Here is a 121,896-nt window from a genome sequence, read left to right as displayed (position 1 = left end):
CCACCTAATTGCGACACGTGACAGTAAATAAAATTCAAATACTTTATAATTAAAATGTCCAAAATCTTTAATCACGAATCGCGCGCGTGCATACTGATTCGCACAAGTTAAAATTATAATTTGTTGGGTCATGCACGCTCGTAGGCAGTGTTAAGCAACTTATTTTACACGAGAGTCCGCGTACCGCCTTCACAGTTAATAGCAAGACCTCAATTGCCTACGTACCTCAAGCGCGAGGCGCAGCATAACAGATTGTTCTATCTTACAATAATACAAACTCATAACATAAAATAACACACGAAAAACTGATAATTTATATAACACATCAATGTTAATTAGCGATAGTAAGCTAAAGTTCAGATTGGCAACAATTAAAAATGCCAACGCGGAAGTTTTTACATCGCCAAAACCACGTAGCGTGGTTCCCCCACTCCTAAAATAAACAGCCAATAGGAAAACGATATTTTATTGAAAACGAGGGAGAAATACTTTGCTATAATGTTACAATATTAAACTATATAGAAATAACTAAACTGATTTTATCAAATAATTCATATTTGCCCTTGCACATAAAAATGATTAAATAAAGATTTAGTTTATAACGAAGACAAATTACTTCAATCTTGTACATTGTTGAACAAAAATCGATATTAAGAAGAAATGTATTTAACTTGTGATTAAACAACAAAATTTGCGTGAAAGATAGAAATAATCCTATCCATTTTAAATTTGAAAAACAATGAAAACGTTGCATATATTATTTGGGATAATTATTAGCCTATAAATTCTCAATAAATGTTGCAAAAATACGCGAATAATATTATAACATAAGATAAAACGTAAATATATACATGAATTATGAAAACAATTAAGTATAAATAATTTAATCAAAGTTATTAACTTGAAAGTATAGAATAAGATAAATGCCAATATACGACTGAAATATGCCTAACATGGCGGTCGTTACATTCTTTATATATAAATATAAAGCAGTTGCAGCGACTCTTGTAAATAAACCTCAATGATTTTTATGTATGTGTTTTGTTTATGTCGGATGATTAGATACCAACTGAGTTCAGCCGAAATTTGTCACTTACACACGAAGTCGCGTTTTTGAGCAGTTAACTCTCATCTAGCACTGACGTCAGAAGCAAGGAAGGAAATCAGGTCGACACTTCCCTCCAAACAATTCCAAAAATATTTTTTTAATAGTACCGGCATGCTAATGCTGGCCATTCCAGTTGTTATTGTATGCATATTTGTATGTATATACAAGGTGTCATTTTAATGGCGCCCACGGACCACAGATTCGTATAGAGGACATCAAAACAAACAACTTTTCTCAGTAACATTTTTCTCGTTGGTGCATCATTTCGCCGCTACAGCTGTTTAAAGAAAAAAACGTTTTGCCGCCTGGATGCTGGCAACCCAACCCAACATTTGATCGTATCTGTGATGTCATTTCCTGCGCCGAAACAGCGCACGGCAGGGTTGCAAGGAACACACAAATTTTGTGAAAATTGACAAACTACCAACTACATGATTAAGTGTAAAACGAAGCGAGAAACGCGTCCAGTAGACCGAACATCATAGCCTACCAGCAAGAAGGTCAGCGGTCATCTCAGGGGAAGGGGGAAGTGAACCAACGATATGAGAAATGGTAAAAACGTATTCAAAATGAAGTGTCAATATGGGATTTTGTCTCAGCCTACATGTCAAATATCAAAAAACAATACATTTTATTGGACTTACAGCTTACATGTGGCTGTTTACGCCCAGTTACATGTCAAATATTTGCAAATCTCGTTGCAAGGTTGATATCTACAGGTGTGTGTCCAGATGCCTTGTGGTACTTTTGTGCTGATAACGGAAGTATCCGAGGTTCACGTTGTTACATTACGGCTAAAACACGTACAACCACAGTAACAATCTAATTATGAATCAGTAGCGAATATACTGCCCTGTTCACAGTTGCAAACTATTACATTACATGTGTATCCGGTGCATAGATAAACACAGTCGTCGGACAGCTTGTATTACTACTACTTATATCCCTGTTTTTTTCAACCACTTTTGTCACTTGCCTCATAATGCCCTGAATATACATTATATATATATATATTTTGAGTTCTTTCATTTCTATTTTGTCATCTGTTCAGTGTGTCACAGACGGACGAAGTGGATAGACTAAATTGTAGATGCCAACTTGGTAACTAGATTTGCAAATATTTGACATGTAAGCTGAGAAAAAATTCGTAATGACCACTTCCACTTGAATTCTGTTTTCTTTCTATCAGTTTTCGTGTCATTTGTTTACTTCCTGTTAGGTTAAAGAACGTGTTTTCTCGTTTTCTTTTACGGTACATAATGTGGCTGATTGTAGCTATGGCATTTTTCACAGAATGGGAGTGTTCCTCGCAACCCTGGAACGCATCGCTTCAGGACTGGATATGACGTCACAAATTCAATCAAATATTGTGTGTGGTTGCCAGCATTCAGGCGGCAAAACGGGCTTTTTTGAACGACTGTGGCGCCGAAATGATGCACCAACGAGAAAAATGTTACTGAGAAATGTTGTTTGTTTTGATGTCTTCTATACGTTTCCGTGGTCCGTGGGCGCCATTAAAATGACACCCTGTATATATAGAAGATTAGAAAACTTGAACTGCATTAATTTTATTTAATTATTTATTTTACCTAAAGTTTCATTTTAAGTGTGTAGTTGTATCCCATTGTGCTATTCCACACTGATGCTGGGATGTTGCTTGTTATTCGCATTTACATTGTCTTTTAACCCTGTCGTTGCGATTAATGACACAAACTAGCAACATTACTTAAATCATTCAGTGTAGAGATGTTGATAACCATGCATGGGTGTCGACCCGAATTAGGAAAAAAAATAATTATATTTTTATTTTTGTTTTCTCACTTTTCACCTTAGTGTTAGAATTTATTATTCTTCCCTTCTCTTTCTCTCGTGTTGGTTGTTCCTTTACCTATCATTATGCCTTTTTCTCTGTTTCGTTTTTTCCTCTCTCTCTCTCTTCCCCCTATCCGTCTCACGGTTTTATTTGTTTTATTCCCATACTCTTTCTCTCACTTCCTTCTCTTTTTTCTTCATTTCTCTCTCTCAAACATAGTGTTTTGTTATGACTCTTGGTTCACTCATGGACCCACCTGAGAAAATTTTCTGCGATCCCCATTTAGCCATGCTATACTGTCAACATGGAAGGAACCAATTAATTGTCGTTTTGAAGAGACAGTGTAATGATCAGTCTCTGAGCACTTGCAATTAGTCAACAAAAGCGCTCCATGAAAACGGAATTTTTATTGTTCTTATCTGACACGTGCATCGAATCGTCGCCAGCTGAGATCGAGAAAAAGAGATATTATCGGTCTGGGGTAGGAATTCATTGACATTATTCTACTTTCACCGTGTGTAGGAGGAGAAGAGAACGCCCGAGCCGCGTATAATAGGTCACAAGTCTAGGAATGAGTCTATTCTGCTAGCAGGGACAAGATGGACACCACCTTCTCCGTCACCTCGCGACAGGTATCGAGTGAACTTTTTGTGTACTCAGCAGGTCGTTATAACGAAGTGGTGCAAATATAAATAGGTACCTGACCTTCACCTGGAATAATCAATTTCAATGTCAACGGGAATGCAATTGAACACGTTCTCTCTGACTGACCGGAAGTGCGTCATTGCCGAACCCATCTCAGTCAACCACCGACGCCAATGCTCGAGGGGTCTCCAAGGGACCAGGAGGTCATGGAGCAGCCCCTGGTGGAGGTCGAGAGGAGGGTGTTCCACGAGACGCCCAACAGGTCAACGGCAGCCACGGACAGCTCCTGCGTCATTGAAATCAAGGACTACTGCTGCCATTCGTCCCTGCATGGCTTGAAGTATATCTGCGAGGAGGAGAGGCATTGGACTGAAAGGTAAGAGCGACGGACCAACTCACGAAAGAGATTAGACGGGGAAAGAACTGGGGCTGCTTAGGAACAAGAGCATGGGCGTCGGGAGGGGTGTTGAACCTGTTCTTCGAACCCCCTGAAAATTGGCATAGTCGTGACTATTTACAAAAAAGCTGAAATATCGTTATTTTTGAAGTCGATAACACAAAGTTCAGTTAGTTGGCATTTGAACTGAATAACCAAAGTAAAAAAATGATTTAGATTCAAAATATTCAATATTCAAGAACTAGGTTATGTTTTCTAATATTTAATCATTTAATCCAAATAATAAATTGCTCCATAGTTTTCAAAATTCCAAAAATAAGATTTTCATGTGAGAAGTCACATACGTATATGATTGAGTTGGTGGTGTTATAAGTCCACTTTATCCACAGTAAGGCTAATCGGGACTGGACCTACAGTTTAAAGTGGAATTCGAACCACTTTGTCCCTCCACCGGGTATAAGTGATTCTGTAAAGACAAATGACAACGAAGATAGGTTTGTTTGTACAATAGTTCAATGATTAGGCTACCGAAGTGTGGATTGTTACTGGTACTCACGTCATTATTTGGAAACACGTAAGAAATCAGGTTTGACATGGTGAAATATAATTTCATAACATATCGTTAATTTTTAGGTTGTTTTGGATTGCCTGGTGCATCATAGCAGTCATACTCGCCCTCTGCATAATCCTCATTCTCTGGCACCGGTACATCACGAGCCCTACCAGCACCGTGGTGGAGACGACGGCGTACCCCGTGTACCTCGTTCCTTTTCCGGCGGTAACCATTTGCAATTACTACAGGGTTGTTGAGGAAAATCTGCTCAAACTCGTAGACAAGTAAGTCCAAAACATTATTTCTATCCTATAATCAATTGAAAGCTTAGTTTCATAAATAATGCTAGTTTATAGACACTGTTTCGAATCCCGGCCTGAGCATAGGTGTTTGTGAGTGACTCCTTCATCAGTCATCGTATCATCACTCATCCTCATCTTCGCGATTAGCCAAAAGTGGAAGAAATGCGAAGTAAAATAAAACAAATCAATCAATTTATAGACACTGATTATCTTTCCCCCCCTCTCTCTCATCTCTCTCTATATATATGTTTATATTTAGCAGACCTCCCCAATGGCATAGTAGTAACGGCCTTATCTTGTAAGCAAGGAGCCCCGGTTCGACATTCACTTTAAACTGTAGGTTCAGTCCCCCTATTATAGTCTTCCTGTACATAATATAAGTGGAGAAGAGGCATGACTATGTACACTGGTAAACAATGGAAGGAATTCAGCTTTTAGTGCCAAGGAAAAATACACACACACACACCCGCCCCCCCACACACATATATCTATATTTTTTTCCCACGTTACATGTAAGCCTTAATTAATCAATTATATCCACAATGTAAATATTGACTTGATGTACTCTAATTCTCTTATTCATAGCATTGATCTTTTTACAACCAAATTTATTTGTGTTCCTAGTAGACTTCAGTTTTTTTTAAATGATCACATGCTGTGCTGATGTTTAGTTCATAATGTTCCGATTTGTTGTTAATAGTAGTTTATATGTAAAATAACACATTATAATGGCATTGAAGAAACTATATCCATTAAACCCCACGAATAAAATTTTGAAAACCCATTTATGCCAAACACTGGGCCCCTGCTTATTATTATTTGATTATACAATTAATGCAAAATGTTTACTATATTAATGGAAGGGCTTTGGTTCTGTTGAACTATTCATTTATGATGAACTTGATTTCTGAAGATCATTTTAAAGAAGTTGATGCAACTGATAAATCGAAATGACTACTTTATCTCACATAATCCTCTGGGAGAGGCAAAGCTTTAAGTTAACGTTTGTTGTAAACGTAAAATTACACAACATGTTCTTGAATAAACACTTAATTTATAAAAATAATCATTTCTTTCAACTCTACAACATGTACACCATTACTTCACAATCCATAACCACAAAGTCACAAAATGTAAACTGTTAGGTCAAATCCGGCCTAATCCATTTAGCCTTATACTCTTAACAGTAAATACATTTTCTGCACAAATTAGCTAACCGGAACTGGACTTAAAGTTTAAATCCCTTCACCGGAATCGAGGCTGGGACCCCTTGATTGTAAGACGGCTACGTTACCATTACATCATAGGGGAGGTCAAGAAGGTGTAAGTAAATACATATTGTCCGAAGTCAGCTCAATACCATTCTTATAATTCTAGTTTCTTTCAGGACCTTGCCATGTGCTTCTGGAAACAAGTGAACAACAGGCGATCACTTGTCCCTCATACGGCCACACGATCAAATATCAACAGTAGTTGTTAACCTTGTTGTTTCCGACAACATTTATTGTCTGAAATGTTAAACTTGTCTTATTCTTCTCCATCTCAGGCTATTGGAAAGGAACGACGTGGAAGGGGCTCAACTTTTGTACATCCTGGGGCAAAGCTTGGGGGAGCCCTCCCACAAGTACTACACCAAAGTTTCCGACGAAGTTGTCATGCGGAAAGCTCGAAGAAAGTTCGACAACTTGACAGTCAACGAAGATAACGTTAAGCAGAATATGATCCGGAGGTTTGGCCACTTGAATGTCACCCAGCTCATGTTACAGGTAGGAGGCAATTTATATTTTTACTTTGTCTCGTTCATCAGCTCTGGACTCTATTTCTGTATATTTCTCTTAACGTTCCCAAGAGTAATGACCGTGGGAATCTGTGGGGATTGTGGGCCACTCCCCCCTCACTGGAATAATGAAAATTTACCTGTCTCTTCATTCCATTCTCCCTTTCATTTATATGTTTATATTTTCTTGTATTTATCTTCTTTCTAGTTTTCGATTTTCTTTTCTTAGGTTGGCATTTGGGTGTCTTCCGAAAACTCTCTTTCACGTAGTTATACCCTGGTCTGCATTTTGCAGACGAGGCTCTTGCGTCTGGACTGGAGCAGCAGCATAATTCCATGTAGGACTTGCGTTTCGTCCATATGTGTTTGTCATTGTCCCTTCATCCTTCTCATCATATCACCATCCATCCTCATCTTCGCGATTACCGGTAACCAAAAATGGTAGAAAGTGAAGTAAAATAAATCAATTCAATGTAATCAATTTTTTCGTATCCCTTTGTTCATGCTTACTTCATCTCTCGATATTTTATTCTATGTTTCTCCTCTTGCTTTCTGTTCAGTTTTCTCCTGTATTCTCTCTGTCTCACGTTTCTTTCTTTCTCTCTCTATCTTCCTCTTCCTCTCTCTCTCTCTCTCTCTCTACTTTTAGCGTCTCTTTTCTGCCACTTTTGGCTAATCGCGTCGATGAAGATGAGTGATGATATGATGAAAATGTATGAAGGACACTCACAAAGAACATCAATGTCCAGGCCGGGGTTCAAATCCGGGACCCCTGTCGTCGTAGCGAACTCCCTATATATCTGCAACGGAGGCCGGTTCTTTCTTCTAGTGACACGTAAAGATGATGTCAAATTGAAAGACATAACTTTACGATTTTGATCCCCTTCCCCTTGGATATTTTTTTTGTAGGGTCCATGGCATTGTCCATTAAGTTTTCAAGATACATAACTTTAAAATATATTAAGTGTAGTCAAACATTATCAACAACTTAATATCATAATACGAATTTCTAGTAACACATATTTAATACGAATCATCCGTTTTGAAAACCGCTAAAATAACTAAAAACTATCGTTCTTGATGTTACTGTTGATAGTGATTTTCCACACTCTTCCGAAACCACCTAACACCTCAAAAGTTTCAACAAGATGTCCATAAAATGTTGCCCTACGTAGGAATATTTTGATTTCTATATACTCTCTCCCACTCTACCGCAACGGCCATGGAGTTCAGAGGTTGAGTAGAAATGCAATGGTGCCACATATGGATAAAGCACAGCGATCGACTATCAAGAATTGTTCGTTAACTTGGACAAAGTTGCAACGTTCACCATTCAGCGTTGCCTATTGCTCTCTCCACGAAAATAATCCAGACAAGGTCGGAGCTTGCCCTTGCCTTCTCAACACACTTGGTCCTCCAGGGTTGCTACACTTCTTCTAAGCTGTTCAGTCGACACTTCGCGCTTTGTACGTTTTGCGGTTGATTTCGTCTTTGCTGCTGTATTGTGTAAGGGTTATTTGGTTTTGTATTCATTATGAATGACATTGATAAACAGCGTCCTACGTGTGGTACATTAGCAGGTGGAAGTAATGGTGGTGTAGAGTCCAGCGCAGTTATTTCTGCCGTGCGATGCGCGAAACAACTAAAGAAGCAGTGTTGCTAATGGAGCAGATAGAAAAATCGCTGCAGTGCGCCGATGCACAGCTGTTACGTACAACAATAAAATTAGAGAATTCAGGTCTATCTAACGTTGAGTTTTAAACGTCATGCATTATACCAGGACTAGGATTAATATGTACTAACAAGTGGCTTTGTATGTAGCTACATACATATGGACTAAAAATTCGCAAAATATGAACTAACACGTAAGTAAAATTACCAAAAATGCTGCAAGGAAGACTTCTTCATACGATTCCTTATTTGAGTGATTTCAAACAAAATAAAAAATATATATATATTATTTTTCATTGCATTAATGCACTGGTGGCGTTCTAACTTTTCACTCCCAAAACCCGTATACACTGGTATGGAACTGCAACGGCAGATAATAACATGCCAGCGTGTTAAACCGCTACAATTGCACCATAACACTCCTCCTGAAGCAGTATTATTATTTCCTCTCTGAGATCGGCGACAGTTGGTTGCCTTTGTTGTACATTTACAAAGGATGCCGGCTTCCACAACAATAACAAGTACATATACTGCCACTAGACGATAAGCTGCGCGGCTTTTTCTTTTGTTATGAACCAGGGCCGGCGCTAGCCATTTTGCCTCCCTGGGAGGTGGCGGCAGATGCCGCTCTATTTCGACCCCCCCGGTCATTACGCAGCAACGGAAAATTGAAAATCAATATATTCCTAACTAAAACATCAAAATATAAAATAAATAATGAGACTTCTTATGCTATTTCAATACTATTCAGCGCAAAAGAATATCTCGCTCGATCACAGTTTTCAATAGGCTTATTTTTTTCTTTTCTCTTCAAATTTTGCCGCTCTGGGCAATAGCACGGTTCGCCCTCCCCTTCCGCCGGCCCTGCTATGAACTTGGTCACCCATCAAAGCATGGCAATTTTAACACAGAAAACAATATGTATCGCATTAAGCAGCAAAAATGACAGCCTCCTCTATGCAATTTCTACAAGAACACGTGCCGGAGCCAGAGTTGAAATGATGTTGGAGCCACATAATTTATTTATTTTGAATAATTCCAAAATTATGAAATATGAACAATTTGTGAATTAAACCTGGCTTCCTCCTTCATGAACTCGTGCATGTTGCTTAGAATTTCCCGAGCTTGGCTATGCAAGGTTTTTGATTTCAACTTCGACAGAACTGGAGGCATTATGGAATTTAACGTTCATTAGCAAACACACACTTTTACATACACACACGCAATACACGCACACAACGTCAAACCGGTCAAATACTTAGTATAAAATAAAAATATGGTGCTTCCAATCCAACAAAACTCACCGCCACTTTACCTGCCCTTCCCTTTTTAGTGCTTCATTATTACAGTTGGCAACACTAGTTACTAGCTAGCCAATGAACATGCACTGCATAAAAGAAGCAACCACTACGCCGTGCTATGTTGCCACATTACCGTCCCTGCCGACCGGTGGGAACCGCGAGCTGGAGCGCTATTCAATTGTTTTGAATGATGTTTGCGCGAGTGTGTCCAGGAATGGAATGACAATATGGCAACAATAGCGAAGGTTTTCGAGCAGGGTAGAACGCGTGATGCTAAGAGAGAGGGAGACGAAACGAAAATTCGTTTCTACGCAACGGCAAAATTATGTGTGATGAACTCTACGTGCCTGTCGAATGGACGTTAAAAAAAAAGATAATTAATGATAACGTTTACAAGTTTTCGGCAGAGACTTTGATGTAATGGCGGCGGTTTCAACAAAGATCAGCGGCTCTTTTGTCAGCATTGTTGTTAAAAATTGTTGCATCTCTTGTTTGTCGTTCTCGGTTTACATTTCATAATCACTTTCTTGGAATGTAATACATAATATAGTATGCCATTGGCCTTACTTGAACAAGCCTTGCTCGTTTCAATTGTTGGCTGTGATAAAATCTTGCAAAAATGAAACACCGTGTTCTTTGGGAGTGTCGATTCAGCAATATCATCCAATCATTCACCCTCATCGTCAAAAGTGGCAGAAAAGCGGTGCTGAATAACACAAATACACAAAGATTAAGCCAATTGCTATAGTAGTTTTCACTTTCATTGGCATATGTACATAGAAACCAACTAAAAATTGATTGGTATTAACTTGGTATATGTTTCTTTCATGTTTTCTTCATTCTCAACATCGTACCCCCTTAATTTGATTCCGCAGTCCCCCAGCACCCCTCCAGGGGTCCCGGGTTCGAATCCTGGCTTGTGAATGGACGTTTGTGATGTCTATTCATCAATTGCATCATATCATCACTCATCCCCATCTTCGCAAAAGTGGCACAAGAAGCGAAGTAAAATAAATAAAATCAAATCAAACCCAGCACTCCTTGATGATTAATCCTGGTGCCCCCCGTTATATAAAGAGATAGTGATGATTCTTTCTGTGGACGAAGGACAAATATGTGGACTTCCGGGTTGTATTTTGTTCCCCCAGTAAGTAAATGCAGTCGGGCACACATCACAGCCAGCGCGAGCGCAAGATCGATGCGCAGCAAAATTCGTTCAAATGAAACATAAAATATACCTGACATGTCACTCTAAAGACGCTGTATGTGTTTTTGAAATTAATGTCAATGTTTTATTACAAACTTTCTCGCTGAAAGTTTTTACGTGATCAAATAGAACGTGAGTTAGCCAGTGACGATATTTTACATTACATAACCAGAAAATATTTGCGAATCTTGGAACATTTTACTTCTTTACTTCAAATCCTTACACATTTTTTGCATGAAATATATATTGTAGGCATCTATAAACCTTAAGAATGTTTCACTATTTTTTCTAACACTTTTTTGTCGCTGCTTCCATTATTTTTTACAGTTTGAAGTAGAAAAATCCTTGTGAATTTCATGGAAACATGATTTTTAATTTTATTCTGAATGGCCAAGAAAGTATTTTAGTTTACATAACACCTAGTAATGTTCTTTACGTTAAGTAGGCTACTATTTTCTAACATTTTTTTTTCGGAATTATTATCGAAAGTTGAAATTGTTGCTTATTTGCAACACTGCAGATGGGTGGCATGACCTTGACTGGACTAGTTTCATGACTTTAGCTTTAGTCAATGCGTCCAAGGGAAAAGACACTGCTTTCAAATAAAGATACATACATATGACGTAGGGCTACCATACGTCCTGGTTTTCCCGGATATGTCCTCTTTTCGGACCCTGAAATTTGCGTCCGGGAGGGTTTTTACTTTCTGTTAAAATGTCCGGGTATTTACTTTTATCCAATCATCATAGGTCAGAGATCACGAAGTTACAACTTTTCGAATCATTAAACGTCTGATGTTGGCAGTACTGGACGATGCGCTAAGCGTTAGTCGTTTGTTGTTACAGTTTCAAGTTCCGGGCGATGTGATTTCCGCGTTATTCGTTTGTTCGTGTTTCGAAGTGGAAGTTGGAGTTTGCGAACAGTGTAAGCTACTAATATGCCTAAAAGAAAGTGCAAGTTTACTAATGAGTTACAAGAAAAGTATTCATGTTTTGGATGTGGTAGAGACGATTTTGAAGGCGAGTGTATGGTTTGTAAACCCGGTACATACGTATGTGTCTGTGTCAAACAAATGAGGGCTAGACTTGCAAGCACACGTGGAGAAGTGAAGCTTCATCTACAAAACTGATTGAGTTTTTCACGAAACCTGGCAGTGAACATGAAGATAAATTAAGTTCTGCAGAAGGTTCTTTAGTGGCAGTATAATATCTTGGAGAATAATATTTTATTTAATGGTGATAAATTGTGTGATTTATGTAACGTTTTCGTGTTTGTGAATAAATTGATGGTGTGTGTGGCTTTCGAAGAAAATGTCCTCCTTTTAGCATTTCAAAATATGGTAGCCCTAATATGACGTATCCACTGCGAAACGAGGACGTATGTACTACATTTTGATTTTAGCTGATCTTCTAACATAATAAGTTGTGAGCAGGACCTGACAAAGATGTGGCAACACAGCGAATCTTGCCAGACACCTAATTCCTTGTATTCGAGTCTAGGTCAATTATTATGTTGATTTAAGACAAATACATCAATATTGGTAAACAGCTCGTTCTGTGATTGATCAATTCATCGTGGACACTGGGTCAACAAACAAAATACTTACCTCGTGGATTTCTGCATGTATCCAATTAAGCCCAAAACAAAGAAATCGATTATTAACTGCTTGTGCTGTATTTCATTGGCTGTATTACTCCATTTATGTCATTGTTAGTGTTCTTTATTGTACAGATCAGTTTTGATATCTGGGGAATTGTCTTGAAGACTGGCTTTATTATACCGCTGCTGTGTAGCCCCCCCCCCCTCCCCTGCGAGGTCGTCATTAATCTAAGAAAAGACTTCGCAAAATCACCAATTTTCATTCATTGCTCGACAAGGTCGGTGCCGATTGGTGCAAGCGTCAACACTCTGTCTCTGGAATCTATGGATCGAGGCCGCGCATAACGATAGAGAAGGGGATAAAGTAAGTGTGCGGAGAGAAGCAGAGAGCGCTGCTGCAAACAGCTGGTGACTGCAGCCGCGTTCCCCGTCCATGCACTCACTTCCCCTTTCACGCGGTTATTGGTCGAGCCCTCTGGAGTCCTACTTGCGCAACAGGGTGGCTACTCACCGGGAATTCCTTGAATTCCGGGAATTATGAGTGAATTCTACTTGAGTTTTTCTCCGTAGACGTGAAAAATTACAACATTTATTAATCCAATTATTAATGTATTTATAAATGCCCTGAGGCAAGTTTTTCAAAGTTGAGCTTTCATATTATTCAGGAAGGCAACGAAAGCTGTGTGAAAAATAAAACAATTCTCTCATGCAAGATATTTTGAGGTTGATTTGGTAAATTTGAGTTTGACAATTAACAATTTTTTGTAGATTAGTACATCTCGTGACATCTGTGACTTGTGTTTGTAGATATCTTTCGAGTCTGATTATGTAAAATTGTAAACAATGGCGCAACCACAGGGGGGCAGGGGGCATTGCCCCATCCAACCTTGGACGGAAATGAGTTCTAGGGGGCTAGTGGGCAAACACTGACGGCCAAGTGGACCTGCAGGGGACAATTACCGCCCACAACTTCACATTTTATGCAAATAGAAATACTTTCGTAAAATTTTCTTGTTCCCTTCGCTCGCAGTTCCTGCTTTTCTTAGTCTTATCAAGGGAGTTGGCCCTGGGTGCCGAACGCTCTAAATGAAAAAAAGTTGTAAAATTGATTCACTGATTTGTGGTTTTAAGTCCACTTTATGTGCAGAAAGGCTAATCGGGACTAGGGCTAAAGTTAAAGTGGGATCCGAACCACTGTGCCTCCACCGGGTATCGAACCCGGGACCCCTTGATCACAAGGCGACGATGTTAGCACTACACCATCGGGGAGACACAAAAGTTGTAAAAGAGAGAATGCATTGGCGTCCCGTGAAATTATTTGCGCCCTAATAAATCAAAATTGATTTCAGCCTTCAGAAAATTGTATCCAAAAATGTTCTTGCTCGCTTCGCTCGCAATGTATCCGGTTGTTTTCTGTAATGCATTGTATTGTAAATTACCAGACAGAGAAATGAGACTTGTCTTAATTGATTTTGTTTTAAATGCATGGACAATTGTTTTGAGGAAAGGGAGCGTGCACATTTGAGAGACAATTTATGTAATTTTTGCTTTTGGTTTATTGTGAGTTGGATGAATTGGTTGTGTAATGTATTTAAATAATATATGTTGTATATACCTAGGTAATATGTATTAAAGAAACTTTGAATACGTACACATTTTAGTGTCCACGTCGCTCCATGTTGCATATACACTATCTGGCCATTCGTCACCGGACACCTGGAACGAGTACTTTAATCCGGTTTCAGGCGTCCGTCAGTATCGTGTGGGGCCACCTTTCGCAGCAAGTACAGCCACAACCCTCTGAGGAAGACTGTCCACCAAATTGCGATAGGTTTCGACGGGAATCCTGCTCCATTCCTCTTGCAAAGCGGCGAACAACTCTTTAGTGTTTTTTGGGGGGTGTGGCCTGGCTCTCAACCGGCGCTCCAACTCGTCCCAAAGATGCTCATTCAGGTTGAGATCAGGACTTTGGGCGGGCCAATCAAGTTTTTGCACACCCATATCCTCGAACCACGTGTTGATCACACCTGCCGTATGACATGGGGCATTGTCGTGCTGAAACAGATAAGGACCACTACCGAATTGTGCCCACAATGTCGGTAGCGCAGAATTGTCCAGGATCGTTAGGTATGCATCTGCATTCATGTTTCCACGCACTAACACAAGGGGACCAAGACCATACCAGGAGAAGCATGACCACACCATGATGCTTCCACATGCCTTTGGTGGGGTGTCCGGTGACGAATGGCCAGATAGTGTATGTGAAACATATATCGTGCATGAAAGATATACATGTTAATGTAAAAAAGAATTATAGCTACTTGGAATACATTTATCAAGTATTTTCTGTCTCAAAAATAGTTTCTGTGCATGTTTTCCATATTAATGTGAAATTCAACGTGTTGAAAAAATAATTCAAATCGTTTGTTCGAACACAAATGCTTTAGTACCAACTTCTCCCCCTTTTTTGCATAATTTACGAGGACTACTACTACTACAACTAATAATAATAATAATAACAACAACAACAACAATGTTGGTCCCGGGTTCGAATCCCGGCTTGGGCATGGATGTTTGTGAGTGCCCATTCATCAATTTCATCATATCACTCATCCTCACCCCTATCTTCTGTAAATTAGCCAAGGCCTCCCCGATGGCGCAGTGGTAGCGTCCTCGCCTTGTAAGTGGTTCGGATCCCACTTTAAACTGCAGGTCCAGTCCCGATTAGCCTTACTGTGCATAAAGTGGACTTAAAACACCAATCCAATCAATCGCAAATTAGCCAAAAGTGGCACAAGAAGCGAAGTAAAATAAAGCAAATCAATAATAATTGACAATGGTATCACATATACCCTTTATATTATGAAGATATTTGTGTGTGGATGTTGAGAGACGGTAGGTAATACGTAAGGTTGAAATAGAGAAAACATCTGCTTGAATTTTTGGAAAGCTCGCCTTGAAAACCGGGAATTATACTTGAATTTTATCATGGTCCTAGAGTAGCCACCCTAGCAGAGGACTTGTTACCGTTCCCCACGACAGAGTGTAGTCGATAGAGTCAGAATTCAGGACGCTGTTAGAAGAGGCCATCGTGTTCTCGTGGTTGGACAAGGTGAAGAAAGGCTATGTTTTGTCAAGGTCTTGTAAGATATTACATGTCAATTCTTTATGTTAAGTGAACTTTGTTATGAACCGTGAAAATGAAACGGGTGATAAAAATTAAAAGATCTCTCCGATCTCGATCCCCCAAACTTTCCGCCGAATTCCCGAAACTGGGTCTTGTGTCCGCCCCTGCTATCGTGACTTTAATTTCATACGGAGAATCCAATATTTCTCCATGTAGTTTCCTACTTTGTCGTTTCTTTAAGGGTATTATGTAGGTATGAAAGGTGAATAAAGTCCTTGTTGGGGTTGTACTTGCAAGTCGTCGTCGCCTTGTAATCAAGGGATCCCGGGTTCAATACCCGGTGGAGGCACAAGTGGTTCGGATCCCACTTTAAACTGTAGGTCCAGTCCCGATTAGCCTTACTGTGCATAAAGTGGACTTAAAACACCAACTCAACAAGTACTTGCAAGTATGTTCGAAATATTCAGTGCCAGAACATGAATAGCGGAGACATTATCCAATTCTCTTGATCAATATGTCTCTTTCAGACCGTCTCCGCAGCTGTGTAAATATGAAAGACAGCTTAGCTTCAGCTAAAAGTAGCATCGTCCACTGAAACCGCTAGGAAATCAATGTAAACAAAACCACGTGATTTGTGAGAAGTACTTGCTTGCCGATTAGTTTCTTCTTTCCTCTTCCATATGTTTTTTGACCGTATGGTTTAATTCATAAAATTAGGGCACACAACTTTACTTTAGTAGTCGAGTTTATCATACGCACATCATTCCTATGCGCAACAGCTGTCATGGGAATTAACCAATAGGATTCCTCAATAATCTCGTGAATTTGTTTACATTGACTAATATAGTGAGTGGATAGAGAATAGGGATGGTTTACTATTGTTGATTAATTTTCGAACAAACGAACAGAGAGATGAAGAGAAAGGGAAGATAGAGTAAAGGGGGGAGAGAGAGACAGAGAAGGAGAGAGAGAGCGAGAGAGAGAGAGAGAGAGAGAGAGAGAGGCGTGAAGGGAATGCAAGACAAAGAGAAAGCAAGAATAAGGATAAGAGGCGGAAATTAGTTCAGTGTAAGTTAAATGTTTATTTTATGATTTATGATGTTGCTTACTTCAAACCCAAAAGAAACATACACACACAGTGGCGACGAGGGGGGGGGGGCGGTTGCCCTCCACATTTTGCTACTTTGGCTCGCTCTCTATCCTAAACCTTATCTACCAAGGGAAAGTAAACTGCCTTTGCCCAACCCCCCACCAATTTTGGAACCCAATCGCCGCCACTACAGCCGTCTGCTTTTTCGCATAAGCGCTTTCAACATTGCAAGAATTCTTCACACTGTGCTTTTTTCTATTTGATTTTGCACATTCACCACCATCTCCCTCGCATCCTTACAGAAGCACTACAAACACTAAAACCACAATAAACACAACTACAAACAAAGCTTTGATGCACACAGTACAAGGTTTTATCTCTGGTCGAACTATGCATACGCCAGTGACCCTTTTGTGTGGAACCTTGGCAACGTCGGTGGCCGGTCGGTTCGCCAATGAATGTGGTTGGTTTTCGCTTACACAACCAACTATTGTCGTCTGCACTTTTGGCGGGAAGCCGGCAGAGCTATACCGTTTGTCCTATAATTGAGTTTAATGTTGCCTAAACCAACGTCCCTACTTTTGCAGCTGATGCCGCAGTGCCTCGAGTTCTTCAGCATGTGCGAGTGGATGGGTAAGCCGTTCAACTGCTGCGACTTTTTCTACCTCCAGCGAACGGAGCAAGGCTTCTGTTATGCTTTCAATTCGAGAATAGCCCAGGAGATGGTGCACAGGTAAGCACGATGTCTTGAATCTTGACTGGCAACATCCATTTTATCTTGTTTTATTATAAACTCCTCTACTCAGCGACTCTAAATCAAAATAATGCATAAAAGATCGATGGAAAGATGTTGATGACAACGCAAGAGAAAAAACAGTAACGAGAATGCTGGAGTACTCATGATTTGAATACTTCACAAATGATCATCACTCTCCGTCCATTGAAAAGCTCCATTCCCCATTCTTGTTTAGTAGTCACCAATGGTATTTTCCACATGCCTTTCTTTATTCTTCTGGTCAGGCTGAGGTGTACGGGGGTGGCCCCTTCTGAAGACACCCAAATGTCAACCTCTCTACGTAGAACACCCTGGACTGCATTTTGCAGACTAACGAGGTTCTGGCGTCTGATGTCAGAATAAACCATCTTCTGTTGTACTCTTGTTGTGTTGTCGATATGTTTGTGATTGTGCCTTCATCTAACTCATCGCCATTCGCCATTTGCCAAAAGAGGCATAAATGTGACGTTAATTAAACTACATCAATCAATCATCAATTCTGATGAGATAACTCTGTTCCATGGATCTCTGCAGCTAGGAAAAGAAAAGAAGTCCTTCGCACAAGTAGAACTCGAGAGGGCTAGACCAATGAAAGCGTGAGAGGGAAAGCGGCGAAAACGCGGCTGCAGCTACCAGCCGTTTGCAGCAACGCGCAGTGCTTTGCTCCGCCCACTCGCTTTATTCCCTTTTCTACCGTTATGCGCGGCCTTGTTTCACAGATTCCAGAGACATAGTGTAGCTTCAATTATGTCAATCAGTTACATGGGGGAAATATTTACAGTGTAGTATTAACACTATACGAGATTCGATTATGAAAATTCAAAAATTCTAGCTGAAAGAGTAAAGAATATTAGTACCTTAGTGAAAGTATACTGTATTCAAATCCTACAATAGACACTTCAGTATTAATACAATTAGTGCATATATGCAAACTCTGTCTCGGTCAGATGCATTTACGCACAGATTACAGCTTATCCCTATCTTGCTGCAGGTCAACATTGTGGATAGATTGATGAATGTTATAGCATAGTGAAAGATAAGCGATGCAATGGGTAAACGATGCATAAGCGGTTGCCTTTGAAATACTTCCATTAAACCAACCATCTGTGTCGTAGATGACATTTTCTTCCTGATGGTGAAACTTGAATGTAATCTGTTTTGGTCTCCTTCAATCTGCCATTTCTTATTACCAGTTACACGATGGTCGCAAAGGTACAAACTAAGACGATATCGGATTAAAGCGGTACAAACTACCAGTGGCGTATGCTGGTTTTAACTAGTGGGTAATCTCAGACACTTGATTCATCCACCCACTCCTGAAGTCTCCCTGCAAATTTACCTCAACATTCATACAGGATTTACGAATGTATGTGTGAAAAATGTTACCTTATTGTTGAGACCACTGTCGAATAATTGTTGTGATTGCACTTGCAGTTAATCTACGTTTAGAATTTCAAACAATAAAACAAGATAATATAATAAATCTATAAGAAAAAACGTGTAACAAAGAATATGAAAGGAATTCGGTAGTGAAATAAAAGCCCTCAATATTAATTGAAGTGTAAAATTCAAGTTACCCCAGTACCCAGTTACTCGTGCATTCCTGATTTTTGTTTTTATACACGGAAGTTTGAGTTCAAGACCTGTGGTACAAGAGATTCTACTGGCCTACCTACATTAACTATTTCCAATTTCTTCGGAAAAGATCCCGTTCCAAATATTTTCACACGCAAATATTGTATTATACCCATTGCCTTTAACTTCAGTAAACACAGCACTAGCACGAATACTAAACCAATAACACCTAAACAAATATTAAATTCTCGAATCGCTACAACACGCATTCAATTCCCTGCGCCAATCTTCTATTGTGGTTCCTTACTGCTTGACACAGAATTAAATTCCCTATGGATGCTGAAAAATTCCCTTTCCCAGCTTTATATTCCCTGCGATGAGCGAGGATCTATAAGTTGGAATCATTGCGTTTTTTGTTTATATATTTTGCATTCAAACATCTTTTATCATTATGATCATTATTAATCTAGAGAGGGGGGAGAAGCAACTTAAATTACCTAATATATGTGTACGTATATATATAATTTATTTCTGATAGCTTTCCCTTTTAAAAATTATTCATTTCTGTGAAAGATATACTCTCACTGGTTTTGAAGGCTACAAAGAAAGTAATCACGCATTTTAAAATACAAAAATGAATAAAAGTAAGCATATAAATAGTTTAATTACTTCATTAATCGATTTATTAAATTGTTATTTGGCGTCGCTTTTCTGCCACTTTTGGCTAATCACTACGAGTGATGATATGAAATTGATGAAGGGACATTCACAAAGAGCACCCATGCCCAGCCCGGTATTCGAACCCTGGAGCTCTGACGTCGTAGGGAGCTGTGGCAACCACTCAGCCATAGAGGTCGGTGTAATTTCTTGAATTTCTAGTTAAAATTTTAATTTATTTAATTACCGTCATCTTCAATATTAAAGCTTTTTTTTTTCCTATGACAATATCTGTTGAAATAGCAGATATCAGGAAGACAGAAACAAATGTAAAATGAGAATTAACACAGAATTGGTTCGCAAATGTTGTTCACATTTCCCTGTTTCTCGCGCACTTTCAGATGTATTTTCTCTACTTTCCTTTTCAGTACGTAATTTGAGAACCCAGAATTCTGTTTCCTGAGAAATTTCCCTGTCGTAAACAACACAGCTCCTACGATACAAAGGCCACCGGGGAAGAATTGCAGAAGAGGGTGCCAGCCGAGGGAACGGCAAAGGCTCTGGGGTGGAGAGTGCGACCGATGGACTCTCTCCAGAAGGAGCTTACCCTTGCCACGGAATAACCGCGCCTGAGAAGCAGTGTTTCCTTCCCCTCCCGTCAAGGGATTTAAAGGGAGCCGGTGGAATCTCACCCTGACGTCACCAGATTCCACCAGCTGGAGAAAGTGGCTGAAAGCCTCTCGGACATTCGCGCGCTGGAAGTAAAGAAATATGCGAATCAAAGACTGGTTCGGAAGAATATTGCGAAGAAATAAAAAACAACTTTTTTAAAAAAATTATAGTCGGGTCATCTCCGATTACCTAGGTGACCCAGAGTATACGCCGCTGCAAACTACAGGGTGATATCCAAAAGTACCACATCAATGAAGGGGGGGTCTGTAATTTGCTTTGACCTCTGCGAACACCTGAGTTAAATCCACTGGCATGCTGTATGGGGTGTGAAGGACTTGTGAAGATGAGGGACAGGCACCATTTACGCGAAGAAATTGGTACAGAAATTGGCACCATCTTGCATGTACTACATGTTGCACATGTTATTTGACCATGGGAATCGTCTCCCCAAATTTGGATGCTAATTCTAATAAAATTATTTTTATGGGTTCATGCCAGAACCTAATATATAATAATATATTTAGGATTTTGTGGAAAAGAATTATGTAAACATAATGTTAGAATACTCGAAACGTAGTGTTAGAATATTGAAAGTACAGGCTGTAGACAATTGATAAACTTCAATTAAAACCATATGCTAATGAAGAACCATTGTCACTAAAATTTAGAGAAGTTCAAGGTTATTGTAAAACAACTCTGCAATATAGCGGAAACCTAATTAATTAAAGCTGTTTTTAACTATGGCCATTCTGAAAGGTCTCCCGACCTTATGCCAAGTATTTCTTCCTTTGGTGTGTTTTGAAAGACTCAGTGTTATTCCAACCCCTCCCTCTGCTACATTAGATCACTTAGGTGAACTCTTAACAGAAGCCGATCAGGAGGTGCTGCAAAAAGTATGGACTTAATTTGACTATTGTTATTGTATTACAATTACCATTTAGAGTTATCGACATAACTTTGAATAACCTTGTATAATGGTTACGGTATTCAGTCATGACGCACGTACTAGCTCTGGCCTTATATTTCAGGCATAGCAGTCCCACCAACGCGCCCGGTGACTTCCAACCATTGAGGATCAGCGCTGCTGGTGTCTGGTCAGCGTTGATCGTGGAGGTTCGCCCTACGTCGCTTGTTCATAAGAAAGACATCAGGGTAAGATGGTCGATAAAGTGATCATTATGTTTTGGCAGTGAAATTAGTAGAACTATTATTAGTGGCCAGAAGTAGATCCACCATTTCCTTTCACATTGCTGTATTGAAGCGGACACAACATTCTTTAAGAGTACTGTATCTTAGGTAGCTTTGAGACAGACAGCAACATAAGTACACTTTTGAACAAAGAATTCTTATGTGAAAAACAAGCTCGTGCAAAAGCATGAGAAGGCGATTTCTAAGTTCATTCATTCATTGTTTTCTGCCTAATTGGCAGGTTTTTCACTGCAATCTCCAGCTTTCCCTGTTCTCTGCCTTACGCTTCGTAAAAGCATACGACCCAGTTAATTTAATATCATCCATAAGCTGATATCTCTTTCTTCCACGGACTTTTCTTCCTTCAACCATTCCCTCCAAGGCATCTCTTAGCAGGCAGTTTCTTCTTAGACAGTGTCCTAACCAGTTTCTTTTCCTCTTCTTGATGGTCTCCAGTATAGATCTTTTTTCACCAACTGTTTTCAGTACGGCTTCGTTTCTTACCTTGTCCGTCCATTTTACACGCTCCATTTTTCGCCATGTCCACATTTCAAAAGCTTCGAGTCGTTTCTCTTCATTTCTTCTCAACGTCCAGGTTTCTGCACCATATAGTGCTACACTCCACACAAAACATTTCACTAATCTCTTCCTTAGACCTATGTCCATGGGTCCACAAAAAACATTTTTTCTTCTATTGAAAGCTTCTTTTGCTATTGCGATTCTCATTTTCACTTCTTGGTTGCAGCTCATGTCACTGCTTATAGTGCATCCGAGGTACTTGAAGCATGAAAAATGTGTGGCAGTACAACGACAACATTTCTGCGATAAGAAACTGCGTTGGGACTATTAAATCAGTTATATTTTTTCCCCTTGATACTTTTTAAAGGAATTTGGTTTTCAAGAACGCAGTGCAAGAAAACCAGGGAAACACCGTACCGTTCTCAAGTTGTTTGGCACAAGATGGACTGAAAAGTATCAATACTAAATACTGTGACTTGTGGAAATGTAGAAACTTTAGAGGCTTTACAACGTACCAGTACAAGAGAAACATTTCAGCAAGCTCTTCAGTTTCTTTGATGTGTAGCCTGTGGGGAGTTTGAAATATCTCCACTTGATCTAACCAAATTGCTTTATGCAGTGCAACATTATTTTGGGCACTTCAAAAGTGGACTGTTCAATATTGTGAACATGTCAAGATATTTAAAAAAAAAATCTAAGAGAGAGTTTTGATAACTTTAATGAAATTTATTCCAAAGCAGAGACACTACTTATAGACTATGATGAAGAAATGAAGAGACCTAGAACACCCAGGCGTCAAATTTGAGGGAACAATACACCAGCTGAGAGCACAAAAGAATATTATAAACTAAACCATAATCGTCCATTTTTTAACCATTTTGTAGTAGAATTGAACTCACGTTTGTCTGAACACAGTCAACACATTGCAAAATTGTAACAATTTATTCCAAAAATGTGAAATGGCTATCCTCATTCGTTGTAACAGTGTGCCTAAATGTTGGATGGCCTGGTTTATAGATTGGATTTTGATAGCCTGATCATATAGCCTGATTTTCCGGGACAATCCCGAAATGATATCATTTGTTCTGTTTCCTCGGGATGCACAAATGTTCTGGAATCGGATGTGTAAGAAGAAATGATGAAGACTATACTTTTCTAAGCTTTATTTATATTTAAATGCGTAATATTAAAATGCTCATTTTTCTAAACAATCTAACTGTACATTGAACAGCTCCCTCTCGATAATACCAGAGTTATCGAGTTAAAATAAGATGCTGAAAAGATATTTGACTTCACGATAGCGCCGCTTTCTGCTAGCAGCACTGAATTTCAGTTGCAAATCTCTTCCTTTGCATAGTAAGCTGCTTATTATAAACAGTCAGTGCTTGGGTGCCTATCTGCTCAAACCGCAGTTTGCAAATAAAGTTTCAACATTGTGAGAGAGCAGCTTAGTTCATTATGACACCGAAAAGGAGTGGATTTTTAAAGAAGTGTAAGGAATGTGATAATGGATATGTACATACACACAACTTTGAAGGGTCCAGCACATCCTCCCTCCGCTCCCCAACAAGCTTCCGGTCAGCAGTGTTCTGGATTTTTACTTATGAAATATAGCAACCATATCAAAAGTTGAACTACCCCCTTGCGTGAACTATATATACGCCCATGCTTGTAATTGCGAAATATTTTAATTAAAATAAATATATGCGCTTGAGTTGAGGGGTTACGCACATCCAATTTTGCCGGCAAGTAGCGTGCTTCCAGTCGCTAAGTGTCCACGTACTAGCGGCAAAAAAATCAAATGAAGGCACTGTGTATCATTTTCATTATATTTTTGATTACAGAATTTGATGTCAGAAGTCCTTCCTATTCCAGGTGACCATCCACCACCCGCATGAGTATCCAAACATAATGTCCGGGTACTACTTCCGCGCAGGTTTCAAGGTGTACATGAAGGTGGACGCCACGGATACTTACAGCGGGAAGGCCGTGAAGCGACTGAGCATGTCGCAGAGGAAGTGCCTGTTCCCGGATGAGCAGGGGCATTATCTGGGAGCAGAATACAGCAGAGAGAACTGCCTGATGGAGTGTCGGATGAGGGCGGGCGAGAGGTCTTGCTCCTGTGCTTCGTATTTCTATCCTGTTGTAGGTGAGACATAGGTTTCGTGTTAATGTTTGTATACGTTTTACATGAATTCAGGCAATTCAAATTGTGCAACTATGCAAGATTTTTGCGACTGGAAAAGCCTGAGATCTCAAAACACGTTATTCATCTTTCTTACTCTAGAATTACGGCCTACTTCACTTATTAAACCGTATGGGATTCACTATATTCAAAATTCACTAAAACCGAAATGCTTTTTCTTAACCCGAATGGAGGTTAGTAGTGACATAATCTAATAAGTAAAGGGGTCGGTACCCGGCGGAGACAGATTGCACAGTGGTTAGGATCCTACTTTCAACTATAGGTCCAGTCCCGATTAGCCTACCTGTGCATAAAATGGACTTGGGCCTCCCGATGGCGCGGTGGTAGCGTTGTCGCCTTGTAATCAAGGGGTTCGATACCCCGTTGGAGGCACATAGTGGTTCGGATCCCACTTTAAACTGTAGGTCCAGTCCCGATTAGCCTTTCTGTGCATAAAGTGGATTTAAACCAACAATTCAATCAATCAATTCATAAAATGGACTTAAAACAACAATTCAATTCAATTCTAATAATGAAACAAAATATCAAAACAGTACAGCATCATACATAAACCAGTTCTTAGTACACTCATTATTTACTGTACCTTGTTTTACTGTACAAGTCTGTTATCCGTGGATGCTTAAGGCATCCTGTCTTAATGAACATTTTTTCTAGACGAATCTCTAGTTAATAGTCTATGGTACTTATGATGCTAATAATGTTAATTTTTCATAGACATTTCACTTCTTACGTTCACTAAAACAGAAGTTGAGAGTTCACTGTTAGCAACATTTGTGATGTATTTGGGATGGGACTAGCAATTTAGATTCACTATAGCCGAACGTTCACTACATTTCAAATTGACTTGTTTCCTTTATTAAATAAGAAATACCAAAATATACGATTGAAGGAAACACGACAATTTTGTCCAAGTCATTGAAAAGAATCTTAGCATGTTAAACAACGTGAGAATTCGTTGTGTATTTCGGATTACCTCCCTTTAAGAAAAGGATGATTGATTCATATTAAAAACCTGCTCTTGTCTGTTTTGTTGTTTTGTTTGAAACCAAATATAATTCATTTATTTATTTATTTAAAGACATGACACTACAGGCAAATGCCCACTTACAGTTTCTTGTATTATAACACTTTTTGGTACACAAAATATGCAATCAGAATAATTCATAAGATACAATACTATGATAATATATGTTACAGTAATATAAGATTAGATATGAAAAAGAAGTATAAAGATTAACCCGACAGTTGGGGTTAGAACTTACACATGATAACCAAGAAAATAACCAAGGAAAAACATATGAGCTTCACCTTACATTTATAAACGATGATATATAGATGTAATGATAGTAATTAGTAATTTGTAAATAACACAAAAAGAAAAAAGAAAAAAATGGATAGACTCTTTCGCCTGTACATAAAGAGGCTGAACTACTAAGCAATGTTAAGTCTGATGTTGGAAGTAAGTTTCAGTTTCCTTTTTGAACCTTCGAAAACTTTGGAAGATGTCTATCTTATCATATGTCTTTGGAATTTCGTTATATAACCTACACATTCTCCGAATGGGTGCCGCATTGGCTGACTTTGTTTGAGCTCTCGGTACTTGAAACAGCTCTTTCCGTGGTCTTACCTTATTACATGGTACATAAAAAAGGATTTTTGAGAGCAGCTGAGAGGAGTCTAATGAGTTGTTTAAAAGTTTATGTAAGAATAGTAACTGATGTATGTTTCTTCTATCGCCTAGGGATTGTACATTGAAGTATTTTTTAGGGTATGATAAGGAGTATATTTGGGGTAAACGCCGTCTCTTTTCAGTCCTAGGAATCGAAGGAACTTGTTTTGTACATTCTCTATTCTGCTGGTTTCATTTAGGTTTTGTGGGGACCAGACGGTAGACGCGTATTCCAATTTCGACCTTACGTAGGTATTGTATAGCTTTTGGAATGTTTCTAACTTCTTAAAGTCGTTTCCCATTCTCATTATAAACCCTAGGTTTCGGTACCCTTCTGCTACAATGCGGTCGATGTGTTTTCGGAAACTGTTATTTTCTTCAAACTGAACACCAAGATCTTTATAACTTGAAACTCTGTCTAACGTGTGGCCACTGATTGTGTAAGTGTGCGTGTAGGGTTGTTTCTTTCGAGTGAAAGTCATAATTTTGCATTTGTTAAAATTGAGTTTTAGTTTGTTTTTAGCGCACCATTCTACAAGATTTTCAATGTATTTTTGCCGTTCCAAACTATCATTATCGTTCGTTGACATCTTAAAATACACCTTGAAATTTCGCTGCAGATGAATGATGATATTATATCGAGTTATTCAGAGACACATTCAATTTCATCGCCATCTCGACCAGAATTCAAATCTATTCAGTCTTTCACTTATTCCTAGCTACAGTCCGTTACAGAGTTCCCTCGTTACGCAATGTTTCAACTCCGTATCTCCTGTCCTATCTACACTTACAGACTCCCCACCAGCACCGTTTGCAGGATAACTTCAACTATCTATACAAAATTGTCAATGGCAAAATCCGCTGCAACACACTCCTTCAAGAATTCCACTTTTGAGTGCCTATGCGCACAACACGTAACACAAACCTATTTTACATAGAAGAACCTAGACTGGAAATTCAAAAATCTCTCTTCTACAGACTTCCCACCCAGTATAATGACCTCCCATCAAGTGTTGATATATTTAATGCAGAGTATTAAAATAAATTAAAATAAATGTTGTAAATAGTTGAATGTATAATAATGCCATCTTGACTTATTTTTGTTAATATTTTGTGTTATTTTGCTTTTTTCAATTATTGACAATTTCAGCGTAAAATGGCCACTTGGGCTGTATCTAAAAATTTTCTCAATAAATAAATTGGTCTACATCTCAGGAAGCATCTTCAGCACTGAAACTCCTACTTAATAAAAATAATTGTTTTAAACGTCGTAGTAAAGTCAATTTATTTTATTTCAGATAGCAAGAAAGAATGCAACGTTACTGGGATGATTTGTCTGGCGGAGCAAGAAGGTAAATACATAGAAACTGATCAAATGGAAGTCATTTTAAATATTTAGTATGTAGTTGTTAAAATATGCTGAATCTGATAAAACGAATATTGGACGGTCTGGGTAGATGTTTGCTGGAATTATTCATCTTTGGCACCATATTTCTTCACCATTTCTTCCTTTATCGTTGTTCCTCATTCTACTTCTCTGTTCAAATGCTCTTTTCATAGACTTTTCCTTCATCACAATTCTTTGGTCTTCCCTTTTAATATCTGTATTCTTCTTGTGCTTTGTTGTTCATCTCATTCTCATGCATATCCAGAGCGCTTTCCTGTTTAATTTCTATCCCCATGTCTCCAATTCTTATCTGGTTTTTCATTTGATTCTCATTCCTATAGTCTGTATCCTGCTACAGTAGTACCTTGTTAATTTTGATGTTTATACATACATATCCCATAACATTCTGGTAAGAATTTCCACCTCTTGTAGCTTTCTGACTACCTCAATGCTCATCTTCAATTTTTGATTTGATTTTGATTTGATTTAGTTTATTTTACTTCGCGTTTTGTGCCTCTTTTGTGCTAATTTGCGAAGATGGGGATGAGTGATGAAATGATGAAATTGATGAATGGACATTCACAAACAACCAAGCCCGACCGGGATTCGAACCCGGGACCCTTGGCGTCGCAGCGCGATGTGCTAACCACTCGGCCGCAGGGTCGGGCTTCAATTTTTGAAGCTAAAATACTGTTGCACCTCGTATTTTAACTTCTGTCATTTGTCATTGCTGTAGACCATGTTTGGAAGGAACATGATCGACAGCGAGTAGCCACCATGACGTAGATCCCCTTAGAACATTTAAGTAAGCATATCTATCTAATGGTAGAACAAGTAAAATAAGCGTTACCTTCATCTCTCCCTCCTTGCCATTCACCGATAGATGTTGCCATCTTATATTTTACTAGTACAGTAATTGCATTTAAATTCCTCAGTTCCTTATTCTTAGTAATTATTATAATTACAAGTAATAGAGAACACTTAATATTTAAAGATAGAGAATACTTAAATGGAATTGCTATTAGTATTTTTATTTAAGCATCTCAGTTCTCTATAATATCACATATTTTCACTGTTCAATTTTACTCTAATAAAATTTCACTCTCTTACAATTGTCAAAGTCATTGATTTCTAATGATTTGGTACTTGTTCATTTAGCCAGTTGTGGTAGGTTGTTAATCGTTATTTATTCAAAGATTTCATGAACAATGAGGGATCACCCCCATTGCGTAGTGGTAACGTAGTCGCCTTGTAATCAAGGGGTCCCGGGATCGATACCCGGCGGAGACACATACCGGTTCCGATCTAACTTTAAACTGTTGATCCAGTCCCGATTAGCCTATCTGTGCAGAAAGTGGAATGTAGCCACGCTGCTAATCATAACTTATGTTCATATTTGCTGAAAGTTATTTCTCTGTTGCATAGTTTCTGAAGCATCGTATATTTTGCTGCAAGGCTGCAGCATACGTGGCTACTGGTTGCTTATTTTACTTTGCATTTCTTACACTTTTGGCTAATAACGAAGATAAGGAGAGTAATGGCTGTATGCATTTGATGAATGGACACTAAAATAGAACATCAAGGTCCAATCCAGGAATTCCGAGATCAAAAGTCAACCACTAAACGCACTCTGATACTGAAAGTGATCGTTTATGTTAAGCGATATAAGTTAATAAGTTTAGCACTTCCTGATAATAAGTTATGGCACGTTAAGTGCTAAAACTTTGGATGCATATCTTCTATTCAATATATACATATACAGAATATATATTCTGTATATCCACACACACACACACACACACACACACACACACACACACACACACACACACACACACACATATATATATATATATATATATATATATATATATATATGATATTACGGTCCTTCCCTGATATAAAAACAATCCTAAACTTTGATTTTTGTTGAAAGGCGAATAACAGTTTTGGCCTTAAATATTAGCCATTTTCGTTGGAGGTGGTAAAAAACGTACAGAACATAAAGTGTAGTTTAAAATGTACTGGAAACAATGTTTTTTACACCAGCTTTCTATCATTTTTGTTAGCTGAGTATTCAAATTTGTTATTACTATCTGCAAAGGCCAAAAGTATCGGAAGTCATGAAGCAAAAATGACCGCTACTTTTAAACGAAGCGATATAAAAATAATTAATGATTTCTTTTAAAAAAAAATGGTCAAACAACCAGTGCTGCACCATTTGGGATGGACTGACCTATTAGCGAAAGCGACGCCATAAAACAAAAATGCAAATATAAGTATAGCTTCTGAGGATACATGTGTTTGCTTTGTATTCGTTGGAGTGTTAAATAATTTACTCAATTAGCAAATGAGCTTAGCTGGTATCAGTTTCCTTTGTTACAGGAATAACGCATTCAGTGAAGCTAGATGGCGTTGATGACAATTTCGAGGGCCTAAACTGCAGCTGCCCGCCAGTGTGCACCACCACCTCTTACAATGTTGAGAGCACCATTTTGCCAGCGTAAGTGTATTTCCTTCACTGTTAGAGACACTGAGGAACACCATTGTATATTTTCTTTTCAAAGGATATATTTTTGTAGTTTAATTTAAAATTAACAAGTAAACCATATTATATATCCTATAAATTAAGTATTATCTAGAATCAAGCTTCTCTTTGTTGGTGATAGGTTTCACACAGATAAAACTATAAACATAACTTCTGAGGCCACCATGTTATACTTTGACAGTTAATATTTGTAAAAGCTTCTTACTACATCAAATTACACGTATGAGAAATGAGAACATTCAGTTTAGTCAGAAAATGACAATTGGAGTGTATGGATGAATATACAGGGTTATTCAAAAAGAAGGAGTTGAATACAAATCTGTACTATGGGCACATGCTAAAAAATACAAACATGTGCTTTGCGCCACGGGAGAGGCATGTAAACTTCCGTTGGATGGCGGCACTTGGGGTGGTGACAGGAACATGGCGACTCCTGCGTTCCGGGATGCTGAATTGAATGAGGTGGACACCATTATCTTGTGCATCGTTGGTGGCTGCCCAGATCTCCCGATATCATCCCTGCGATTTTTATCTCTGTGAGTACATAAGACAATGCTTAGTGAGCGCGTTTGGAACGAAATGGATTCTTGTTTCCATGTTTCTCGCATCACACACGGTACTCATATTGAGTGCATGAAATGTTGATTCTTACTTACTCTCGTGGCGCATAGCACATGTTTGTATCTTTTACCGCGTGCCCACAGTAAAGATTTGTAATCTACTCCTTCTTTCTGAATAACCATGTATAACTGTAGAGATTATCTATGCCAAGAATTGAGTGATGTTTCACAATTCTACATTTGGTCCTTAATGTCGTTAAGGCACTTCCAGATCTGCAATTTTCTTTCATACTTATATTTACTTACATAATCCTCTTGATATCAAACGAATTGCTGGAAGTGCTTCTTTGTAAACACGTTATGTTTCACCTCTTAGTTTGCCATGCCATATACTAATAAAGCTCATTACGTAATTTCAGAGAAATTATACTTGTATAATGGCAAGAAAATCAATACTGCCCAAACAGATTGAACTGTCATCTACAACTCTTCTTATATGACAATGAAAAATAATCACTCGACTGAATGTTAGTGACAATGGTTCTACACTAACATGCAACGTTAATTGGACATAAAAAGTACACGTTATAGACAATGGACAATCTGCAATTAACGTTGCATGCTATTTATCAAGTAACTGAATCTATGCAAATTCTCATATGGTCTGTCTTGAATTTTAGACCTGAAATGCCCGACAAAGTCAACTTAAAAGTTTTCTTCAAAGACCTCGATATTGTAAGGTACAGAACGACCGCTGTGTTTGACTGGCTAGATCTATTAGGTAAGAAATGTGTAAGTACGTAAGTAAGTAACTAATAAACATTCAATAGTATCTCGCAGTAAAGAATAAAGAATATCTCTTAAAGTTCATGACTGTCAGCATTTATTATGCCATCCATTTGAGCCCCAAAAGATTTTGCTCTAGAAATAAAATATCTGACTAATCCGAGTATTAAAATATATGAGAGATCGAAAAATTGGTAAATATTCAGCTAAGGAATTATATTCCAAAACAGCATCAACGATAGATTACTTCAGGCAAGTCAACCTACACATAGAATTTCTGTATTTTATATAGCCATAATTTTGTACGGTATTGAAGTTGCGTAATTTCTTATTCAAACTTATAGTTAAATTTTTTTTGATTTTGATTTTAAAATTTTGGGTGCGTCAGCACTAAGGCTATTTTGCACCCGTCACACCATACGGGGTCCAGCCCCTTATCTTTACACATAACAACTCTATCGTTGCTTAATTAAAATCATAAAATATTAAAATGTTCTGACTTTCGTTAAAAGGTGAGGCTGCAAAGAACACTCAGCACACATAAGGACAAAAGAACAGGACAATACAAACAAAATTATACTGGCCATGGGGCCAGTCGCCAGAGCCTCGTTAGTCTTCAGTCCAGGGTGTACTAACGTGGAAGTGAGGTTGACATTTGGGTGTACTACGTGGAAGGTCACCCCTTACACCCCTATAGTTAAATGTTTCGATAATGCAATAAATTATAAATATGAAAAATTTAAAAAACATGGTATTAAATTGCAAGAGAAATTCATTCATTTCAATCTTTTAAGGCTTGTGAAGGAGATCTTAGATCATACTCTTGAGATCAAGTGAATTTCTTGAAATGCTCCATTGAAAATATGTACGTTGTGTTTCAACTGCTAGTTTGTTACGGCATGTACTATTAAACTCATTAATTAATTTCAGAAAAAAATATTACTTGTATTGGCAAAAAAAGTCAATATCGTTCACAGAATGCTCAAACAGATTTAACTGCCATCTACAGCTTGTTTTATGTATCAAAATCAAGAATATTAGTTATTTGTAGTGTACAGCTTAACCAATATAAGATTGCTCTTTGGCGTTGTAGTATTTTCAGCAGTAAGCGAGCGCAGGGAGCGTTGGCGATGCAATCAGCTGATTGCATTGTTGTCATGTTCCTGCGTTGACAAATTGTGCAGCACTGCCAAAAGCCACGAGAATGGGAGAATCGAGAGGAGAAAACAGATGACCGTGCACTTTAGTTTGCTGATTTGCCCCGGCACTTTTAACTTGGTTAAGCTTTATAGTGCATAGGTTTGTTGTTCGATTTAGATGCGTCTCTTCCATTTTTCCAGTGTCGTTCGGCGGAATAGCAAGTCTCTTCCTGGGCTTCAGTCTAGTGAGCGCCGTTGAGCTTATCTACTTCTCCACATTCCGACCACTCTGCAAGAGGTACATGCAACGTTCGGGTACATCTAGGATGCTACCTGAAGGAATGATCACCTTCTGTACCCGCAGATTCTGCAGAATAGGCCTTCCCGACCCTGTTGACCGCCCGTTGGAGATGCAGTCCAGAATATCTACGGTCCAGGACACTTCGTCACTGCCTGGTTACTTGCCATAGATTTGTACTTGACCAAGGTTGAGTACATAAAGATAGGTCCATCAGTCAGTTAATGTGTTCGGTGTATTCATTTGTGTCGTAGATTGATTGTAGAGTTGGATGCATAAGTGTTAACAAGCAAATTGTCCATCACCATGTTTATTATCTTTGTTTTACGTATCGAAAGTACTTGTGCATTCGACAGTGCCATAAAGTTTCAAGAAACGAATATTCTGGGGGTCTATATTCCCAATGTACGGAGATATTTGAACGCATAACTGAGCAAGTATTGCACGTCAGTGTTAGAATTGTTTTATGAACGAGAAACCAATTATAATTAATTACATATAATATATTAATTAACAATTAAAAATTAAGCTAAGATATATATGTATCTTAGGCAACCTCATGGACCTAATTGTATGCCTCAACCTTGGTACTTGCTGAAAATTGATAACAAATTGTTAGTACGGTAAGAAATACCTAAAATTAGGAAAACATCGGCTCCACCGACCATATTTTCTGTATTGCATTGTTTGTTAGTAGTGGCTAATCGCGACAATGAATGTGAGTAATCGCTAGACAGAGGGGTCCTAGTAGAGAACACACAGACCGGGACTCAAACCCGAGTACTTGGGTGGCGAGATCGAAACTCGTCCCTTTAACACGCTTCCCAGCAATAATGTGCTTGTATTTTCAGCTAATATAACTTACATATATGCAAGGGGAAGTGCGCTGTATTATGTTTAGTGTATGCTCGTGTTGCTTATTGCTTTTGTTTCCAGCATATAAGATAGTTTGGGTGTATTGTTCCTCCAGCATTTGTTGCTAGTCTCATGATTACAAGTCATTTTCAAAATAAAATTATATTTTGTATCTAGTGTTTGCTTTCACTGTATGTTCCACAAATCCTTCATGGCCGCGACCATGCAAAGTGCGCATGCGCCGACTGGACGAGTCTAGCGGCAAAATAGGGGTGACGACTGAATGTGGAAAGCAGATGGGGAAGCAGGTTCCTCGAATAATAATGGTTTGTTTCTGAGAGAACGTTGAATTTCAAACGTAATCGCATCGCCATAGCAAAGCCCGATCGACAATAAACAAGTGAACGCACACAAATGAGAAAATGAGATACCTTTCAGATATACGGCGCAGTTTCGTCTATCTTTCGTGTTTAGAATCGTCGGCTAGAACGAAAATAGCGATAGATCATTTTCTTGATAATATTTGTACGAGGGAGGGTCAAATGAAAACATTTAAAGTCCGACAAAAATTATAGGATGAGTGAATACAGTTCAAACTGTTATTTATGCAACACTGATCAAATGAGCTTCAAAACGCCATTTTTGTCATTTTAGAGATGAAGGGACCCTAACACACACACACACTTGCACCAGAGAAGAACAGTTATTCCTTACCCTCTGGAACTTAAAGAAATTCCCTGGCAAACGAAAATTCAATACCTCTATGCATGCTCACCACATCATCAAGTGTAAGAATGAAGGAGGAAGTTCGACAATACCCTCAGGTCACATACAGATGGATGGAAAGACTTTCGCAGTGGCTCATGAGTGACTGCACGTGCATCCCAAAGATTATTCTGTAGTTATGCAGGTACTAACTCAGACTTGTAAATATAATTAGATCAGCAGTGGGTCTATGCTAAAATGCAGGAAACTTGTGCAACCCTACATGCAAGAATTTACTAGATAAAAAAAAAAAAATTATGGATTTTCTTTGTCTCTCCCTCGTATATCCCGCTAATAACAGTCAACAAGTATTAAGATGAAATACGTATATATTAATTGCATATCAGTTACATCAAGCTACAGTACTGTTTCTCTCTCAACATGCTTCTTGTCCGTGAAAAGTACATGCCTGGTTAGAGTTGAATAGAATGTTGGTACTTGCGTCATCTCGTGCATCATGGGATTGCCTGGGACTGATGACTTGTAGTCAAGAGCTACCTTACGATTCACAGATGTCATGATCGTCATCAACTCTTCTTTTGTCCCGTTGTGTTTTAGTTCTGAACAGAGGGCTTGGATAAACCAGGATCCAGCCACGGGATTTCTCCACGAATAATATCCTGAAAGAAAATAATAAATGGTCGAAGACGTTCTCATTAATAATTAGGAAACCCTTAATTCTTCCAATCAAAATTTAGATGATTACTTATATCATTACTTTGAATGTAGTATTTGCAATTTTTGAAATATTTCTTTTTTCATATATTTTATATCGCTGTTCCTTGTCAAAGTAACCTTGTAAACTTCGCCTTCGACAGAAACGGAAATTAAATATCAACTTACTTTCACACATCTCTTACTTCTTTATTTATTTCTATTTTATATGATGATTAGATGGAATTGATGAAATGTTGATTTGCTGTTTTAAGTCCACTTTATGCACAGACAGGCTAATCGGGACTGAACCTACAGTTTAAAGTGGGATCCGAACCACTATGTGCCTCCACCGGGTATCGAGCCCGGGACCCCTTGATTACCCCTTAAAATGTTAATTTCCCAGAGAATTTCATTAGATTGCACACGAGGAAGTCTCTGAATTCGAAGATAAGATTGTCAAAGGTATACCAAGAGTTTGGACACCTCGCGTTCACCTCAATGCTTTGGTTATGAAAGGCTGCTAACTCACCATCCACTGAGGAGCAAGCAAGGAAGAAGTCGGCGTGCGATGGGATCTTGTAGCTCTGTGGGGCCGCGTCGTGTCTCGTTCTTTGTTGGAGCTGGACCCCTGCGTCCGCTTGGTTCCCTCTGCAAGCCTGCAACAGAAACACATCTTATTCGACATAACCCGGAAAATTAGGAGAGGTGTCTTCCTGAAAATTTCAAGGCAATTCTGCTACAATAATGCTCAGTTGGTAGAGAAAAGAGATGACCTCTGTACAAGAAGTGAGTTTGGGGTTCGTTTTAAGTCCACTTTATACACAGAAAGGCTAATCGGCACTTGGATCCAAACCTATGTGCTTCCACCGGGACCCCTTAATTACCACTACGTCATCGGAAAGGTCTACATACAATAAGTGAGAAAAGGCAAGAAGAAGAAGAGTCGAATGGGGTTTTTGAATCATTTTCTGTGCTAAGACCACTTTATGCACACACAGACAAATTGGCACTAGACCTGCAGTTTAAAAGGAGAAGATTTGAATAGGGGAAGAGAGAGATGGAGAGAAAAATATAGTGTTGAACTGTGTCGGCTATTGAGTTCCAAAACTGCGGGGGCAATGTACCAAAACTAGGGGGGGGAGGACAGTTTACTTTTCCTTTATTGTGACGCACAACGGGGAGAGACGAAAGGGATGGCATGAGACTCTCATGAAAGTTTACGTAGGTGTTAACCCTTTCCCCACCTCGCCGCCGTGAGCACTATAATTTGTTCATAAAAAACAACCAGTACAATAATATTTATACAAATGTTGAATTTATTATTTCTGCGTTTTTAAAAAGAAGATGATTTAATGATTGTGAACATTATAGGTTATATACTTTTGCTTCTTGTTGTATTTACAGTTCCGTCTTAGTTATTAGAGGCCTCTAAGTCCCGGCGCCTTCCGTTGGGGCCCTGGGGTGTAAGGGGTACCTTCCACGTAGGCGCCCAAAAGTCAACCTCACTTCCACGTAGTACACCCTGAACTGGCCCCATAGCCAGTATAATTTTGTTTGTGTTGTCCTGTGTTTTGTCCTTATTTGTGCTGAGTGCTCCTTTACAGCCTCAGCTTTTAACGAAAGTCAGAAGATTTTAATATTTTATATTTTATGATTTTAGTTATGCAACGTTAGAGTTGTTATGTGTAATGATAAGGGGCTGGACCCCGTATAATGTGACGGGTGCAAAATAGCCTTAGTGCTGACGCACCCAAAATTTTAAGTTCAAATCAAATCAAAATCCGTTGGGGCCCTTATTCACTGCAATCTCACCTGCATATTCCTTCTAACCTAGTCCAGCCCTCTTTGACACACTTTCCTTCGGCGCAGAGGCGTGGCGTGCATGTAGCCGGTGTTACCGCATGTAACAGCAAAATGTAAAGAATTAAAAAGTTGTTTCAATAAAATGACAACATTGTTAAATACGTTAATGAACACCGTTGCCGTCTACTTGATATTGCCTAGGACATTTTTCCTGCAGCCGACAGAAGCGAAGAGGGAGGCAACAAGGGAGAAGAGGGCGCCAATGCAAGGAAAGAGCGGGGAAGGACTTTGGTGTATTATTCATATGCCTGTTAAGGGGCCCTGTTGCCGTTCAGACCCACCGGAGCAGCCAATGCTGTCACATCGGATTGACAGAAAAGAGCTAAATCCCGCCTAAAATAGGAATACAATTTCTGTGAAGCAACCAGAGTAGACTGCAAAGCAAAGGCTGGATTGAACTACAACTGAGACCAGTTAGGTAACAGACGAAAATATAGTTCCTTGGTGTGATTCGTGATTTTGACAAACCTTGCTCCAAAATACTAAGTTGGCAACAGTAGTACGTACAACTGGGTTTCCCTTCCACGAAGGAGCGGAGTTCTGTCGTCTGCTCAGTGCTCACCACACAAACGTCAAACTGGCCCGGGAAAAGTGTGGTTCTTCTTCTTCCCCTTCGCACGGACACAGATGAAGAATTGACAAGGGTCTATCACCATTCAGGGTGTAATAACGTCTAGCAGGCATAATTGTCGTACTGATAGCCGGTAACACTTTTTAAAAAGTCACGTCACGCCACTGCTTCGGCGGCTTCTTTCTTCCGCACTTATATATATATTCCACTCTCTTTCTGGTCTTTAGTTCAATTTCACACATGAAGAAAAATTCTTATCCGCACTATTTGCACAATGAACACTCGCACACAGGCTGTTTTACTATGTCCTTCTACTCCGCCATATTAATTCCTTGTTGTGTCCTTTTGTAGCCTTTCCCCTCGAAGAGAGAAAAATAACATAAAAAACTTCCCCCTTCTCCCTCCTGGGGTGGTTCTTGAACTGACCGGCAGAGGGGGTGTACACAAGAGCCCCCTTTGGTCAGGCACACGAGGTGCTGCCCTCTTGCGTATTTTGTTACACTACATGTTGAAATTCCACATCTAGCTGCCCGTAATCTGTCATGGACCGTGTATGAGGGTACACTGGTAGTACTGGATCTCAATTAATCCCTAACTATAACCCAAATACCCTAGGAGAATAGGAATAGATTAATATTTATATATATATATATATATATATATATATACAGGGTGACTAGTAATTAGATGTATTCCCTGAAAGGGGTTAAAGTAGAGACAATTTTCAATATATTTGACCATATGATACCCCGTCCGAAAATTAGTGGTTTTCGAGATAATCGAATTTCAATTGTTTTTTTTAAAAATGACAATTTTCCACATAAAAAGATGAATTGAGAAAAAACTGCTCATTGTATGGAACTTATTTCAGCGTTTGCTGATAGCTAACAAATAAGTGGTTAGTTGAAAAAAAGTTTTTCCCAAATAACAATCACATGTAAGTAACGGGTGGGTCTAAACTTACAAGTTATGATAAAAAATTGCACTCTTAGTTTACTTAGCAACGTATTAATAAAAAACATGGTATGACACGAAGCGTACAAATTACGTAAATTACTTCCTTGATTCATCAGCTATCCAACAAGGTAGAAATGTTGCTGACATTCACATTTGTGTACAAGAAATAACACTTGATTCATCTTCATGTGAATGGAATCAATGAACAATACAATTAAAGAACATTACACGTCTTGCTCAAAGTGGGCACCTCCGTTACGAATGCAGGCACGCAGGTTTTTACGGGTCATTTGGTCTCGTAACTCGTGATGTGATGGTGGCCTTGACGTGTTGATCAGCTGTTAAGATCCTCTCCCTGAGCTCTTCTTGCGAGTTTACCGGTGCCTTGTCATATGGCTCCAAATGTAAAAGTCGCAAGGCGTCAAATTGATCGGGGGATCGAGCTGGGCAGTCATCATGCTGGTAAATCATGTCACGTCTTGTAGCTAGAGGCACATCCTCCAACAACATTGCCATCCCGTTCCACAAAAAATGTTCATAAGTGATGCCATTTAAGATTTGGGGCAGGAAAAATGGCTCGATGAAATGATTGTTGATTACGCCCATCCATACTTCTGCCTGGGCGTGCGACAGTGGCTGGATGAAAATTACGCAAAGAAATGGATTGGCCGAGGCGGACCGATTCCCTGCCCAGCTCGATCCCCCGATCAATTTGACGCCTTGCGACTTTTTCATTTGGAGCCACATGACAAGGCACCGGTAAACTCGCAAGAAGAGCTCAGGGAGAGGATCTTAACAGCTGGTCAACACGTCAAGGCCACCATCACATCACGAGTTACGAGACCAAATGATCCGTAAAAACCTGCGTGCCTGCATTCGTAACGGAGGTGCCCACTTTGAGCAAGACGTGCAATGTTCTTTAATTGTATTGTTCATTGATTCCATTCACATGAAGATGAATCAAGTGTTATTTCTTGTACACAAATGTGAATGTCAGCAACATTTCTACCTTGTTGGATGGCTGATGAATCAAGGAAGTAATTTACGTAATTTGTACGCTTCGTGTCATACCATTTTTTTATTAATACGTTGCCAAGTAAACTAAGAGTGCAATTTTTTATCATCACTTGTAAGTTTAGACCCACCCGTTACTTACATGTGATTGTTATTTGGGAAAAACTTTTTTTTCAAGTAACCAATTATTTGTTAGCTATCAGCAAACGCTGAAATAAGTTCCATACAATGAGCAGTTTTTTCTCAATTCAACTTTTTATGTGGAAAATTGTCATTTTTTTCAAAAACAAATGAAACTCGATTATCTCGAAAACTATTAATTTTCGGACGGGGTATCATATGGTCAAATTTATTGCAAATTGTCTCTACTTTAACCCCTTTCAGGGAATACATCTAATTACCAGTCACCCTGTATATATATATATATATATATATATATATATATATATATATATATATAATTAAAATACAATTGAAAAAGAAATACTAAACTGGTGGTTGCCTCACATTTATACATAAGGTTTAGCAGAGTGCGGGGGCAAAAGTATCAAAAAGTGGGGAGGCAACTGCTCCCCCACGCCCCACTAATCGCCGCCACTAGTTGAAATGAAGAACAAACAGAGAATAGAAATGAAAGAAAATATAATAAATAGAAAATAAACTACGGAGGTGAAATGTGTGTGTGTGGGGGGGGGGGGGTGGCAGGAAGAGAGAGAGAGAGAGAGAGAGCTAGAGAAATATTTCTTTTAAAAAAAATCTAGCACTTTTTCTTTTGATATCATTGGGGCCGCACACCTAGCATAATATTCCTCAGTTCTAATGTTCACATCATCTCAATGACAAAATGGGAACAAAAGCTTATGGCGAGAGAGAAGGCTTATATTATGACAATCCAACTTACCTGTATGAAGAACAATTTCGGCTTCCCAGCCAACGTGAGGCAATTATTCCCTGTGAAGGGGTACCAGAGTTCCTCTATGAAGTAAGGGCTGTCATAAGCGTGAATGATTCCGGGATCACCGTGGGACATAACCACCACAACAAGACAGTCGGCATCTGAGTGGTCCTCCGACGAAACTGAAAAGCATGTGAATGGTCAGTTTTCCATCCAGGAATACAATAAAGGAAATAGAGGTGTGGTGGACTTTGGAGAAGTATAAGGTGTTATATCTCCACGATTCCATATCTATTGAATCCGTACAGAGATCACTAATAGACAGTAGCGGCGATTGAGTTCCAAAGCTAGGCGGTGGGGGCAAGGCAAGTTTACTTTACCTTGGTAGATAAAGTTTAGCATAGTGCAGCGGTAGAGCCCCCCCTCGCCCCCCTAATCGCCGCCACTGCTAATAGAAGTTAAGTAGCAAAAAGGGTACCCCTTTTGTGGTTATAACGAACGGCAAGAATGGTAGCCGGCAAGTTGTCCATAGTTATATTAATTTATTTTTTTTATACAACCTGTGTTATTTTAAGAAATGGGATTGTGCTGATCCTGATAGGTGTTAATTAATTAATTGATTGTTTTGATTTATTTTACTTCGCTATTATGCAACTTTTGGTTAACCGCGGAGACGAGGATAAGGGATAATATGATGAAATTGATGAAAGGACACTTATAAAGAACACCCATACCCAGGCCAGGATTCAAACCCAGGAACTCTGGCGTCGTAGCACTCCTCAGCGGAGGACGGCGCAAAAAGGTGTTGTCCTCTGCTTAATGCAGTTTTTGTTTCATAATTGTCACCTCGTAGAAAACATACTGAATGAAAATAATGCTGGACAATTCGCCTACTAAATTACTTTTGCACAGCTACATCACACAATCCTTATGTAGTGATCTCATTGGGTCCGCTTTCGGACGACCTTATGCTCATGAAACAACACACCAAACAAACAGTGTTCAGTAAATAGGTGCGAATCGCTATTAAAGTTAAAAAGAAATGATCCACCAATACCACTCTAGTTCTAGCAGATGCAATTTTTTTTTTTTATAAAAATATAATGTTTTGTAAACACAGTTCGCGCGTTCTTGCTAATAAATTTTACCTACTTTTTATTTAAGTCCCATACTGTTCCGCTTAGGACAAGAAAAAAAATCAAAGTTTAAGTCTACTTTATTCTCAGATAGGCTAATCGGGACTGTATCTACAGTTTAAAGTAGGATACGAGCCTCTATGTGCCTCCATCGAAGATCGAACCCGGAACTCTTGATTACAAGGCAATGATGTTATCAAAACACTATCGGGAAGGCCATGAAATCATGGATGATAGTAAATGCCAAGGACTGTATTTTCTTAGATCAAGAATTCTAGTTAAGTTCATATTATGCTGGCGTTAACTGCACACTGTAAAATGTATATCATGCAACTTTGTAAAACAAAAAGGTTCAAAGTATTATGTAAATAACTACATAAAAGATTGCGCGATCCCACAGCGCGCTACGACGCCAGGGGTTCCGGGTTCGAATTCCGTCTGGAGCATGGGTGTTCTTTGCCCCTTCATCAATTTCCTCAAATAGTCAAATCATCACTCATCATCATCGTAGCGATTAGCCAAAAGTACCATAAATGCGACGTAAAATAATCTAATTTAATCAATCAATATTATGCGTTCGCTTTTAGCACTGTAGGAGAGCGCCATGTGCTTGCTACGGACAGTGTAGCTTCTCGTAGTTTGTAGTTGCCAGCTACCTTTTCCTCTTTACGTTCACTGTTTCGGAATGACGTGATTTCAAACTGTAAAACATCTTTGGCTGTAGCCTATTTAGCCTAGTATTTGTTGAGAGAAAACAGGGGTGAGTTTTTCTTGGTTCCCTTTCGACTCCAGATACAGCTGCAACTTCTCGCGATACCAAGTCTGTCTTCACAGTGACTTTGTTTACAGACAGCGGTACGCTATGCTTTGCTCGATTAGTTTCATAAATTTGCCACTAGAGGTCGCCCCGATCGAGTCCCGAACGTCGTAAGCCACAAGTAGTAGAGTGAGGTCAGCCTTGGTTTGTGCATCGAGAATTTTCCGTGCTTGTTGTTCGTTGTTGAAGTGGTCTGCAAGGCGTTTTGCACCATTGGACGTATCAGGGTAAATATTGTATACTTGATTTAACTTTTATTTATTCTTTGATTGTAACAAGTTGGGTAACAGTTTCATACATCGGAGACACATTTCTTCAATTTTACACAAGAAACTACTTGCGGAAATAAGTTTGCTAAGACTGTAGAATATGGGCTGCTTAGGAGGAACGCGGTTCATAATTTTTTGGTAATGTTTTGTAGTTAGTAATCGGGAAAAGTAAGTTTCAAGTTTTTTGGTAATGTTTTGTAGTTAGTAATCGGGAAAAGTAAGTTTGAAGGTGCGTAAATTTTTTTTAAATTTTTATCTTTAAAAAGGTAAACAATATGGACGCGAAAGAATAGAGAAATGCATTGCTTTTAGTAGCAGGAAAAACATTTTTCATTGTATTTATGCTATTCAAACCCAACCTAACAGGCCTAACCTAACTTTGTAAGCATTCCTCGTCTGACGACGGAACACAAGCAAAACTCTTGTACGGAGAGGAAGACCCCGAAACAAATGACAGCAACTGCGCGTAAACAATATGGACGCGAACGAATGGAGAAATGTATTGCTTTTAGCAGCAGGAAAAACATTTTTTACGCGCAATAATATAATAGTAATTGGAAAAGTGACACCGGGAAATGGAAGTAGAAGGTACGTACTTTCAGGGGATATAAATTTTGTTCGTCTATTTAGAGGAAAAAATCAGCCCATGTTCTGGAGTGAGACCATGAGTTTCTCCAAGGTTTACAACGTTCGTCGAGGTATTCTCTTTCATCGTGGAATATATTTGACCGGGAAGTCATGTAGGCTATATTTCAAGAGAAATACCTCGCCGACGTACAATTGCCATTGCTTTCATTTGCTTGCCCTACGACAACAGGATGCTGCGTACTTTCATCACTCATCCTCATCGTCACGATTACACAATTAGCCAAAAGTGGCAGAAAATTGACGTACAATAATCTAGCTCCACTAATACAACAGCATTTTCGGCGCTTCTCTTTGTTCCGCATTCTCGGACCACTCCTGCCTCCTGCTCTAAAAAATAAATAAATCTGGGTACGGACCTTTGAGATGGAATGAGTTTTCTGCGCACGCCTATGCTCAAAGCTGCAACACTAATCAAGTGAGCTTCAAAGCACAATTTTTGATATATTAAAGATGGCGCCTCCTATACACACTTGCACCAGTGAAGAGGAGTGGTTCTTGCGTTCTATCAGCCTAAAACGTAGAGACATTTTTCGGCAAATGAAAATTCAATATCTCTGTGCATGCTTACCACACCAGCAAGTTTTCTAATGGAGGAGAAAGTTCGACAATGGACTCAGTACACAAGCAGATGGGTATCAAGGCCTTCGCTGTGGCTCATAAGTGATTGCACGTGGACCCCAAAGACTTATTCTTCTTGAGGTATACAGGCACTAACTCAAAGTTGAAAATATAGTAGATGAGCAATTGGTCTGTGTTAAAATGCAGCAAACTTGTGCAATCCTACATGCAGAAATCTACTATAAGAAACAAAAACAAATTAACCCCATGGTGCAATGGTGGCTTCGTCGCCTTGTAAATAAGGGGACCCGGGTTCGATACCCGGTGGAGGTACATACTAGATCGGATCCCACTTTAAACTGTAGGTCCAGTCCCGATTAGCCTTACTGTGCATAAAGTGTACTTAAAACAGCAAATCAATCAAAAATAAGTTAAGATATTCATTTGACTCTCCCTTGTACAATAAAAATTACCACAAAACATTTTAAAATATTCAAAATTACTGTGTAATACGGTAATTTTTTTATTGGCAATACAAATTTTTGAAAATATTCGTTATTCTAAAATGGAATGGCCAGGTTTTATTTATTTCAAGATCACTTGTCTACTTTATGCAAGCCTACAGTTTAAATTGAAATCCATAGAAACACACCCCACTCATAAATTCAACTTTGTAGATCCCAAAAACCAAAACGTTCCTGCGCCACTGCATAATACTTTTGTGTGGTTCCTATTCGGGAGCATAAGGTACCTTATGAAGTTCAGAATATAACGCAACAATGATTCAAACATTCTCGGATAGATGGCTCTGCATTGTTTACTGATAGATAAGCGAAATGGCGAAAATTTATCTCCTAAGGAGCTTCGAATTGCCTACTATATTTATCAAAAAATCATGCTAGTTTTTTTCAGTTTAAGTCTAGAATTAATTTTATGTACGAAGTGAGGGTTTCTCTAGTGTAATTAAAATTCACAGAAAACTTATTTTCGAGAAATCTATTACAAAGTTCGGAATATCTATTTCTGACGATTGTTTAGTCTTGAAGATAAGGAATGAAAACATTAATTTTGAGGAAATAATTCTCTTGCGAGTCTTTAATTTGTACATTGTAATAGCTTATTTAATTAATTTGAACAATCAATATCTTGGACTGCCGCAAGATCCACAAGTTTTCCAATTATTATAATAAAAATATTATTATAATACCATACCTTGCAGGTTAAAATCTCTTTCAAAAGATTGAGTTCGCAACTTTCAAAATGCCAGTTCCAATTCAACACCATTTTTGTGCTTCTTACCAGCAATGAAGATGTTTTTAATTTTTAAAGGTTCCTGATTGTCTAATTAAAGATTTCGGCTGTTCCTGTGCTATTCCGCAATTTTTCTTTTTACCATTAACATGTTTTCTTCCAACGAATGCTGCAAAAGTAACGTTTCTCTACTATAAAAATATCTCGATAGAATTCTTGTAAATAGAATCCTAACAACCAAGAAATGTCAGTGACTGAGAGTTCTGAGGACCTCAGCTATTGCATCATCTCTACCAATGCAACGCGCAGGATACGTCTGCTCCATTTTCAAATTGTGCTGCTCTGTCGCCTGAACTAGGAAATTAGTCTGCACCTTGTACAATATTTTTTGAGGTATTTATCACATGAATCACAGTATATTTCAAAATGTGTATTAAAAATCCTGTTATTAATTGGAAAACTCATAAACAAATCTTTATGTTCACCTACTACTTCATTTTGTTACAATTTTCCACACAAAAATCAACAAGCATTTTGAAAAATCATTCAAATGCTGACCAAGACAAAATTTATTGTATATAAATATACACTAAAAACGTAACATGTCCACCCTCTAACAGTATTGAATTTACTGTGAATCTTTGTCTGAAGAAGATCCTGTTAGAAGGTGGAAACGTTACGTTTTTAGTGTATTTTTTTATACAATAAATTTTGCCTTGTTCAGCATTTGAATGTTTTATTAACATGGCAACAAGGCTTAACAGTGTTAAGCATTTTGATGCATTTCCTAACTTGTAAACACCTACATTTTGATATTATTATATATTATTATATTCTATTACATAGATAGATAGATAAATATATGTATGTATGAAAATCTAGATGATTACAGATGCAATAAAATGCTGGATGATATTTCCTTTCTTATTTTTTTTCAACGCACGGAAACCTGTTGTGTTAGATTCTGACCGACGAACTTCAAGCTTACTTTTGTTTACAATCTATTCAGTCTTACTGGTTTTCAAAATTTCCAGTTAAAATCTTAGAAGTTTCCACGTTTATTGTTAAATATAGATATCCTGTAAGAAAAAGAATTGGTTCTCTCTGTCTCAACGTTTCAGAAATGTCTAAAAGTTCAGCCGGTTTTTGCCTCAACATTTTATAACCAACAGTATATGAACCATTTCTTATGAACCATTTCTACTGTGAGACCACCATTGTCCCGTTCTCCCATGTGTATCGAATTCATTAAATAGCCATCTTTCGTTTTCCGAAAACATCCGGTATCTTCCACAGTGTGTCCATAAATTAAGTATTTATTTTTCTTGAACTAGTGATTACTACACATTACTTTCAACATGTGCACCATCAAGCATTACGACACACTTCCCATCTGTCGGCAGTGGCGCGAAAGAAGTTCTGTTACGCTGTTTCGGAGCTCCTCTAATGTGGTAATGGGTCGGGTGAATACACGCCACTGCCGTCAAATGGGAAGTGTGTCGTAATGTTTGATGGTGCACATGTTGAAAGTAATATATAACGAACATACATCATGAAAAACATCGCGAATAAAATTAATATTTCAACAAAATATATATCTACTTAATTTATAGACACCCTGTATTAAAGAAGGAGTACTTTACAAATATTCTGTATTAACGGTGCATCTTATTGTGATAATAAACATAACGAACACCCTTATAAACACGAAAAATGAGAATCTGTAAAAAAAATATTTTAAAAAATCATGCCCAGGCCGGGATTCGAACCCGGGACCCCTGGCGGAAGGTAATTGTTGTCCACCGTCTATCTCTAGATCCTAAATCAATCCATCCTCACATAATGAATAAAAACTTTGTGAGGTCCACCATGGGGTGACGAATTCCAAGTCAGAGGGATCCTCCGTGTGTCCGGGCGTAGGCAAGTCGCCGTCAAGCACGTAGCTATCACGCGGGACAAGCAAGCTGCACCCAAGAGCATGCACGGGATCGACCAGAGCCACCTACGCCACCGAGGCCTCGATAGTTTTAGCTTTTAATTGTTCCTTTTGAATCCCTCATTGTTGCCATCGCCCAGGGAGCACTCGTTCAATGCACAACAATTCGAAATCTTTCTGGATGGGTGGCCGTCGTAATATCAGGTTCAATACACAACACTAAATTGAGTAAACCGCTTAGGACAAGGGCAGGAGGAAGACAAAAGCAAATATATACAATATAATAGAAATGATCGGGTCTAGCTACTTTTCATAATTATAGCATAGGGCCTCCCCGATGGCGCAGTGGTAGCGTTGTTTCCTTGTAATCAAGGGGTCTCGGGTTCGATACCCGGTGGAGACACATAGTTTTTACAGATAAATTGGCTAGGAAAATGTAGGATGAACTAAAATTCAACCCATCGGAAGGTAAAAAAATGCTCTTGAACCTAGAAGGGAAAAAAACTGTGATGCAGTTTTCTGGATTGTACGCAATATTAGCAGGACAATTCCATTGACAATAGGGATCATTTTGCATTTGCAGTTCTCACTTCATCTTTTCTATTACGAATCTATTCCCCCCATGTAACTATTGTATCCGCCCGAAAATGTTATTATTCTGCACTCTCATCGGAAAGATCAGGCTTATCATGCACTAGACGTGCACTGAGGAGTAGCTAGTCTAGCAGAGATTCACATCTCGAATTATATTCAAATCACAATATTTATTGTCTTGTTAAAGCCACCACAGCTCATACGCAACACTTTCTTTTCCACGCGCTTCTCGTCCATCGGTGTTCTCCGCGGGCAAAGCTGGCTGGATACCCTAGCTCGCTCTTCTTTCACCAGACCAGTTTCCAGGTAGAAACGGCCGGCCCAAGGAAAAGGAAGATTTCTACCTCTACCTCTCTTGTCCCCTCGGCCCCCGCTGCAATGGTTGAAAGCCAAGGCTTTCAGGTCCCCCAGTCTATCTTCTATAGAACAGATAGAGGATTGATTTCTCATAATTTTTTTGTAAATCCTCTAAAGAACACAGGGTAAAATTTTCTGCAGTACTTATGTTCTCTGTATTTACACAACCTTTTACACGTTGTACAATATGTGCGTATGTATAATATGGGATGTAGTTTTATTATTTATGAAATGGGAACGTGTTATGTGCAGACAATAATGTTATGCTTTCTTTCTTTTTTTCTTTTTCAAATATGGAATATATAATGATTAAATTACAAATATGTGCTCAGGCTCTATCTGACTCTCGTTTTAGTAGTGTTTTATTTAAATATACTACTCTTGGTCTCTAACAGTCATAAATACGGCTGTATTTATTTGGGCAAGAGAACGCGTGTTCATATTGTTGTTGGTTTGGTTTATTTTACTTCGCTTTTCTGCCACATTTGGTTATCGCGAAAATGAGGATTGAGTGATAATATGATGAAATTGGTGAAGGGACCTCATATGAACAATCCAGGCCAGGATTCGAACCCGTGATGAGTGCGCATTCTTGTCCTATGTGTTGCAGTGAATAATGAAATAATTTGGAATAAAAAATGTATCTCAGAACTCAAAAAGTCAAATGAATATCATTGAAGAAACTACAAAAAAGTATGTTGTGTTTTGTTACCTGTCACCAAATCAACCAAGCGTGGGGGAGTGGTTATCACAGCGCGCTACGACACCAGGATTTCCGGGTTCGAACCCCGACCCAGGCATGGGCGTTCCCTGTGCTCGTCCCTTCATCAATTTCATCGTATCTTCGCAATTAACCAAATGTGACAAAAAAGCGACGCTAAGTAACAAAAATTAAATCAAATCATCGATTGATTGCTCAATTTGGTTTATTTTACTTCGCTTTTCCGCCACCTTTGGTACGACAAAATTGATGAAGGGACACACACAAAGAACAAAAATGGCCAATCCGAGATTCGAACCCAGGATCTCTGGCTTAGAGTCAAAACAAATAGTTTTTTTTATTTTCGGATGTGGGTGGGAGTTGCGTGTACTTTTTTCTAGTACTCAGTCATAATTTTGCAATCTTTTCCTGTTATTGACATTCTTCTTTTTTGTAGAAATACTGGCCCTAAAGGGAGGAGGGGTGTGACCCACACCAACCCCCCAACCCCCTTGAGCATGAATTTACACCTACCTTTCTTAATCTCCTTCCTTAGTTCTCCAAGCTTCAGATTCTCGTAGAGGAAGACGTTGAAACCCAGTTTCTTCAGCTGTTTCCGAATAGCGTCCCTGTCGACGTCAGAGCCTTGTCGTTTGCTTAAATTGTTATCAAATTTGTCGTGGTTGAATATCAGAGCTTTCCCCCTCCTGCTGTGGGTCATGCAGTAGTACTGGGCATTCTTGGGCGTTGATATCTCTATCCTCTTGGGCTTGTATCGATATGAAGCTCCAGGCGGCCTGGAACGGAATTATCTTATTACCTTGCGTACGCGGGGTGGGGGGGGGGGGGCTGATGGGGATACAGCCCCTACACGTAATTTTCAGAAAAAATAAAAATTTTCAAATGAAAGCATTAAAGAACTCGGGAAAAGTCACAGTGGCAAGTGGAAACTCAATTAAAATGACCCCCGATTATCATTTTTGTCCATTAACAATTTTAAAACGAAGGTAAAATATTCTAAGGAAATACGTATTTCAGTGTATCTCGCCTCTACCTAGAACGCAGCTACGTAATATTCATTTTTACAATTCCAGCCCCCTCTGAAAAAAATTCCTGCGCACACTAGAATTTGTGTAGGAGATACTTTCTTTTTTTAAAAAAAATAAGTGCTCTTGTTAGATACAACATAGATGACGCAAGCGGTCAAAAAACTGTGGTTGCTAGAGCAAGATCCTGTGGGATTCACGTAAGAATCATATATATATATATTTGCAGATAACATACATATTTCAAAGAGCCTTTAGTTTAGTCGCATTGGAGCCAGTTTCGATCCTCAGTACAGGCACAGGGCGGATTTGGTTCCACTTTAAACTGTCTTGATTAGCCAATATGAGTCTGAAGTGGTCTGCCACTCCCGAATTCCTCTGCATTTAACTTTATCTTGAAACTTTACAGTTTCAGAGAATCGACAATCGAAAGTTCTAGTCCTGGCGGGGTTTATCCTTTGTGATTATCTCCGTATCTATTTCAGCTGGTCTAACAATAATAACCACAAAATCAGCAAAAATACTTACTCGAAATTATCCTTCAGATACCCAACTGAAGATTCCTTAACGATGTTGTTGAACATTTCATCGGTGTCGGACGTTGTCACAAAGATGGATGAATCTTTCTCGGTGACCATTTGGTCCTTCGCTGGTTCGTCGACTTTCTGACTCGCAAGCATCTGTCGGACATGTGAGACCTGCCTCGACTCCGTTCGTTCGTCGACGAAAGGGTCTTCCGGCCCTTGAAGGCCAGCTTGGATTTCCCGCTGCAACGGTGGTCCACCTAGAGGAATCGTCACATGGTCCGTCAGTATGTTGACTTTCGTCTTCGTGACCTTTGATTCCGTGCTTCTCACGACAGATGTCACCCCTGTCCATGAGCCCTTGCGCTCCTCTGATGAGACGTAGTGGACTTCCGAATAGGATGCCTTTTCTTCCACTTCTTGCAGATCTTTCTTGCCAACCTGACACGGAAAGGGTTAAACCATGAAATTTTCTTGTATTGGTTATATACAGCGTGTTCCACTTAGAGGGATCGACAAATAAATGCTTAACTTTTTAAAAAAAGAGAACATTTTACAAGAAACTGTCCGATTTTATACACCAATAGCAAATAAACGCATGCGCTTCAATGTGTAATGCGGGAACAAGCCTGGCACTCTTCAGTAGAGCAACAGTATTTACCTCAGCCAAGTACTTAATTGAATACCGTTTAGATATCTGCAGCGCAACTCAACGCATGGAGTTGCATTGACCATTTTCCTAAACGCTGAGTATTTCTACATCAAGGTGTGTTAATAAATAACTACAAATTATCAAATATTTCTTGATCACTCTTAGCGGAACACGCTATATTTTGAAAGCAACAAAACCCCCAGGTTCTGCTACAGCCAAGTAAAATTAGATACAGTAGAGGACAAATAAGGTTGACTTTTTTTTTACACATATGTTTGATATGAACCTCACGGCTCATATCAATGTGCCGTTAATTATTCTTGGATATTTTATATTAGTTGGTTCTTATTATTTGATTATTAATATTTCACATTTCATAATTTTTGATAAATAGAAAGATTATTACTAGACTTATATAATCCACTAATATTTCCATTATTGTAACAAAAGTGTAAACGCAGCCTAATGTAATAATCTATATGTTAATTTTCTGACCGAATCTTTAATATTGGATATGTAAATCTGTGTTCTTTCACGGCAGAAAAATGTTTATGATTTAGATTGACATAGATTTCGTTTAACAACAATGGGAAGATCGAATCTGTTCTTTTAAGTTTAATGTATTCAATAAGGTTCAAGTTGCAACGGGGAATGATTAGAGTTTAGTCCTTATTAACAGAGATGAATCGTTCCCCTTATACATTTTTATTTGGTTTTGCTGCAACGTGGAAATTAGTTAAACTTTGATATTGAGATTGTGAATATAGACATTGATGAGTATTTAGTTTTTGGAAATGTCGCAAGTCGCGCTGTGCAAATTACGTAATGCTTAACAAGTGAGCATCGATTGGAAAGGTATATAAGTAAATGCGGAGCTTAGTTTGCACGCATTCCATCAGCGTCGGCTCTACGATATAAACATCTAATGACACTTGGGAATAAATATACCTGTATTTCGCCAAGCACAATTTATACTTCGAAATTTATAATGTTATGGGACGACAGGTTAGGATAGGCCGAAATCCTTTGAGGTTAATGACGCCTGCCTATTGGACATGTATTTGTCACTGTTGACCCATATACTCTCATTCTTACGGATAAATGATAGAATTTCAGATCTCCGAACTTTATTTTGGCCTTCTTCAAAATTTATTCAACGTAGACTTATTTGGGCAAGGAAGCAAAACTAGACATGCAATGCAATATGTCTCGTTTTTCAATGGAAATGTCATCATTGGCGTGTATCTTGATGCAAGCTCTGCCTATTAACGTTTCTCGATCCCAAGTACTCAGTGGAGCCCGTAGATTCTACTCTGCTTAAAATCCTGCCCGTATTAACATCGACACTCGTGACACATTTTGGTCGCAATACTGTAGGAAGGGGCATGTACGAAAGTTTTTGTCTGCTACTGAATGGTAGGCCGTAAGCTTCGTCTACGGTTGCAAAAACGACAGGGTTCTCTTCCCTGGTACGGCTTCCTCCTAGCGACGCACATACACAAGTGACTATTCCCTACACATATACATATTTGGATTTTTCCCATGGAGACATGCAGCAAATTAGAATTCTGGATTCATCGAATCTAATATTAACGAACAGGGGATTCTGTATTTATTTTAAATCTAAGGATATTCATGGACTGTAAATTGTAACTTGAGTGTAATGTAAGCTTTCGTATGTATTGGAAATAAACCATCTCCTGGATAAAAATGAATGAAAAGAAAGGTCAAAGTAACTTCCCAGAAGAAATCTTAAAATTTGAGAATAGTCGTTCATTTATTTCATGATTTACCAACAACACCCTTAAGTTCTCAATGCTTTATTCACCAAGCCCGTACCTGAGAGGGGTCAGAGTATCCCATTTAGCCGCCTGAGTTTTAGCCGAGGTGAAATTAGAACATAAGGTATTTGGAAGATTGAGGCAGGCTAGGATTACCATAACTTGCAGCTCTCTGTGTGTGTGTTACTGAAAGGTTATCTATAGTGGAGAGTGAAATAACACACAGTTATAGTTATATGAACATACATATATATATGTTACGCAGATGAATTGCGTCTTACATTAAGCTAAGGTTAACCCTCATGCGTGAATAAGCGCGCGTAACGGCCATAGTAAGTCTCGCAGGTAGGTAAGACGAGCAGAGCCGCGCTCGCTGTGAAAGAGGTTGAGTTGACAGTAGCGTCGAGACGTTCGTCGCGTCCAGTTTAGCAGCTGCCGTGCGACCGATCAGTGGTTGTACGTTTTTCTTCGCCTGTGCCTCATTTGTCTACAGTATATTTGGATATACAACTTTACGTCCGACTGGAAGTCACGTCGTCCTTGGCAAGTAGTGGCAGCTGCCATTGCGTCCGTGACATGTTTAGAATTTTACTCAGCACACAACCATGCAGTGGTGTGCCAAGGATTTTCAAAAGGAGGGGTTTAAGCATACTTTTTTCTTTTAGTAGTCAGCGCTCATTTTGTCATCTTTTCCTGCCTTCGACGATCTTTTTTGTAGGAATACTGGTCCAAAGGTTGTGATTATGACTCCCACCATAGGCGCCGACTCCATGGGGCTTGCGGGGGCTCGAGTCCCCCAATGTTAACGATGTGGGGGCAGAGTCCAACCAAATAATTTTGCTTAAGAGGATCTAATGTATTATTTTGCTTCTCTTGTAAAGTTTACTCTGAATTGTGCCACATGAACTTAACTTTAAATACACATTTGAAAAGTTCTAGACCATCAACTTTGGAGGACTGAGACCGCTAAACCATCAACTTTTTGGGGGGGGGGGCGACTATGACCGGAGACAGCATATTATTACTATATACTAAGTATATAATTATTATTTACTATTATACATATATTAATCAGAGACATAATTAATTTAGCCAACGACTTGTTAAAGACTGTTTGGGAATCCCCTAAAAGAATGCAAATATTTAGGAATATTTTGATGTGAATGAGAAGGCTGACCATACTGGACTGCGACCACTTTGCCCTTGTCGGTGGACGTTGAGAGCTTCCAGTATGCAATAGATCTTAAGGAACTATGAAAACCTTCTCAATTTTTTTGAGAAATTTTCTGAAGAAGATTCTACTGACACAGCATCAAAATGTGCTGGATACCTGGAGAGAATGCTTCACTTCAAAAAAATTTCTTTCTCTCCCTCTACTGCTATGTGATGGGTCCAATAGAAGAGGTAAACTATAATATTCAGTTTCCACGCATTGGTGCTACAGAAGTGGAATCAAAACTAAAATACTTGACTGACATCTTTCAAGAAAAGCGAATGGGTTTTGAGCAGTTCTGGCAGAAATGCACAGAGGGCAAACGCAGCCTCGTTGATGAGCCAGAATTGCAACGTCACGTCCCTAAGAGACTTGAAAATCCTGATGCTGCCAAACCTCACAAGTTCTACACTCCAAAAGAGCATTATAAATCAATACACACTGAAGTCTGTTACACAGCAAAATCATGTGTTAAACAAGGACATGAATCTACAGAACTACAATAAGTAACAGCCGTAGAGAAAGAATGCATCTCAGCTGTGAACAGTTGCACAACAAACTTTCAGCAAAACGCGAGAATTCTTTCACCAAGATTTGGATGCCGATAGGTTCTCCTTACACATGTCCATGCTTGGTGATATCGCCAAACAGAAGAAAGTGGTTCTAACTACCATGCGTGACATAAGGAAGTTTCTTTTGGAAGACAGCACCCTCCAGGAGCTTCTGCCTGAAGGTGCCAAATTCATGATGGTCCTCCGCACTGTGCCAGTGACGACAGCCACAGCCGAAAGGTCATTCAGTGCTATTCGCCGACTAAAGACATATTTGAGTTCTACAATGGGGCAGAAGAGACTAAGCAGCTTAGCGGTACTCCACATACATCAAACTGTGCTTGATAATTTGGACCTGAGACCGCTCGTTAATGAGTTCATAAAAAAATAACCCAGTGCGTAAAGCAACTTTTGCTTTATTTTTAAATCATGTTCATATGTTTTTGTTGTGTATGCCACTTTATATCTTAGTGTACATTCTATTTTTTTTTTATTATTGCAAAATTAAATTTAAAAAGTAAAATATTGTAGCAAGAACAAAAAAGTAAATCTATTTTCCTGCGATTTATGTAAATAATTAAATAAAACTGTTAAATATTGTAAATATTCGTTATTTTATGGGTACGTGAACACTAAGGTTATTTTCAACCTGTCACATGTCTGTTGCGGACATTAAAACACACCCATGCCCTCGCCGGAACTCGAACCCGAGACCTCTAGATGAAAGCGAGTTGAGTCAACCACCCAACACTCTCGGCTACCGAGGCCGGCATAAAACTGTTAGGTTGGCCTCGTAATGTAAATACATACTTTTCAATAAAAATGTTAATTATCTAAAAACAAATGAGCAGACACAAAAGACATAAAGAGACTTTGAAACATTTTCTAAACGTTTTTCATGTTACATTTCATTTGCATGAGGAATATAATAGCTGCTTAAAAACTTCTATACGAAGACGTAATTTTTATTTTTAAAAAAGGGAGAGAGAGAGTCATTCATTCATTTATTTCAGTTATCAGAGCCCCCACAATAATTTTGACAAGTCGGCGCCCCTGACCCCCACCAACCCCTTTGGGTAGCCACTGTTCACAATACATTAAAAGTCCGTACGATCCGAATTAAGCTTTTGTAACCACATGGGAAAATAACAGGTATTTTTAACATTTCCTTATCAGCTCAAGATATCGAAAAAATCAAACAAAAAATTATCTACATGATGAAATTGTTTCTTGCCCCTATCTCATACCTATAACGACACGGCACTCCCTTGCATGAACCCCTCCTTTATCAAGGTTGAAACCATCTTGTAAAAAGGGCTCGAAAATAGGTTTCCTTTATTTAATGGATGTAGCATATATGGGAATTTTTCATGAGGTGAAAATGAAAGATAATCCAATTTTACACATATTCGACATAATTATTTTTATAGAGGGAATCGCTACAAAGATGCAGTCGATTATATTGACACCACGCACCAGCTCTTCTTACTCAAGCATTTATGTAAATAATAGTCACTTAATATTAGTATACCGTAATAATACAGACTAGCTACAACTGATTGATTGTTGATATTGATAATTGTTAATGTTGAATCGGTATCACTATTATTGATATCACTATTCCAGTCACCTGAAACGATGTTGCAAGATAAGAGACATGCTGAATACAATTGAAAAGAACTTGCAGAATAAGTCACAAACCAGTAAACTTTCGCTGGAATACATGAACGTGGTCAGCAGTGCTTGCAAGCTCATTGAATTCGATAGAATTGGAAACTGGGGCTTGCATATGCAAGCAGTGAAATAAGCTCTTCCTTTGTTTGCAGCAGCAGGACATGGTCCTGAAGTCTGCCTACCTGTAGTTACAAAACGAAATTAAATTTTGCGGATTCAGAGACCAACAAGATATCAATTTTATTTGGCATTAGTTATTTTTATTGATTGATGTAGAAAACTTCCAAGAATAGAAAGATAAAATTTGACATGTCAAATACTAGATTATTAGGGTATAAATTATCCTCATTGATCAGACCCTCAAGAACCCTTAAAAATGAATGCCCACTTGCGATTAGTGTCCAAGAGGTATATTCTGTTTAATTTTCAAGACACCCCCAATTTGTTTAATCCCTATTGAAACTGAATATCTTCCACAAAATCTAATTCTGATGTTAAAAGCCTCTATACTTTGGGCTGTTTGAAAGTCAGTGGTATAACAAGATACCAAAGATTACCACCAGAAGGGGTGTTGTGGTACGTTTTAATGAATGTAACCCTCCCACAGAAACTCTGCACCTGTGCCGCACACAGTGATGCGCGCATGTTTCTCCACTCCACTATAACTTTATAATTACAAGCCACACAGTTCAAGCAAGTTACATACCTGTGACAAAGAATCATCCATCTTTACGAGGAACACTCTTGGTAGCAGCAGGTACTGGGAGTGTTGGTTATCTTTCGGTTGCAGTTCGTTTCATCAGAAAGTGTTATTCATATCACTGATAGCGTGGTTATGGCAAATACAGATAAGTTAATCGCTTCTTGACATTGTAAGGAAGGAAAACACAATAACTTTTGTGATAACATTTTGTGTGCTTTACATACGAAACAACGCATCCATTTGCAACATCAATTCCACCTAGAATTCATTACGAAAATGTAATCATTATTTGTGATCCAAACTCCTCTTTGAGGTTTTAGCAATTCCTGTTTATACCTGATCTGATGCTTTTTCTGTTTCATTGCTGAGCCAGGTTCTTTCAAATTGAATTCCAGACCAGACGCTTGTTTACGCTATGTACCTCTCACCGCTATGAGGATGAATCAGCAAGACAGGATCTCGAACCCAGAACCTTCGGTTTTATAGGTAATACATCTACGACGTAAGCGTTAAACAGCTATGAAATAAATAAACTGTTAACATTGGAAGGATAATTATAAAGAATGTTACAACATTTTTTTTTGTTAAATCATGTTTACTGTTACAATAGAAATTAAAATAACTAAAATACATTTATATGTGCAATATATTTAATTTACATCGGTTGAAGAAAACTTAGTTCAGTCAACAAACAGTGATGAAAAATATTCTAGACATGAAATGAAAAATTCTACAAGTATGATTCCAAAAGTAGATAAATTGGCTCCGGAAGCTCTTGAATGGCATGTACATACTTTAAAAAATTGATAACAATACGAAATGTATTAGTAACATAATTGATAAGAAGCTTAGCCTATACAATTAACAGCTTTTGCTGTGTATGACGAAACGTTTATTCGTATTAGTAAAATACAAAAAAAATCTTTGCTACAAGAATGGAAATCCAGGTCTTGTAAGTTGAAGAATTAATTACAAAAACACCTTAAATAGTACACTGTTGTTACGATTGTTAATGTTATTCCAATGACACAATTTGAATACATTGCTCTTAGATAGGTAACAGATAGGATTCGGGTTTTATGTCGTTTTATTTTATCTTGGCTTCTGTTTTCATGCCTAGGTTAATTTAACCTAGATTTTGTGAATGCGGCAGCACTGGGTTTACTAATTTAATAACAATTTTCCCAAATTTTTACATCATATTTAGGCCGAAATATGGTTAAAAAGCACATGTTTGTACATATCATGGGCGTCGGGAAGGGGGGTTGAACGGGTCGGTTGACCCCCCTGGAAATTGACATCATTTATTTAAAGAAACAAGAAAGCAAAAAGTCTGTTACTATTTTTGTTAAGAACAGATAAAAAGTTCATTTAGTTAGTATTCTAACAGAATAATAAAAGTAAAAATGCATTGGATCGAAAAACATTTAGTGAAAAATACAGGAACAAGGTTATATTCTACCATTTCATCCAAAGAACAAATGGTTCCACAGTTTTCAAAATTCTAATAATTACAGTTGTAGGTGAGAGGTCACACAACAAAATTTATGATCAAACCTTTCCCCTAACATTTAAAGCCTTTTCTTGAATGGGACCTGCAAAAGTTAATATCAAAATTCATTTCAGATACTAACTGCATAAAATGCAAAGGAAATCATAGAAAATAGTTGTGCTGGTATTCACTCGTTTGGTGGATCGAGTCTCCACATTTATATAATAATAATTATTATTATCATTATTATTTTTATTTTGAATAAAATTTGTTTTTAATAGGTTATAGTATTTATTACTGTATAATGACATTTATGGCCGTGGTAATAATACTCATTGTTATTTTTTCTGCTATTCAACTTTTATCATTTGCCCGACCCCCCTGCAAAAATTTCTGGCGACGCCCATGTTTCATATTGAGGTGTTTTAAACATTTCACCAAATACTTTGCATACATTCTTGCTTGTGCCGATAAGGCAAAGGAAAGTTCTTTGCCTATTTTCCTTATTTCTGTAGGGAGGAAACTGGAAACAAACTGTTAAAGGTATTCCTATTTTCCCCTATTCAGTTCAGTTCAGTTTATAATTATATTTTATTCATTTGGACGGACAACAGAAAATGATTATGTTAAATGCTTAGTAAAAAGAGTACTTCTGCATTTTTAGTTCATATTTTGGTAATGTTTAGAGGATAAGTGAATGCATACTTCGGAAACAGTTTTAAATAATTCAGTCAGGATAATCGGAACCTTAGTGATAACACTTATAAGTAAATCAAAATGAGGAAGAAGAAGAAAAATGTTAGGATCTCACACCATTTGCATTTTGTTATATTCCAACACTGGCCTAATTTACTTTGCAACTTCAAGCGGGCCGTTCTATTTCTTTATACTGATTATTTAAAATTAACATGAATTTTTATTAAAAGAAACCCTACATGTGTTGTAATACACACAAACGCACAATTTATATATTATGTATGTATTACACACACATAAAAACATGTGGTGTTGATTATAATTTGATGAAAATGTATGTTAATTTTAGCCCTAATCCTTGAAAAGATTACACCACGATACACCTTTGCTCATAGCAAATAGCCCTACATGTGTTTGTATTTTATTACAATTTTTTACTATTGAAACGAACAAAAATAGCCTCCCGATGGCGCAGTGGTAGCGTCGTCGCATTGTAATCAAATGATCCTGGGTTCAATATCCGGTGGAGGCACGTAGTGGTTCGGATCCCTCTTCAATCTGTATGTCCAGTCCCGATTAGCTTCACTGTGCATAAAGTGGACTTCAAACATGAACTCAATCAAATCAATCAATCAATTGAAACGAACAAAAAAGTGTAAAAGTAACAGAATTACAGATACGACTCGTTACGTTACCTTTACTCGACAAGAGTAGCTCATTGTCTCCAAATACAAACGTAAATCCACAAAATGTACTTAATCTTGCCCCCTAATCGTAACCAGGCGAAATCAACTCAGCCTATCGAATACGCGAAAACCGATCTTCTTTATTCATAACTTCGTGCCCTGCCCGTTAGAGCCCGTACACCTTTACGTAGATAGAGCGAGCGGGTCAGCGTGCTGTTTAAACAAGGGACCTGCCTTCTATCCGGAACTGCGTCACACTCACGACTGGCCACGTTGTGGCACACGCGAGTCATCCAATGAAAGATGTCTCTGTCTTCTTCCTCTTCCATCATTGCTCGCAGCTCTTGGCACAGGGCATCCACAAAAAACGACTGCTTTCTCGCGTCCATCGCTATAAACCCTGCAACAAATGATAAAATAACTCGTTAAGAAAGACAAGCGAATACTGCTCTACTGATCAGCCAACCTATTTGTACCCCTGGCCTCGGTGCAGTGGCGCTAGTATCGCTTACAGGGCTGTAGTTCAGGGTATACGGCGTTGTATTCACCCTCGCAAAAATCCTGGTCCGTGATTAGCCAAATGTTGCAGAAAAGCCGCTAACTATAACTAACTAACAAAAACACACAAATGAAGAAAATTCCGAGCAAACCCCTAAGTAACTATAACTTCATTAACGTGTAAATTAAAGCAGCCAGCCTTTGTGTTCAAAGTTACAACGTCACATTGTTCTATACAAAGTCTGGTCAAAATGTAACAGGACTCTCTTTCCTGGCCCGTTAACATAAATGCCATATTTTGCGTTAACTAAAGTAAGTTAACATTACCAATTCGAAAGCAGAATCTTAGATCTTGTTAAATGCCGTTGGCGTGTTCTTCGTAAGGGAGAATTGAAAACAAGAAAGGAATTATGACTCTTTTTAGTAATCAGTAAAATATTTTACCACATTTTCATGCATCAGTCCCTTTTTTTCCCTTTTTCATTTCGATAGCAAAGTGCATTCAATGTTTGTATCACGATCACATTCGAAGATTTCGGGTCTGAGTTGCGTTCAGACTATGAATGTTCCATTGTTTTGTATTATATTTCATTCTCAGCGTCACGATTAGCCTAATGATGTAGTAAAACGACAGGAAATAACTAAAAATACAGAAAAGTACAATTTTACGAAATGTCCAATAGTGGATAACTCCTATAGGCAGAGCTTAAAGTAATCCGGTACGCACCGGAAATCCGTTCCGGCAAATCAGGTTGGTACCGGAACTCAGTTCCTGCTGCGACATTACATTGGACATCCATTTTATTTATTTAATACACTATACAAAAGTCCCTCCTTTGTCAAAGAGAAGAGAAAGTTCTTGTACTGAATTTGTCTCCTTTGGTGGGCGGTCCGAAAATTTAGAAAATATAATATTTCGGTCAGTTCTTTTCGTTTAATATGTAAATGAGAACCTAATGTCATGAGAGACGTTATAGATCTTGTGTTTATATATATTTACTTTGGATGCAATAACAACAATAATCAGGGCTTTTTCGTCTGTCGGTACGCCGCACTGGCATCTTTTTATAGCTGAGAATAAAACTAAAACATTTTATTTTAAGCATTATATTTTAACGAAATAAATGTGTGTGTGTGGGTGCACGATCATTCACGAACATACTGCAATATTTAGCGTAGTTCATATTGTGAATACAATAACAAATAACGAGTACCAAAATCCTTTTTTTCCAGGAAAAAGCACTGATAATTATAATAAATACCATTCTAATTTTAATATGCATTTATTACCATCAATGCAAGCCAATGACCTAGCGGGCCTAAAGGCCAATATCGAGATCCATAGAATTGAATAATAGTATAAGTAATAAATAGTAGGGGAGGATGGGGCAAGTGAGGCAGGTTGGGCAAGTGTGTCCATCGTAGCTAAATTGTAGACCACGAAAGGAAATGACTCCGCAAGAAGCTAGTTGGTGTCATGGAAGCTGGAGAGGCTGTGTGTGAACAAGTTTTACGCTCACTGGAAAATTGACGATTTTATATGTATATATTTATTTTCGGTGTTATCTTTATATGGATTATGGTGTATACAGAAGCCTGCATTCCATTTCGTCAATACATTTTAGCACTTGTAATATATTTATTGCATAATATATCTCTTTATGAATCTCAGACTGACATACGGTGAATGTAGCATTGTTAGACTCTCATACAGGGAACGAGTAAATAAAACATGTGGGGTGGGGTAAGAGCGTCCACCTAGAATCTTAAACGGTCGTACTTGTTCCAAGGTTGATTTATTCATTGGTACGTTAGTTTAATATTAACGACAATTCTCCCATGTGTGTTGAGTAGTATGCGCGCTAATTTTTCGTTCTGGGGAATGCCCACTCATTCCTTTTGCCAGTTAATGTTGCTGTCGGAAGGACTCGCAGCACATTCCATTAATCTGGACACACGCTTTAAGTGATTTAGAACGTTTGTCTGTGAAAGTTATTTACCAACTTCCAGTGTTCAATTTCTGTATCTGGCTGGTCTCATTTGCCCCACCCGGTGGACCAAGTGCGTCCACATGGAGACTTGACTTATTTCAATTTTTTAACCGAGAAGTTAATAATTCTTTTGTATTTGAACTAGATAAAAATGTTGATAACTGTTCTACGTGTAACCTGGTAAAAGTTTGTTTCTTCTTAAAAAATAATGTGCACACTAAGACCTTTCTTCTCTTATGGGGTCTCACTTGCCCCACTCTCCCCTAATGCTTACTCTCAACAGTTGAGAAGAAAATGAGGAAATCTTGATGAGTAGGTATAAGGTAACTCATTCGCCCGGAATCGACTTGAACTGTAGATGTCACGGCAATATCATGCCAACCTCCTCTGCAAGCCTGAAAGAAAGGAAAAGAAAGGAACCGGGTTTGAACCTCCATCCTTAAATATCCAACCTGCCTACATTAGCCGGCACGAAATTAAGCGGCCAGTCGAAATTTACGCTCTTACCAAATTGCTAACAATCGGACTTGATCGGTGAGGAGCTTAACCATAATTTATATACGATGGACTAAGATGTAATAGCAGTACACTAGAGTTGCATATGCCCCCCTCCCCCTTTTAATGCTCAGTCCCCCGTAACTAAATTCCCGTCTGATATTCAAGAGTTGGATTTCCCCCCACCCGACCGATAATACATATTACCCGTTACAATTTCCTTGAAAGTTTACACATTGCTATTTATATAACAGTAATGATTAATTGATAACGTAATTCAACCTGTTTCCAATGCTGTACTGTTCATGTCATGACGAGAAATTCCCTTCCCCCTCCAATAGTTGGGCGTACGTCCACTAACCCTAAATACTTCCGTTTCTTCATCTAATGGATTAAATATGGTACGCCTAAGGCATGTGCTTCTCAACCTTTTTCAGTCCGGGACCCACCTTGAAGGTAGTGTTACCCACGAGACGAGACTTTGGCTTGTCTCGTCTCGTGGAAGTCTCGTGGAAATGCTGTCTCGTCTCGAAAATATTATATTGTCTCGGGGCACATGGTCAATCTCGTCTCGTCTCGAATTTTTAAAAGCCTGTCCCGTCTCGTCCCGTGGACAACACTACTTGAAGGATATTACACTTGATAGAACCCATAAGCATGGACGCCGGCAGAATTACTTGTAGGAGTGTGCACCCAATTTATAATCATATTTTGGGTAACATCGTGCACTTTAAGAATCCCTCTTTTACGCTTGCTTAATTAAATTACACATACTTCATTCTAGAGAAGTAAATATGCAATTTAAAGGACTAATTTACTCTAGTCTAACATCTAACTAAACACACATGCTGAAATTGAAAACATTATTTTTACTCACTGAACTAATGCCTTTTCCTCATAAGGTGGGGTATGTTGGGTACAGTGATGGTTAACTTAAGTCGCAAATCTGAGTGCGCGTCAAGACTATTTCTGTACTTGCTTTTCACTTGAATTAGAGATGAAAATCCTTTTTCATCTTAATGGCGGTCGGAAATATCAAACAACACTTTAAGTCGACATGCATGTGACACACAGATAATTAAGAACTCATTGCTGCGACCGAAACGAAAACGACAGATATCAGATTTCCTTGAGTTAAACATCAGAGATATGCCGGTAAAAAGGAATAGTAGAGCCCGAATAACAGAAATGTAGAGTTTAGACTACGCACAACAAGGGCTGAATTTAAATGGTTAAAAACAATATACCTTAGTAATTTAAATAAATGTAATACATTTTTAAGACAAAGTAAATACATTTTTAAACCCGACTTCGCGACCCAGCAAACGCCCCTCGGGACCCACCAGTGGGTTGCGCCCCATAGGTTGAGAAACGATGGCCTAAGGTGAAAATATGTTTAAATATATTTTAGGAAAATATAGTTAGAGAAAGGAAAGGAGGTGTTTGTAGTATTTGTAGACCTGGAGAAAGCCTTTGATAGAGTGAATTGGGTTAAACTTTCAGAAATTCTGAAGAAAATTGGTGTAGATTGGAAAGAGAGAAGACTTCTAAGCAACTTATAAATGAATCAAAGAGTTAAAGTGAGAATACGAGACGAAATGACAGAAGACTGTGAAATTGGAAGAGGAGTACGACAAGGATGCTGCCTATCACCTACTTTGTTTAATATCTATTTAGAAGATATAGTGAAAAATTGTTTCCAGGGCACAGGAGGTGTCAAATTGGGAGGAAGAAGAATAAACTTCATAAGATTTGCTGATGACATGGCATTATTCGCTGAGGATGAAAGAACCATAAATAGTATGTTAGAAGATGGGATGAAGATTAATGTAAACAAGACAAAGGCAATGGTTATAGGACGGAAACCAAGGAATATTAATGTGAGAGCAAACAGTGAAAGAATCCAGCAAGTGGATAGCTTCAAATACCTCGGATGCACTATAAGCAGTGACATGAGCTGCAACCAAGAAGTGAAAATGAGAATCGCAATAGCAAAAGAAGCTTTCATTAGAAGAAGAAATATTTTTTGTGGACCCTTGGACATAGGACTAAGGAAGAGATTAGTGAAATGTTTTGTGTGGAGTGTAGCACTACATGGTGCAGAAACCTGGACGTTGAGAAGAAATGAAGAAAAACGACTCGAAGCTTTTGAAATGTGGACATGGCGAAAAATGGAGCGTGTAAAATGAACGGACAAGGTAAGAAACGAAGCCGTACTGAAGAGAGTTGGTGAAAAAAGATCTATACTGGAGACCATCAAGAAGAGGAAAAGAAACTGGTTAGAACACTGTCTAAGAAGTAACTGCCTGCTAAGGGACGCCTTGGAGGGAATAGTTGAAGGAGGAAAAGTCCGTGGAAGAAAGAGATATCAGCTTATGGATGATATTAAATTTACTGGGTCGTATGCTATTACGAAGCGTAAGGCAGAGAATAGGGAAAGCTGGAGATTGCAGTGAAAAACCTGCCAATTAGGCAGAAAACAATGAATGAATATAAATGTTGAATTTTATTTAAAATCCTCCCCAAAATTTGATGGTGTGGTCTGTGCCATAACCCCCCCTCCCATGTGGCCATTCCCGCTATTGCTCATTAATACTTCTGCAATTATGACAACGTTTTGCAAGGTTAAAGCATGGCAACTACTTGCACACGACGCAGTAGAATCACCCTCATGTATCCAGAGCAATGGAAGAGGTTACCTCGATGAAAAACAGCTTCGGTTTCCCAACCAGTGTAGGGCACTTGTCGCCTGTAAACGCATACCACAGGGTGTCAACTTTGTACGGTCCGTCACGTGCGTATACAATGCCACCCTCAGAGCCATGAGTTTCCAGACACACAACGATACATCCACGTTCAGAATGGTCTTCTTTTTCAGCCACTGGAAAAAATTATACCAAATCAGAGGCCATACTACTACTTTTGGAGATGGAGGATTATTGACTTATTCATGAAATACAAAACATTAAAATTGCAGAGATAACACGTTTTGGCAATAACATGAATTAATGTTAGTAAAAGTGGGCATTGATCTTATTATGATTTTAATAATAGTGGAAGAGGAATTGGAATTTCAACTATTTCATTTCTTCTACTGAGGCAACTGTTTTTTCACAATTTCAAAGCAACCTTATTCACACTTCAAGACACTTCATCACCAATCTTTCCTTCAGAGGGTTGAGAGGTAGATGGGTGATATGCGAATATAAAAGGTGGATCAGTAAACATATATTACACTGAGGTATTTATAATGTCTTATTATAAACAAGTTTTCCTTCGGTCTCTAGTAGTTCGTGAGATAAAGACAGTTGATAATAGGCAAAGAGTTGCAACAGATGAAAGAAGGTTGATAGCATTTTAGAATTTAAAAGAGTAGGAAGAAGGACATTTTACGAGTACTTACCAGCAATAAGTTTATCCTTGATTTCCTTGCACTTAAAGTCTTTATAGGTTTCAACTTCGAAATTCAAATTTTGTAGCGTCATTTTAAGTTTCTCCTTGTCATTTTCAGCCACCTTTGTATCTTCCAGGCGCAGAGATTCGTCGAATGTCGTGTGGTAGAATATTAGAGCCTTGGATTTCTTTTTGCTGTTCATGTTGTACTCTCTGTCCGTCGGTTTTAGCTTGGTGTTAGCAACAACATAAGATCTTGGTCTGGAAAAAGATACAAGACAAGAGCAATATAGTAGCCATTCAATTGCTAAAGGAACGTTTTTTATTTGAAGGCATAGAAAGTTCACTTCCAAAATATCTATACTTATACAGGGTGATTCTGAACAATGGTGGCAAACTTAAGGTGATGATTCCTGACAGGACAAGAAACAAAAAAGTTCATATGAACATATCGTCGACCCCGTCACAAAGTGTCGTATCTCAAGAAAAAACAAATTTGAGATATATTAGGGTGGTCCACAAATCCAGGTATTCGAGTTTCCATTCTCCACACGGATATTTTTAATCCTTGACATGTTACTAAAAAAAAATCCAAATTTTACTTCAAACAAACAATATTTAGGGGACGCCCCAATTTACACTTTTGATCAATAAAATTGCATGTATCTCTTATACAGTGTGCTGCACGAAAAACTAGCCCCGTCCCGATTAGTATACAAAATGTACATTTCATGTAAGTTGAATATTATTGTACTGATTCAGACAAACTGCATACGTGATGTGGACTGAAAAATACGGTGATCGTGGATGGAGTCACAACAACGAGCCATGCGACAACAATGATCCGTCTTGTCACGTGCATTTCAGTGTTTACAGTGAGTGCCTTGTGTTGGACGTAATTGTTCGGTGTTTGCGTGCAGTACTGTTCAACATGCCGTTCAATTGAAGAAAGGATTGCCGTAGTGGAATTTATGTGCAGACGCGTTCAATAAAGGAGAGAAAGGAAACGTTCGCTGACAGGTATCCCAATCGTCAGATTCCCACCAAGTTGACAATTCAAAATCTGCTGAAGAAATGGAGAGCAACAAGCTCGGTTGCGAATGTGCCCAAAAACAGACCTGCCCCTGTGCGGACACCCGAGTTGACAGGCAGAATACAGGAAATGATAACTAGAAGTCCACGAAAGTCGACACGACGATTGACCCAACAAGTTGGTGCCTCCGACAGAACGTATCGACGTGTGCTCCACCAGTTGCACGTGTGGCCACATCATGTGACTGTAGTGCATGAATTATAGCAACCTGACAAGGTAAATCGTATCAGATATTGCAATTGGCTCAAACAGATGATAGTAGATGGTCCAAATTTAACGAGGTAACTTATCCTATATTCAGCATCCCTGATTGGTTCACAATCTCTTTTACATTCTGTTGTGTGTTGCTCCAGAAATATCCATTACTTTGAATGAGAGAATTTAAGCATACTTACTCAACTATGGGGTACTCAGGGTCCGTTTTGAGTACCTTCTTTGGTGGCTCTCCATCATCTTCCAGTGACGCCGTACTCTTCGACCGTTTCATTCCGAAATCTGTATCGGACACTGAACTGCTTTTCTCGGCATCGATTTCTTCATTCCGCTTCTCCTTATCTGCATCTTTTGCCTATTAATTAAATTAATCTTAGAACTTATGTAGGCTTGTTGAAACATTGAGTTTCTGAAGTATCGCTGAGGATAGAGCTAAAAAAATTCACAACTACGACACTACGTAGATGTATGGAATAACAATGCTTTTCTTATCATAGATCATCAAACTTAACAAATACACATGCATTTATCAAGCCATGGCCACGTGCTGAACAGGTTTTCAAATATAAGTTAACTTAATACTAATATTACCGAACGAGCAACCCGTCGTATACATCTACTGTCCAACAACACGGGTGACGGTGTTAACTTGATATTGTGAATGAAAGATGAGCTGTATTTGCACCACATCTCTTGTACACTTCTGTTCACAAAAAGTGGCACACTCGTTTGAGTTGGTCCAGCTTCGTGGCCGGAAGTACAGCCGAAGTAAGTGTTCGGAAAGCAGCAGTGTTGCTTACTATCAATCAATTTAATCATATGCAGGGAATTTTGTGTCTCTCCGAATAACGAAATATTAATTAACTGGAATTTCCACGTCTACATAATGTAATTTATTCTCGTCACACCAATTGCAGCCTGAAACTTTGTTATTGTTTGCGTGCCAATAACAAAATATGTATTGAAGCTATTACTCGTTCGGAGAATATGACTGTTACTCGAGACTACTTGAAATTGAGATTTCTTAGTTGCTGCTAAGCCTCGATATTTACAACAAGTGCTAAAATTGAAAATTGTTGTGTGATAAAACACACCGTTAATATTCTCAAGAAGAAAACCACTGAAATTAAATGAGTAAGTTGTGAAGAACATCAACAAATGTATTTTAAGATGTTCCGTCATTCACGTGTCACTCTCCTCGTTTTGTGACCCACTCGATGAATGCTCGCATCTTAAGAGTATTTTTCAGATAGGAAAGAAAAAAAGCGTGGTCCAAATTGTAAAGTCAGGACATGCGCAGATTGTAGATATATGTTATCATCAGAAACAAACAGAATTAATCATTAACTACAATTATTTACCTAAACATCACTCATATGACACTTTTTGGATAATTAGCTGTTTGAATTATTATTCTTATAGTATACTTATTATACTTCTGCATACTTCTGCTTTCGAGGTGCAATTTGAGGAAAAGAGCTGAATCCGGACTGCAATCTAATATTAATAGCAATACAACCATTGCAGTATAGGGAGGTGAAAGGGACAAATATGTCGTTTCCATTCACATTATACTACGCAGGTTACGTCTGGGGTAACTTATGGTATGAATTGGTTTTAAGTAAATTCGACGTTCCATTCCATGAATGTTTGTTTCCTTGTTACGAACTATCTGCATAAAAGCTTCCTCTTGTCTCTTGGCTTTCGCGGGAGCTTCTTTAGACTGCCAAGGTCAAGTATTCGCCGTGTTCGAGTAAGATTAGCACCAGTGACGTAGTCACGTGAATATGTCAATCCAGCTGTTTCTTCTCTGCAACCGAGAAGCAGAAACAATTAATTTTGCTTTGGTATAAATTAACAAACTGCAAGGGTCGCGGGTTCGAACCTGTCAAGAGCAGATTTTTTTTCTTCTCTTTATTTACGTGGTAAACAGTGAAGTGTAACAAGATTCGAAAGTAGATTTTGATAATTCTATTTGTTTTGGCCATCGATGTAATTTCGAAAACCGCCAACGTTCAATTCAACAGCAAACATTTAGATGCAAAAACATATGGTGCTAACGGGAAACCTATATTTCTGCGCTTTTAGAGGTTACATAGAGAAGAAAAAATTATACATTTATTTCAAATATCTCTTGATTTTCACAGGGGCACGTGGAAAAGTGTTGTTTTTCAAAACGTGTCAAAAGTCTGTGAATACGTCACACTCACACTTCAATTATACTCGGGACGGGACTTACAGTTGCAAGTGAGATCTGAGCCACTATGTGCCTGCCATCTGCTATCGAACACAGAGCCAATCTATTACACGCGTAACCATTTACAACACAACATACGAAAGTCTTTTTCTTATGTCACGAAATTTATCAATTCTAATTTAGCTCACGATTAAGCTGGAGAACTATTAATTGTCCAAACAAAAATAAATTAAATTAATCATTTTCCAACAACATAAAAATCAAATAATCCACATTCCTACATAAAAAAGAGACAGGCAAACTTTCCATCATGTTTATGAATTATATAGTCGCCGAATATAGTGCTTTCTTTTTATACAAACACTACTAGAAAGCAATTTTGGTCGATATTTTAGTTAAAAGTTGTTTTTTTAATTCTTAAACTCCTGCAACCGGATCAAATGATATTCCTTGACGTTTACAAAATTAGAGATTTAGAAGAGAGGGTTGATCCAAACCCTTACTCTTGCACTATGAAATAACTCAAACAGCTAATCATCGAAAATACATATTTTACAGCTCTATTCAAAGTGTCATATGAGTGATGTTTAGGTAAATAATTGTAGTTAATGATTAATTCTGTTTGTTTCTGATAATAACATCTACAATCTGCGCACGTCTTGACTTTACAATTTGGACCAGGCTTTTGTTTCTTTCCCATCTGAAAATTATTCTAAGGTGCGAGCATTCATCGAGTGGGTCACAAAACTAGGAGAGTGACACGTGAATGACGGAACATCTTAAAATACATCTGTTGATGTTCCTCACAACTTACTCATTTAATTTCAGTGGTTTTACTGGTGTAACGAAAATAAAATACATTATGTAGCACCCATTTGGTAAAAAAAAATATTTTTGGGACACGGGGATTCGAACCTAGGATTTCAGAGCACAAAGCTGGCCATTAACCGACGTGGCCACAAGCCATGGTAAATAAACTAAGCTATTAGAGTAATTTATCCATAAGCTTGCATCTTTTCCTGTCCAGTTGGAAACTTTTGACGTCGCTTCTCGCTAATTACATTAATTTGAAAGCAATACGCTTCATCAGATAGGGTTCATATGCTGACAAAATACAAGTGAAGCTTGTGCATGAAAATTAATGAAGACGTTGGGAAGTCGTGCTTTTGTGGATGGTTAGTGTTTCCAACCCTAAATGATTACCGTTCTCTAAAAATAACCCACAGCTCTATAGCACCTTGAAGGGCCTACCTACCGACTGCTGGTCTCCCTCCCACACTGTTCCTCCGTCACCTATTATCGCGTGGAGATCTTAGACCAGTATTGGGGTGACGGGTGATCATCTTCTTGACCGGGTTACGCTCACTCACTTGGAGCTTCCTAATTTCCTCACGATGGTGGGTTGCCACCGGCCCTATACGTAGGCCGAATAAGTTCCGACCAGAGCCGGATTCGAACCTACGCCGTCCCGCAGCGAACGATCTCAAGACGAGTGAGCGCCTTAACCCGCTCGACTACGGAGGAGGACGATTACCGTTCTCTACTTCCGTCAATATAGCGAATTCTGCTATGTGACGACGAATCACATTAACCAACAGCACAAAATATATTATTTTAAACTATTTACATGTATTTCAAAATGAAGAGTCATTATTCTGGAATCTACGGAGGCATTCATTCATTTGGTAAGAATTTTACGAGAGTCACAATTCTATTTTTGTGCTCCATTACGAAACCAACGTGCACGTGTAAAAGAAGTAAAGCCCCACAATTTTTATTTTACAAAAAATCCATGTACTGTTAAATTTAAATGAGAGGACAACCATTGACTTTTTCTATAGTCGGGGGTGGGGGGGTACCTCCTCTCATGTGCCCCTCTGGCTATGACATAAACTCTTCTTCCTTTAGTATTTCTATTATTTTTCCCATCGCATATTCAGTGCCACCTTTGCGATTCTGTTTGCCAAAGTGTATGGGAAAGGAGTTTATTTATTCTTCAAGCCTTCTCCTGGACTTGGATAACACTATTTCCGCGAGATTTTTTTGCATCAGTTTCAGGAATTGCAACAGCACTATTTCTGTCTCGCTTATTTTTATTGCGTTTTTTTTCCTTTTCGTTATTTAGTGTTGCTTTTCTTCCATTTTCGGTTACTCGCGACGATGAAGAGAGACTGAGAAAGAATACCCATGATCAGGCCAAATTCGAACCCGGGGCCCTCGCATTCTAACGAATTGTGATAACTATTTCGTCACGAACGTCAAAAACGCGTATCTTTTTCAAATAAATTTCAGGAATATTTCAAATTTAACATTACCTTCATTGTAGACGTGGAAATTCCAGTTAATTAATATTTACGCTGCAATCTTTTCGTTAGCCCTTTTCTTTTAGTCTGAGAGACACAAAATTCCCTGCATATGGTTAAATTGAATGATAGTAAGCAACACTGCTGCTTTCCGAACACTTACTTCGGCTGTACCTCCGGCCACGAAGCTGGACCAACTCAAACGAGTGTGCCACTTTTTGTGAACAGAAGTGGACATTGTAACCACTTCTTTCAAATTCCAACCACTAGGTGACGCGCGTTTATTGCTTTCGTCACTGCTGACGTGTGTCGTGTCCAAGTATCTTGAACCTTTTTTATGTTCTTGCGAATTACATTGAACAATTTAGATGCAGATAACATTGTGTAAATTCTTGATGAGGATTTAATTTTGGATTTCGAAGGTAGCGACGGTTTCAGTTCTGAAGAGGAAATTGTGTGTTGAGTGTTTACGTTATTTTTAATTGATTATTTCCATATTACACATTGAAAGTACGTTTTCAATAACTATTATTAAAATGCCGTATATTTTCTTTAAAAACAATTGTTACAGATAAACATCCATAAATCATTTATGAAAGTTTATCTCTCGTGATAAATGTGAGAAAATGTATACACAATATAGTTTTAATCTGTGAAACGAAGAAGTTTCACATAAAGGGTTGCTAAATAGTAACTACTTTAGAAACAGTTGTTCTATGATTTTGTGAAAACAGAAAAAAAACCCATAAAAGACAAGGTATTTTCGGATCAATCCGCTAAATATTAATAATAATATAGCTTCTGAATCCAAATTCAAACTGACATTACCATTTAATTGTTTAATTGATTTGGTTTATTCTACTTATATTGGCGAACCCTCTCTGAAAGATGCATGGTTTTTTGGAGCACCCTAGTTCAAAGGCAAATTTTATCCTCCTTCACCTTGCTTTACTTGAGAGCGGCATATCCTTTGTCATGGCCGCGTACAAAGATCAAGCAATATCGCACGTAGCAATACGTTTCCATCAATCAGTTGACGTCAGCAGCGTTTACATGTCGGCGACCAAAAGCTATTTACTCAGGCAAATGCATTGAGAATTCACCCTACTTCAGCAGTGATGATGATACCACCTGTACCTTACGGTAGCTGCAGCTTAGTTACTTTATGAGTAGGGTGACCAGATATTTGTTGACCAAAAAGAGTATAGTCTATAGGTTGAAAGTGCGCATGCATTTTGCTCTTTCACTGGGTCCGCAAAAATCCCTCGCGACTTCTTGACAGTCTAATTATCCTGGAAATTATGCAAAAAAAACTTCCTTTTTATTTTACACTAATTTTGAACAAAAAACTATATTTTGTGACTACATAATATCTATTTTAATATTCTTATGCAATTCTTGAATATTCTCAAGCAAATTTCTTGGTATGTTGATGCATATAATTGGAGGAGAATATTTACACACCAATATTGATCAATATTTTGAACAATTTTAATTATTGCAATTTTCAAGTATCGGCATCGGTGGGAATCGGTAAGAGTATCGGCATAGGTATCGGTTCAAAGTGGTATCGGCTCAGCCCTAATCATTATCATTAAATTCCAATGAATTTGAAATATGTTTTGCTTGTTGATGGAATATGAAAATGACACTTGAAATTGTTCATAGGAAATTCTTGAGTCAAGGATTAAATACTTCAGTTTGTTGATATCTTGACGTTTTCCGTTCTGTGGATTTTAAGGCATTTTTACGCGTATAATAATGAATGAAATTAAATAGCAAGGAAAAGAGTATATTTGGGGATTTTTGCAAAGTTGAAAGAGTATAGAGTATATGAACCTCTAAAAGAGTATAATACTCTTAAAAAGAGTATGTCTGGTCACCCTATTTATGAGTAAGTAAACTGCAACTCACTTACTTTTAAAACCTAACTTTTCAAAACACTGCTACCACTTACCTGGACATGGCCCTCCATAATTTCCAAGTGTTCCAAGACTCTGCAAGCCTGAATTACGTAAATGTCCGCCCTTTTTGTAATGCGCCTGCTTCAAGTGACTACAGCAAATTTATATCTGTGCACTTATACACACAAACAGCATATTTCCTCATCACGCGGTAGTCGAAGATAAGATACTGAAAAAATTCAAAATATTGCAAGGGTAGAAAAGTCATAACAATACTGAAGGAACGTGTGGACCCTGAACGACTGAAGTTAAAGACTGGCCATGGTTTTATATAAAAGTATAGTAATAATAATAATAATAATAATAAAACTCTGACCGCCAGGTTTTCTTCAGCTCCAACACAGAGGTTATGGGGAATTGAACACACAAAGTGGACGACAAAATTTGCTTTCAAATCCACTTTATACATAAGCACAGATAGGTTTGTCGGGACTGGAGTTAGACACACACCGTGGTTCGTATCTGACTTTAAACTCTAGGTCCAGTCCCAATTAACTTATCTGTGCATAAAAGTGGAATGTAAAAACAAACAAACAAAAAAAAAAGACCTCGAGCCCGGAACCTCTTGATTACAAAGCGACGACGTTACCACCACGCCATCGGGGAGGCCCTGTAGAGTGCTATGCATAAATATTGCGGGATAATGGTTTACCCCCGTGTAATTTACTTCGTTGTTTGCAAAACTTCAATAATTGAAGCAACATGCCAAAGACTCAGTTTCGGTCCGCCTTTCCACAATGTAAGGTGGTTCATCTGCCACTATATCTTGCAATGTTGCCTGATGTGACGAAATTGAACAAGATTTGTTACATAACTGACTTTTCAGCTGGAATCGAAACAGAGACCCCTTTGATGACAAGGTGACAGCGTTATCCATCTTGCTTGTTGTTTCACTTCCTCTTTATGCAGTAAGGCTAATCGGGATTGGATCTGAATTTGTCTTGGGAAACCAACTATTGCGTCTAAGCCAGTGGTTCTCAACCTTTTTCAGTCCGGGACCCACCTTCAAGGATATTACACTTCATGGGACCCATGAGCATGGGCACCGGCAGAATTACTTGTAGGGGTGTGCACCCAGTTTATAAACATATTTTTGCTTATATGGAGTACTTTAAGAAGCCCTCTTTTACGCTTGCAACAAATTGCACATACTTCATTCCAGAAAAGTAAATATGCAATTAAAAAAACAAACTAATTTACTCTAGTTTAACATCTAACTAAAATTGAAAACAATTTTTTTTAACTCACCGAACTAATGTGACGGTTGGGGCTGCCTTTCCACATAAGCTGGGGTATGTTGGGTTCAATGGTGGTTAACTTGAGTCTTAAATCTGAGTGCGCACCCAATTATATTTCTGTATTTGCTTTTCGCTTGAATCAGAGAGGAAAATCCATTTTCACACAAATATGAGATGTACAACACAATGAGCAACTTAATTGCCTCATCCGAAATATCAGGATACTCACTTGTTCAAGATGTCGAAAACTAGTTTTAATGTCAGGATCACAGCTGATATCGCACTGTGGTTCTCTTAGTTTCACTCTTAGGTTTTTAAGACAGTAAATAAATTTTCGAACCCGACTTCGCGACCCACTAAACACCCCCTCTAGACCCAGCAGAGAGTCGCACCCCATAGGTTGAGAAACGATGGTCTAAGCGGAATCTATTGGGAATCTATTCCGGTCCATATCTAATCCATTTTCGTTATTAGCTGTTATTTATTTATTTCGTCTTCTTTTACATGGAGAAGTTAAGGCTGTGGAGCCTTTTCTTCCACTTGACCATGTTTACAAACATTTTTGAATGTGGAATATTGAAATATTGAAAAAGAAAGAAAAAATATATAAAAATTACAGACGAATAAAAAATACAAAGAAAAAATACATATAAGAATGTAAATCTAACCTGTGACGGTCCTGTGAATCCGCACAATATAATTAGCCTATATGTTTATTGAAATTATTAATTTCATATTATACAAATCACTTTATATTAACGGTTCAAAAAAAATGTATAATAATTACTTTGTACAACATTAATTGTTTTATGTTATTCATTGCTGTATACGCTGTACGAGATATTTGGAATTCTAACGTTGCTATAGCAACGAGAATCAATAGTCATTATGGGGTAATGTGTGTGAAAAAAATGGAAATATAGGTAATAGTGAACTGCATATTGCTCAGTTATTTCACTAATAGAATAGACCCATAGAAGTTGTATCTTCACCTTCGCGTTTTAGTTTCAAATATTTATGAACGAAATGTAATTGTGCAAATGATTGACTTGTGAACGTCATAGTATAATTGGTGGTCCAGTATTGTGGAACGTTATCAGCACGATCTTGAGTGATGTGTTTTGCGTAAGTGTTAACTTACCACATTGTTTTCGTGAATCTAGTTTGTACATAAATTTCTATTATGTACGCATCAAGTAATCCTTATAATCTGAGATCCAAAACAAGTCTTACAGCTAGATCTATCAATTGTGGTGATGATCCTGATGAATCACAAAATAAGAATGGTGCCATGAATATGGTGAAGTGCTGCAAAGATCCCGATAAGGAAAGGTTGGTAGCTTGGGAAAATTGTGGCCATTGGTATCATTTACAATGTTTGGGTTTGTCCGATAAGCATTGGGAGTTATACCAGTTAAATGAAAATTATTTCTGTAAAGATTGTGATCCATCTTATGATCCGTTCATAAGCTTTCGTGCAATGGAAAAGAAGTCAAGAAAATGCTCAAGAAATTGACATTCGTCCTTCTGTGTTGGCAGAGACGTCAATGGGGCAAAGTAATGTTCCTTTTCAAATGTTTGATCTACTTGCAGAGTTAAGGAAAATCAGCGAGTCACAACAGGTGGAATTTACAAAAATTAGGGAAACTCAAAAGCTTGAGTTTACAAAAATGAGGGAAACTCAAGATTCTCTGAGGCAAACTCAAGAGTCTGAACAGCTTGAGTTTACAAAAATGAGGGAAACTCAAGATTCTATGAGGCAAACTCAAGAGTCTCAACAGCTTGAGTTTACAAAAATCAGGGAATCTCAACAAGAAATTCAAAATTCACAGCAACTACTCAACCTTGACTTCCACGAATTGAGTACATCGTTACGGAAGGAATTAGCTGAAGTTGCCGAGTCCTGCAAATTAGCAACACGTTCATTACATCAGGAAATGGAAAGAGAAGTGCAAGGACTAACAGAGAAAATCGAGGAAGTCAACACTACTTGTACAGAGAATTCTGATAAACTTGCTGGATTGAATGATCAGATTACAGAATGCCAGAACAATGTTTCAGGGTTGTCTCGGCAAGTTCAAAGACTTGAAGTCGTTGTGAGCAAGGACGAAATAACGAAGCGCGTGGAAGCATGTGAGGAAAGGATTACTAAGTTAACATCTAATATTTCGACTAATGTTGAATCAAGTAATCCTGTACAAGTTTACAGTTCTCACGTGAATGGTAACTGTCAACCTGGTATTCCTGCACGGAACCTAACCTCTCCTAAATCATCTGATTCTTCAGCGTGTAATGTTTCTGATGACGAACACAATCGCATTGCTTCACAAAGACACAAACGTTCTAGAAATAATCGCATGAGAGCTAACAAGTTATGTCAATCAACCCGTTCTTTATATTCTGATGAGTCTGGGCAGGAAAGAAAAAGGCAAGTAAACCAAAAGTCATCAAACCCGCAGAATCATCGATGTGATTATCCTGACAATTGTGTACGTTCGTTTACTCAAGAACCTCGACGGTTGGTAAGATTGAATGAACTTACTGTTCTTCCTAAATATTCTGGGGATCCTGAAAAATCAAGCCCACGTAAGTTTATTAAAACTTTATCGTCCTACGTAGACTTACTTCAAGTTCCTGACATGCAAAGGCTTGAATGTATTACTAATTGTTTCCAAGGACCTGCAGAAGGTTGTTATAATACTCATGTCGATTCTTTTACATCGTACAAACAGTTTGTTGACGAATTTCTGAATCACTACACGTCTTATTCGTTAACTCAGGCTCAATTATCTGAACTTAGAAGTCGTAAATATGATCCTAAATCGACGAGTAGTATGGAAGTTTTTGCCAATCGTACGCATTCAGCATATTATAATTTAGTTGATCATCCGAATGATGCAGAAGTTATTGACATTTTAATCAATCAGTTGCCCACATCTATTGCACAAACAATATTAGCTGATAGATTAGTTAAAATGGATGATGTAATTGCGTTACTAAAGAGGTTGGATTTAGTGAATTCAAGATCGAACAAGAGTTTTAATGTTCATGATAATGTACGTGAAAAAAATTTCCGACATGATGGGAATAATTCTAAAAGTTTTACCGACAATAATAGTGCAAGGGCAAAACTGAGAGTTCAAAGTGTTGCTAAAAGTTCATAGTTTGTGAACGATGATGAACCTAATGGAAATCAAGGTTCAAGACGTAACGTAAGACCTAATGATAGTGTTCATTTTGTTTCTTCTAGCGATGAAAATAAAAGAATCAAGATCTCACGTACAGATGTTTCATCTGGTGCTGAAAGCCAACAATCAAACTCCAGCCAGAAGACGAAGATTTTTTATAGAAATAAAAATTTCGGGAAACCTAACGTAACTAACATACCATATAATCGTTACAGACGTAATGGTGCAGGAACTCAAAATCTCCAGCAAAATAGAAGTCCACAGTCGGTACTTCAACAAGAATGGTAGATTTATGGGCAACCGTTTCAATGCCAGAAACGAGCAAGAACAACAGCAATTTACACTGCGTCCTAACTCTCAGTTCTCTAACAATAATTTCCACTCATTCCAATCATGCAGTGTATGTGCCAATTGTGGATATTCATAGTCTCAGTTGTCAACGGGAAACAGTTGTAATGCAACTACAGTGTCAAATACTCAATTGAATGAAAATGCTCCATTTTTCGATCCAAGAGAAACTTCTTGTAAACAGTTCATTTCTTCTGTCCCTCAAGAAACATTAACCGAACGTCGCGGATGAACGTGGACTTGCACTAATGCTTGCACTAATGTAAAGCAGGATCAGTTTAAATCATATCGTAGTGATATGGTACGAAGAAGAACCTACTTGGACTTTAAATGATACTGGCATACATACTCCTATTACTGATCAACCTCTGATCACAGGAACAGTTTGCGGTATTAGCATACAATGTGCCATTGACAGTGCAAGTCAATGTAATTTGATCAGTTATGAGTTATAGTGCAGCATAAAATTTATTATTCCGACTGCCAAATTGATTGCAGTGGATCAACCTAAGTTATTACAGTTTGTAGAACAATCTCTCAAACTGCAGTGTTTTGATTTCACGGTATATCATGCCCCAGGAGTTTCGAATAATATTTGCTGATACATTGAGCAGATTTCCGCCTTGTACTACGTATTGTGCACTTGATGATATATTTTATATCAATCAAGTAATCTTGGAAGATTCACAAGATGATACTTCCTCTATTTTGTTAAAAGCTCAACGAGCAGATAAGAATATAACTTCTCACTTAGAAGATAGTGCAATTGATAATGGCTTTTCAATGCACTTTATTCTATTCAACTTGTATATTGCGCCATTCCTTGTCAAGGAAATTATGGACAATAATGCAATTCTTTACACAATGAACCAGCAATATTATGACAAGGTGAACTTTTCAAATCTTCGAGTGTTTAACTGTTCGGAAGGAAAGAGGAATCAACTTTATGAGAGTAGATACTGGAAAAAGGAAACCATTCTGTTTATCATATTGTACAATTGAATGTTGTATTATGTTCTGATTTGTTATTACCTGTTAGGCACAAATCTGTTTATGTGCACGTTGTTGTCGAATGTCAGATATTATTGTCCATTTGTAACTTTGTTTTAGTTATGTTGGTACACATCTGACTGATTTATAAATGAAAACTCCTCCTCGAAGTTTCGTAGTTTTCATTTTCCCGGAGGAGGGGAATGTTGTGACGGTCCTGTGAATCCGCACAATATAATTATATGTTTATTGAAATTATTAATGTCATATTATACAAATCACTTTATATTAACGGTTCAAAAAAATGTATTATAATTACTTTGTACAACATTAATTGTTTTATGTTATTTATTGCTGTATACGCTGTATAAACAAGATATTTGGAATTCTAACGTTGCTATAGCAACGAGAATCAATAGTCATTATGGGGTAATGTGTGTGAAGAAAATGGAAATATAGGTAATAGTGAACTGCATATTGCTCAGTTATTTCACTAATAGAATAGACCCATAGAAGTTGTATCTTCACCTTCGCGTTATAGTTTCAAATATTTATGAACGAAATGTAATCGTGCAAATGATTGACTTGTGAACGTCAGAAACCTATAGGTACGGACACACACACTCACACTTACATATTCTTGCCCTTACACATACACGCACACATGTACACATACGGACGTACAAGCAAATACATAACATTACACTTAGGCCTACTTCAACACAGTCTAAAACGGTATGCTTTGACTATAATTCATCTTAACTATTACGTTAAATCAATTTGGGTGCCTTACGTTCTTCTATCATTCTCTGCACCCACTACTTCATTTGGGAAGTCAAACATTTAATTTTCATTATATAACATGAGTAATTTTAACAATTTTTTGAACGTCAGAATTGAGGAAGAGACATGCATTTCAGGTGGCAACTTGTTCCAAAGGCCTGCTGAGGTAACAGTAAAAGAATTTGCATAAAAGTTGGATTTGTGGGGTGGAGACCTTTCGCGCGATCTGGTGTTGCGGCTGTGAAAGTCAGAAAGATTGTGGGTCTTTTATTTGGAGGATTTTGTACAGTAAAATTAACTTATGAAAATTACGTTTGTCGTTTGATTTAAGCCACTCGACCTTTGTAAAGTACCGTGTCAAATGCTTTGAAACGAATGCAGGCATTTTGGATTCTCTGCAGTCGTTTAGCTTGCTCGTGATTGACATCCAAAACTGCAATGTCGCAATAGTCAACAATGGGAAAGGCAAGAGACTGGACCCAAGGACGTATTTTTTTTGGTGGGGGGGGTCCGGACCCGCTCCCAAAAGATTTATCAAGTACTAAAATTAAATAATGGAAAATATATTCGTTTAGCCGTTGTTGTATAATTCACTCTGAACTTATTGGAAGACAAGGATTTTATTAGGATCATACGGCTTTGAGGGACAGGAAGGACATAGTTAGGGAATCTGGACCCCCCCCGAAAGACCTATTAAGTACGAAAATTAAATAATGAAAATATACCCGTTTAGCATTTGTTGTATAATTTCCTCCTTAACTTATTGGAAGACAAGGATTATATTGGGATCATACGGCTTTGAGGGACAGGAAGGACGTATTTGGGAGGGGTCCAGGTGTCCAGGGGGTCGGACCCCCCCGAAAGACTACCAAGTACTAAAATTAAGTAATGAAAATATTAGCATTTGTTGCATAATCGATGGTTATTGATTTCCTCGGAACTTTTTTTAATCTGAAACTTACTTTTCTCCAACTACATGTGACATCATTTGTGTTATTCGACAAATATTCAATTATTCATATATTTGACATTAATTTAATTGCCAGAGCACTTGTTTTTATGTAAGTTATTCCGATCTTAACTAAAGGTAAGCTACGTAATGAATATGTGCTGTTATATCTCTAGTTTTATAGCTACAGTCTTTTTTACCTAATCGTGTAATAATAATATACTATTAATTTATGTGTTGTAATTAGTATTAATTTAATTAAATATAATTATTTTAATTTATACATTATTATTATAATTATTAATTTTTATGCGTTCAGGGAGGAAGGTTTTGAGGCGATAGAGTGAATGCAATGCACCGAAAGCTCTTCTAGGTACTGAGTTAACGTGTACTGACCAGGTGAGATGGTGGTTGAGTATCACACCCAGATTCTTCACAGTAGTGGAGAAGGACCGATGAATATCATTTACGTTGAGTCTAGGGAGGCTAGATTTATATATTTTGCTCAAAATTCTAGGGGAACCTAGTACAAGAATACACTGGGTTTTAGTCGGGTTTAGATGTAATGTAAGCCATGGTGTGCTGAGTTGGTGTTTTAAGTCCACCTTACGCACAGTAAGGCTAATCAGGACTGTACCTACGGTTTAAAGTGGGATCCGAACCACTTGTGCCTCCACCGGGTATCGAACCCGGGTTGATTACAAGGCGACGACGCTATCACTGCACCATCGGGGAGGCCCCCATGATGTGCTGACCAAGTACTTATTTGTTTAAGGTAATTGTTCACAATTTCTATTGCATGCAGTATTTCCTGTGGGGGGGAGGGGGAAGAGAAATATAACTGAAAATCGTCGGCATAGATATGGTAAGTACAGCGGAGGACGTTTATATACAGAGCACACATGTCCACTAAAATCTCATCGCAGGGTACGCCACTGGACACGGTGACCGATAACTTACACAATAATCATACGAACTTGCATAGAAATCCCCCCTTCCGCCTCCACATTCGGCTCTCGTGACACATTATGACGTGTGTGGTCGTGCATTATCGTGATGGATGTATATGGAATCGATGCCTATCTGCGTCTCTTCTCCTTGACATAGCCGTGCGCAGAACCTCTGATTAGGGGAGGCAAAAGCATTGATGAAAGTTCAGTCGGGAAAGAAAAACCTCTTTTTTATCTCACTGTTCTAGTTTCATTGCATTGATGGGTGTATGTATGTGTATAATGCAGCAACATAGAGACTATAACAAATAAATAAATTGTCTCTGAAATGTGCCGCGCTCCTTTTCCTGCAAACAATTGTGTTGATGTATTTAAGACAAAAATAACATCTCTCTCTGGTAATTTACAATGCATTAGAGAAAAGAAAGAATGCGAGCGAAGCGAGCAAGATAATTTTTAGATCCAAATTTTTGCAACCTGGCATTCTCGATTACAATATTTTTCATTTAGATCATTCGGCCCCAAGGGGCAACTTCCGCCGCCAACTAGCTATGGCTCTGAACTTAACAAGGCTATGAGAAAAACAGAAATTGCGAGCAAAGCGAGCAAGAAAATTTTACGAAATATATTTTTATTTGTATAAAATTTGATATCGAGGGGGCAATTGCCCCTCTGTGCCTCCCCTGCAGATGGTCTTGGCCGTCTGGAAGAAATAATGCAAGAAAGAAGTGAAAACTAATTTCTTCTTGAGTATCCTTTTGTCCGGCTACTCTTAGATTATGCTAGTCTTGCTTTCTATTACCTCAATTTGTGCCCCCCTTGCTCCCCTAGAATTGATTTCCGTCCAAGGTTGGGGAGGGTTCCTTTGCCCCCTGTAGTTGCACCACTGCACCCCAGTCACTCGTATTTGCTTTGAACTTTAATCGGCTTGAAAATGCTTAATTTTCTTTAAGAGTGTAAAATGGTTTAATAACGGCGATAAGATTCCTCTACTCTAAATTTCTAGGTGAAAGTATAAAAATGTAGGGACATGGACGTCTGGAAGGGGGTCAAGAATGGCCACACCTCCCCCTTAGAATTCGAATGTATGTATATAAATATGTAAAAAGTATATATATGCATGTATGTATATATGTAAAAGTATATATTTCACACGTATAATAATTTACATTAATGCGATAATTTCAAATTCAAGTGGAGTTTTGAGGGGGCTGTAAGCCTTGTTGTTTGTTGTGTGTTTTCTTATTTATACATGCACAAGACATACAAAATACGTAGGTTCAAATTAAACAATATAACTTTAATACATGGAAGCCATTCACGTACATCTTACACACGGTTACTATAACAACCAATCAATAACATGCTATAGAATACAAATTCTTCTTCTTCCTCTTATAATGCGTCTATCATCTCCTCCTGGAGTCTCTTTTTTTGTTTTAAGTGCTGGTCTCACCGTATCTATCAGGAGGTCTCCTAAGTCTATTCGATCTTCTGATTGGTGTGTGCCCAGCGTCTGTATATGGTTGGTTTTGGTTATCTCTTCCCTCTGCATCCTCCGGCTGTCCTTCTGGTATCGATTCATGGTTTGGATCAGGTAGATCTGTTGATGAGGGGTTTGGTTCACACTCACGTTTTCGTAGCCACCTGACGTGTACCGTTCGTGTCGATCCGTCGAACAACTGCACTTTATATATTAGGCTGTTGCCAACTCTAGACAATACCATTCCTGGTACATGCTTCGGAGAATTTACCTTCGGGGTCTGCACCCAGACTGGATCATTCGGAAGATATGCTAGATAAGTTTTGTCAAGTCTCTTCCTCTCTACTCGGCCCCGCCGTGATTCAAGAAATGGTGGGCGATCCACTCGCCTTTCCCGTTCAGTCATATATTTATGTCTCTTGTATCGCAGTTGGTCACTTTCCCTTGATTCAACATCCTTATCTCTCATTGCCTGTGTTCGAATTCCAGCTCTCTCTTCTCTCGCCTTCTGAGCCAACTGCCTCAGATGCTCTTCTTTCTTCTCCTTTCCTTTCTGGTCAAGTTTCTTCTCCAGCTGTGGCCTCAAACCTTCACTTTCCGGTATTTTTGTATTCATATCTGCGTTGTAATTTCGTCCGGACCCCGTATTTGTGAACATTGTGTTACATTGTGCTAACAAGTTCCTCCAACCTGGATGAATACTGTCGAGCCATGAACGTCCAATCAACGGATAACGGAGATCTTCTTCACACAATATCACCGGTAATTTATACAATACATCATTCAATGATAAATCAATGAAAGCTTGACCTTTCAACTTCAACGTATTATTATTCACACCTCGTAACTTCATTGTAGTGAATTGTGTTCGCCGATGAGGAAACATTTTTTTGAAAGACTTGCTATTGAACAGAGTAACCGTAGATCCAGTGTCTAGTTCACATTGTACAATTCGTTTATCAATACACAGATTAACTACGCACGGTTCCGCTGACATAAGAACATTAGTGCCATCTACAACTTTTGTCTTTGGCTTGAAACTAACGCTCCTTGCTTTTGAACGAGTGAGTGTTGCATCTTCCACTTGTGAATTGTCTGTGCTTGATGAAATAGTGCAAGTATTATCTTCTGGCGGATGAGAATCACTAACTTCGACGTGCAATAAAGACAAACCATGAAATTCGTTATGTATGTTTTGTTCAACAATAGCGTCTAAAGATTTAATATTCGACTTAGAAGTTTGATCCGAGGTAATTGTCTTACTCGTAAGTTTATGGTTAGTTTTCCTAAACTTGCATTTTACATGCCAATGACCTTTCTTTTTGCAAAATGAACATATAGAATATTTTGCTGGACAATGTCCAAGATCATGCCTTCTGGAGCATCTATCACATTCTTCGGTGCTTTTATAACTTCTATTCTGAGGATTAACGAAGTTCTTTCTGTGTGCTTGCGAGGACTGGAAACATGGTTTCAATTTCTGTGTCCCAGAAAATGCAACTAGATTAGGACTATAATCTTTTTCACGATGTATGAACATTTGTGTTTCCCGTTCAATTAATTCCATTTCAAGCACAATATCTTGACATTTTGCTGGAGTCAATGTAGGTTCAGATAGTAATTTCTTTCTAATGGCGTCAGACCGAACGCCTACAATTATTTGCTCTACAATGGCTTCCTGTAAGTAATGGCCAAAACTACATTTTAGTGCTTGTTCCTTAACACGTACCATAAATCGTGTTGCATTCTCACCACTTTCCTGCGTGCATTGCCTGAACTTGAAACGTTCCACATATTTGTTTATTTTCTGGCCATAATGTTTAAGCAGGTTGTCCTTGAGGATCGAATACGTTTGCCGTTCGACTGGTTCAGGTGCAAGTATAGTCTTCAACACTTTGAAAGCTTCAGACCCTATAACTGCAATCAGTATGGGTACCTTCCTGGCTTCATTAACAGAATGAGCCAAGCAAGACTGTTCAAACCTCGTTAAATAATCTTCTATTTCTTCCGAATCTGGCCGGAACTCAGAGAATAAATTCAAACCGAACATATTCATAATTGTGGTCAACTAAATATCACAATATCTTAAACACAATCCGTATCACACTGATTTAAACTTTGTTCTTGTACAATTATTGTAATCAATACACAAACCGTGTAATCTTGGTTCTTACCGTAGAAATTGATCAAGCCGACACAATTTCTCCTTGCATAAACCTATGCTGGAATGATGATCGTCGTGTACTCTTCGCGACGTCTTCATCCATACTTCTCCTTACGAAGAATCACCAAGAATATCCTGTACGACTGCGCCATAGATGTAAGCCTTGTTGTTTGTTGTGTGTTTTCTTATTTATACATGCACAAGACATACAAAATACGTAGGTTCAAATTAAACAATATAACTTTAATACATGGAAGCCATTCACGTACATCTTACACACGGTTACTATAACAACCAATCAATAACATGCTATAGAATACAAATTCTTCTTCTTCCTCTTATAATGCGTCTATCAGGGGCAACACTGTTATCGGTGTAATATGCCCATGGAAAAATACCTTTTTTGTCCCTCCGTGGAAAAAATCTGCGGACGTCCATGATTAGGGGGGCCATTTGCTAATGTTCCCTGTAACATTCCCATAAGTCTTCAGCATCCGAACATGGATGCATTTAGGTGAGCAACCCCCTCTCGTCAGAAATTCAATCACAGCTCACATTCATGGTTCTAAGCATTCAATCCGCAAAAAAGAAGAGGATGTGTTAGTAAGTATATTTCCCTTTATAGATAGGATTTATCATAGTGCGGGGGCAAAAGTGGCGAAAAGTAGGGGGGCAACTATACCCCCTCGCCCCCCTAATCGCCGCAACTGCCTGAACATGATAGTTGAATAATCAGTGCTGTAAACGTAAGATTTTTGCAAAGACGATCGTCAACAACAGAAGAGATATCGGAACTCAAAAAAGCCTTAAAATTTGCAACAGCACTTGTTTACGTCACTTGCAATTTTAAGTGCTCTATTGTTGTGAATCTGGTAAAGAATAATACATAATAATTCCGCGCGACTGTACTTTTGTTTTTTAATGTTTTTATTAATAAGATTACGTGATATAATATTTTAATAAATATTATATCACGTAATAAATTAATATTAATGACGTATATAAATAATATTTACGTGATATCATACTTTTCCGCATGACTAGTAAATATGGTCCTCTCTATTATATTTATATATATATATATACATTTATCGAGAAGAATAGTTATTACTAAAAAAAATATCTTCTTTTTGATGTCTCGCAAGCTCTAGGGCTTTCTTATTTACAGGAATTATAATTTTAAAATTGTTGTTAATAAAAAAAAAGGATGAAATTACGAGGGGAAAATTTCTGCCTAATACAATGAAAACATACGTTAATATTAAGTTATCGGTAGGCTTAAAATATTTTTTTGGGTCCAACCCAGGACATATTCGCGATCAACTCGTTAGTGCTGAATTTCAGATATTTTTTTTACAAAAATAAATTGAAATTACTTGAAAGCCTTAACATTTTATTGGAACATTAAACTATAAATTGTACAAGAAAGAATATTAACATTATTTTCTAAAATCAATCAATTAATTTGCAAGTGTTTAATTGAATAATACATTTTCTGATGTTTACGAAACCTCTCTGTTCTAGGTAGCATTATCTGTTGGTTCACTCAGTTGTACTTTTTACTAGATATAACTTTTTTCAGAAATGGCTTGTTTGTTTAAATAACATCATAAAATTCAATATTATAAGAATATTCAATATTGGTAGCTATTTTCATGTTCAGATTCTCAACCCCGGACATTTTGCAATCCCGGACAACACTAAAAAACCAGGACTGTTCCGGACGTATGGTAAGCCTAGTTGTCGGTTAGGATATGGCATAGTGTCATAGTGTATAATAATAAATATCATACGCTTACACACTTAATGTCCTCCTCCGTGACCGTGCGGTCTAAGGCGCTGAGCTTTGGGCTCCGTCTGCGGGATGGCATGAGTTCGAGTCCGCCTGGGTTCAGTGTCTGGGTTCTCGGCCTGTGCATAGGATCGGTGACAACCCACCAGCGTGAGGAATTTGGGGAGCTACGAGTGAGTAGTGTAACCCGGTTTGGGAAATCTCCTATAACGGCTGAGGGTTCGACGTGCTGACACCACGTCACCCCATTACCGGTTGAAGATCTCCACACCATTAGGTAGGATTGTGTGGGAGGTAGACTGGCAGTTGGGATATATGCCAAGGCCCTTCTACAGCTGTAGTAGAGCCATGGTTTATTATTATTATTACGCACTTAATACATTTCCTTCTTTATAATTTTTGGAGTTTCTCCGATTCCTACTCAACCCAAATGACGTCAAGTTTAGTGTTCTTTGTGCATAAACATACTATATTTTGCCCGTTTGAGCTAACCTGTCGTTGCGCTTTAATAGATTAATTATTAGGTTCAGGAGAATGCAATTTTCGGAAATGTATGACTTACTACATAATCTTAAAGCTTTACTAAACCCATTTTTATTATCGATTTACACAAGAAATTCTTACCTTCGTTGAAAATAACGTTTGAATAACCATCTCATCGCGCTCCTATGTAAAGCTTAGGCCTTAGGACAACCAAGTGACCAACCAAAATTCTTTAGGGACACAACAGAGGTGGCGCCCCCACCGGAAAAGTTTGGCAATGAACAGCCCCAGCTAACAGCTAAATTCTGGAGTTCCATTTCTTTGCATGTAAAATTGCTCATTAATGACTAGTTTGATGTAATATACTTCCGTGTTCCAAAATCATGATTTTTCCCGCACGTGACAAACACGTAGAACCCCACATTCAAAAACTAAATTTGACAGTTAGCACTGAGCAGAAATTAATTGTTTTCGTGATTCTCGTTGTGAAACAAAACTACTTACTTGACTTGGAATGCACAAATTTACTGAAAAAAGAAGGAAAAACGCTGTCTTCTGAGCAACACTATTCTTCATGTGCCGGTATCTAGCGGAGCACAAATCTAATGGACGGAATGAGAGCTAGAGAACTTCTCAATCATCTCGAATGGTGTCGCTACTGTGCAGACTTCAATCTCGTGGCAGTTACATACGTAATTCTTCGATTAACCAACAGATGGCGGGTACGTAAAGTAAATGTCCAGACTCCAAGCGTTGTTCTTGTATTTTTACATTTCTTTTTCTACCAGTTTGGATAGTCGCGACGACCGGAATGAACAGTGATTAGATAAAAGTGATGAAGGTAGATTTACAAAGAAACAGACGTGCACGGAACATTAACTTGAAACTTTCGTAACATATTTTTGATGCGAGGAATTTCAATTTGTTGTTTCACGAAAGCCCAAGCGCCATACCGATATATTCTATTCCATTCATAAAGTTGTATTTATTTACCTGTTCTTATTTTTTCTTGGTGCGTTAATAAAATTTACTATTATTACTGTCCAGGTCACCCGCAGGGGGGCACTTTCCCCCCTGAGATATCTGCAAAACTTCATGTAATTGGAATGGTGAAATTATAAAGGGATATTTTATTACAAATAGCATTGTTTTCCGCGATTTATAGGCAGTCAGTAACAGAAATTAACTGCCATGTCCAACAAAATAACGAGAGAACGTTTACACAAGAAACATTAGAATCATGTTGACTAGGGGTGTGCGGGGCGGAAAAATTTTGGTCGGGGCAGGATTGGGAAGGAAATATTAATAATTCCGATGTTAGAGACTGAAAACAAAATCTCCATTTCAAGACCATGCAAAGTGGCCCAGATTTCTGAAAATGGGGACAAAAATAGAAATTCCTACTTTAAAGCAGAGCCTTTAAATTAAACCATTAGTTCCTTGTAGAACAATGATGGGGCTGCCTCAAAACGCAAATAGGTCCATCCACGTGTTGAGGATTTAATTTGGGCAAACCCATATATTTGCGAAACGCCATGTCACTGACGTCTCGCACAAAGTTTTACCCATTGAGACTTGTTTTGGATTATCAGAACGTTATCTGTGTGGGCTTTTGTTGCAGATATTCTACATATCATGAAGGTATGCACTTTCTGTGGGTGGAATATGAGTTGATTTACTGAACTGTGGGCATTGTTATGAAAGCATGTTCATACGCTTCCGTTTTCAGCTGAGTTGCAATGATGTATATTTCTTCCCTTTGACTTTAAAAAATTGTAGGAGGGGGGGGGGAGAAGATGTTTATGCCGAATGATTCAATGGGTCTTATAAATGCAACCAAGAAAAAACTGGCTGCCGACTCGTGTCAATGCGCAGTTACGAAATACAAAAAGAATGTCAGTTGCATGCGGCTTGAAACTGTCAAATAAGCCTGCATTGAAAGACAACTGCATTAAATTGCAGTATTTAACGTAAACTGAGCAGAATTGGAACATAGTGGGGACTAGATACAGCATCTAAGTCCTACACGCCTTTCAGCTGACATTTGTGAAGATTTGACAGTTTCTTACACATTAGTTTGCAACAAAGTGAGCGGTACATCATCTGCTCAGGGGTGTTACATTTGTGCCGCTTGGCGGACAGAAATGAAAACAAATTTTGACAAGATCCCTCAAAGAGCAGTAAATAGTCAGTTCTGACTGTCAATCCTACGTGCATAGCTTTGATTGTTGAGTTCTTCCTTCACATGTATCGACTCGAATTCAAGGTGGACAGGCTTGTGAAGAAAACAAAACAAAAACAAGAGCCCGAAAACCAAACGTCCAGGTAAAATTCAAGCGCTCCATATTGTTGTTCACAAGCCTAAACAAGATGGTAGTGGCACCTCCAATGATGGCAAGACAACACACCAATTCTTTCAGGATCCTAAAAAAAAGTCAGTCGAAATCACAGGCATCAACGAGGTGTAGCTATTTTGTAAACACTATCGTCAAGTCACTAACGTCTACAGTTTTTGTGAATATGCGTTGGAATCTGCGAAATTTCTTGTAGCAGAATGTTTCTGGTATTATGGCCTACACAGATCTTAGTGTATGATTCAGATGCCGCAACAGCACCTGGCATCTCTCTGAGGAGGCTCAAAAAGCAAGAACATTAAGAGAGCGACTTTCCCACGAGAGATTTCTATCAGCGAAGATGATCTGCATCATCTGCTTATCTCGTCTGATCCATTAATACCAAGTCATCGACCTTTGCCTGATAAGAAATCATGTATGCTATGAGAAGACGTCACTCGCTTGCTCGACATCACGGAGTGTCATATGAATCCCAACAATCTGTCTAGCCAATGGAAAATCTATCCACTACTAACAGTGACAGGGAAGGTTCAGGTTTATCTGTCAGTATGTGAACACAGTGCACTTTAATAAAATTTATCTCTGAGGCTCCACATATTCACGATCTCGGTCATTTGTAGAGGTAATGCGATCAGCACCAAGCTGGCCCGCCTCGGAATGCCTCCACTTGCCCATTTATTACATGCTATATAAATCCCAGAGCCACTTTATTTTAAAAATTCCGACCGTAGATCATCCACCCCGAGAATCGATCCCGAGTCCCCACTTGGCAGTCAGACGGCCTACGGACTGGACACACAGCAGCTTCATTTGGTAGTGTGTTTATGTCAACAAGCACAGAATTTAACTGATTTTATGTGATGTTGCAAACTACAGTTTTTCTCAGTACATGAGCACAGGGCATTCTTTGTACACAAGACGTTACTTCATTATTGTGCACTTTCATCATACGAATAATTACAGATTTTCAATCATTTTATGTTTCTTATGTATTCAGTTATTTGAAATACTGACAGCGTAAAGTACGTATCTCTATTCATCAATTCAGATTTTTGTCCCCATTTTCAGAATTCTGGCCCATTGTGTCACGCAATGAAATTTCTGGGACGCGAAATTTTCGAAATTTCCCGATGCGGTGAAAATCTCGAATTATAAACACTATATCCCCTTCAAGTGATTGTTTTTCCACTTTTGGACTAAAAACTGTTCATTTCAAAGGCATTGAGGTGGAAGGAGGAGTACGTTTGAACACGTTAATTTTATCACAGAATTGAATAAATAAACTGACTCGTTCTTTCTGCGCCGCCCTATATATACACCTAGGTATATACAGGGTGTTGCAAAATACCTGTTACAACGCTTGAGAGGTGATTGGACAAGTAAAAACAAGGAAAAAATGTCATGTGAAAAAATGTCGAAATCGGCATCGTTTGCGAGTGACAGGCGTGCGAAAATCGCCTCACACCATCTTTAAAGCACAATAACTCAAGAAGGAAGAAAGATATCAATGTCGAATGAAAATAATACAAAGAAAGTCATACATGACGAATACAATGGGCCAGCAATTGAGGCCCAGTGTAAATTGCGCAAGGGGACTCTCAAAGAAAGTGGGGAATCCCCTGATGGAAAATATAGGAAATTTACTACTATTTTGTATATAATTTTGAGATCGGAATGTAGGCAGTAAAAAATGACGACGTATGTCCACATGTCCCACTACTGCTAGGACACCTTCCCACACCCGGGAAATAGGAAAATTACTGCAAATCTCCTGTTGTACACGGTTCACATTGCGGTACGAAGAAGAAAAGGAACCAATTTGTCGCATGTCCCACTACTGCTGGGACACCATCCCAAATGGAAAAAATACGGGAAAACCATAAAAAAATGTTTTCAATCTCTTAATGTTGACACACTACTTTGCAGTACGAAAAACAAAAGTTAAACAATGGTCACATGTCGTCAGTCTGTACATACTACAAGAGAGCTCCCCAAAGAAAGTGGGTAATCCTCGAAGGAATGAAGACGGAGAATGGCGAGAAAACGCACACAATGGCAAGTATCATTTCCAGGCACAGCACATCTTGAAGGGATTCCACTGAGAAGCGCACAACCTCCTCACATACAGATCGATGGTATGAAGTACAGCGATCTTCACCATCTTCACTTGCACCTTTCACTAAAGGACACTATGCTGTGCTGATAGGGACTCACAAACACCGGTATACTCAGAGAGGTTGTTGAAAATGTCCGCCATTGACTTCAAGACAAAGATGGCATCGGCGAAGCACTGATTGTCTGGTACGCGCAAATACCTATGGCATGTCACCAATTGCCTCAGAATCGGCATTAATATGAGCAACGAGGTCCTCAGCACTTTCCACAGGGGTTTCATACACGAGCCTTTTCATTTCTCCCCACACAAGGAAATCCAGTGGTGTGAAGTCGGAGGAACGTGGTGGCCACGGTAAAGTTCCACCCCTTCCAATCTAACGATCGCCAAAAATATCGTTGAGCAAGACCCTGACTCCCCTGTCGAAGTGCGCGGGGGCGCCGTCGTATTGAAACCAGATACGTTGTCTACCTGACAGTGGCAGGTTTTCCAAAAGTTCGTACATCATGTAGAAACACCCGATAATTCCCACCACACAAAATAGAGGTCAAAATGTACGGGCCTATCAAGTGGTCACCTACTACCAGTGGTCAGAAGTAGCGAGCTACTTGTAGCGTCGCTACTGTAGCTAGCTACAAAATTTGTAGCTGTAGCGACGCTACATTTTGAAAATTGTAGTTGTAGCGGTAGCGAAGCTACAAAATTCCTGTAGTTGTAGCGAAAATTTCGCTACAGCTACATTTTTCTCAGCATTTTGAGATGAATTTTGAATGTGGCAACAGCGTCAGAAAAAATCGACAATAACCCTTAATTTTGCAGGAGGTTCATAAAGACAATCTATTACATGGAGATACAGATTATCTAGACTGTAGATTATAGATATCTGCGTAATTTATTTAATTAGTATCTGAATAATTCAGATATCCAGATAACTAACTGACATATATGAATATATTCCTGCTAACAGCTACGTTTTTTTAGCTGCATCGCTATTTTGGGGAGAAACATGCCTCGTTTGCTGCACCACTGGAAAAAGGTGCCTCGTTTGCGTCACCCCCGGAACAAATCCTGTGGATATCCATGGTGTAAGAGACACCAAAATGTCATTAATTGCTGTGTAAGACGCAACTTGGAGTGCAGAAACGAGCGATGGATTTTCCACTGCACTGACAAGGGAATAGTGCCAGCAATAAATGGCTCAGTACGTTAACAGCATTGATCATCGTCAGTATATAGGATCTCGCCAGCAATAAATTATTGTTACAAGAATGATAAGAGTTTCTGGAATTACAATTATTTTCGCGATATTATTTGTTCACAAATTTTAAAATTACAATACGTTTAGAACACTCAGGTTTACACGACAGTTTCCTCAATAATTTTATCATATTGCAAAAAAGTATGTATGTTTCCTGCAGAAACAACAATTTTCTTTAGTTAATTGATTGATTGATTGATTTGGTGTTTTAAGTCCACTTTATGCACGGTAAGGTTAATCGGACTGGACCTACAGTTTAAAGTGGGATCCGAACCACTATGTGACTCCACTGGGTATCGAACCCAGGACCCCTTGAATACAAGGCGATGACGCTACCACTGCTCCATCGGGGAGGTCTTTCTTTAGTTAATATGCATAGTTTTCAAATTTATATATTTCTCTCACTTTTGCGTCACTTTTCTGTAACTTTTGCTAATCATGACATCATCATCCTTCGCCGTTTCCTGCCTCTGGCTGGGTCGGCATAGAAGTCAAGCCTCTCCATTTATCTGGTGTCCCACCACTCCTCTCTTTCCACAGTGTTCCAATCTTGTCCTCTTCTCCTAACACTCTCCACTATCTGCTCTTTCCACCGACATCTTGGTCTCCCCCTTGGCCTTATTCCCACTCCTTGTGCATGGTAAGCTCTCACTGGTAGTCTTTCTGCATCCATCCTCTTCATGTGTCCGAACTACCTTATCTGTGCCTGATCTATCCTGTCCTGAAGCTTCACCACACCCACTGTCTGTCGGATCTCCTCATTCCTTATTCTATTCCTTCTAATCTTCCTCAAAAAACTCCTTAAAAATTTAATCTTCACTGCCTGCATCTTTTCTTTGTCTCTCTATGGTATTGTCCAAGTCTCTGCTCCATATGTAATTATAGGCACATAATATGTGTTATATATTACCTTCTTGCATTTCATAGGTACATCCCTGTTCCATATTAATCTTCGAACGTTTTGATATAGTCCACCATCCATTTATCCTCTTCTATATACCTCCTCATCTATTCTTCCACTTCTCTCAATTATGACAATGAAGGATGAATGGTTTATTTAATTATTCTCTTATCTATAGTCGCTTTCTGCCACTTTCGGCTAATTGTGAGAACGAGGAAGAATGATGAATGATGAGCAGTGTGGGAAATGGATAATCTCATCCTCCCAACTTGGCGTTTTTCCTAGTTTTCGTTTTGAGTCCATTTTATGCATAGATAAGCTGATCGAGACTGGATCCTAACCACTATGTGCCTCCGCTGGGTATCGAACCTGGGGCCCTTTTGTAGTCAAAGGGCTTCAGGTACTTTTCATTCAAAATGCTGACTTCATATCAGTCTATAAAAAATGAAATTTTTATTCTAAAGAAAAATATGTTGATGTGAACATAAATACGTAATCCTACCAAATTTTATTTGTGTATAGTTGTAATCATTAATTTGGGTAACACCCTAATTGCAATATTCATATATCAAATTTGAATTGATATGCCACTTGCATAGGTATGCTACTCTCAAAAACTATAGTAAAAATAAGTAACTGAAGTAACACTGCTATCAAAATTATCGAATGACTGGAATCATGATAATAAATAACAGAATCTATTTACCAGTATAGATCCACCAAGATTTCTGAAACCTCGGAAAATATGCGAACTACAGGCTTCCCCGTAGCTTTAACTAGCGACACTAGCGCCACTGCTCCCGTGCTAGGGCTTCAGATGAGTTGGTGGATCTATAGTAGGGAATTTTTTTTAATACCCATATGGTTGTTTTCATTTTTTTATGAAGAAGTAGCGCAAAAAGTAGCGAAGTAGCGAGTAGCGAACAGGAGTAGCGTAGCGAGCTACTTTTTGGTAAATGTAGTTGTAGCTGTAGCGAAGCTACATTTTGGAAGAGTAGCTGTAGCTGTAGCGAAGCTACTTTTAAAATGTAGCGTTCTGATCACTGCCTACTACGCCACACCACACATTCACTGCGAACCTATGTTGATGATGGCGCACAATGATTGCATGTGGATTCTCCATATCCCAGACGTGGCTGTTGTGGCTATTGAACATGCCGTCCCTGGTGAACATTGCCTCATCGGTACACAAAACTATTGTTGGGAAATCTGGAATGGCAAGAGTTCGTTGCATGTACTATTGGTAGAAATCCATGCGTAGGGGAAAGTCCGTGGGCAGTATGTAGTGCACCTTATGCACTTTGTATGGGGGCAATCCCTCGTCCTGAAGAACGCGGAACACATTGCTATGGTGAGTTTGTCGCGTACGAGTAATGACACGTGTTCTGGTGCCAGGGCGGTCACGTATCGCGTCCAACACGTCCTCTTCCAATTGCACAGTGCGAACAGTGCGGGGTCTTCCACAATCCCAACTACGGGGTAGTAGAGATCCAGTTTCACGCAGTCGAGCATCAAGTCTTTGAAAGAGTGCATGTGCTGGTAACCGCCTATTGAGAAAACGTTAGTGATACGAACGCCAGACTAAACTCCACGCTGCGACACACAGAACAGACAGGCAGAACAACGGTCGACTTCAATCTCTACGTAGTATCAACCAACGCTAATACGTAACAGGTGACCTACACTCCCAGCGCCTCTAGTGGGGCTTTCTGTATCAATTAGCTGAAATCAATCTCAGCGTAATCTGACGGCATAGCGTCATTTTCGGGTGAATTTCCTATTCCCCGAGTGTGGGACGGTGTCCCAGCAGTCGTGTGACATGTGAACATACGTTCCGATCTCAACATTATGTACAAAATAGTAGTAAATTGCGCAATTTACACTGGGCCTCAATTGCTGGCCCATTGTATTCGTCATGTATGACTTTCTTTGTATTATTTTCATCCGACATTGATATCTTTCTTCCTTCTTGAGTTATTGTGCTTTAAAGATGGTGTGAGGCGATTTTCGCACGCCTGTTACTCGCAAACGGTGCCGATTTCGAAATTTTTTCACATGGCATTTTTTCCTTGTTTTTACTTGTCGAATCACCTCCCAAGCGTTGTAACAGGTATTTTGCAACACCCTGTATATATATATATATATATATATATATATATATATATATATATATATATATATATCTTGTCCCTTTAATCCATCGTGAGTAGCCGAGATCAAAATTTATATCTAAACGGGACGTCACCCACCGTGAAAGTGTCCTTGCCCACCAAAATAGGTTATTATGTAATAGGTTTTCAGAATCATTTATAGAGAATAAGAATCACATGAGAGACACAGAGAGAAGGCGGGACAGACTGTATTAAAAATAGATGCAGATAGTGATAAGGAAACTGCGGGAATAGGAGAGAGAGGGATAAATAGAGAAGGAAAGGAAGATAGCGAGCAGAAATAGGAAGGAAGAGAAAGAAAGACGGAAGGGATTCGAAAATAGAGGAAAAGAGAGAAATATAAAAAGACTAACTAACTAACTAACTCTCTAGCCTTCTTAAACCCGAAGGTTCATGGCTGCAGCAACACAGGCCTTCCATCTGTCCCTATCCTGAGCAAGATCTATTTACTCTTTTCCATCCCTACCGATTTCCTTTAGGTCCATCCCAACGTTGTCCCTCCATCTTCGTCTTGGCCTTCCTACAGGTCTCTTACCATCAGGTTTCCCAAAAAGAATCCTGTAAACTCCTCTTTCCTTTCCCATTCGTGCCACATGGCCTGCCCACCTAAGTCTTCTTGATTTAATTATTCTAATAATATCTGGACATGAATACAAATTATGTAGTTCTAAATTATGTAACCTTCTCCACCCACCTGTCTCCTCATCACTTTTAGGTCCAAAGATTTTCCTAAGGATCTTATTTTCAAATACTCTCAATTTATGTTCCTCTTTCAATATAAGGGACCAAGTTTCGCATCCATATAATACTACAGGCAAAATTACTGTTTTGTATATTTTAACTTTTAGTTTCTTAGATATTAAAAAATTACTGTTTTGTATATTTTAACTTTTAGTTTCTTAGATATTAAACGAAAAGACAAAAGTTTATGAAGAGAGACGTAACATGCATTTCCTGAATTAAGCCTACTGTTTATTTCCTCTTTAATATAATTTTCATTTGTTAATATTACTCCTAAGTATTTGAATTTGGAAACTGGTTCAAACGAGTTGTTATCAATAATTAGATTTTGATTATTACCTAACACTTGGTTTCGGACTGTAAGCATATATTTAGTTTTCTCTTTGTTAACTTCCAAACCTATCTCTTTAGCAGTTTTGAAAAATATTTTAGCATTATTCTTAATTGTATTTATATCATCCCCTAATAAGTCTACATCATATGCATATGCTAACAACTGAGTCACACCGTTTTATTTTAGTCCTTCGTTAGTTTCTTTTACCTTCCTAACAGCATATTCTAAGGCAAAATTAAAGAGTAATGGAGATAATGCATCTCCTTGTTTTAACCTATCATGAATTGTAAATTTGTCAGACACATTAATACCCACACAAATTTTACTTTCTGTTTCACTGGTGCATACTTTTATCATACTAACAAGCTTCTTAGGTATTCCAAACTCGACTAATATATTATATAATTTATCTCTTTTGACCGAATCATATGCTTTTTTGAAATCAATGAATAGCTGATGGGCATTTTGATTATATTCCCACTTTTTTTCAAGTGGCTGTCTGCTGTGAAAAATTTGATCTGTAGTTGATCTGTTACGTTAGATATATGAAATATAAAAAGACACACATAGAAATAACTAGATAGTGAGAAGAAAGATTGAGACAACATACATAAAGAATGGCATGCGGAAAGTAAGTAAACGATAAATAAAAATAAAGAGACAAAGTAATAGAAATAAATAAACCGTGGAAAACTGAGCAAGAAGAGAGAGAGAGAGAGTAAAGCTAAAGTAAGAAATAGGGTAGAGAAACCGGGAAGAATATAATAAACAGAAAGAGAGAGGGCGAGAGAAGAAGAAAGATAAGGCAGAATGAGAGACGGGACAGGACGGAAAAGAGAAGGGAGAAAGATATAATCTCCACGATACGTGACTACCGAAGATGATAGAAGGGTGGCTACTCACCGGGAATTCATTTTGCGTCAATGATTGACTCCGGGAATTATACGTGAATCCTCCGTAGACGTGGAAAATTACAACATTTATTAATCCAAATCCCATTGAATTTCTACAAATTTATAAATGTCCTGAGGCAAGCTTTTCACAGTTTAGCTTTCATTTTTATCGAGGAAGAAAAGGAAATCTGTGCGAAAAATAAAACAGAATTTTCTCAATCCGTTTACTTTATTAGCATCCTTTGCAGATTGGAAGATATCTTGAAACTGATTAAGTAAATTTGAGTTTGAAATTCTTATACAAAATTAACAATTTTCTGTAGTTTAGTATATCCCATAACTTTGTGACTTATGCGTATTAGATATATTTCGAGTCTGAGTATGTGGAATAGCAAATTAAACTTTGCACCTTAAATTGAATATTTTAAATATATATATACCGTTTAGTAGAATTGAATTAAATTTTTTTTGATACATTGGGATCACACAGACCCTTTATATTGTTAATATATTTGCGTGTGTATGTGTGTGGGTGGTAAGGGAGGTAGTTCGTAAGGTTGAAATAGGGAAAACATCTGCTTGTACTCTTGAATGTTTGGAAAGTTCTTCTTGATTACCGGGGATTATACTTGAATTTTATCGTGGTCCTAGAATGGACATCCTGGACAACAAAAATAAAAGTGGAAAAAGTAGAGAGAGGGAGAGTGATAGAGCGTGAGAGTGTGTTAGAAGCAAGCAGGGACCACCTCACCGAAATCCTCTCCCGCTGAATCTTAGACATCTCGATTTCATCTCTTTAACTTTCACGTTCCTCTCATCCTGTCAGAGAAAACCGGATAGATCCATTTCCCCTTTCAAATTCCTTCTAAGTTCTCCTTTGCAATTATCCAGAGGAAAAAGAAAAGGAGAAAGACAAACATAAAATCGTTTCCTAGTTGCTGACTTTATTAGTTGTTTCGTTTCCATGACGACCACCTCCCTCCTCCAGAAAGGAGCCGAGGGGAGGGAGGGAGGGCTATAGACATCCACCCCTTTGTTTCCTTCAAAGTTCTTTAACTCAAGTTGCCTGGAGCACGCCAATAATTCTTGTTTTCCGATAAACTTCTCCTCTTTTATTTCTTCTCCTTGTTTTGTTGCTCTGCGAAGATTCTTCGTTCTTCCTTTCTGCAGGGAGAGATAAGAGGTGAAATAAAACTCAGTTTGAAAAGTAAGTGGTGTTGTTTTACTCAAAAAAAGGGGGGAGGGGAGAAATCAGAAAAAAATCTTGGGCTGGTTTTGATGCTTTGCAGTCCGTGGATTATAAGTTGTGGAAGAATGTGTAAATGAGAATGTTTTCGAAAAGCTTCAGGATGAAAACATTAAATCAGTGTCTCCAACTAATGCACTGTTCTCGCAGTGTTGCAAACCCTGTTTGTTTTCATCCGGATATTGCTCTTCCGTTCTGGTGCTGATAATTCGATATCTTCGAACTTTATCCGTAGGAAGTTGTTTGTGAATAAAATGGATAAAAAAGGGGGTACGACATCACCAAATAAAAATACCCTAGAGGACCACAGCCTCTCTTTGTTAGTAGCTATTGTAGTCAAATTGAAAGCTATTACCCGCAAGTACATTTAAACACTATAAAGTAAAATCGATTCATTAGTTACCCCTTTTAGGATTCCAAGTATAAGAACTCTCCCTCCTGTAACCCTTGGCCAATACCATTGCCTGCATCCCGTTAATTAGATTGAATTACTATTCAATAAGATCTCTGGCGGCCCCGTGGCGGAGTGGGTAGAACATCGCTCTACGACGCCAGGGGTCCCGGGTTCGAATCCTGGTCTGGGTATGGATATTTGTGAGTGTCCATTCATAAATTTCATCATATCATCAATCATCCACATCTTCGCAAATTAGCCAAAAGTGGCACAAAAAGCGAAGTAAACTATGTAAGTCAATCATTCAATCAATCTATAAAAAACTCTGTAAACCTCTCTATCCTCTCTTGTGCTTCCTATAAGGCCTGCCCTCCTTATATGTGTGTTGGGGGAGGGGCTGATGATAACGTTGTCGCCATTTAGTGAAGGTGTCCCGGTTTCAATACCCGACGGAGGCACATTCACATAGTTGGTTGGTTGATTTGTTGTTGTAATTCCACTTTATGCACAGTAAGGCTAATTGGGACTGGACCTACAGTTTAAAGTTTGATCCGAAACACTTGTGCCTCCACCGGGTATCGAACCCGGGACCCTTTGATTACAAGGCGACGACGCTACCACTGCGCGCGCACATTCACATAGTGTTTCGGATCCTGGTTTAAACTGTAAGTTCAGTCCCGATAGGCTTTTCTGTGCATAAAGTTGACTAAGAACGAACTCAAGTGGCTGTGTGTGTGTGTGTGTGCGTGCTACATAATTACATGCAAACTTACATAACAATTCAGTGCATATAATCAAAAATTCATCATTTAGGGCAGAGGTTGAATATCTTCAGAGCTTGTTATTTGTCTAAAATAAACTACGTCGTCAGACGAGCGGCTAGTGACAGCTGTAGCACTTCTTGGGGATATGTGTTTAAAGTACTAAAACTGACATATCTAATCTACTCACGTATGCAGCAAATAGCGGAAATAAATGTGAATAGGTTGGGTTTTATTTATTTTTCTATAAGATGCCTACGTGCAGAGGCGGTAGCTTAAAATAAATTGGGCATGGGTAAGTGAATGCTGAACCTAAACGTGACCACGAGGGCATAGAATTGCTTAGTTAACGCTGTGGGAAATAAACCATTCCTTGCCAATTCTTGCTTGAAGATTGTGGTCATAAGATAGGTGGATGTTTTTAAATCCCCCGCCGCACTATACCGCGTTTGTTACAACCTGTCCCGGTTCCCGCGCTAGCTGGTCGCTGTCTTTTCTGCGTGCTGGGGAAAGTCAAAGCCAGGCAGCCAATTAAAATACGCAACGTCTCAACAGTGTCTACGTAAGCGCCTCTCTTCTGGCTTCCATTCGCTCCTCGCTGCCCAGCAGACGATTTTTCCTCGTTTCTCATTGGCACCAAAACTGTCGAGCGATCGCTAGCGCGGGAAACGGGACAGGTTCTAACAAACGCGGTTATAATGCCGAGTCAGGTAGTTGCGGAGTTCTTGGAAAAGAGGGATGAAGGTTACTGTGCAATTAGCTTGTATTATCTAAATCAAGCGCGATGGGGAATCAGCAAATTATACTTATCCTCTTCACTTCTGTTTTTCGTGTGACTGCTGGTATAGGCCAATGATGGCTATTTATTTCCGCCGAAAGCCGGAACCCGTGGCTGAGTGGTTAGCACATCGCGCTGTGACGCCAGGGGTCCCGGGTTCGAATCCCGTTTGGGCATGGTTGTTTGTAAATGTCCATTCATCAATTTCATCACTCATCCCCATCTTCGCAAATTAGCCAAGATGCACAAACCGCGAAGTAAAATAAAACAAATCAATCAATCAATAGTTTCCGCCGAGATTAGATTGGGAACATACGGTTTTGAATGACAATACTAAGAGAGATAAACTAATCAGCGGCGCAGTGCCCACGTAAGGCTTGTAAGTCCACCTTACAAGTTGAAATTATTGAAGAAAACGTATTTCATTCCCGTATTTATCGCTTGAACACACATAGCAATGTCAGACTTCAAGTAGAACTTTTAACGAAACAATTGAGGACTTGTTTTGATTCGAGTTGTTTCTCTGTAAGGCTTCTTGAGAGGACTTACGTGCGGGTGAATGGAAGAAATTATTTGGACTCGCCCATGGCGGGTGTGTTTGCTTACGTAGTATCTTCTCAACCAATGACAGGGCGCCCCGATTCTCAGGCACTGTAAGGCGCATTACCAGTGGGTTCTAACTGGCGAGATTTCTGTCCCCGCTGCGTCTGTTTGCACGGTCAGAAGAGAACCAAGAAAATCGACTCCCGTGTTGTTTCAACAATGCTTGACGGGAGGTGTAGGTAACAAAACGGGTGTCATTTTAAATGTGTAAACTAACTATTAAGTTCACAAAGAGATGGTTTAATGTTGGATATTACCTTCATTAGAAGCAGCGAAGTTAAAGATAAAAGAGGAATGTCTCGCAATCCTAGATCCGGCAGCGCCCGCAAAGTTAGGCGCGTGCATCCCAGTTGCCCGTAATGTTAAAAGCATACGCGTAATACTTAGCGTTATGATTTACAGATCTGTTTTACCTTTTCTTTGACTAAGTTGCTTGATATGCTTTTCAAAATGTGCGCAAATATCATAACCATGATAATGAGTAATATTCTCGAATGCATTTGCATTTGCAAATTGTACCCTATGCATTTCCCACAAATGGCTTTTTGGTGAAAGAAAAAGAATAATAAGAATAAAAATATGACATGGCCTTTCCAGAAGAAGAGTTTGTGTGCTTAACTAAGCTGTATGCGAAATTTGTCAATTGCTACCAGTTGAAAGTTGAGCTATAGGTAATTTATTCTGAAGCCGAATATCGAGTAAAGAGTGTGTTTGAAATTCATGAGTAATACCTGCGTACTTCCCATTTGAATGAAGCTGTTGAACAAGTGTACAAACTAACAGAATTCTTCCTCACTGTTCCTGCCTCAAGCTCGTCGGTGGAAAAATATTTTTCTGCACTGAAGAGGATTCACACATTTCAACACAGCACACAGACTCAGGCAAGGAAATCTGACTTGGGACTGATATCCATTGAAAAGGAGCTGCTAAAGACATTGACCAGAAACTCCCGATTCTACGACGACGTGATTGAGGTGTTCAAACTAAGGATCGTCGGATCGAGTTACAGTATAAATGAATTTTCATTAAGTAATACATATGCTCTTATTGCTAACATAGAGTGTGTGCATTTTGTGTTTGAAGTTGAGTATGCCCATGCATGACTTACATTCAAATACATTCTATTTAGTTAAAATATCTTTGGGTTTTCTTTATCCAATATTCAGATCAGGTTTATCTAAGGAAGCCTTACGCCTTTCATAGAATCACGCTACGCCACTGAAGCTAATCGGGACTGGACCTACATTTTAAAGTTGGACCCGAACCACTATGTGCCTCCATTGAGTATCAAACCCGCGATCTATTGATTACAAGGAGACGGCGACACCATCGGAGAGGCCCCTCTGAAGAGTTATGTACAGTCTTAGAAAAAAATACCTGGGCCACGGGGCGTAGAATTTCGTAACGTCTTAAAGCCTGTTGTTTATGCAACCCAAATAACAAGATATTCGCTTAAGTTTGCCTGGTGATTCTGAGTTCTCGGGAAGGATTGAGCTTTGATAGCATGAGTCACATGACTCGTGCCCCAGCCACAACAAACAGCTGGGTGCTACGATGCCTCCAGAAGAAAATTTCAGGAACTGGTTTCTTGACAAGAGCTACTCGTAAGGAAATACTATTCTTTCAAGTGATATTAGAGTCATTGTCAAGAAGGTTCGCTGAAATTATGGTTCTCATCACAGACCACATGCCACACGTTAATTGTTTAAGTCCAGTTCATGCACTGGACCTACAGATTAAAATGAGATCCGAACCAAATGCCTCTCTATTTGGTATTGAATTCGGAAGCCTTTCATTACATGGCGAAGACGTTACCACTACGACATCAGAGAGGCAATGGAACCCCTTGAGAAAGAGATAAGCGAAAATTGCTACGTGACAAACCATATTTGACCGTAAATTTTAAAAATAAGACAATATTTTGTACTGACAGTTTCGAACCGTGGGAGAGGCATATATTTTTTTGTACCATCGTCCATTTCACGAGTTTATAATTCTTCCTCACCGACACGAGTAACGCGAGTGGTAGAAGAAAAGCGAAGTAAAATAACTGAAACAGAAATAAAAGGAAAAAAGCGAAATAAATTTTATTCATAATATTCTGCAGTCACTTGAGTTGTATTCACGGGATGCTATCTTTAAAGAAAGTCGTGGTCTCTTCCTTGTCTTTTTCGCTTCCTTTGTGCTCTTGCTTTCCCCTGTCACGATTGGTCTAAAACTAATTAATGCGACGTTAATTAAACAATCCAAACAACGAAACAATGCACAATCAACTGCACAAAACAACATTCCAAATGTTTTCGAATCGGAAAACAATTGAGATGCTGTAAAATGACTTAAGATGCAGTAATAAAGTGGGAATTCGGTACCGTATAGAATTAAATCGGTAGAGATGTTCGATTTGATTGGATGTTTGTTATTTAGATTTGCTATTCTTTCACTTTTGGCAAATAGCGACGATGAAGATGAGTGATGCTATGATGAAATTGATGAAGGGACACTTACCAAGGACACCCACGCCCAAGTCGAGATTCTAACCAGGGACCCATGGCATCGTAGCGCGCTGTGCTAACCACTCCTCCATGGAGTGGACATTATAGCATATTTTGTGTGCTCAATTGGGATCAATCAATGGAATGAATAGGCATATTATATGATTAATAAATTCATATCATAATACCACGTCATATTATTCGGCACGAAGTAACATCAGAGACATTCAATCTTGCATTTTTTCCTTTCAACTTATTCTTTGAATTCAGGTTAATCACAACAATAAGATAAGTTATGAAGCAAATGATAGTGAATGTGGGAGATATTATTACGAATTACCTGACAGAAACAACATTAAGCAGGCTCGGTGGTCAAGCTCATTAAGTGATTGACATTCGATATCGTCGCCAAAGTTCCCGGGTTTGAGTACCGTCCTTGTCGGGGGTGTTTCGTCATCAATTTCATGTAATGGTCACTCGTCCTTATCGTCGCGATCACCGAACAGGGAATAAAAATTATAAAAATAAATACGATGGTTTTTGAGTTGGTGCTTTTTAAGTCCACTTTATGCACAGCAAGGCTAATCGGGACTGGACCTACAGTTTCAAGTGGGATCCGAACCACTTGTGCCTCCACCAGGTATCGAACCTGGGACCCCTTGATTACAAGGCGACGACGCTACCACTGCGCCATCGGGGAGGCCCTAATAAATACGATGGAAGAGTACTTATTTCATCTCTCACGAAATCTCCTACAAAACCGGAATATATGAAATACATGTATATTCATTCACATACATTTTCGATTTCTATATTTAACTAATCGAGACCGAGAACGGGAGAGCAATTTTCAATTCGATAAACCGAGAGACGGAGAAACTGTCAAGTCTCGTTTCTTCTTGGCACCTCCGTAATCGAGTTGTTCTGTTTGTCATTGGCTTTGTATTGCCAATTATTGTCATTATTCTCCCCCTGCAGGTAAACCATAACGATGAATTATGATGAAATGAAGCAGATAAAAGGGCAAGAACAAGAAAGTCATGCCTGTTCGGGACTCCAACCCAGAACCTTATGTAACGAGATTTGAAATTCTGGAGAAGGCGTCCGTGTTTCGCTTGGTTTTCTCTTTCCTCTACTTCTCTTATATTATCATACATGTATAATAAAAATGGATCTGATACGATATGTTGCGATTCATAATTGTGCTGGTTAGATGCTACAGATGTGAACTCCAACCTGCAATATATTATTCCCTTTTGTTTCGTATCTGGTTGAACATGACATTTTCTTACACTGCGACAATTTCTTTCTTAGTTTCGGTTTGGTGCACAGATATGCTAATCTGGACTCGACCTTCAGTTTCAAGTGGGATACTAACCACTATGTGCATCCACCGTGTATCAAACCCGGGATCCACTGATTACAAGGCGACGACGTTATCACTACGCCATCGAGGAGGCTCTATGACAAAATTTTATTCACTCGATCTCTAGCATAATTTATTTCAGCATTTACATTTTCGTTTTCTTCTTCTTTTTTCCTTTTGTTAACTACTCTTATACAACTCTTTTTGCGTCTTCGAATTTCTTCTTGTTTCAGGAAAAAATAATACATGCAGGCTGTATAAAAATCCCCCGTTCAAATAGATAAAACGTTCACTCTCGAGAACTAATTTACATGTTTATCACTAACGTAACCATTAGGAAGGAAACTATTGAAATGTTACCTGATATAACTGCAGATGAAACAATACTTACAGCCACTAACGAAATATCTATTCTTGTGTAGCCTCACAGACAACAAGTATATGGTGAGTCATTCACTCTTGCTGACTACGGGCGAAGGTCACTGAACTAAAGGGTGGTGGCAAGCAAGCAGGCTTCTGCTCTACCAAAGACGAGGTCACGTGTTCCAGTTATCAATGGCGTACGAAATAAGGAGGAACACAGCTATCTGACGTATGTTTCGGTCCCGTCATTGCACGTAGAACACTTTATCGTCGTGGCCTTGAAGTTCCCTCAGGGCACTCCTACGTAAAGGCTTCTCAGCTAGAAGGATATCTTCCCCATTGAGTGGAGGAAAAGTGGGTGCGTATAGAGGTCCTTCAACTTTCGTATTATTTTTCATTTCAGAACCCGTGCTGTATCGTCGACTTAATTCAATCTATCCGATGTAGGTTTTAGGTTCTGTTTCTGTTCGGTTATTTCACGCTGTCTTCCTGCTTATGTTATTCGAGACGAAGGTTCTGGATTCGATAATCTGGACAATAACGGGATTGTGTTGGTTGGTTGATTGGTGTCTTAAGTCCACTTTATGTCCTGTTAGGCTAATAGTGAATGGACCTATAGTTTAAAGGGGGATCCGAACCACTATGTTCCTCCACCGAGTATCGAACCCGGGATCCCTTAATTACAAGGCGCCCACGATCCCACTGCGCCATCGGGGATTGTGTTCGAAACGAATGAATCAAATTTGAGTGATATGATATTCAACCATTGGAAGACTATTGAAAGAAAAGCTATGGGAACCTGCCAGTTTTTCTACTGCAAACAGGAAACCATAAACATGGAAGAGAAGCTTATATTCTATGAAACCTGACGCTATGTGCTCGAATACTGGCTAAATATAATCCATAGAGGCATAGCAACGTTAAACAACCTCTTATATGATACATATAGGTTTAAAAAGGTCGAAATACAAAGATTGTGTACGCCTCACTGATGGCGTAGTGGTAAGGCCTTGTAATCAAGGGGTCTGGGGTACGATACCAGGTGATCGCACATAGTGGTTCGGATCCCACTTTAAACTGTATGCACTTCAGAGTAGTCTATCTGTGCCGGTGACTCAGTCGGTAACGCGTCTGACTACCATGCTATAGGCCCCGGGTTCGATTCCCGGCCGGTTCAAGCCCGGGAACTTTTCAAACTTTGGAAGCGGCCCCAGCGCCCACCCAGCGTCGAATGACATGGGTACCTGGGGGAAACCCTGGGGGTAAAGGCGGTCAGGGGCGTGATACTGATCACATCACCCCCACTCACGAACGAATCAAGAAAGTGTGGGGCGGCGTGATGCTGATCACATCACCCCCACTCACGAACGAATCAAGAAAGTGTGGGGCGTTACCCCCACACCCCCTATATGCCTTCATGCCGTAGCGCCAAGCACAGGTGAGAACTTTACCTTTCTTTTTTGCATAAAGTGGACTTACAACAAAATTTAAACTTGCGATAAAGATTATGATAAGGTATTAAAGAATTGGGTCTAACACATTTTTTTATTGTTTACCAATGACATTGTTAACTAATATTCTTAATTTCAGTTTCAAGATGAAATCGGCTACGAAATAAAAGGAGTGGGTTCATATTTCTGTTACGAAATTCCACTTTTGTAGTAGACCTGTGCCATACTAAGTTGTGACAATAAACAAATCTGAGACACTTTCAAAGTATTAAATTGCTATCTACGTATTTGGGAAAAATCTTTCAATATAATACTTTTTTTGGATGCTTAAAAATATAGTATTTAATTCCTGTTTTAGCAGCTTTAAGAAACCTGATTTTTTTTGGGGGGGGGGTTACAAATGCCCTTTCTGCTCCCGTCAAGTTACGCCTATGACAAACAGGAATTCAAAGTAAAAGACTGTCCCGACTAAATCGGGAGACACGTCTGATAGATTTACAATTGGGAAAATCATAATTAAGAGTGTAGTTGAAAACAACCTATTTTCATATATTGCATGCAGCTCTACTTTTTCTGCAATGTGGATCAAGAACTGGGGACGTGGAGAAGCACAACACTCCACGTAACCAATAGTCACGTGACCCTCTTTGCTTTCCTGTCATGTTGACCTTCGCGTGGAATACATTTCTCGGTGTTAAGACAGGCAAAATCACCCGATCATCGAAGGGTGCAATATGTGTTGCCTACCCTCCTGCATTACTTGCTCCTATTAAAGCCTTATGGGGAAGAACTTTTTTCCATGACTGTACACCACTACTTACAATAATGTACATAAATTATTTATCAGAAACTTTACTTTTCATCAAATGGACGTAACATCATTTTTTTGTTATTCAGTAAATATTCAATTTTTTTTTATTTCTTTGACATAAATTTCCTTGTGATGACTGTTGTTTTTACACAAATTTTAGCGTTCTTAACTACACGTAAGCTAGATGATGAATACAGTATTTGCTGCTTTATTTCTGATTTTGTAGCGTCTTTTTACTATTTATGTAATAACAATATTTTCTAGTCAAGATAGTAAGAAAAAAAATAAGTTCCAACCTTGTCTTTCCTTCGTTTCTCAGTCTGTAGTTACATACAACAATACTCCATACGCATTGGAGAAATGGAGTACTAATAAATTGATTTTCATATTATTACAAATAATTATATTAACGTATTAAAAATATACACTTTTTTATTATGTTTCTGAGACACTTGGCTCGGACTGGCTCCCCAAATTATATATTTCTAAATACGTGCCTAGAGATGTGATGAGTTATTATGACTCGGAAACTAGCCTTTGTTACTTTGTACTGGGATTATACAAGTATCGGTATCGGCATCGGTATCGGCTCAGTTCTACTAAAAATGCATCAAATTTTTGGACTCCAAAGACACGTTTAGATGCATCAAACGAAATATCCACTTTAATGTGTCATTTGACACAAAAATTTTGATGCATTTTAGTGAACTATTTGTCTAATTTATTTTGATGCATGTAAGTGCATAATCAATCATTTATGCACTTTTTATGTGTCATTGGAGTAAAAGAAATGTATGCACTTTTGTGTTTCAATTGACGCACTTTAAGTTCTGTGTACGAGAATACTTTTTGGTGGGGGCATAATGTGCCTTGCCCCCCCAAAGTCTGCGCCTATGCCTACGTGAGTAGGTTAAGCAGGTCAGGTTTGCCTCAAGTTGGTATAGCTGTCGTTCTTCGTTGTCAGTAGGAATGTTAACAGTTGAACACAATCCACTTTAAAATGTACATTTGGCAGCTGCTCGAGAAAGAATACACTGAGAGTTCTTATCATTAGTGATATTTCTGGACATTTGTCATCCTGCCTCTCCCTGTTCGGTCACGTTATCTTCCTCGAACTCTCTTTCGGTGTCGCGTTTCTCCATTTTTTCCTTCCCGCGTTTTCTTCTTCCCGTTTTTCTTCACTCCTGTCCAGCGGATCTATTCGGCTGGAAGATTTGCCGCCATAATTATCCCTTATCTAAATTTGAAACGGTAGGACTGCAGAAGATATTAGCCCCGATAGCAAATGACCGCACTGCAACAATGGACGTGACTTGACAGTGTTTCCAACTCCATAATAAAAAAATTCTCTACTTCGTAACGGCCTTGTGAGTGATCGGAAGTATGACGCATTCATGTTGATCTGGTGGTTGACGACCAACCTGTGTGAAAAACTCTTGGGAAAGATAGAAAAATATGGAATAATGGAGTATGTTAAGGGATATAGACCTTGAAATGAAAGTAATAATTTGTAAGTTACATGTTAATTAATTTTTAATTGATTAATGCGATTACGATTGATAATACTTAATATTGTGGGTAACAGTTTCATAGATCGGAGACACATTAAAATGGGATATTTTGTGTTTCGCATGGTTCGTACTTACTTACCAATTGTGTATTGCGGAACATAGTTCAAGGTGACATTATGTTTTTTACACGAAAACAAACTCAATTTTTCACATTCTGAGTGCTTTTTTTTATTCCTTTCTTCGCTTCCGGAACATACAATATGGCGGGAACATCTTGACTCACAATGTGGGTATGCAGTGTTTCAACCCTCTTCACCGAAAAATACCTACTATCGTGTTTGTCTTCGGTGGATATTATACGTTATGCACAGGTAGCTGACGTATAGACCAGGTAGCTGACGGATAGCCCCACGAACCTTACACGGATAGCCCCACAAACCTTTCACGGATAGCCCCACGAACCATTACGCACGGTAGCTGACCAATAGCCCCACGAACCATTCACAAATAGCCCCACATGAACCATTCACTGATAGCACCACGAACCACTTCCGATAAGATTAGGTTAGGTTTGGTTACGTTAGGCAAGCATAGTAAAAAAAGAGGGGGGTTGAAACACTGACAGGGGCTTATGTCATCAAACGTACGCAGCATCCGGTTGTCGTAGGGCAAGCAAATGAAGGCAATGGCAATTGTGCGTCGGTGAGATATTTCTCTTGAAAAATACATGATTTCCCGGTCAAATATATTCCAAAATGAAAGAAAATACTTCGACGAACGTTGTAAACCTTGGAGAAACTCATTTCCGTAAGTAGTTTCTTGTGTAAAATTGACGAAATGTGTCTCCGATGTATGAAACTGTTACCATATTGGGTTCAAGAGTATTGATTTCTTTGAATAGAGGAAGGAAAATGTTGAAATGTGTTTGAAGTATGTTATTTTGTGAAAGTAACATAAATTGTTTTCCTGCACGCAAAGGAGTTCGTGTAACTTAAGTTGTCGTAGTTCCTTGCCTTACAAAAAAATGCTGAGAAGTTTGATTGAGGGATTTTAACAAACTTATGACTATTTACACATAAGTCAGTAGGTGCGTGTCAACTCGTTGCTTTTAGCTGTCGATCGAACACCGCTATATTCACTGAACGTCTCTTGTTTATTTTTGACGGCTTGAGAAGTGCGATCGTTTTAATTTAGAGGAAATGGGTGATCACCATTATGCACCTAACTGAAAATACTTGCTTCTCAACCGACTGACTGTAGTGGTAACATCGTTGTCTTGTAATCAGTAGGTTCTGGGTTCTATACACGGTGGAGGCACATAGTGGTTCGGATCCCACTTTAAACTGTAGGTCCAGTTCCGATTAGTCTATCTCTGCAAGAAGTGGACTTAAAGCAAAAACTCTCTCTCTCTCATACACACAGCTTGGTTGCCTCTATACTACAAGTTAACGCGAGATACCGTTAACTCGCTATCCAAGATTTGACACACTGACATAGTTAATATTTGAACAGAAAACCAAAGTAAAAAGTGCGTTAGATGTAGAAAATTGAGTGAAATTCAGAAACCATGTTATATTTCATATTCTACCACTTAATACAAAGAAAAAAGTTTTCGACAGTTTTCAAAATTCAAAAAATAAGAGTTTTGTGTGAGATGTCACACAACATAAATTTCTCCCTAACTTCTTAAAGCTTTTTTTATTTAACGAGGTTGTAAATGTTAATAACAAAGCAGTGTATTTCAGTACACTAACTATGTGAAATTTAAAATTTCATGAAAAATAGTTGTGCTGGATGTTCGCTCATCTAATTGAAACTTCTCTCCAATGATATAATAATTGGAATAAAATTGGTGTACATTTATTATATTATGATGGTCGTTATAACATAATAATCATAACAATAATAATTATTATTATTATTCTCATTATTATTTCTACTATTTAAATTTTATCAATGACGTGACCACCAATACAAAACGTCTGGCGACGCTTTTGCACGCTGGCTACTTGTCTGGAACTGAGAACTTATCGAATCAGCATTCCTGTATTTCTATTCCGATTTTTATCTGTTCGAGAGTAATAATGATCATATCCCCTAACGCTTTAATGTAGAAAACTCTCTTTGAGTGAGACTTAAAAAAGCCAGTTTCCACTTTACCGTGCCGTTCCTTGAACCGTAACTTCATACGGTGGCGGCTCGTAGCGGCCGTCAGGAGAACTTCTTGTAGCTCTTAATAGTCACGGAAGATGTCGCGCGCGTGGGAGGAAAGAGGCATTGAAAACGCCGGTAAAGAATTATCTGAAATGAAGTCTCTTTGAACGCAGTTCCTAGGATCATCTCGTTAGAAAGAAGAGGAAGAAGAAATGACTCTGATTAAAGGGGGAGGGGCGGTAGCTTTGCCGGAATAACTTCATTAAATCCAATTCTTATCAGTGTAGAGGGTCGTGCGCGAATGAAAAGAAAATAAAAAGGCTGGATTTTTCTTCTTTTTACTTCTTTTGGCCGGACTTGAAGACTGGGATGTTGAGGATGAGTGAGATGATTTTTTGCCACTTATCGTTACTGTTCTTCTCCACAGAGAAAAATCTTTGACTGCTCGAGAAAGATGGTTAGTGATTAGATTACAAACGGCCATTTCCCAACTCTTAAACGCCTTAGGCTCAGTTCACACGAGATCTCTGAGTAAGTTGTTGTTGGCCGAACACGTTTTAATGGAACATGCTGTTGTAGGTAAAGTGAGGATACCATAATTCCCGGCGCCTGACCCGCCTTTCTGGCAGTGACCCCTCTGTTGCCACATTTACTAGAAAGAAACTTGCGGTCAAACAGCCAATTAGGTCTACCGCTGCCCCCATTTTTGGGCAAGAAGCGGAAACATTAGAATATCTCCTCCTCTCCGAAGTAGCCAGGAGGAAAACAGAATTTTGTCAAAATAACCGTTCTGCACTGTGAATGAAGGCCCGTTCTTATGGCGGCACTACTATAGTGGCATGTCCAGCAATTTCGTGACTGATAGTCAGGGGCGTAGCTAGGAGGAAACGCCCGATAAGAAAAACCGTCAAACAATTAAAGAAAGGGGGAGGAGGTAATGTGACTACTGTAATCCTATATTTTATCTCAGGAATCTCTGGACCAAGGTCGCGCATTGCGGTAGAGAAGGGCGGAGAGAATTAGTACAGTCACGGACAGTTCTGGGTTGTAATGAATGAATTGACTTTGAATTGAATTGTTACAACCCAGCAGTGTCCGTGACTGTACATACTGCAGTCGCTTTTCCACCTCCATGCAATCTTGTTCCCTCTCACCTGTGCCCTCTCGAGTCACTACTTGTTCTTGTTTTAAGTCCACTTTACGCTCAAATAGGCTAATCAGGACTGGACCTACAGCTGAGCTTAAAGTAGGATCCGAACCATTGAGCAATACTATGCCTCCGTCTGGGATCAAACTCAGCATCCCTTGATTACGAAGCGACAGCGTTACCGCTACGCTAAGCCCCAGCTGAATTCCTGTTAAGTTCAAAAATAGTATTGGGCCACAGCGTGCGCACGGGGAGCAATTGCCCCCCCCCCCTAATCATGGACGTCCGTATATTGATTTTACAGGGAGAGGGAAGTAAGGCATTTTTTCCAGGGGATTTAACGAGGCATATTGTCCCCATTATAGAGTTGCTCTCTCAAGAACATCACTTGAGTTTGAAATTATCACGTTCCTGCATCCCCATTATAATAATTAATGTAAATCACTGTGACTGAAATGAAATTATATGTGTGAAATATATACTTTTAGGTTGACATTCATTTTCCAGTGGAAGGTGTGGCCATACCTACCTCCCACTCCCACCCGGATGTCCATGCCCCCATATAGTTTCACCTAAAAATTTAGTGTAGAGGAATCCTTTCGTCGTTATTAAACGATGTTATACTCTTAAAGAAAATGAAGCATTGCAAGACGATGAACTATGGGGGAGGGTGTGCATTATGTCCTATGTAATTGAACTATACAGGTTCGTTCTCTAGCATTTTTCTTCCTTTATACACTCCCAGTTGCTCTATTTGTCAGTGGTTATGCTGCCGGATACGCCTAAAATTACATTCTGGGGATTTTCGGTGAGTCCGGGGTTACACCATATACATCCCTGTTTCGTACCCATCAATATAGTATGCCTGTGTTTCTGCACAATGCACGGGAAACGAAAAATGCAGCAACTTACCGCGCGTTTGGAAACAAAGAAACTTTAGTTTCTTGTCTGTGGGCGGAGGATCATACGAATGTGTGCCATAGGATATGATGCTTTCTACGGATGTTTAGTGGTAAAGTCTTTCACGTCATGATTAAAACAATACTGTATTACTGAATTATAACCACAAACGAGTTACATGCTTGCTTCAAACTGGTAAACGAAACGACGCACTGTTTCGTTCCACCATTGTCCACAGCCAATTTTAGGCCAATGGCGGCCAATTTTAGGTTTTTAACTATTTCATCAACTGTTGAAGATAAGAGCAAAAAAGAATTCTAATTGTTGAAACGAAGATTTTTCGTGGCCATAATATTTTGCTTAATTCCAACCGTTTTCACGCCACATGTTTTGCGAAAATAGAACAGTACTCGAAGTGAGGGATGCAGGGGATGGTGTCCTCCAGGTTAGCAAAATTTTAAAAAAATAATCCCCTCCTAGCTGGCTCATTATTGTAACCATGGGAACATCACCACAGCTATCTCCAAAGCCCAACCAAACATCCCCGCACCTAGCAGATTCCACTTCAAGCACCGGAAAAGAGAAACATTAAATTGGGTGGAAAAATCAAAATTTAATTTAGTTTGCTATTGCAGCATATAGTTATTTATATTTATACCATGACCTGGCCGATTGTTGCGGTTAACCTAGCGGAAGAAACAATCCAAGAACACAAACTTCCTAGGATCAAAAGCAAAGCAAGATGATAAAGAAGAGAAAAATACATCATATCCTGATTCTACCAGCAGCAGAAAAAGAAATATCTCGACGTCAATTCTCTGACGGATGCTAAGACCAGACATATTTCACCCGCATAGCCCCCTCCCCCGCACTGTTCCAACCAGCCATTCCGCCGCTGGAGCGAATTAAATTGGATTTCTTGTCTGTCAACTGATATGGATGCTATACGGAGAAATAAAAGTCGGAATTTATGTCTGTTTTGTCGGACCGCAAGGGTTATGGTTCGTTTCAGTTTATTTCATGGGTTTTCCGTTATGTTGTTTCCATTAAGGGTGAAGTTGGGGGTCGGGAGGGGGGCGGGGTTGGTTCGTATCAGATTTCATTTCGGGACATTTCTTCCCTCGTTTTTGGAATTAGTAATCTTGGAATAACGAGCTGCTTTCGGTATTTCAAGCGAATGCTTTGTGCATTACAAAGCGGGCAATATTCCTGGTAAAGGGAGCATAAGAAGCATGAGTTGGAAATAAGCTACAATGGATAAATTTAATATTTTCTTTTATTTTCCTAAGTAAATCATATCTTTCAGAAAGATTAGCTACTTCCAAAGAAATTATGAATTTATTATTCTAGACCGAAAATAATGGCAGCATTACGTCCTGCAGTTATGTGCAGTTCGTCATAATTGATCTGTTTTTGCTCATTCTGAGACCGGGATGACTTCCAATCCCCTCGTAACTACGCCGCTGCACGTAACTGATTCCAGATAATATGACAGTATTGTCACCAACAGGAGTGATCACAATGGGACGTGGCACACCCAAAATGAGGCTCACCTATATACCTGCCCCACTTTGTGAAAATGTTTTCGGGGAATTTCGTGACCAAAACGAAAGTAAGTGGATAATAATCAGGGTATAGATTTATATGTACCAAAAAAAGTGTTAGATATATTTCAATCAAAATATGGAATTATTATGGACAATAAGTGTGAATGGCAATTGCATTTTGCTAATTGCTCACTTAGCTAAATAAAACGCTCTAGGCTTACATGGAATTGTAATCCAAAATTCAATTATAAACTGTGCTTTATATTGCGTTAGCAAAACAATGGAGTATCATACAAGGCTTGCATGACATTAATTGAAATAAAAAATACACATACGCAATGTGCTTTATGATTTTGTTACCAAAACAATGGATTACCAAAGTTTGAAGATGAACGTAATTTAACCGCGAAAGCTTGAGCTTACATTCTCTATTGTTGACAGGAATGTTAGAATAACAGAAGCATTGTCTATTGCATAGATTTAAAATAAAGAGAGTAAAGAACGAACAGAATACAGATGAACGAACATGGCATTAATATTTAGACAAAATGTTTAAAAATGTGGAAATTATATGTAAAAATGACTGAAATATGTAAAATATGTGCTTGAAGCTAATATATGTAAAAATATGAAAAATAAAGGTAACACTATCGAGCTTACATACCACAATTTGCAAATATAACACAAAATCACATTTCTTATCATATAGAGATACTAATTAATCCAGTCCCTGGCCATAAAACCCGCAGAAATTTTGAGGTGGACGAGTTTTCTCTTTTGATCTTGTTAGGGCATGCTGAATGAAAGGAAAAAATCATGGGTAGACATCTGGCATACCGGGCCCAAGTTTTCTAGAGGCCCATAAATTCAAGATGACCGTCTCTTCACACACCAACAAAATAAATCGATCATAACTCCTTTAATATTCGTTTCTGACAATTTTGTATAGAGACATATTTTGTTCTGAATTACAAACGGAACAAAAAATATTCTTACAGTTTTTCTCATATCTTGCACTGTTATGGAGATACAGTGGAACCTTGATAGCTCGAACTTGAGGGGGGGGGGGGAATTCGAGGTATCAAGAATTTCAACTTACAAGGTTCGAGTTATGGAGGAACAAAATCGCCGACTTCGAGTTATAGAGGTCTAAAGTTTAATACACTTCGACTTATTGGGGTCCGTGGGACTAAAACTTCGAGTTATAGAGGTGATTAGAATTTAACTTCGACTCATAGAGCTTTTCCATAGTCTACCTTCGAGTTATTGAACTCGAACGGTATCCCATAAACTGTACAAAAATTCGTCTTATCAAGGTTTTATTCGAGTTATCAAGGTTCCACTGTATATCCAGTGAAATAATTCCGTACCCTTTTCTGCAAGGATTCTAAGCAATATTTTATATTGCCAGCTCCTGGCCATAAGACCCGCAGAAATTTTTGATGTGGTCGAGTTTTCTCTAAAGAAAGGAAAAAATCTTGGGTAGACATCTGGTATACCGGGCCTAAGATTTCTAGGGGCACATACATTCAAGATGGACACCGCTTCACAACGCACCAACAAATGAAACCAATCATAACTTCTTTAAAATTAGTTTTCTACAATTTTGTATACAGACATATTTTGTTTAGAATTAAAAACTAAACCAACAATATTCTTACAGTTTTTTCATATCTTGCACTGTTATAGAGATATATCCAGTGAAAGAATTCCGTACCCTTTGCTGCAAGGATTATAAGCAATATTTTTACATTACTAGACATTCCGGCATATAAAGGTCAAAAAAAAAATACTGCCTGTGATACTTTGTTGATGCCTATGTCTCTGTATAAAATAATAAAGAAAATCGACCATGTCTCATTCAGAAGTAATTTTGACCATTTGTAGGTTCGTTGGGTTTTTGAATGAAGGGAAGACATGTGTATGGAGGATGCCTTCAATATGAGACATGCAATCATAAGAGTCAAACCCAGATATTTCTGCCACGATCGGCGCAGTAGAACGGGAGAACCAGTGTGGCTAATCTGCTCGATAGAAAAATCGCTACAGTGCGCCGAGGCACAGCTGTTCGTAGAACAAGGAAATTAGAGAACGCAGCTCTATCTAACGTTGAGTTTTAAACGCCAAGCGTTATAACCAGGACTGGGATTTATATGTGCTAACAAGTGGTTTTATATATACATACATATGGACTAAAACCGCTAAATGTGGACTAATCCTTGCGTAAAATTACCCAAAATGGTGTAAAGAAGACTTCTTCATAGTGATTTCAAATAAAATTAAACAATTTATTATTTTTCCATTGCATTAATGGGCCTGGTGGCATTTTAACTGTTCACTCCCAATAAGCCCGTCCACACTGGTACTGGAACTGCAACGACATGTGATGCACGAATGACACTACCACTGGTTTGAGAACTAATAACACTGTTCTAAACACGTTTTGTTACAGAAATGAGAGTACCCAATCTTTACTAATATGAGGATGTTGAATACGGAAGTGTTTAAAGTGGAGGAAACAGAGTTATGCTTTCCCCCAGTTAAGAGAATTATCATAAAGCATCACCAGCATTAAGTTAATTTACATCTGTCTTTCACGGCATCTCTTATCTATGTTTTCACGCTTTAATTTCAAAATTTGAATTGTATTAATTCTTCCCAAGTGCACCCCTGGCCTCCTTTTGCGGGCGCTCTTAATATATTTATTAAGTTATGCCCACATTGATTATGATTAATTGTTATGTAACATGAATTATGCTATCTTGAAAATAAGAGCCAACGCATTGCTTATCGGTAACATTAATTTAAGAGTCAATCTTAGAAAATGAAATTCGTATTCGTGTTCAGGAGGTTAGTAAGAAGGAGCTACTTTCCTTTCTGTAACAGAAAAAAGTGAAAATTTGTAGAACAGTGTAACTTGCGAACGTGTTAAACAGCGACCATTGGACCACAAACATTCCTCCATAAGAAGTATTATTGCCTCTCTGTGATGACCGACAGAAGTGTACTTTTTTGCTGGAGGTACTGTTACTGCTCAGAAGTACAGAGACGAGGCACTCAAACAACATGTGTAACTTTTCAGAGGCGCAATCGACCCAGATTTAATCTTCTAGGATGATAATACATGTGCGCATCGATCCAAATTATTCGATGACTTTCTTGAAGATGTAGATATCACCGCATGGACTGGCCACCGAGGTCTCCTGAACAAAGACATTTCCAGAGCTCTGCACTGCTCTTCGTGGGGAATGTAACCAGACCCTGTAGAGCTCTTGAACCACATTTTACGTCGTTGAAAGGCTGTGTAGCTGTTTGGGATGATCACGCCCCATATAAATCTCTTTCTCTTCTTAAGGACATCTTCAATTTTCTTATTTTTGGACATTTTTTCTTCATACTAAGAACAATTGTTAATTCATGTAACGTTTTGATTAATTTTCACTGTTTTGTGCAGTTCGGACACTTCATCAATAACACATTTTCTCATATCCTCGTCATGTTTAACTTTTGGACACTACTGTAGTTACAAAAAATATAATAATATATTTTCACTTGCTATTTATTAAAATATAATACCTCTGGAAAAATCTGATAAACGAACTCTAAATCAGGATATGGACAGTATTTTATGCTCAGAAACTCTGTGCCGGCCATCTTGGATTCCCGACGCCATGTATCTTCTCTTGACACATTGTCCAGCAAAACACCTATTATCATACTTATGATTGCATGTCTCATAATGAAGGCGTCTTCCATTCATTCAAAAACCCAAAGAACCTACAAATGGTCAAAATGACTTCTGAATGATATATTATCGATTTTCTTTGTTAATTTTTACAAAGGCAGCCTTTATGTATAACGTCGCACAGGCCATGCACGACAATAGTAAGCATCAACAAAGTATCACAGGCAGTAATTTTGTGGACTTTTATATGCCGGAATGTCAAGTAATGTGTAAAATATTGATTAGAATCCTTGCAGAAAAGGGTACGGCATTCTTTCACTCCATAACAGTGCAAGATATGAAAAAAACTGTAAGAATACTTTTGGTTTCGTTTTCAATTCTGAACAAAATATGTCTCTATACAAAATTGTCAAAAACCAATATTAAATGAGTTATGATCGATTTCTTTTGTTGGTGTGTGAAGCGGCGGCCTTCTTGAATTTAAATACTTGTGCCCGGTATCCCAAATGTCTACTCAATATTTTTTTCCTTTCTTTAGGTATGCCCTAACAAGATCAAAAGAGAAAACTCTTCCACCTCAAAATTTCTGCGGGTTTTATGGCCAGGGACTGGACTATAATGATGAATGCGATGAGAACCTTCCGTACATCGATCGCGAAATAACAATATAAATATGAAAATACCTTTTTCTTTGATGATCTGACCCACCGAAAGCTTTCATAGCCACAAACAAGAAGCCTTTACTCTGTCCCTGCTCTCTCTGGAGGAAGGCTGCGGCAGCGAAGGACGATTGAATGGGCAGAGCGGAGTAGTACACGCTTCTGGGAAGGCTGGTAACTGAAATCGCTTCCCCCTCCACGCAATCCCATTCCCTCTCACATGTTATTTGGTGGAGCCGTCTCGCGTCATTACTTGCGCAGATAGTTGTTTTTGTTTTCTTGCTCCAGAGATAACCGGCACAGAGTATGGCTCTGCCACTGGATACTAGTCATGGGCGTCGCCAGAATATTTCGTAAAGGGGGAGGGGTCAGGCCATTAATAAAGCTGGAGTAGTTGAAACAACAACCATAATAATAATAATATTCAATAATTATAATTTTAAACTACAAAAAACATTTATACCAAATAATAATAACTTCTCGATCCACCATATAACTGACTATCCAGCACAATTGTTTTATATTATTATATATATTCCATACAGTTAGTGTATTGACATACAATACATAGTTATTGTAGTTTATTATTAACTTTTACGTAATTTCCCCTACAAATCTTTTACGTTAGGAGGAAATTTTGGTCATAAAGTTATGCTATTTGACCTCTCACGTAAAACTCTATTTTTTGCAATTTTTAAAACTGTGGAATTACTTAGAGTTTGTATTAAATGGTAGAATATGAAAAAATGTAACCTACTTTCTGCATTTTAACTCTCTCAGGAATCTGTCGAGCAAGGCCGCGCATAGCGGAAGAGTAGGAGAGAAAGCGAGTGGGCGTAGCAAACCAGTGCGCATTGCTTCAAACGGCTGGTAGCTGCAGTCGCGTTGCCCCTCTCCATGCGCCACGTTTCCATCTAACGCGTTCATTGGTCGAGCCCTCTCGTGCCACTACTGCCCAGAGACTTGTATCCTTGCTCTAGAAAAGTACAAAGTATACACATTTTATTTTCTACTTTTACTTTGGTTGTTCTCTTCGAATACTAACTAAGCTTTATTTCTGTTATTAACAATAAAAATAACAAGCCTTTTGTCTTTTCATTAACATAATATTAACGATGCCCCTTCCCAACGCCCATGAGCCCGACCCTGTGGCCGAGTGGTTAGCACATCGCGCTGCGACGCCAAGGGTCCCGGGTTCGAATCCCGGTCGGGCTTGGTTGTTTGTGAATGTCCATTCATCAATTTCATCATTTCATCACTCATCCCCATCTTCGCAAATTAGCCAAGAGGCACAAAACGCGAAGTAAAATAAACTAAA

The 121,896-nt window shown here is 38.6% G+C and overlaps 3 protein-coding genes across 4 annotated transcripts; 1 reads left to right on the top strand and 2 right to left on the bottom strand.

The window, feature by feature from the left end:
• The first annotated feature begins 3,739 nt into the window (after nt 1–3,739).
• On the top strand, nt 3,740–32,741 carry LOC145995018 (pickpocket protein 19-like). The gene is made up of 10 exons (XM_083131550.1): nt 3,740–3,942; nt 4,597–4,800; nt 6,365–6,584; nt 17,178–17,323; nt 21,298–21,421; nt 23,852–24,125; nt 27,150–27,203; nt 29,624–29,741; nt 31,027–31,127; nt 32,473–32,741. Exons 1-10 carry the CDS (start codon nt 3,740–3,742, stop codon nt 32,739–32,741), a joined length of 1,713 nt encoding a protein of 570 aa, XP_082987676.1.
• Nucleotides 32,742–34,546: 1,805 nt separating this feature from the next.
• On the bottom strand, nt 34,547–56,642 carry LOC145995017 (caspase-1-like). Its single transcript, XM_083131549.1, has 6 exons — nt 56,560–56,642; nt 49,987–50,423; nt 48,947–49,209; nt 40,153–40,328; nt 35,376–35,502; nt 34,547–34,809 (listed from the first exon to the last, which is right to left on the bottom strand). Exons 1-6 carry the CDS (start codon nt 56,578–56,580, stop codon nt 34,547–34,549), a joined length of 1,287 nt encoding a protein of 428 aa, XP_082987675.1. The 5' UTR covers nt 56,581–56,642.
• A 588-nt stretch (nt 56,643–57,230) lies between these two features.
• LOC145995231 (caspase-1-like) lies at nt 57,231–88,513 on the bottom strand. 2 transcript variants are annotated; one of them, XM_083131797.1, is made up of 7 exons: nt 88,450–88,513; nt 73,571–73,618; nt 67,296–67,468; nt 65,818–66,068; nt 65,114–65,295; nt 62,194–62,314; nt 57,231–59,830 (listed from the first exon to the last, which is right to left on the bottom strand). In XM_083131797.1, the coding sequence occupies exons 2-7, from the start codon at nt 73,586–73,588 to the stop codon at nt 59,571–59,573; spliced, it is 1,005 nt and encodes a 334-aa protein (XP_082987923.1). In that variant the 5' UTR covers nt 73,589–73,618; nt 88,450–88,513; the 3' UTR covers nt 57,231–59,570. The 2 variants fall into 2 exon arrangements, with proteins under 2 accessions (XP_082987923.1, XP_082987922.1); XM_083131796.1 differs by lacking the exon at nt 88,450–88,513 and having other exon boundaries at nt 73,571–73,739.
• Nucleotides 88,514–121,896: the final 33,383 nt, after the last annotated feature.

Source organism: Lepisma saccharinum, chromosome 11 (genome assembly GCF_977018435.1).
Source record: "Lepisma saccharinum chromosome 11, izLepSacc3.1, whole genome shotgun sequence".
Classification (NCBI taxonomy): domain Eukaryota; kingdom Metazoa; phylum Arthropoda; class Insecta; order Zygentoma; family Lepismatidae; genus Lepisma; species Lepisma saccharinum.
The sequence above is the reverse complement of the archived record's forward strand: the minus strand, read 5'-3'. Positions and strand labels throughout refer to the sequence as shown.

Coding starts and splice junctions, on each gene's coding strand:
- LOC145995018 (XM_083131550.1), top strand. CDS start 3,740: ATGCTCGAGGGGTCTCCAAGGGACCAGGAGGTCATGGAGCAGCCCCTG. Junction 17,324..21,297: donor GCCCAGGAGATGGTGCACAG/GTAAGCACGATG, acceptor CTTATATTTCAG/GCATAGCAGTCCCACCAACG. Junction 21,422..23,851: donor TTCATAAGAAAGACATCAGG/GTAAGATGGTCG, acceptor TTCCTATTCCAG/GTGACCATCCACCACCCGCA.
- LOC145995017 (XM_083131549.1), bottom strand. CDS start 56,580: ATGGATGATTCTTTGTCACAG. Junction 50,424..56,559: donor TGGATGATTCTTTGTCACAG/GTATGTAACTTG, acceptor TTTCCGTGTCAG/GTTGGCAAGAAAGATCTGCA. Junction 34,810..35,375: donor TGCTTGCTCCTCAGTGGATG/GTGAGTTAGCAG, acceptor ATTTTCTTTCAG/GATATTATTCGTGGAGAAAT.
- LOC145995231 (XM_083131797.1), bottom strand. Junction 66,069..67,295: donor CCTGAGTACCCCATAGTTGA/GTAAGTATGCTT, acceptor ATCTTTTTCCAG/ACCAAGATCTTATGTTGTTG. Junction 65,296..65,817: donor CAAGGATAAACTTATTGCTG/GTAAGTACTCGT, acceptor AATTTTTTCCAG/TGGCTGAAAAAGAAGACCAT.